This window comes from Pavona decussata, unplaced genomic scaffold (genome assembly GCF_977016875.1).
Source record: "Pavona decussata unplaced genomic scaffold, jaPavDecu1.1 SCAFFOLD_58, whole genome shotgun sequence".
Taxonomy (NCBI): domain Eukaryota; kingdom Metazoa; phylum Cnidaria; class Anthozoa; order Scleractinia; family Agariciidae; genus Pavona; species Pavona decussata.
This window is the reverse complement of record NW_028145480.1, coordinates 3,229,614-3,373,792: the sequence shown is the minus strand read 5'-3', so window position 1 is coordinate 3,373,792 and position 144,179 is coordinate 3,229,614. Positions and strand designations below refer to the sequence as shown.

Sequence of the window (144,179 nt, the reverse complement as noted above, 5' to 3'; positions counted from 1 at the left end):
TCTCTTATACATGTAATTGTGCTATTTCAAAGAGCCCAAAGAAAGAAAGGCTTGTTTCTAATTGCAAACATCCCATTATGTCATCAAAACACCTACTGGAATGGGTTAAGCCCGTCAATATCAACAAATGCGACTAAATAGCCAAGAAATTTGCAACATTCAAACGGTAAATTGTCGCCAGTGATACAGCTTTTAAAAGTAAAGCAGCTAAACTACATATGTTGGCTAAATTTGCCTTATTTGATACATGGTACTCGAGTCAATCGAGACGAACGTGTTGGCCTTAATTAAGTGACATGTTCGTCTTTCTTTTTCGTGACCACTGTAGGTCGTCAAAGTTCATTGCTCATAAAGGCAAATTTACGTGACTTACAGAGTGTGCTTGAAAAGCTCTCGGTGGGGCTCGAATTTTGGTTATTAAAAGTTGAACGCTACCTGATTGCACCATCTAGACAGACGGAGTTGGTAAGATTAAGTACGATTTTGACCTTCGAGTTAACGTGTATTGAACTGACGATGAAAAACCAAAAGAACAAACTGTTTTTCACAGCATTCACACATACAAACTCGGCGGCTGTTATGAAAGGGCGAAGTTATATACCGTTGTTAAGTACACTACCTGAGATTTCCAACAGCAGCATATTCAGCGTTCCAAGAATATACGGTCGATGGATCCTTGTGGTTAGCTAACGGAAAGCTTGATCACACTTGCAAATGAGCAAACTGAGGACGAAATACAGGTGGCGAGGGAAGGTTCATTGTAGTTGGCGTTACGAATGCACAGCAGTATAGTCGGCATCAAATATGCCAAAAAATTAAAAAGAGCAAGAAACGGCTGCAAAAGAAAGTAATCTGATGATTTTTAGGCGTGTGTTCAACTGTTTGCTGGCGATTGGTTCGTACCTGCGCATTTTGCAAGATTAAATTTGAGAAAGTAACGCGGCAACTTCAACACAATCAACCTACGTATTTGCAGACACACCTTTGGCGACAATAAAACTTGTTTGCTACCGCCCACTTTGCATATACGCTGAGTTTACACTAATCTTCTCTAGATTACGGAGACACTTCAGTGACCGGCGATGGCTTATAGCGCACAACACCATGTTAACGTGAGTACGACATGAGTTTAGAACTTTGTTGAACGCTATAAACGTTTGCCCTAAAATTGAAACTTGCAATGTCTCTTGTTTAACATAATGTTCACTAACCGTAAAATCCCACCCGCATCATAGTCACAGCCCTGTATAGGCATCCTCTTTAAGAGCTACAAACAAAATACCAGCAACAACCAATACCTCCGTGTTAACATCGAATACGCCTTCTGTTTTACGGAACATAACATTTATATGGCGGCGCACATGTTTATGTTGACTGATCTAACTCGTCGATTCACCTTCTCAGATCCTGTGTGAAATTCTTTTAAACTGGTTTATACGGAAAGAACGGTCAGCTAAGTTGATGAAAGGCTCCTCTGGTTACATTTGTATTCCTCTTTTTCTTAAATGAGCTTTCTAATCGCTTTGGAGAGACCGAATCAAAGATAATTATATGAAACCGTGCACTCGTGCTTACTTGAATGGCTACCAACAGTTCATATCGAGTCAATACCCCCAGTAAGAACTTATCCTGTAGGAACGTGTTGCACATGAACAACCGACTAACCACGCACGATCAACCTGTTGTAGTTATAGGATTGCAACCTGTTTTTTTTTTTTTTTTCAAACGGAATTGAGGCTAATCGAGAGGTATCGAATGGTCTTTGGCCAGTGTGCTAACACAGCACATTTGTTTTGATTCTCGTGTGTTTCTCTCTTTTCTTCAACAAGATAGATGTTAAGGATGTTCAAAACCTTCTGGACGTAGATTTATTTCAGAACCTTTCAAGATTTAATTTACGACAATTCGAGTTTACTAGTAACATTTCAGGGGAGGCATGTGGACACTTTTTTGTAAGCACGAGCAAATTGGAACTCGAGCAAATTCGAAATTTTGAGAGTAATTCGAGCTGAAGCCAAATTTGACGAGCACTGTATTAATTCCCAAATAAAGAAATAAACGGGTACACAAATGTCAGTTAATATTTTAGATTCAGATAAACTGGAATTGATTGCCAAAAAAGTGCAAAAGCGTATTGAAAGCGGGACCAAATTTTCCCCAGCAGACAATCTTATGTCCATTTCTAGCACATAATGGAATGCTGAAGTATGTAATTTTTGAACGGTCATTTCTTAGCGAGGTGTCTTTATTGTCCTGTACAGGATATAGACGAATAGTGATATTGTTGTGCATTGCTTCTCTGTGGCAATGTTCGGTATGCTCAAAGGATCATAGACGATTCTGCTGTGATTTTGTCAATACATGTATGTGGATAAAATTGTATAAATTACGACCAATCGATTGAAAGCTGTTGCATGGTCCAATACCCTACAGCTTTTCTTGTCATTCTGTTGTGTAAACTGGTCTGACATTTCAACTTGTTTGAGGAGACAAACGTGTCATATACAAGAGTATATTATTGTGGCGGTTTGTTTTGCTTTAATACATATGTAATAGCTTTGATCTCAGGATACAACCCCAAGTTTTTGTTATTGAAGCCCGCTACCTACACAAAAGTGGTTTTGGCTTTTTGATCGACCTATGGAAGAAATCCACTCAAAAGAATGTAAGAACGAAAACTTTTCAGGAGTTCAGTTCAAAAGTTTCCGTTTTGATTCTAAATCAATTTCTGTACATGAAATTCCTAATGTCAACAACTATTACCATAATGAAAGCTTTTGTCAGCTAAATTTTACTGTGACGATCTTATTTAGTTAAGCTGTAGTGACAATATCATGAATGCTTCTCGCAATCAAGTCTGTGGATCGAATTTTTAAGGGTGAGCAATCGAATCAAAGCTACTGGGAAATACTTTTCCAGTATTGCTGTTAATTATTTTCTACAAACTCAGTGCAAACTGGTGACCTATCCTTTGAATCTCTACAAACAATCAAATACTATCCTGTTATGCTGTGTCTTAAATATAGCTGTAAACACTTATTAAAAGGTACTACAGATCGCTATTCACTTCTGATGCTGTTTGTTTACAAGGCTATTAAATTTTGTCTAAATTTGTAAATTAGGATAACTAAAGGCTATTTATAGATGTATACTCTTTATTTGCTCAATGTGGCTTTAGATTTTTGGTAGACCTAGCCACGGCTGAAATCTTGAAACGTAGCCATTCAAATAAACATATTAAACGGATAAAAATCTTAAAACATGACCATTCAGCATGCTTCAGTAGCCTGTTTATTATAAGCTGTACAAGTTGGCACTAGCCTTTTGCTTTGTGGACAACAATCCTTAAGTCCGATTATTCACTCATAAAATGCAAAACATTACTTCCTCTTAATGCTGTTTACCATTCTGCAAAGCGTGGGTCTAGCTTTTTTACAAGTCTGTAGATGAGGTTTTCAGCTGTGACCATAAAACATGCTGTACAAGGGGGCTCTTGAGTTTGTTTCATCTGTAAATAGCATTGTAAAGGAAGACCATTCAAGTTCCAGTGGTACTGTTTATTTAGGCTTGCAAGGTGGTCAAAACAAATGTTGCTAACATTCTTTAGGGCATGACCATTTCAATGAGAACCTTTCAGCAACAGAATTCCAGTAGTAGTGCGCTGATACATTGTACAAGATAATAATTATTTTTGTTTTACTGCTGAAAGCTATACTGAGCAGTGTTTCCCTAGAGGTGCTGTTCATTACATGTATGTTGCAGAAGGAGATGCTCAATGTTTTGCCTCTGGATAAAAATCGTTGAGGATAACGACTTAAACAAGAGCCTTTCAGCAGTCATATTCTAGTGCTGCTGTTTATTTGGGGTTAAAGCTTGTTCGATTACACTTTTTACTATGCTGATGAAAATCCTAATGGTAATTCTTACTTTTACGTCTGTATCATGAATGAAATCTGAAATTGCAGTAACCATTCAAACGAAATCCATTTAAGTAGTTACTTTCCTGTGGTGTTATTTAATAAGCTGTACAAGGAGTTTCTTAACTTTTATTCTCTGGATGAAATACTAAAGGGTGGCCGTTTAAAGTAAAACTCTCATAGCTGTAAAGTGTTCTTCAATAATAATGCTAACATAGGTGGTTCTGCGTCTATTGATGAACAGTACTTCCACGCGGTACTGTTAATTAACTATGCTGTAAAACGTCATTCTAACTTTGGAGTCTATGGATAAATTCTAAACTGTGGCTGTAAAAAGTGATGCCAATATTTGAGTCTATGGATAAAATTCCAAACTGTGGCCATTCATTGAACATTTCTGAGCAGTACCTTCCTGTGGAGTTGTTTATTATGCTGTAAAAAGTGATGCCAATATTTGAGTCTATGGATAAAATTCCAAACTGTGGCCATTCATTGAACATTTCTGAGCAGTACCTTACTGTGGAGTTGTTTATTATGCTGTAAAAAGTGATGCCAACATTTGAGTCTGGGGATAAAATTCTAAACTGTAGCCATTGAAAGGACCATTTCTGAACAGCACGTTCCTGTGGTGTTGTTTATTATGCTGTAAAAAGTGATGCCAATATTTGAGTCCATGGATCCATTCAAATGACCATTTCTGAGCAGCACGTTCCTGTGATGTTGTTTATTATGCTGTAAAAAGTGATGCCAATATTTGAGTCCATGGATAAAATTCCAAACTGTGGCCATTCAAGTGACCATTTCTGAGCAGCACGTTCCTGTGATGTTGTTTATTATGCCGTAAAAAGTGATGCCAATATTTGAGTCTATGGATAAAATTCCAAAGTGTGGCCATTCAAATGACCATTTCTGAGCACTACCTTCCTGTGGAGTTGTGTATTATGCTGTAAAAAGTGATGCCAATATTTGAGTCCATGGATAAAATTCCAAACTGTGGCCATTCAAATGACCATTTCTGAGCGGCACGTTCCTGTGATGTTGTTTATGATGCTGTAAAAAGTGATGCCAACACTTGGGTCTATGGATAAAATTCTAAACTGTGGCCATTCCAACAACCATTTCTGAGCAGCACGTTCCTGTGGAGGTATGCTGACAAATGTGGTTCTTATGTTTGAGTTTATCGATGCATGAAATCCTGAATTGTGTCCATTCAAATTAGAGCTACTAGGCAGGACTTTCCTGTAGTGCTGTTGTTTATTATGCTGTAAAAAGTGATGCCAATATTTGAGTCTGTGGATGAAGTTCTAAAATGTGACCATTCAAACGAAAGCTACTGAGCAGTACGTTTCTGTGGTACTGTCCATTATGCTGCACAAGGTGGTCCTAGCTTTTGAATCTGTGGATGAAATTCAAGTGTGGCCATTCAAATAAAAGCTACTGCATGAGCAGTATTTTCCTGTGGTGCTGTTTTTTTTTTTTTTTTATGTTGCACTAGGTGGCTCTAACTCTTGAGTCTGTGGATACAATTCTAAAGTGTGACTATTCGAATGAAAGCTACTGGGCAGTGCTTTCCTGTGACGCTGTTTATTATACTGTAGACAAAGTGATTCTATCTTTGGAGTCTGTGCAGCTACACAGAGAAGTTCCAATTCCTGTGATGCTGTCTATTATGTTGTACAAGGACATAATTTTCCAAATTGTAAGTTTGTGAACAAAGTCCTTAAGTGTTGCCGTTCGAATAAAAGACACTGACCAATCATCCTGTGGTTCGTTCTGTTTATTAATATGCTTTCCAAGGCGTTTCTAAGTGGGTTTGAGTCTAAAATGTGGCCATTTTCAAATGAAGCTATTGACCTCTAAATTGTGTGTGCTATACAAGGTGACTCTAACTTTTGGGTATACCAGTGAAATCCCAAAGTGTGGCCATTTAAATGAAAGCCACCGTCTGAGCAGAAGTTTACTGTGTGGTGCTAGTTAAAAAGCTGTACAAGGTCGCTTTAACTTTTGAGTGTGTGGATAAGATTTACCTAAAGTCTCGGTATTCAAATGAAAGCTACTGAGCAGTACTTTCATGTGGCACTGTTGACAAAATGTATGATGAAATACAAGGTGCCTCTAACTTTTAGTCTGGAAATGCATTCAAATGAAACTTAACAAGCAGTACTTTCCTGTCGTTCTGTATTATTATGCAAAGTGATTCAAACTTTTGAGTCTGTGTAAAACTGAATCCTGCAGTAGAACCATTTAAATGAAAGTTATTGCAAACAAGAATTCCTGTGGTACTATTTCTTATGCTGACATAGGTGGTTCTAATGTTTGAGTGTGTGGATACATGAAATCCTAAAGTGTGACCATTCAAATGAATTAAGCTTCAGAGCAGAACTTTCCTGTGGTACCACTGTATTTTTAATTTGCTGACATAGGTGGTTCTAATGTTTGAGTCTGTAGATGAAATCCTAAAGGGTGATCGTTCAAATGAAAGCCACTGAGCAGTTATTTTCTGTGGTGCTGTTTTTTTATGCTGTACAAGGTAGTTCTAACTTTTGTGTCTGTGAATGAAATCCTAAAGTATGACCATTGACATGAAAGCTACTGAGCAGCACTTTCCTGTGGTACTCAGTCTATTACAGCTGTATGCTGCACAAGGTGGTTCTACGCTTTTGAGTCTGTGGATGAAATTCTAAAGTGTGACCATTAAAATGAAAGCCAAAGAGCATCATAAGTACTTTCCTAGGGTACTGTTTATTAAGCTCTACAAAGGGGGTTCTAGCTTTCAAGTCTGTGGATGAAAGTAAAGTGTGACCATTCAAATGAAGGCCACTGAGCAGTACCTTTCTGAGGTACTGAATTACTACATTTTTTTTCAACACACGTCTCACAATCAATATCTATTATTATCATGATCCAAACAGCCCTGTGCACGCTTTCTTTGCAAAGCTAAAAATGAATTAAAAATTCCCTGTATATGAGGGCCATATGCATTAATGTGAGTGAGGCAGGAAAAAGCTGTATTCCCCTGCTGGAAGACAATAGATAGCCCAGGGCAATAAAATTTGAAACAATTTTGCCATGTACATTAGGGATCTAAATTGTGCATCAAAATAAATTTTACTTTTGAAATTCTTAGTTTCAGTGTTGTTACAATCACGTCTTCTGAATCAACTATCAACTGTTTTAGATCGGTCATATGATAAAAAAAACAAAAAAACTTACTGGCAGAGTTAAGTCAGGCGAGAGAATGAGCATTTCTTCCCAGTTAAACAGCTTTGCATTGTGTTTGAATAGAAGACTAACTGTCTTTTAGATAGTTTGGAAAGATTTTCTTAAAAAGGATTGTTTTTCATTTCAAACCATTTTGGAGAATTTACACTCGATCTGCTTATCATGAGATATGCATAATCATTGTTTCATGTACAAACCAAATTTTCCCTTTGAAAGACTACCCAAATCATGTTATTTACTAAAACTTTAAATTTGTTCTGTAATTGTAAGTTGATCCTTCCCAGGCTTTTCTCGTTCCCCCTTGAAGAGAAGCCCCTGGAAAGCAGTTCCAGGGGCCTGCAGTCAATATAAATGACTTGAACTTGTGAAATGTGTCAAAATGGAGGTCATGGTTACTCAATTATAATTTCTTTCCACAGCAATTACGCCATTTATCTTGGAAGGGAAAACCTATTTGTCACCCTATAGGCACTACAAGGGCACAGGTAGGGCTCAGTGATATGAAGCCCTTCAATTAAACTGACTTTAATGCAAAATTACATGGCAAAACAAAACTCATGCTTCCTTGTTACTATTTTCTTTACACAGAATAGTTTACCAGTAGTGCATGTAAGGGTAACCGAAAACGGATACCCCAACCGACAATGTACTGAGGTAAATTTGCAACCTCTGCAAGTTGTGTGGTAAGTCAGACTGTTACGTGTATTATTTGCCACCATGACTTTAACATAAATAAACTTCCTCAGTCTAAAAACAGTTGTATTTTACTGTTCAGGTTAAAATCTGTTCTGCTTAAGATCTTTTTGAGTTTTATAAGCCATCTATCTAAAAATGTCTTGGACATATTAAACTGCCAAGATTACATTTCTTAATACACTGACGTAAATGAAAGGAAGTATAGTCATTATAAGTATTTAATGCACATTTGCAGTAATGCAACATGAATCAGTCCCTCAATCCTCCTAAAACATGTTTGACTGAGATTTCTTTTAGTGACTTACAGTGTACCCTATAAGCAATGCAGTGCTTAATTAACTGCAACAATAACCCGTACGAAAATGGAAGCCCTGCAAAACGACTGAGAGTTGGCTTACCTTTGACTGGAAGCCTTTTTGCAGACAATTAGTAGTCAAATGGCAGGCATCCTACAGAATTTATCAAAAACTGTAGGCTGCACTTTGACTGCACCGATCCGTGATCTACAGCAGCCAAGTTGCAGTCATTTAGCAGCGAAAGGTATGCTGTCGAATGACTGCAGCTTGGCTTTTTCTGCGTATATTTGATACGAGCTAGTACGTCGTAGCTGCCCGCTCGCTTGCCCAAATTTATATAAAAAAAGATCGAATTGCCATTCGGACTGCAGAAAGTCTGCTGTTGAACATAAGTTCAAAACCGTACGACTCTTACATGTAACGTTCGCACATTACCGGTATAAAGCGGGCGCAAGAGATGCCTGCATGTATTCGCAGCGCTGATTTGCATATACCCGCACGCGAGCTCCTTACCTTATTTATTTTCGTCTGTTTCGATCATTATTACTAGATTTGGACCTTCAGAACTGAGCTAAATGAGAAGTAAAACTGTGTGTATCCAGACTGCAGTACACGTCTGTACTCTCGGAACATTACATAGCTGTGCACTCATACAACTACGACAGCAAACACCATATAAAACCACGCTTTGATACGTTAAATTGCGTGCTTAAGATAAGGCTTTGCAACCCGAAAATGCATTGGTCAATTTGAAAAGCCAATCAAGTAGCATGTTCTAAATTACCTTTGCAAGCTTGCGTTACGCAAGTCTTCTCCCCGAATTGCGCGAATATATTTCTTTCTTGATTGCATTGTTCTTTTGACATTCTCTTTACATCAAAATAATGAAATAGCACGGGCCACATGCATGCAATGTAACAGTACTTTTTTGTCTCATCGCACAGGACTCTGTGACAGGTCAAAAAGGTCACCTAGCTGACTTATACTCATCATTGTTTGGTTGACGGGTTCCATCACGCTATGTAACAACAGGATAGATCTCACCGACTTCAAGCACGCAAACATGAATAAACAATGAAACTAAACCAAACCAAACACGAACACGCATTTCTGAGTATTTTTAAGTTCGTTCGGGCACAAACAATTTTAAAATGACACCGTATCGTCATTTCAATCAATTTATATTCTTGGGTTAACTAAGCTTTTTCTTTTATAGTTTACATTTTTGGCGGCTATCACGGGAGAACAGTAATTTATTTACACCCCCCAATACAAAATAAATAACTCAGCCTGTAATAAAGAAAAGTAAGTTTAATCACGCTACTTACATGTATTCAAACAAGTGCTCTTGATTCATTAATCCTTCTCACATCGATTAGGAAAAGGAATTACAAATGAGCGGTCTGGAAAGTCCGTGACATCGATGTATACACATTTTTCTAAGATACGAGATACAGGTATAACTTGAAGTTTGTCTTCATTTGGTTTTTCTGTTACTTGAATGTGCGATGCCCGTGCACCAGTGATGCAGTCTTGGATGAGAGTGTCTGCTTTCTTTTGCAATGGCGTGACAAGCGCTAAATTTTGAACTGTTGGAGTGCAAACCTCTGGGGTTTGGACTTGAAAGAAGAAAATTACTTGCGCATATGAAATTTCATTTTTGTCTGAAACATACTTGATAGTGTAACTATTGCGGCATTTCACCCTTTTATAGTCTTTTGAGTGATAAACATCGCTGCCTCGTCTCATTCGCAAGAAAACTCTTATTCCAGTCGTCACTTCTGGGACATGCCCAAAGTAGTCTGCTAACGCGCAATACGTTGCTTCATCTACCTTTTTTGGTTATACTCCCCCCATCGCGAAAATACCTTGTTCTATCTCTGTTTCACTTGTACATGCATGCGGGGAAGTGACCTTTTTGTAGAACTCTTCCTGTCGAGAACTTTTAGGTAATTGATTTTCTAACTGGGGTAAGTGTTGCATAATTAGAATTGCTGAGGCAATTTGAAAGGGGACGTTTTGGGTTCCATGAAAAAGTTTCAACATTTCTCCATTACAGTTTTCAAAGGGAAAACATGAGTGAGTCCATAAAGGTCCAAGGTTCCTTACATCCTGAGGGATATGTAACAGGTAGTGGATGTTGGCAGTCTGGTATCGTATACCGTAAAGCTCGGCAAACGTAACACAAAAGTGCTCGATTAAATTCTCTGCATGAGCAAGCTGTACATGCGTTATCTCCTCCATCGACAACAAAAAGATTGCTTCACTTAATAACATAAAGTGTTCGTACCAGGCATCTGGTAGGATTCCGTTCAGAACAACCGCTCCGTAAAAAAGAAGAAAGGAACGAAGTTCCGATGCCTTCCAGTATTTACTGTGGTTTTCGATGGACCGGGGGCAGCGTGAAATGTTATTGGGAGGCTTTATTTCTGCCAGCCGTTTATCGACCTCAGAAATCCTGTTTGCGATAGTGAAATTTGCATCACTATGACCACTGCCAAACCAGAGCTTTAAGAACAGTTTCATAACTCCCTCTAAGACGCAGTGCATATAATCCACAGCGCTTCCTCTAATAAGATCGTGATATTTCAGTGCTGCAAACCAGCAAGGCCCTTTTATGCCATCGACAATCCCACGCTTTTCAAACGCTTCTCTCGCATCTTCGCGTGTTTGTTCATGTGTTCGAGCAGGCCCAGTTGGGTCAGATGAAAGAAATTGGAAAGCATGAACATTACCACCTTTTGATGTTTTAACAGTGCAGCCTGGTTGCTTACATTTTAGGCACCCATAAAAACCGTTAAATTGTGTGCTGTTACATACCATACATTTAGCAGGCATGTCGCATGTGCCAAGCAAAAGAATGGCCTTCGAAATAAAGATTTCTCCCGAGGGGCTTTTGGCTTCCATTCCATCAGTTTCCAGCCTGGACAGTGCAGTGTGGAAAGGCTTCAAGAAATTAAGCATCAGTGGCTTTCTTTCGCCGTACCACAAACCTGCCAAAATCATGTTTTCTTTTTGAAAACGCTGGGGACAAGGAAGTTCATTTATAGCAAAATACAGTGGCCATAGGGAAAATTTCGATGACTTAAAGAGAGGTACCCCGTCGGTGTTGTAGGTAAACGACAAATTACGCTTATCGCGTAAGAGGCTGTTTTCATGTTCAAAGTGTTCTCTGTAGAGTTCACCGTCATAGATGTCTTCAATCACGTTTGGTCTATTTCTACGCTTGAATCGATGGTCAAGTAAATTGAAGAATTTTGGCCTTGTGAACAGTGCCTGTAGTTGGGTAATTAGGGGAATTTCCAAGCAGAAACACAAACCGCCAACGCTCCGTAAATCTCGCAGGCACATCATGTTAGGACAGACCTTGGTCTTTGTCTTATCATTGATTTTCTCCAAACAATCGGCACAAAAGTAATGGTAGACTATTGGGTTTGTGACATTATGGAAGTGTCTCTTGAGTTGAAACAGTGATTTCGGACACAAGTTCGGTGATAAGCAGTGGAGGTTTATAAGACAAAGAATGTCATTTAAAGCCTCGCCTGTTAATGAATGACGAATTGCCACAGTCAAAATCAAAAGAATACTAACGCCAACAGTGATCGATGCCCCATCAAAGAGTGGCTTGTCGTCCATGCTCTCTTGGGATTTACAGTTCTCTTCTTCTGCGTTATCAAAGCATGGTGGCATGAAAAAGCTTTCCTCTTCGACACTACTTTCGTCATCAATTGTAAATGGACGATTGACTTCTTGCTGAATTGTCGTTAGTTCTTCAATAAAATGGTTCTTCAAGTCTTCCATATGTTCCTCCAACCAATTGTCCTGATTTTCCGCTCGATCTTTTTCAACCGAGTCAGATGCTGAAGCGTGTATCAAGTCAAGATATTCATCTGGAAAGTCCAAACGAGCAAATTTAGAAGGTTGTTCATCTGGCTCTCGTAACATTGAACTGCTGGAGTTAGTAGGTTCAGGACTGAGTTCGTCGGTGAACAACGGAATATCTATCTCTTTCTCGATTACCGGTACTTCCACATTTACGACAGGAACTTCACCGGAGACAACTTGTTGGATTACTTCGGCAGTTGCATCCTCCATGTTCGAATGCAAAATTTCCACAAGTTCAGATGGCTTATCCATATTGATGCTATAGCAAATAGAAATTTTAGAGTAGTCCGACGTTTCAGTACTGCGTTTTAATGATTGAAGTTTAGTCGGGTGTCGATTACATCAACATTGTGTCGTGTCGGAAATTCCAACCGGCCTCATGCACACTCGGTACACACGATTTACGCTGCAACGGGAAAATGTAAAATGCAATCGACAAAGTGAATAATGATCTAAGCTGAATATATCTTGCAGATTGTAAATTACGAGATGTTTAAGCTTTGCGTGAGTTGGCTTTGCATGGTTTTTAGCAATGATCATGTAGGTGATGACAGCTCGGTAGCTCGTGAGGGCACGCACGCATGCCTTTGTATGTCTGAATCTGTTTCATGAAAACAGTGAAATAGCTAAACTATTAAAATATGTCGAGTTCGATGATAACACAACTTTCAACTCCAGGCTACTACATATCTTTTGTGTGCAATGAAAATTAGAGACCGGGAACACTTTCATATCGTGATCATGCCCCTCAGTTTCATTTGGCATTTCATCACTTCCTGAAATGAGTTCTGAGGATTATACGATCACGCAAGGGAAAAATAAAATGTTTAGTTTGTTACGGGCATTCCCGTCGCATTATTGTCAAAACATGATGTGGGTCAATTTTGAATAAAAGTGAATTTATGTTCGTACAGGAGAAATAAAATATAACAATTTATGCTTGTGGACGGCTAACGCAACTGTTAAAAAAAAAAAAGGGTTATTGTTGTTTCTTTTGGAGATATAATATAAGGTTTAAGGTTACTTGTCCGGGACATGCGCAACATTTTGGCGGTCAAATTGAAATCCTGCATAACCGTTGCTCTTTTCTGTAGCGTGGATTAGGTACTATCACAAACATGGATGGCCTTGCAAGAATCGCTAACGATTTGAATAAGCTTCACGAGAATCAGATCGATGATAATTGTGAAGATCCCAAAGCACTAAAGGCTAAGTCAAAGTCGAAATTCGCCATCGTGTTCTGGGTAGAGACCAAACAGTTCAATGTAATGCCCCTATCGAAGATCCGAAAAGAGGACAGAGAAGAGGGGAAAATCACCAAAATCAAAACTGAAGGAAAGCAGTGGACAGTCAAATTGGTTCAAATCAGTGGTAAGTGTTGCATCGTTGTTATTAATCTGGCTTCTAACTCGAGAAAATTCTATTAGGTAACTATTCGTAAAGCCAAGAAATGATGACGCCATTTTATCCTTTAAAGCTTACAAACTCAGACACTTAGATCTGAAAACAAGAAACAGTGAGAGTAACTTGCAACCTTCTAATGATCCTTTTGGAACTTAGAACAGCAAACTAAAATTTTATGTGGGTGAGACTACAGAAAGGGTTTATTGGTAGAGCCATTAAACATGAATATATTTGACCCGCCAAAATTAACGTACAACAACCCTCGCGTGACAGTGGTTTCTGATCAGTGTTTCGTGACATTTCTGCTGTGACCATTGACTGAAAAAAAGTAGATCGCGTGTCTTACTGGTTTAGTCACAAACGTCTTCGATGGTGTAAGTTGCCGTCCAAATTTAAAGTCAAGCTTGGATTCAAACTTGGTTAAACCTTCCTAGTAAAACCTCTTGAATAATAATTGTTTTTTTTAACCCAAGAATGATAGTTTATAAACTATAATTATTTTTTTTTTTGTAAGACAGTCGATCGAGAGGGCTTTTCATTTTCATGTAACCAGGCCTGCCACGTTTGACTTTCTACCAGGTTTTCTACCCGTCTACTGTCAACATGCCTACAATTGTACTTTTTTGGTCTTTTTATATGTTCAGGAACTGAGATGAAGTCTTGTCGAGATCTGTTTTTTTCATTAATAATACGGCATACTACAGATACACAAAATTTAAGCTTATTCATCAGTCGAATCGAACATGCAAGTTATTAAACGCGCTGATGTATTCATATCGAAGGAAAATGTTCAAAAATATATTTCACACCAGGTAGTCTGGAGCTGATGTACTCTACGCAGTCAACAAAATCAATAGAATGGTTTTGGCCTGTGTACAAAACACTATGAAAAGAACAGTGGATGTGTTTAGCTTTCACATACTTGTACGTGGTGAATTCTTCACAGCGGTAAGCTAAATTCAAGTTTACCAACATTGAAGTAATATTAGAAAAACACCAGCCACTGAAAAGGACTTAGTTTCATTTCGAAAAGCGAGTACATTACTGATACTGCACGTTATACGAAATTAGGGACTTTAACAAACCACGACGGCAACGCCAAGGAAAACGTTACTTTAAAAATAAGTTCGCGTTACTTGTATATACTACTTTGTGATTTTTAAAACATTCCAATTCGTTCAACTTGTACAATGTGACCCGAACTATCCAGAAGCGCCGAGTTGGCTATAACCAGTCTCATATCCAACAAGCGCGAATGAAATAATTGTTTTATCAAATTCTCCCCGTTTGGATATTGATGTTAAAGTGTAAAGAATTTTATTTTAGGTAAAAATTTCTTTGAAATAAAAACGACCGGATGTTGAGGCAACTTCCGACCAAAGCCCGCGAAACTATGATCACATGACACGCGCAGCTCATTGCGAACGGAATTGAATGAAAAATCGAAAGCGAAACCGGACATCTCAAATTCAAGAAACGTTCAAGTGTACGAGTAACAACCTTTCTGAGACATGCATTCAAGTGCTTTTGAAGTTCCAGCTGATTTAGAAGCGTAATAGTTGTGCACATTTGAGCAAATGTTTTGCTTTGTGGTGCCGAGCGAAGGAAGGGATCAAGGACGGCTTTTTTTTATGCTGAACTGAATTCCTCGCAGACGTTTTAAAACACATAAGGCAAGCCGAGTCCAAGTGTACGAGGTACAACCTCACTGAGACAAGCATTCAGTGCAAGTTTTTAAACTTGGAGCTTATCGAGAAGCGTAAGAGCTGTGCACATTTGTGCAAATGTTTTGCTGAGTGGTGCCGAGCGACGGAAACGAACATTATGGCCGCCACTCGTACGGATTTCATGGATGAACTTTTGTAACTGGAGTCCTCGTAAATGCGTAGAAACATAAAGGCAGGCATTAAGCTCTTCTTAAGAAATTTCTTCGATCGGTTTTAACCTCTTACCGCCAGGATTTGCAAGCCATCCTGAATTTTTTTAAGGTAACCCCGTTGTTATTGTTGTTGTTGTTATGTGATCTAAATCGTAAAATCGTGCAATTTTTCTGATTTTAAAGGAAACTTTGGAGATACGTACCATTAAATAGTGTCATGCCTAACTTTGTGGCTTTTATGGTTGTCATTGTCTGGTATTTCTTTTCTTTTTTTTTCTCCATTTTTCTGAAGAAACTTTCGCTTCCCGCCGAAAAAAGTTTTTAGCTTAGCGACGCCTGGGGCAATCGTTTCCATATAAGGTCAAACTACGGTATATGAGCTGATAACCGAGATTTAGTAAACCAATCACAACGCTAGAAATGCAATATCCGAGGCTGAGAATTTAATAAATAGAACAAGCGGGACTGGCGTTCAAGTTGAGACAGAATAAAAAAAATTCACTTTGAAAATAGTCTTAATATTTCACGAAACAAATGTACCAAAATTTAAAAAACACGTGCAGGGCCTTTAATTGATTTTTCCCATGAATGTTACCGATCCAATTTTGTGTTGACGTCTGACCTCTACTGCCGTTTTGTTTTCTTTCAGCCTTTAAGTAAGGATTTATTCCCACTTTTTTGCTTAGCCTGGATTAAATTCTAGAAATCCACTAAAAAGTCAGCTCTTTCATCTCAAAGTCCTGAACAAAATGGTGCTCTTACGGTGATAATTTTATGGCTCTAAAATTCCCTGAGTTTACAAGAAGGAAGACTGCAGTAAAATTGTGGCAGGTCTTGTTACAAAATAAAGCACATATTGAAAGGGGGAAGTTAAAGACCAAACTCAGTTCTATAAATAACTCTTTTTACAGAAAACAAAAAAGAACTTGAAGAAAAAATGACGCTTCTCATAGAAGAAATCGCTAAAACTAATGAGGTAACAGAACCTTCACATATTGATCCTGCAACTAGTGAAAAGGAGGGCTCAAAGAAAAGGAAACGTAGCGTGCTGGTGGCTCAAAATGATCAGCAGCCAAGCCCAAAGAAAAAACAAAAAAGCCCAGCATCTTCTAAGCAAGCTAAGCAGCAACAAAGGCAAGCTAAAAAACAAAAAGAAAATCTGCAAATTCAAGCCTCACACAAGGCAGCAGTAGAGTACTTTGCGCAAAAGAAGAGAAACCAAAAACAGCAGGAATGTGAGCAACAGCCACAAAAACAACAACAACAGCAGAATTCACAACCTTTTCAACAGCAAAAACAACAACTGCAGGAGCAGAATACACAACCATGGCAACAGCAGCAACAAAAACAACAGCAGAATCCACAGCCATGGCAACAGCCACAACAACAACAACAACTGCAGCACCAACAATGGCAGCAAAATCCACAACCATGGGAACAGCAACAACAACAGAATCCTCAACTACAGCACCAACAACAGCATAATCCACAACCATGGCAACAACAACAACAACAACAACAACAACAGAATCCTCAACCATGGCAACAGCAACAACAATTACAACAACAGAATCCACAGACATGTCAACAACAACAACAGCAGCAGAATCCTCAACTGCAGCACCAACAACAGCATAATCCACAACCATGGCAACAACAACAACAACAACAACAACAGAATCCTCAACCATGGCAACAGCAACAACAATTACAACAATTGAATCCACAGCCATGTCAACAACAACAACCGCAGCACCAACAACAGCAACAATGGCAGTTGCAGCAACAACAGGAACAGTTGCCACAACAACAACAACAACAACAGCAACAGCTGAAACAACAACAAGTGCAAGTGAATAATGTCATTGTTTCATGCCCTTCTCAACAAAAGCCCACATCTAGATCTAGTGATAAGCAACCTATCCTGACTACCCCAGAATTTGATGATGTTCAGTCCTCCTCAAATTGGTCATTTGATGCTTCCATGTCTTCTTTGGATTCCTCTTTGTCATCTACTATTTACAATGCAGTCCATCTTGCTGATGATATCCACTTGACTGATTTGGAAGATAACTCCTTCAATTTGGAAATGGCACAGGATGCAGTGTCAGAATGCCAAGGCTGTGTTGACAAAGATGATGAAATCAGGAAGCTCAGGGAGAAAGTTGATGAGCTACAGTATCTAGGTAATCAGTGTTATTGAGAACCTTCTGAAAACATCTAGATACTATTAAATAATATAAAATATGACCTTTCCCTTATTTGACTACAACTTAATTACCTTATACAACATTCATCATTTCACTCCCACAAGTGATCAACATCTCATCTCTCCTCGCATTAATTACTCACCAATGCAAAGCAAAGGTGAGAGCAAAGAAAGTCTTATAAGTACACATGAGGCAGGCATTTCCTTTGATGTAACAACAAATTTTCTAAACTAACAAGGAATTATGGCAGTCATGATCAGTGAGGAGAATTAACATCAAGAACTTGGGACCGTATTAGGATTAACATTATTAATATTGTTCAATCTTTACTCAAATGCTGTTATAAGGAGTCACTTACATATACTCTTTTAACAAACAGATTGTACTTCTTATTTAATTAAATTTAGGTTCCAAAACTGATGAACAGATATTGTAATTATAAATGTTGATCGAATGTAATGATTGTAATAAACGTTCTTGCATGCTATGCTAATGGTTTGTTTTCTAAATCTTAATTTGTTACAGTTCCACCTCCCCAAGTAGTGGAATATTTAGAAAAAGTAACTCGTGGCTTTGAGGTAAAAATAATGAGATGTTAATTGGCAATTTGACGTAGTGTATCAATCTAACAAGGTAATTTACTTGCAGTCCTTTAATTTTTTGTTCATCTTTGTTTCTCAAGGGTGCCATCACCAACACACATTACACATCAACACCTGCAGGCAATAATAATATGGCACACAATTTGACTGGAAGTGCTTCCCATGGCCAGGTTAGTTATTTTAAAACACTGAGTACAGTACATGTAATTGAAATTGACCAAAGCTGTTAGCACAATTATTATAATAAAATATAAATCAATACTGGGAAATGATTTTCCACTTTTATTAATTAGCAAACAGAGTTTTGATAATTTATTGTGTGGCTATAATACACAAAGTGTAAACCACACAATAACACATATAGTTAGAAAAACCGCTTATGGTACTTTGACAGATTTAGCACAAAACCTCAACCTTAATATTATGTCTGTAATCATGCTCAACCTATTGTTGTTGTTTTATTTTATTCAGGGTCGACACCATGATCACCTCTCTCCTGCAAATGGGAAGCAGGAGCTCTATGCAGGGGCTGGTGTCTACGTCTCCTGTGTAGAGCTTCACCATATCCATGACCGAGCTGGGTATAACCCAGCAGATATTATTACATCAATGATGAACCTCTTCTTCACAGAGGAAGAAATGGCCACTTCAGTGCCATTTCGAGAAAATGGCTCAAAGCGAAAAGGAAAGGTTCTGCAACAGCAGATTTTACATGCAATAATAGGTAAAAGTAACTTACTGTGACATAATTTACAACTTAATTTAAAAATTAAGATTTTCTCAAAGAACTGATCAATGGAGCAGCTTTACAGTATTATGTTGATTCAATTGTCGCTAATTAGATTGGGAAAATTTTATTTTGTTGCAACCAAGTAGCAGCACATGCTGATGTAGGTACATAGCTAGGACTGAGCCTCCTAATTGCAGACCTTCTTTGGCTTGTAACATCACGCAATCCTCCCGATGAATCGTGGGGGAGGATTGTGCGATGTGATCAGCAAAAGAATGTCTGCAAAGCGGAGCTGGTTATTCATAGGACTTAACTTCAACTAACACATTAGAACCAATTAGGCTGGTCTGATTATTAAATTTGGATGGTATTTTTGAAATTTGAATGGAGTTTTGAAATTTACATGTCAGTTTTGAACATCACCATGCAACAAGCAAATTAAAGCAGATACGCGAGGTCACTGGACAATTTCACGCATGAAATGTATATAGCAGATTTTAATGATTTAATGAGCAATTCTCATTTCTAATCACATTTTTTTTTTATGTGTTTATATTTTTCAGCTTATGCCAAGAAATGCCATGCACTGTGGCAAAAAGACCATACCCTTTCAAAGCCTAATAGGATTTATGACTGGAATAAAATTGTACGAAACAAGTGCAACTCAGTTGCGAGAAAGGCCCAAAAGAAGCTGAGCTTTTCCAATGCTGCCAGCTGCAGCTAAGTGGACAAATAATTATATTATAGTATGCATGGTGTCCAAAGATTTAAGTGGCTGCATGTAGTGGCTGTACTAGTGCCTGCTATGTATGACTATTTTATTACATATGCTTTTACATGGTCACTGACATAAAGATGCATATGCACGTGACTGATTTTTGTTATCTGATTATTAAATAGGGTAATAGGGTTAGTTTTTCAATATATTTGTATTAAAAGTTAGTTCACAGTGACTTAATTACCAAAGAAAATCATTAAATAAAATTCAAGTCTAGAACAGATCCAGAGTTCAATTTATCCAAATTTCATCTGTTAATATACCTGGCAGGTCTACAAGTAGCATACATTTGACTTAAAAGTTATAAATAGAAATTATTTCACATACATTTGACTGCTTATCAGCTGCAAAAAGGCTTGAACAGTCAGAGGTAAGTCAAATTGCAGACCTTTTCAGGGCTTCCATTTTAATTAAAGGTTATCTGCATAATTAATATACACTGTAGTTGACTTTATTCTGTTTATTTGATTGACAGTTGCAGTCAAAATGCAGTCAACAAACAGGAAATACCATGAATTCTTGAACTTTATGTGAAAACACCAATTTGACTGCATTTTGACTGCTTCTTCAATTTGACTGCAGAATGGCTGTATTATGACTACATGTGAAGTCATACAAAAGTCAAAAATTGAAAGAAAGACAGTCAATCTACAGATACCTTAAAACAGTCAAATTGTAGTTATGTAGCAGGTAAATTACAGTAAAAAAAAAGTTAAAAAAAAGAGATGTTGCAGCACTGCTAATTTGGTAAGGGTGTATTTGCCTGTACTTTAGGTTCACTAAGCCATGTTATGCAATACTGTATTAGACTGAGTTCATTGGTGAAATTAGATATTTCACTGTAGTTTTCATTGTTCAGTTCATCAGTGATGACAGATTTTGTCCTGTCACAGAATGATATGTTACCAGTTTTCCAAGTTTTATGCCAAAGAAAGATATGAAATTACTATTAAGATTAGTTTTATTCAATGTTATGCCGTAATAAGCTATTGCTTTATCAGTATTTTACTTGTTTTCAGTATTCCATGCTTAGTTCTAAGAATAGCTCATCATTTGATAATTATATGTTTAGATAAGAGGATTAGTATTTTACTAGTGTCACACAATGGTCACTGTTTTGTCATGCAATGCTTTGAAATTGTCTTGTTTGTTGAAAGTTAGTGTAGTACCATTGCATGTAAATCTATCATATTTTTGCTAGTTTTTTTATTTTATTATTTTAATTGATTCATTGTAAATTATTTTTTTAGTGATTTGCTATTTGTAATTTATTTTTTTTTTTAGCTTGCAATCACCTATTTTTTTGCTTTTGTAAATTCCTGCATATTAAATAAATTCTATTGTGGCTACAAGTCTGTTTCGTTGTTCAAATAACAACACCAGAACCTGCCTCGGTCACATATGTTACTTAGCATCTTGCAAGTGTCTTCTTATTTGTGTTGTTTATAGCATGGCCAATGTTGACTTTTTGTCTGAAAAATTAAAAATATACAAATTATCCGATGCATATATGGTCTAAAATTTGTTTAGTGGCATTTATGGTAACCAGATCTGAAATATGGGTAGCTTTACGTAATCTTGTAACTAGAAGGTCCCACCATTTCCTTCATTCATTCACCATTTCCTTAGCCAGCACCTGTGGAGGAGTGATGATGGGGAAGTAGTAAGTATGTCACACTATCAAAGATAGAGACATGATAGTTTGAGGATGGGTTGGTATCTACACTGCATTGTTTCCTGGTGATAAATATGCTGGGAGGAACCATGCACTGGACTAGCATGCCAAGGGGATGGGGGGGGGGGGGGGTGTCAGTAGCCATGCTCTTCTGAGTGAATTCATTTATCTGGAGCTTTACAAAAATTATTGTCAATAAATTCAAGTCTGTTGGCTCAGCCACAGGGGTCTGTGAACTTTCATTTTCTAGCCAGAGTCGCATTTCCTTGTTACAGGGAAACTGCATCGGTGACTCATTTTAAAATGCCAATCAACCCCCACCTAATCCTTTATGCCTGTGTCTACAGCATATGACTGTCATAGTCTTTGTTTCTAATAAGTATGACCCTACCTATGCATGTGACCTTGCTTATTGGGATTTCTATATCCACTACCTATGCCTATACCTTTGTTTATGCATCAGTATACCATGTGCCTTTTTAATAGGCCTATGTCTATGCCTGAGCCTGATGCTATGCATATGACTACGATTATGACTATGACTATATTATAATTTGACTGTGTCTATGTATACAACTATGTCACTATCTGATATTGCCTCTCCTATGACTATGGCTATGCCTATACTTCATCATCATCATCATCATCATCATCATCAACTTTATTTGAAAACACAGTAAATACATCAGGTTTAACAATTTACTATAAAAGCTATGACTAAACTTATTAGATACGAGAGACTATGTATCTTCTATGACTTTGCCATTGCTGATGACTTTGACTGCCTGTGATGAACTGTCAGAACTGTGATGACTTGTCAGAACTGGCCAGCGAGTCTGTAAATCAAATGTGTCATTTTGAATAGATGGTGCTGCAAAATCTTTAAAAATAATCACTCCAAAAATGGTACGCGTTATTTTGAAGAAATTAGAAGAACTAGGATAAACTTTTGGATAAAATCTTCCAAATTCGTAAATTCCGTTTACGAACTGACTGGTCTTCTGACAAATGGAAATATATTATATACATTAGGGACATAATTATTTGCTTTTATCTATTTTGTATTTTGTTAATTTATATATTTAGGTAGGTTAGGAGGGCTCCACTGAAAACCACATAATTTGGCGAGTTGGACCCCCTCATTAAATATCATTGTTATTATTATTATTATTATTAATATTATTATTATTATCATTATTATTATTACAATAAAGAATTGAAAAATTGTCATATACTTGTGAATTGTTCGTGGCTAGTCTGACGCGGCGTTTCGTCTCATATTATTATTGTTATTATTATTATTATTATTATTATTAGAATTATTATTATTATTCTTGTTATTATTAGAGTGCTCAATGACTAAACCAAGGCCTTTTGCTAGGCTTGTGCTTATAATAACTTACTATGACTATGCCCGGCCTATGATTACATCTTATGATTATGCCTATGTGCCATACGGTATGGTTATAGCTTTAAGGATGTCTATGAGCATGACTTAATATTTATAATCAACATGACTAAACAGTGGCTATAACTGTATATGAATATGACTTACTATGACTTAGCTATAGATATGACTTTCACTGTTCCTACTATGGTATACTTGCCAAACGCGTGAGATTTTTGTCTCGTCATGACCGGGATTTCCGAAAACGTCCGAGTCACTTCCGAAGATTACCGACGATTTTCCGAAGACGTCCGAACGTTGCCGAAAATAAATGACGATATTCCGACGACCTTTCAACACTTACGATTCAAACGGATTGTAGACATTTGAAAGCTTTTGCGATTATTATAAAGAGCAAAGAAATAATACATAACAAATCTGAAATGAAACGAAGTTTTTTTAGAACAACTCGTCCGGATTTGTGAGTCAGGCGTGAGAAATTGACCTTGATGCGTGAGATCAATGTCTCTAGTCCCCAGGCGTGAGACTCACGCATAATGCGTGAGAGTTGGCAGGTATACTATGGCTCACTGTGCCTTTGACTATAGTTGCTTTGTCTAAACCATGGGTATGACTATCATTAGCTTTCATAATGACTATGAGTACTCTATTGGCTATGGCTGCATATGTCTATCACCAACTTACGATAAGATAAGAAACCTTTATTTTAATAGGGCAACTCCTTCAGTTTTTATACTGGTTATAAGCAAATTGAAGGCAGGTTTCTATGGTCTATACTCTTATAATAAGAGTTTTATGGTCATTTTATGGTCAATTTGACCATAAAATGACGTCCAAAAAAATGTTCGAAGCTCAAGTGGAACCACAAGCCACAGGTGTGTAGTTTCACTGCCAAGTTTTGAACATTTTATGGCGTCATTTTATGGTCTATAAGATGATAAAGACCATAGAAAACTGCTGTCTTTTCGTTTTTTACAATAACATGGAAAACGTATGAGCGGAATTGGCTTCTTTTTCGTTGAGAAAGTGCGCATGTTACATCTGACGTCATTTTTATTGTCTAGTCTTATAGACAATAGCTACAAGCCAATCAGCATGCAGGAATTTTGACAGTTATTGTAAAATGGCTTAATTGAGTGGGCCTGTGCCTATGCTATATCTATGATTATTAAAAACTGTATCATTGTATAATGCAATTCGAGGGATTTGATTGGCTTAGCGGCCATGGTATATGAGCAATTATACCATGGCCGAGAAATGGCGACCATTAAATTGCCTTCTGGTCGTTCTTGCACAGCGAAATCAGTAAGATCTAGCAATATTTCTCGGTTGTTTTTAATAAAACAATTATTCCAGTTGCGCTTGTTGGATATGAGATGATTATAGCCGACTCGGCGCTACACGCCTCGTTGGCTATCTATCATCTCATATCCAACGCGCGCTCGTGGAATAATTGTTAATTATCACTTTGGCTATGGTTATGACAAATTACACTATGGCTTTGAGTGTTTCTATAACAACTATACCCCTATCTGCCTATGACTATGTCTTTGTCTATGCCCTAAGTGCTTATGACTGTCTATGACTATAACTATGCCTGATGCCTATAAATATACCTATGCCTTATTTGCCAGCAATGCCTATAGATGACTGTGACTATGAACAAGATTATGTCCTACGACTAGGACTAGAGCTATGCCTAATATTGACTGTTAATGAAAGTATTACTATGACTATGATTCAACCATGCATCGCCATCACTATATTTATGAGTATGACAAAGAGTTAAGAATGGCTGTGTATATTGGTATAGCATAACTATGACTATGACCATGGGTAAACTATTGTTATGACTATGAGAAAACTTTAGCGTTGAATATTATGGCTGACTATGACTAAGACAATGGGTAAACTATTACTATGACTATGACTATGACTTATCTATACCTATCATGTGCCAGTGCCTATGGGGTCTGCGAAATCTGCGAGCCAGCGAGCCATGCGAGCCATCGTGCGAGCCATGCGAGACACGCGAGTCATGCGAGCCATGCGAGCCACAGTGCAAATGTTAAGAATTTTTATTTGTTTTATTTACATTCGCGTGAGAAAATTTTGGACGAATTTTTTTCTTTGGTTTTCTTTTTTTTTTTTTTTTGTTTTTGTTATAATTTTGGAGAGAATTTTGCCTATTCAAAATCGCCCAAGATGCGCAAAAAAATAAAAACAATACGCAAAAATTTATTAAGGTTCAAGACTTCAGGGAAAAAAAATCCGAGAAAAACATACGGCTGCACCGCTACTCGAATAGGTATCTATTGACACATGTAATTCATTGATATCCACGTGGAACTTCATTCAAGAAAAAAAAAAACAAAACAAAACAAAAGAACAGCACTTCGACTCCGTGTGTTGGCGTCAAGAATGGTGAGTAAATCGCGCCATTTTAACAGGTTTGGTCATTAGTGGAGAATCAGAGTTATCAGAACTCTGTCGGTTGGCTGACTGCTGCATGTGGTTGTCCTTTCCCTTAGACAAGTCTTTCTTCAAAACTCGCCACTAGAGTGGCAGAGATAGCATTCGACCCACCAGCTGACGACAAATGCTTCTGTTACGCCGCTTCTTTTCAAATTGAATTTAGTGCAACAATATTGACTTCGCTCATCTTTGAGTACTCATTTATCATACCTTACAAGATTGGAATGACACTGACAATCAGTCCTGACGTGTCAATTACAGTCAACCCAGGTCACGCGTGAACAGTATTTCCAAGAATGAAATGAACATGTTCGAATTTCCCTTTGTAATGTCCGACGCGTGAATGGAATGTTGGACATTTCTCTGGAAATCGTTCCGAAAAAGACGCATTAACTGAAAAAAAAGAATCAAAATACTTGGGAAACAATTGTTATTCTTGAAATATTCAATTTTGCAGTGTAATGAAAAAATCATAGCTTTATACCGTCAATAAGCTAGGGAAATTTATACGGGAACTCTGAAATCTCGTTGGCGATTTTCAAAACTGACATGTAAATTTCAAAACTCCGTTCAAATTTTAAAAATATCGTTCACGCGTGACCTGGGTTGACTGTAACAAAAAACTGAAATATGATGGTTTGCGTTGTCCCACTGTAAGAATTAAATATTGCGATGTTATTCATCTTGTTCCGATGCTCTTGTTCTTGTTCTTATGTGAATGTAAATACAACAAATAAAAATTCTTAACATTTATACTGTGGCTCTCATGACTCGCGTGACTCACATGGCTCGCATGGCTCGCATGGCTCGCACGGCTCGCATGGCTCGCATGGCTCACACCTTGGCTCGCATGGCTCGCTGACTCGCAGATTTTTATCACTCGTGCCTATGACTTAATACCCCTGACTGTATATGACTATGACTATGACTATGGTGATTCCTAAGCCTGTGCCTGACAATAATTATACCAGAATATAGTACTAGGATGAAAATTAGGCCAAAAAAGATCGTCTATAGTATAGGAATTAAAATTATGCCAAAATCATAGACAATAGTATTAGGATGAAAATTACCCAAAATCATAGTCTATAGCAATGATTAGGACAAAAATTAGGCCAAAAACCATCGTCTATAGTATAGAGATGGAAATTATGCCAAAATCATAGTCTATAGTATTTAGGATAAAAAATTAGGCCTAAATCATAGTCTATAGTCAGGATGAAAATCAGTTAAGCCAAAATCATAGTCTTTACAATTTGTATGAAAAGATGAAAATTAGGCTACAATGATAGTGTTTACTATTAGGATCTCAAATCGTAGTCTATAGTGTTAGGATGAAAATTGGGCAAAAGTCGCAGTATATAGTATTAGGATCAAACTTAGGCAAAAAAACATAACGAAATGAAAAGTAGGCCGAAATTTAAAGTCTATATTATTACGATGAAATTTGGCCAAAATCATAGTTTAAAGTATTAGGATTTAGGGGGGGGGGGGGGGGGGGTTACACCTGAACGCCATTTTTCCACCACTTGACATGACTTTAATGAAAATATCTCGTTCGCGTTTCAAGCAATCCGAAAACCCTATCATCATATTGTGAATCTGTGTTGTGGGGTATTTTGTGAATTTTTGGGTGATTTTTGGGTATATTTGGGAGGAGTAGTTTTTCTAGAAAGATTGGTGAAATTAAGAAATATTAAAGAATTTAGTGAAGTTTTAATTTAGAATTTGTAGTTAATAATAAATAGACAGATACCAGTTAGTCCACTAGCAACCTGGACTGAGTTGCTCGAAGCATGGTTAGCGCTAACCATTGGTTAAGAGGTATTAAAACCTGTAGGTTGTTAAGGTATTTAACCCGGGTTAGTGCTAACCATGCTTCGAGCAACTGGGCCCTGGGGTGATGTTGCGTGGGTATCAACTGTCTGTTAGTGTTCCAAAAATTATTTTCTTTCTTCTATCCCTTCTTAAAATCTCTTCAAATTTCATTTAAATTTAGGTGTAACGCCCCCTTAAAATTTGGCCAAAATCCTAGTCTATAGTATGAGGATGAAAATTAGACCTAAATCCAGTAGTAAAGGGATAAAAATTAGGCCCAAATTCAAAGTCTATAGTATAAGGTTGAACATTAAACCATACTCATAGTCTATAGTCTTAGGATCAGGGTTGGAAGCTTTTAAAAGAATATTTGTCGGGGGTCCAAAATCGACTTTTTCCAGGGGTAAGTCCAGGGCTTTGGGTCAAAAAGGACCAAATTATAAAGTCGGCGTTTTTTCACTTGTTTATGGGCCTAGGGATCTGGGCGTGTCGTAAAATTCCCTTGGGAATCATTTTTAAGTACAAATAACGCCCTGACAAAGAATGTTCTGTTTAACTCTCACCCTGACTTCATCTCTTAAGGGCTATTTTTTTTTTTGTCCCTGGTCCCTTAGGCGGCCTACAAAGTGTCTCTGGGGACATTTTCGGACACACTGATTCGATTGACAGCTTTGATTTTTAACCAAAAATGACCAAATTTTCAAGCTGACATTTTCCACTTGTTTATGTCCCTAGGGATCTCGGCGTGTAGCAAAACTCTCTTGGAAATCATTTTTAAGTGCAAATAACACCCTGAAAAATAATTTTCTGTTTAACTCTGAGTAAACTCTCACCCTGACTTCAACTTTTGTGGGCTATTTCTTTGTCCCTGGTCCCTTGGGAGTCCTAACAGGTGTCTCAGAGGACATTTTTGAAAACACTGATTCGTTGATTGATTTGTATTTCGTCCAAAATTGACTTTTTCCCAAGGGGTAAGTCCATGTTTTTTTGCCAAAAATGACCAAACTTTGAAGTCGGCATTTTTCACTTGTTTTTCACCCTAACGATCTCGGCGTGTCGTAAAGCTCTTTTGGGAACGTATAAAGTTTCTCAGGGGACACACTGATTCGACTGGAGGCTTTTAAAAGAATATTTGTATTTCGTCCGAAAATCGACTTTTTTTAAGGGGTAAGTCCATGGTTTTTGCCAAAAAATGTCCAAAATTTCAGGTCGACATTTTCCACTTGTTTGTGTCCCTAGGGATCCCTTGCTGTCGTAAAACTCCCTTGGGAATCCTTTTTAAGTGCACATAACGTCCTGACAAGCAATTTTCTGTTTAACTCTCATCCTACCTTAACCTTTTGTGGGATTTTTCTTCGTTCCTGGTCACTTGGCAAGCCTACAAATTATCTCAGGGGACATTTTCGGACACACTGATTGGATTGGAAGCTTTTAAAAGAATATTTGTATTTCGTCCAAAAATCGACTTTTTTCCAAAAGGTAAGTCCATCGTTTTTGGCCAAAAATGTCCAAATTTTCAAGTCGCCATTTTCCACTTGCTTATGTCCCTAGGAATCTCGGTGTATCCTGAAACTCACTTGGGAATCATTTTTAAGTGCAAATAGCGCCCTGACCTAGAATTTTCTGTTTAACTCTCACCCTGACGTCATCTTTTTTTGGCTATTTCTTTGTCACTGGTCCCTTAGGAGGCCTAAAAAGTGTCTCATGACCATTTTCGGACACACTGATCAGCATGATTTGATTGGAAGGTTTTAAAAGTATATTTGTATTTCGTCCAAACGTCGACTTTTTCGAAGGCTTTTTCCATGGTTTTTGGCCAAAAATGATCAAATTTTAAAGTCGGCATTTTTAACATGTTTATGTTCCTTGAGATCTCGGCGTATCGTAAAACTCCCTTGGGAACCTAAAAAGTGTCTATGGGGACGTTTTCAAACACACTGATTCAACTGGAAGCTTTTAAGAGAATTATTGTATTTTGTCCAAAAATCGACTTTTCTTCAAGGGGTTAGTCCATGCTTTTTGGCCAGAAAATGTCCAAGTTTTCAAGTCGGCATTTTCCACTTCTTTATGTCCCTTTTGATCTAGACGTGTCGAAAAACTCTCTTGGGAATCATTATTAAGTGAAAATAACGCTCTTAAAAAGAATTGTTTGCTTAATTTTCACCCTGACTTCATCTTTTGTGGGCTATTGTCGAGAAAATGAACTTTGAACTGGAACTTGACGAAAGATTGAAATAGTTAATGAAGAACTTTGAACTTGATCAATTGTTAACCAACCGGATGTGAAAAGCGAACCTTAATTACTTTTGTGATATCCGATCCATGTATTTTTATTGTTTTTAAGATTTGCCTAGACATAAGAAAGAACATTGCGAAACAGGACTCGAATAGCAATAGAGAAGCGCGCGGAGTTAAGAGATCGATATAGTGATATATTGTGAAGCCTTAGATTTTGAGCCTTAACGGAGGAACGAATTAGCCATTAAAGGAAGTTTTCATCACATGGTCCTTCGAGCCGGATAACATTGGATAATATGACGAAGAAGAAAAAATCACGACAGGGGCATCGCTCGTACGCAACGAAGCTGATGGCCAAAGCAGAAGAAATCGTTAAAAACTACGATCCGTCTTTAGAAAACAAGCTGAAACAACTGAAAATGTCGCTTCAAGATCGACTAGAAACTATTCATAGTTTGGACGCCGATATTTTAGACACCCTAGATGACGAGAAAGCGATTGAAGAAGAGATCGAAGAAGCTGGCGTCTTCAGTGAAAAGATATTGGAGATTGTTGTCGAAATTGAAAGCGTGTTGTCACGAAAAGACAGCCATGAGCATGGTGCTCCGTCGCCAAGCCAAGCATCACAAGGCCCAGCCATTGCAAACAAGCACGCGAAACTGCCTCGACTGACTTTGAAGAATTTCTATGGGGATCCAAGCCAGTGGCTTACCTTTTGGGATAGCTTTAGGAGCGCAGTCCACGAAAATCCCGAATTACACAAGATCGATAAATTCAACTACTTAAGAAGCCTTTTACACGGATCTGCAGCCTCTACAATCGCAGGTCTACCTTTAACGAGTGATAATTACAGCGCAGCCATTGACCTTCTAACGAAGCGATTCGGGAACAAGCAAGTAATTATAAGTAGTCACATGGATAGCTTCCTAAAGTTGACGCCTTTACAAAACACATCGGACACTCGAAAACTGAGAGAAACCTTCGACAAAATCGAAGCCCACGTAAGGGGATTACAAGCTTTAGATGTGCCTGCAGAAACGTATGGAAGTTTTTTGGTTCCCGTACTGATGTCCAAAATTCCCGACGATATTCGCCTTTTGGTGGGCCGTGAAATCAAGGATGGAGAATGGAATCTTACTGAAATACTGCAACTTCTGCGAAACGAAGTCGAGAACAGGGAAAGATGTGAGGGAGTACCGGCCCTTACCACGAAAGAGAAATCATACAGTCCAGATGATCGAAGGAGTGGAAAACGAGAGCCAACAAGCGCGTCGGCATTATTCACAGAAAACACGCCTTCAAGTACAACGCATTGTACATTTTGTAAACAGCTACACCCGACAGCGAGCTGTCACGTCGTGACTAGCAAAGCCGCAAGAAGAGAATCTCTGAAAAAGCAGGGACGGTGCTTCGTTTGCCTTAGAAGAAGCCACCTTGCAAAAGATTGCCAATCGAAAATTGCCTGTTTTAAATGTTCTGGTAGGCATCATGTTAGCCTTTGCGAAATCGAAACTCCAGAAAGAGTCATGAAAAAGGAAACCAGGGTAAATGGCCAAAACAACAGCGACAACGGAAATGCCGCAAACCGACAGCCTCCTCCTGTGCAAGCAAGTACCTTTCACGTGGGATCGCAAGATTCAGTGTTACTTCAGACCGCCTTAGCCCTGATACAAAATGGAAGTACAACAGCCTCGAACGGAATTAAAGCCAGATTAATCTTCGATTCAGGGAGCCAAAAGAGTTACGTAACACAACGCGTGCGTGACCAGTTGAGCTTGCCAACGATCAGCAAAGAGTCTCTGTTGATAAAAACCTTTGGAACTGACGTCACTGGCCAACCAACTGCGTGTGAAAAGATTAAAGTCAGCGTTGGAAATACAAACAAGTTGTCATCGAAAGAAATTGAATGCTTTGTAGTGCCGACAATTTGTGCGCCGATCGGAAATCAAGAGATTGACACTGCGATAAAACGATTTGCCTATCTAAGAGATATCGAATTGGCTGATGGTGTACATGGAAACGAAGAATTGGAGATAGATTTACTGATAGGAGCGGATTTCATGTGGTCATTTTTCACTGGCGCGACAAAACGGGGAGAAAACGGTGAAGGTCCTGTGGCAAGTTGTACCATTCTAGGATGGGTACTGTCTGGTCCAGTCTCTGGAGAGAGCAAAAATCCGCGACTTTCAAGCGTTAATTTCGTTTCAACACATGTTCTTAAAGTTGCCGCTGAACCAAAACACGAAAGTCCCCGAACGGAGGAATTACTCTGTCGTCTTTGGGACCTGGACTCCATTGGAATTCGAGACAAAGAGACTGTGCACGAAACGTTTCTGGAGAACATATCATTTGCAAACGGGCGTTATTGCGTGACGCTTCCCCTGAAAGAGAAGCGAGATCTCCTTCCTGACAATTATGACCTTAGCCTCGTCAGGTTAAACTCTCTGATGCGACGTTTACGAAAGGAACCTTCAATCTTAAGAGAATACAACCAAGTATTTGAAGACCAACTTCGTGAGAACATCATAGAACTGGTGGACGAGAAAGAAGAACTGTCACGCGACATTCACTACCTACCCCATCAAGCCGTCTTAAGAAGTGACGCCTTAACAACCAAATTAAGGGTTGTTTTCGACGCAAGTGCAAAGGTGAAACCAAGCTGTCCCTCGCTGAACGATTGCGTTTATACTGGTCCACCGCTGACCGCAGGGATTGCCGACATACTAATGCGCTTCAGGGCCCATAAGGTGGGATTAGTTGCAGACATCCAGAAAGCCTTTCTTAACATAGAGGTGAACGAGCAACAAAGAGACCTCATGCGATTCCTGTGGGTCGATGACATCAACAGTGAAGATCCAAACGTCCTGATCTATCGTTTCTGTAGAGTGATCTTCGGAATGAACTGTTCGCCTTTCCTGTTGAACGCCACCCTTAAACACCATGTTACCAAGTACTACGAGAACGATCCAGACCTAGCACGCAACACATTAGAAGGCCTATATGTCGACGATTGGACGTCTGGCGGCGAAGACGATGACGAAGCCTACGCTCTCTACAACACAACGAACGCCTGCTTCGCAGCCGGAGGATTTAACCTGAGAAAATGGGCCTCAAACAAGAAAGAAGTTATTGAGAAAATCACCCTAGATCGCCTCAAAAAGGAACGCCTTAAAGAGCAAGAGTCACCCTCGAACGAAGACCAGTCCTTCGCAAAACTCTCCGTTGGTGGCTTAGATGAGATTGACCCGACTAAGGAGCATAAAGTGCTTGGAACTAATTGGAACTTGGAAGAAGACATCTTTATCATGAAGCTAAACAAAGTTGTGGAATTCGCCAGAAATCTGGAACCTACCAAGCGAAACATTCTCCGAATCGCAGCTAAATTGTTTGATCCACTGGGACTTATTTCACCGGTGATGGTTGGGCTTCGAATGCTGTTACAAAAACTGTGCCTTAACAAATGCGAATGGGACAGTCCCATCCCTCCACACCAGCAGCATTACCTCCAGAAGTGGATGAACGACATGGAAAAGGTCAATCAGATAAGCGTGAGCCGCTACTACTTTCCGGGCGAGAGAAAGAAGGTCAAGTCAGCCTCCCTGCATGGTTTTGGAGACGCCTCTAAAGAAGCCTACTGTGCAGTTGTTTACTTGTGCATTGAAACCGAAGAAGGATACAGGACCAGCCTTGTAGCGTCCAAGACGCGAGTCACGCCCTCGTCGCCCATGACTATTCCAAGACTTGAACTACTTGCCGCACTCATCCTAGCACGCCTGGTCGCAACCGCACGAGAAGCCTTGTCACAAGTAATTAACATCGAAGAAGTCTTCTGCTGGACTGACAGCATCACCGTGTTTTATTGGATCCAGGCCAACAAGGACTTCAAGCAGTTCGTTCAAAACAGAGTAGACGAGATCCAAAAGTTGACCGATGTAAAGAGCTGGCGCCACTGCCCCGGAGTCGAGAACCCCGCTGACGTCGGGTCCAGAGGATGTCCAGCATCCGAACTAGTGAGTAACAGCCTGTGGTGGGAAGGTCCTGCTTGGCTTAAGGGTTCCTCAAAGCACTACCCGAAGTCCGGAGTATCGAACGAAGAAGATCTTTCAGAAGAGTGCAAGAAAGAAGTCAAACCAATGAAACGGAGCCCAGAGATTGTGACAATTACAAGTAGCCTTGTTAGCCTGACCAAAGAGCCTACACCGAACAAGCCTGTGAAGTTTACCGACGACATCGACTGCGAACGATTCAGTGATGTCATGAAACTATTCAGAGTGACAGCCTTCTGCCTAAAGTTCATTAAAAATTTGAAGTCTTCGAGAAACCGAAAGAGAGAGCCTCAGAATACAGAGCCAAGCCTAACAGCGGAAGAGATTGACGAAGCAAAGTGTCTATGGATCCGCAGTTTACAAGAAACCTTGAAGAATGAGAAGAATTTAGACAACCTTAAGCTTCAACTTGGATTGTTCAATGACGAAGACAACGTTATCAAGAGTAAAGGTCGACTCGGAAACGCACAACTGGATGCCGCAACACGTTACCCTATCCTGTTGCCAAGAAGACATCACGTGACGAAATTGATTGTTGAAGCCTGCCACAGAAAAGTGAAACATGGAGGAGTCAAAGAAACCCTCACAGAATTGAGAAGTGAATACTGGATTCCGAAGGGAAGACAGCTTGTCAAGAAGATCCTTCACCACTGTGTCGTATGCAAGAAATTGGAAGGAAGGCCTTACACACCGTTACCGAGCGGCGATCTGCCTGAATCACGGGTCACCGTCACCTCTGCGTTCACACACGTAGGAGTAGATTTCGCCGGCCCCTTATTCGTGAAAACTGGGAGCGGTGCAGCCAAACAGATGAAGAAAGTTTATATTTGTCTCTTCACATGTGCCACTTCAAGAGCCTTGCATCTGGAACTTACCCCAGACCTGTCATCAGAAGCATTCATAAGGTGTCTACGAAGATTCACAGCCAGGCGAGGAACACCAGCCTCCATAACGTCCGACAACGCCAAAACATTCAAGAAAGCCAACAAAGACCTTGTCCAGTTTTTTCAAGACAAGAAGACACAAGATTATGCCGCAAACCACGGCATAGCATGGCACTTTATTCTGGAGAAGGCCCCCTGGTGGGGGGGATACTATGAGCGTATGGTACAGCTAGTAAAGAGGAGCCTCCGCAAGGTCTTAGGAAAGGCACAGCTGACATATGAAGAACTCCTCACTGTTCTGACAGAAGTGGAGGGAGTGCTAAACTCACGACCTCTTACGTACATCTACCCTGAAGTCACAGAGAACCCACTTACACCCTCACACTTAGTGATCGGAAGACGTTTAGCCACTCTACCGGATAACGACCAGCTAAGCGATGATGAAGAACCTGTATCCAAACTGCAACGAAGGGCACAATACCTCAGTAAACTCCTGGAACATTTTTGGAAACGCTGGAAAGACGAGTACCTTGTGGGCCTGAGAGAATTTCATCGTTGCAGCCCAAATGGAGTTCAAGACAGAAAGATCAAGACTGGTGACGTGGTTTTGGTCCATGAAGACAGTTCACGAAGTAACTGGAGATTAGGAGAAGTGATAGAGGTGATTGAGAGTAGCGATGGTTACGAGCGAGGTGCGTTATTGCGCGTGACAAGTAAGAAAGGAAAGCACTCAAGGATACGGAGGCCGATTCAGAAGCTTTTCCCACTAGAAGTGAACACAGGAAACACACCTGCACAAGAGCAAGTCGGAATTGTCCAAGAACCCAATCCTCGTTCCGAAACCTCGAGACCACCAAGACGGGCAGCAGCAGCTACTGCCGACGTAATCAGGAGACTTGTTGACCAACAGTGAGCGGTTGGTCAAGGGGGGAGTGTCGAGAAAATGAACTTTGAACTGGAACTTGACGAAAGATTGAAATAGTTAATGAAGAACTTTGAACTTGATCAATTGTTAACCAACCGGATGTGAAAAGCGAACCTTAATTACTTTTGTGATATCCGATCCATGTATTTTTATTGTTTTTAAGATTTGCCTAGACATAAGAAAGAACATTGCGAAACAGGACTCGAATAGCAATAGAGAAGCGCGCGGAGTTAAGAGATCGATATAGTGATATATTGTGAAGCCTTAGATTTTGAGCCTTAACGGAGGAACGAATTAGCCATTAAAGGAAGTTTTCATCACAGCTATTTCTTTGTCCCTGGTTCGTTGGGAGGCCTAAAAAGTGTCTCAGGGACATTTTCGGACTCACTGATTTGACTGGAAGGTTTTAAAAGAATATTTGTACTTCGTCCAAAAATCGACTTTTTTCTAAGGGGTAAGTCCATAGTTTTTGGCCAAAAATGACTAAATTTTGAAGTCGGCATCTTTTACTTGTTTATGTACCTAGGGATCTCGGGGTATCGTTAAACTCCCTTGGGATCCTAAAAGGCGTCTCAGGGGAATTTTTCGGACACACTGACTAGATTGGAAGCCTTTAAATGAATATTTGTATTTCGTCCAAAAATTGACTTTTGTCTATGGTTTTTGTCCAAAAATGACGAAAGTTTCGAGGCAGCATTTTCCACTTGTTCATGTCCCTAGGGAACTCGACGTTTCGTAAATCTCCCTTGGGAATCAGTTTTAAGTGCAAGTAACGCCCTGAAAAACACTTTTCTATTTAACTCTCACCCTGACTTCATCTTTTGTAGGTTTTTTCTTTGTTCCTGGTCACTTGGGAAGCCTAGAAAGTATCTCAGGGGACATTTTCGGACACTGATTCGATTGGAAGCGTTTAAAAGAATATTTCTATTTTGTCCAAAAATTGACTTCTTTCTTAGGGGTAAGCTTTTGGCCAAACATTTCCAGATTTTAAAGTTTTCATTTTCCACTTGTTTATGTTCTTTGTCCCTTTTTTGACTTTTTTCCAAGTTTCATGGTTTTTGGCCAAAAATGACGAAATTTTAAGGTCGTCATTTTCCACTAGTTTATGTCCCTAGGGATCTCGGCGTGTCGTCAAACTTCCTTGAGAACCTAAAAAGTGTCTCTGGGGACGTTTTCGGTGACACTGATTCGATTGGAAACTTTCAAAAGAATATTTGCATCTTGTCCAAAAATCGACATTTCTCCATTTTTGGCCAAAAACGAACAAATTTTGAAGTCGGCATTTTTTACTTGCTTATGTCCCTAGGGAACTTAGCGTATCCTGAAACTCACTTGCGAATCATTTTTAAGTGCAAATAACGCCCTGACAAAAAATTTTCTGTTTAACGCTCACACTGACTTCATCTTTAATGGGCTATTTCTTTCTCCCTGGTCCCTTAGGAGGACTAAAAAGTGTGTCATGGACATTTTCGGACACAATGATTTGATTGGATGCTTTTAAAAGTATATTTGTATTTCGTTCAAAAGTCGACTTTTTTCCAAGGGGTTAGTCCATGGTTTTTGGTCACTAATGACCAAATTTTGAAGTCGGCATTTTTCTCTTGTTTATGTCCCTAGGGATCTCGGCGTGTCGTAAAACTCCCTTGGGAATCAGTTTGAGGGCAAGTAACGCCCTGACAAAGAATTTTCTGTTTAACTGTCACTCTAACTTCATGTTTTGTTGGCTATTTCTTTATCCCTGGTCCCTTGGGAGGCCTCAGGGGACGTTTTCGGACAAACTGATTCGAATGGAAGCTTTCAAAAGAAAAAATTTTATATCGTCCAAAAAATCGACTTAGTCCATTGTTTTTGGCCAACTGATGGGCAAATTTTCAATTTGATATTTTTCATTTTTTTATGTCTCTAGGGATCTCGGCGTGTCGTGAAACTCACTTGGGAACCTAAGAATTGTCTCAGGAGACTTTGTCGGACACACTGATTCGTTGGGAAGCTTTTAACAAAATATTTGTATTTCGTCCAAAAATCGACTTTCTTTCAAGGGGTAAGTCCATGGTTTTTAGCCAAAAATGACCAAATTTTCAAGCCGGGAGTTTCCACTCTTTTATGTCCGTAAAAATCTCGGCGTGTTGCAAAACTCATTCGGGACTCATTTTAAGTGGAAATAACGCCATGACAAGGAATTTTCTGTTTAATTCTGACTTCATCTTTTATGGGCTATTTCTTTGTCTCTGGTCCCTTGAGAGGTCTAAAATGTGTATCAGCAGGAGCACATTGTAATGGACTCCTGACAAACTAAAATGTAGGCGAACAAAATTTGAGTAAAAACAAGACCAGATAAATCAGGGTGATGAGAAGTTTAATAGTAAATGTTCGATTTTCCAATGTTCTTGAAGTTTAATTACAAATTGAGAACAATCCGAGCGTACGTCGGAAAATTTACACATACAGAGATACTTTTTTTGTAAGGAGGACGAGAGGATTCACATCACATCACATCACATCACATCACACATCGCATCACCTTTATTTACCTTCGGATTTTAAGAATAGCCTATGAAGCTAATATCTCCGAGCATTTACCCACCCAACCATAAGAGTATACACACAAAGACCAGACCACAACACCGGGAACTACGTCCCCTAATTTTTGTGAACAGCGAGTGGGTTCTTTAACGTCCCACAGAGTTATTTACAAACAAGGGTTGTGAGACGGGGCTTACGCTTTTATCGTTTTTATCCGAGAAGACTACAAAGTCTACCCGTTTGCAGACGTCAGAGCAAAGGCAGCAATTTCTCCTCAGTGGCATCACTGGCGTGGAGAGAGGGGAACTCATATGTAATTTTGAAAAGAAATTTCTCATTGGACAGAGTTATCTTGGTTTTCTTTTCGATTGAACTACGATATAATTTCTTCTGATCGTGGTAGATACAACTTAATAACAGTTCAGCATTCCACAGTAGAACAGTGGTATACTTTTACCTAGTTTTCTGGAGTCATAGTTGCATAAAAGGAGGAAGGCTTGCACTCCGTGTTAATTAAAATAGGCTTTTGGAATTGCTTACAGGTCTCCGCCATCTCATTTGAGCTATGTACTACTCTACTTTAACCAGCTTAGACGAAGTGAATTTTTAGTAAGTGTTCGAAAGTCTGGAAAATTTAATCCGCCATATGAGAGTGGCTGAAAAATAAAAGAACGTTTTATTTTATCCCTTTAATTTTTCCAAAAATATTAAAGATATTTTCTTGAACTGTATTGATAACCAAGTCGGATGTTATACTTAACAATTATTCCGCGAGTGCGCGTTGGATTTGAGAAGATAGATAGTTGTTTTATTAAAAACAATCAAGAAATGTTTCTAGATTTTGCTGATCCAGTTTTTCTTTTTAAATAATAAGCATTTTACTAACAGTAGTTTCATGACTTTGATAACTGGCCGCGTAATAGGGGCTCGTCTAATCGCGTACCCAGATCTCAGTCGGTTTGGAAATGTCGAAATGTGACCGTCGGAGATCTGGGTTCGAGATTAGGGTTTGATTGCACTCAGTACGAAAAATTAAGTGCCGATTTACCGCTAACAGTTCTGCTTGTCACACAAGACCAAACCTATTCTCAAAACTATCACTCTTTCAGTCTCGATCGTCCCGTCCCCTCAAGAACCTGGGAGCGAGGTCGGTCGCGTTCTTAAGCTCCTTTGACTCCAAGAACTTGACTCTTTCCTCTGTAATCCGCTGGATATTCATGGGCTCAACCTCTGGAAACAGCCTGTGTTTCTTCAGATCTTCCCATTTTTTTTTGTCCTGAGACACGAATCTTTTCATGCATCCTTGAACCGTTTTGTCATTCAACGCCAGATACTTTTTACTTAAGACTATTAGTTCCATATCTTCGTCTGCCGTCATGTCCTTCTTGTACCAAGCACAAATAAAGCTCTCACAACGCGCCGTCAGCAGATCGATTTGATATTCAAACGAAAGCGCAAGCAAGGAGAAGCAATTTTCCTTTGCGATCCTAAACCCTCTATCGGGGTAAATAGCTTCCAGGAGTTGTTCGATCTCCTCCGCCTTCTTCTCCGGTAGGGGAATTTCAAGCGCGGACTTCTCTTTGAAATCTGATGACAGCATGGCTTCGAACACTGGCGAGCAAACGATGAGCACGTCTCGATGGACATGAAATTTCCTACCTTCAACCACAAGAACCAAGTTACTTGATCTCCACGGCTGAGAAAATGGTGTTTTCGACTCTATTTCATTGCCTAAAGCAGGGCCCGCTACCGCCATATTTCATAGGTCTTAGACGACAGCCACTTCAGAAGAGATGTTAAAATTATGAAAGAAATATTACCTGCGAGGTACCTGCCATGCACATGGCGAAAAGATAACATCGGTCTGAGGGAGGTGACGTCACAGGATGATTCTTCGGATCCAACTATACCGGAAATTGACCTTATTTTGCCCTCTCATAGTATTAAACTGAACAAGGCGGCAGCCTGCGAAAGCAGAAGTATTTCCGGTTGTGTGGTTTCTAGGTCGATTTGAAACGATTTTGTAGAGTTCAGTTCCTTAGAGTTTAGAGACGGAGAAACCGTTGGAACTGAAACTCTATTAAATCGTTTCAAATCGACCTAGAAACCCAGAGGAAAGCAAAAGGAACAACAGAGGAGTTCAGGCGAGATTTTTTTTTTGTTGAAAAATCATTTCTAATTTTGGCTTCAAATTCGAACACTTTTTGCCCAAAACCTTATAATTTCGCTATTACGCAACGATCACCTTCATGCTCAAATTTCGTGACGCTGATGTTTCTTTACAAAGCAACACAAATCATAAAGCTTGGGCTGCCTTTTGGTTTCCTGCCAGGGTAACCGGTAAGTTTCCCTTCTCAGGCTTTGTTTTGATCTATAAATGAAAAATTTAAAATTGTTTTTATTTCCTTATTTACGATTTAGTATGGTTTGTCGGTAGCCACGAGATTATATTGATGGATATTGATGTCTAATCGATGTCACCAATGACTAATCGATGACAGAAAATTTTGTGGCCTATCGATTATTCATCGATTACTCATGATCATCGGCAATAATCAATGACTAATCCACTGATTTCCCATTGATTAATCATTGATTTTATTGATGTCATCAAAGGGAGTCCACAAAAGTTGTGAAAAAGAGATAAATTAATAAATTATTGACTTACGTTGTTCTTGTGGTTTTCCGATAGTGCTCATTTGAATACAATTTACGCTGCACTAATGTCGTGTACGGAGTTGTGCGCGAGCGGATCTGAGCTCTGCTCACTCTACTATGTAATGGTAATAGGACTGAGTGGAGTACAATTCAGGGAGTAATCGGGCGACGCGCGAGGCCGATTTGAAATTACGAGCCTGATTACCCCTTAATTGTAAGACACGAAGTCCTATTACCACTAACAAAATGTATGTTTATATATTTTAAGGTGTCCGCACTGTTGCCTAGCAACAGTGAAAAACAAAGTATGAATGACGTCAGACTGTCTGGCGTCGTCTGGAGGAAAATTTGCATACATCGGGAGAGTTTGCGTGCCCGATCAAATTTCAACTACAATGTTTATCAATATTCACTGGATACAGAACTATCTCTCCAGAATCTTTTCCTTTTCTCCCAGAAATCTTTTTGTGAAAGATTGCATTGAAGAAATTACACGTTTTGTGATCGCCGTAAAATAATTTTCCGTGGAAATAAATTCATCGAACACGACAGTGCTTTACGCACGTTGTACATTTCGTCTCGTCAGAAATAGATTTTCCACCGCAAATTAAACTAGCCTGTGGAACCTCGAAAAGACCATGCTCATCAAAATAGTTGCTATGTTCAGAAACCTTTTAATCTCCTCATTTGATGCTACAATACGAGTAAAGAGGGCTTTCCACCCAGCCCCAACTTTGCGAGGTTTTGCGAGTCACGTATTTCTAGTTTATTAATTTATTTCTTTATTACAACTTTTGTGGTAATCTCGTACCCAGATCTCCCACGTTTGGACATTCCCGAACCTACTGAGATCAGGGTACGAGATTACTTTGTGGACTCCCTGTGGTGTGCCTGCGATTACCTTCTAAGATACCCTGTCATGTAAGATACATCGAGGTTTGCGAAAATGAAGGTTATCTGTGCGGGACTGAGCAAAACCGGGACGAAATCTCTAGCAAGTGCCCTACGAATCCTTGGATACAAAGTGTACGATTTTCCGGAACACATCGACATTCATCTTGACGAATGGCTTGCCATATATCGCGGAGAGAAGGTGCCTGATTTCGTCTCCATGTACGAAGGTGTTGATGGCGTGACCGACCTCCCTGCAGCTTTTTGGTACGATGAAATTCTCGAAGCTTTTCCCGAAGCGAGGATAATTCTAACCGTACGTGATAACGATGACGTTTGGGTGCAAAGCTGGGTTAAACATCTCCGAATGACTCGCGAATTGGGGGTGTCTTCGAAGCTAGCATACCTCCTTTGTGCAAAACCTCGAAATCTTTTGGACCTGTTCAACGCACAAGACCAAGCTGCTTACGGCAGCATAAATCCAACAGCGACTGGCTTGTTTAAAAAGAGGTATACTGCACATAACGAGAGAGTACGGGCTATTATCCCGGTAGAAAAATTGCTTGTTTACAACGTCAAACAAGGATGGGAACCTTTGTGTCAATTTCTCGGAGTAGACGTTCCTTCGCAGGGGTTTCCGCGTGAAAACGTTGGAGGAGCTGGTCGGCATGGTTCTATCGCCGTATATGGCGAAGAGCTAAAGCATAAGATTATGTATTTTTTGTTTCCTCCGTTATTGATTTTATTGAGCATTTTAGTATATTTATTATATTGGAATCATCAATGACCCTTGGCATTCAGTGCCTTTCAAATTTTCCTTTTCTTTGGTATTTACCGAGCTAATGCACCCATCAATTCGAAGCTTCAACATCCCCCCCCCCCCCGGAAATTTGAAGTTTTGAAAATTAGGTTGTTTAAATTCCCACCTCCCGGGGCCAAAAAGCCATTTAAATGCCCTACCCTTAAGTTTTCCAGGTCTCTCCCTGATCATGAGGTCAAATGTTTTGCTTCATCCAAAGCACTATTTATGCTTTGGAAACAGTGATATATTAATGACACCTTCAATAACCATTTTGGGTTAGCCCTCTCACAAAGGAGAAATTCTGTCCTTGAAAGCTCCTCAAGCTCCAGAAACCGGGGGAAAAATATGCAAGAATTCCGCTAGACCAAAAGAAAAATCTGGTACAAATTCCCCCACCACAATCAAACTCCCTCCTCAGGCACAGCAGGATATGCAGTTGGCTGGAGGTGGGGGGAGATGTTGAAGGTTGGAATTGATCGGCACATGAAGGTCAGTTAACACTTGTGAAATAAGTACAAGCACATTCCCACTATGGGATAGACACAAACTGGACTAGAAATTTGTGACTAACAAAACCTCGCGAAGCTAGGGCTGGGTGGACAGCTGATTTGGAGTGAAGGCATGGGCTAGGGCAGCTAGAAAATATGAATTGTATCGTCTTTGTGATAGTGATTGAGAGGATGGTGTGCTCTTTGAATAGCCCCACCCTTGTGCAAGTGGTTTGACCACACCCAATCTGTGTGATCTCATCCCCACAGACCCAGGGAGTGATACACAATAAGTACAAGCACATTCCCACTATGGGATAAACACAACCTGGAAAGGGCAGCATGCAGAGACCTATGTACACAATGCTGCTGAGTTCTTACAAGAGCTATTGGTCCTTCTGCTTCTGCTTATTATCACATACCAGATCACACTTTTGAAAAAGTGTCTTCCTTGCTTGTGATTATTCTCCAAATGCAAACTAATAGGTTGGGAAAAATGGAACTCACCCGGCTGATAATTTTACCAATAAAATTATATTTCAAATGTGTTGTCATAGTAATAATTGAGACAAAACAACTTCAGCACATGGAATCTTGGGAGACCCAAAGATTTGTTCTGGGTCAGATGTAGTTGGCACTTTCTGCAGGTTGCACTCCCTATTACAATCCAAGATGGGTGCAGTTCAATCGAAGCATGTGATCTTGACAGTGACACAGGGAAATAAGTTGAAGTCAGTAAAAGGTGCAACTGCTTGTTGGGTTTTGAAGTTCAGAGTTTGCATGTTAGTGAAAAGTGCAGAAAATAAACATAAGTAAATAAAGAAAAAAAGTAAATAAAAGACTGGTGTGTGTTTATATGTTGTCAAATTTTATCATCAATTAATTTCTTCATTTTTTTATTGGACAAAACACATCACATGGCGTAAAATCTAACAATGATTATCACTTAGCCTTCCTCGGCTCACTCTGGCCAGTGGAAAATACCGCTCATTGATCATTTAACAAATCGACGGCAGTTTTCTATGGTCTATACTCTTATAGACCATAAAATGACGTCAAAAAATGTTCAAAACTCAAGTGGAACCACGAGCTGCAGGCGAGTGGTTTCACTGCCAAGTTTTGGACATTTTATAGTGTCATTTTATGATCTAAAAGAGCATAGACCATAGAAAACTGCCGTCGATTTGTTTTTTACAATAACATGGAAAAAGTACGAGCGGAATTGGCTATTTTTTTTCGTTGAGAAAGCGCACTCGTTACATCTGACGTCATTTTTATTGTCTTTACTCTTATAGACAATAGCTACGAGCCAATCAGCGCACGGGAATTTGGACAGTTATTGTAAAAATACCAATAGGACACTTTGAAGTAAATCCCATGACTGGGGGTTTTGCAAATAGTGGGCTATACAGTGAGGCTTTGCCTTAAAGAGGTGCCTTCTTTACTGCCATGGTATGCGAAAGGGTAGGTTTTAGAATTTGAAAGGGTTGCAATTAAACCCAAGTATTAGAAAAGGAAGCAAAAAATGGGGAAAAACCTCAGGGGTACTCCTCAAAATTTTTGGTCAAAGGTGTGCGGCGCAATTCTCCAAAACCTGAGCCTATCTCAGACCAAAACTTTGGTTTTGGGTATTTCTCTTCAGACCTGGGCTCTAAAATTCATACCCATTTTCAGAATTTCAGATCAAAATGAATACAATCTTTATCCAATTTCAGATCAAAATGGCTCAAAAACCATACACTTTGGTGCACCAAATCCCTATATAGCCCCCCCCCCCCCCCCCCACTCTGGTGGCAATTGTAATGCAAAGATTATGCTTGCCACAGGAAAACAACAACAACAACAACAAAAAAAACAAAGGTTTTCACTTATCTCAAGGCACTGTTTTGGTAAGATTAGGTCTGTGAGAAGGTAAGGGGGCAAATGTGTCGGTGGTGCCTCCCAGTAATTAAAGAATACAAACTGCAGAGAAGTGGGTCCTGCCTAAGTTGCCATACACTATCCTGTGGAGGTGATTACTCACCTTTAGCCATAATGCATATACTTTGCTGTCATACATGTTTTTGCTCACTTGCAGACAAACTCACAAGAACTAAATAAACATACATGACCTGATGTAACTACATACACAAATTCACAAGGGTCCACACAAATCAGTTTTTTCCACAAGAAAGCAAAGCATATAATATGACTGGATGTGGTCAAAGATTCATCCGTGCATCTTTAATCAAAAAAGTGTCTAGCTAGGCTTACTAGATTGGTCTTTCGTGCTGGTCTCTCTGAGGCAAGGAATTTGTGTTGTCACCAAAGGGCATTTGAAAAAAAGGCCCATACTGCGCATGTGTTGGCAGAAACAGTTCCCTTCGACAGATTAAAAGAAAAATATCCCCCACCTCCTTCCCCAGGGCAAAATCAATGAATTCATGCGCAAACGCGTCGTTTTCCCATCATTAAAACGAAGGAGCACCCCCCCCCCCCTCAGCAGTGTCTCCTAAGTAGACACATAGTTTAATTTACCTTAGTTTTAGGATAGTTTAGGGAGTGCCATTATGTAAACTATTGAGCCATCAGTAATTGATGTCACCCTCAAAATTGCCAGTAATTCGAGTTCACGGGTAAACTTTGCCGCGTAAAACGTCAACACAGTCCCGCATAAATTGAATTATGACACCCTCACTTGTTCACAGCTATTCCAACGAAACTTTTTTTTTCAGATAGTTCGCGTCCTTTTTGAGATATCGAACTACCGTTTCCATTAAATTCTGCATCCCTTTCTGGTTTCAACATTTACCAAAAGTTTTTTTCTGAAAAAATTCGACCTTTTTCCCTATCAGTAACCTTAAATGGAGTATTATTATTATTATTATTATTATTATTATTATTATTATTATTATTATAGACTCGTTCAGGAAAAAGGAGCGAAAAGCCGGAAACGGGAAGAACAACGGAAATGAGAAAGTGGCGCCTGGGACGACCGATTTCTTGTTTGTCTCTGCTCGAACGCGCCAGTGGCCTCTGCGGAAGAGAGAGTAGCCTGATTCTCAGACGGTGCATGTCGCCCGCGGCCACTCTCACCGGCTCCCTTTCCGTAGTGAGAGTCAGCCTGAGAATCAGTGTAAGGAGAGAAGAGAGCGGTGGCATTAATTTTTCAGCTACAATTTTGGAATTGAAAGGGAAATTAAACCTCCTTCCACTCTCCAAAAATTAATTATGAATTCGCGCGCAAACCAAAAAATGCAAAAAGTGCAATTTTCCCCTGATCACTGAAAAAGCGATGTTTCGTGTTGCGTCACCTATCGATATTAATGGCTAAACCAGAGACGCATTGGCTGGTGGAACAAAGAGTTCTTTTGTTTTAATGGTTACCAAAACAATGTTTGTAAACAGCAAACATTACTATGGGGACAAGATTGTTCTTAGATTTTAATTGTCCAATACATTGTAGTTTGCATTGTGCTGGCATCTCAATGTGCATTAAAGAAGAACGGAAGGGAGGAGGGATAGGGAACTGGTCACAACACGTTTGTTCGAAGAGAACCCACCTTGTCTGGGGTAGGGGAGTATCGAAGACACCACCTATGTCATGAATATTACCAACAGAGTTTTATGGGATTTGAAATTTGTGTTGACACAAAAATATTCAGCTAGCAAGAGTCAGCATTGCTGGATAAACAAGAAAATTGAGGTTTGAATCTCATTGTTATTTTTTACTGCTGGTTAGAAGGATGGCTATGCAATAAAGACATCGTCTTTTGAGGTTGAGGAAGGGGGAAGGGGGAGTGGGAAGGGGGAATGGGAGGGGGAAGGGGTGCAGGCAGAGACCACCATCTATTTTGTGGTCTGAGTCTCGCTTTCGTGTTACCAGCGAATCTCTTGGCCACTGAGCCACGAAAATTGTACTGGTTGATACCGTCCATACTTAACGATATGCATTAGCTATGTATAAGCCAAGTGAGAGCACAAGTATACCAATGAAATCTGGGAAACAAGAAGGTTGGCAAACCCTTGTATGATGCACCCTTGGTAGTGAAAGACAAAACGACTTCAAAGGATTTCACGTTCAAAGAATTATTATTTACGATGTACAAGGAACGTTTTCGGAATAAACTTCTAAATTTCATTAATCAACTAGAGTACACAGATATGAACATATGTATAATATACTTTTACCATAACTTGAACCTCCCACACTCTTTCAGCTCTACGTACAGTTGAGCACGTGTGTTTTTCCAATTGATAAAATATAATAATAATAGAAAAAGAATATGTATTTCCTAATATAATGTCGCTACTCGACTGCCGGCAATTGTGTCGATATCTTGTAAGATAATTTTTACGTTGACTGTTATTAGTGTAATGCTGAAAGAGTTGGCACGTTTCATTCCCAAGAAGTTAAAAAAGAAACCCCTTAACCATTTTTTGTAAAATGTTACAAAACAAACAGCACCAAATGAAGTCCAGGGCCCAGTTGTTCAAAGCCCGATTAAACTAATCCTGGATTAACGTGAACTTTGATTCGAGTTTAATGACTAATCATCAAAGATTCTTCCAAAGATTTTGTCCCTCAGTTTTGACTTTAGACTTGTCTTTAACATTAGCTTAAAATTAGCTTTCAAAAACCGCTTTTAATGAACGAGATGTAAGACTCGGTTAACTTTTAATCGTGGATTAGCGTTAATCGGCTTTCGAACAACCCGGCCCTGTAAAACAGGTTTCATGTAAATGGTAGCATTTTGAACAAGCTTTTATTTACAGTCCCAAAAGCTATAACCACCGTGTACGGTACCACGGAAAAGCAATGCTATCAACTGAATGGTCAAACATAAGGGTTTCGGTCACAAATTCAAAAGTCAAAGCTACTTTGGGAATAAAAGGTTTGGAGAACATTTAACGCGGTGATCAGGAAACGAGGAGCTATTTACACTGATTTTACATTCTTTAAAGCAATACCATCAAACCTTCTTCGACATCGATAATTATCTTCGCTAGCAAATGTGTTTCTGAAATTTATCTAGGGACTGCTCTACAAACCAAATCACCGATGATAGTTTTCTGCAAGGCTGTTTTTTTTTTTTTTTTTTCAAATCGACCAACGCAAAGCAATCCCTTTCTTTGTTACGTTTTTATAAAAATGATGCAATCGTAGCGAGTCCAATTTTTTTTCTAAATTTCTTACAACCAACTTCCCCTTCAGCGCTATTAAATTAGAGTACTGTGTTTTTCAGGAAAAAAATGGTGATAATTGTTCGATTTCCTCCCATTAAACATTACTCAGTATTCTTGTACACTGCGGAAAGTGTCCCAAAGTCAAAAGAAACCGTTCAATATTCTTCTTCAGCCGATGGCATTTTGGGCAGATGACTTAAAATCACGTGAGGCAGGCGTGAGGTTTCATTGGTTGGACGAGAAAAGAAATACATTTCACTGATAGTAACAATTTGCCGACATGCTTTCGGCAACTGTTGTTGCTGTTGGCAACTGACACCTTTGCTAGCACGGGTTTGTAAAGCTTTACGAGTTTTGGCAGCCCCTGAACACGTGAACACATGGAGCAGAATTCTAGTGTGGTGAGTCATTTCTCCATTGCATGCCCCTCAATCAAGGAAAGAGCCAGAATTCGTACCGAGTGTGTCCGTGTTTTGAGGGTGTCGACGCCAAAAAGTCGTGAAACATTTTCACTTTGAAGATCACATACAACAGTCTTCTATTCGCTATCAATGTATTGTATTGTCCGTGGAGCGCTTCTCAAAACTTCTTCTCTTTTCTAAACTTTTTCTTCTCCTTTCGCTACTTTTCCTTCGCCTTTTATCGGGGCCAGTATCACGCTCGTCGGTTCCCGAGCGTGGCCGTCGATCTCTTCTTCGAGAATCATCGTGCGGGGACGTAACACTCTCGAACACGTCGGAATCAACGGAATCGGCTGGAGGACGCGCTCCCCGAGCCGAGTGAGGTAAACTATCAGAGTCAGTGAGATCGTTAAGTTTTCGTTTCAGCTTATCAGTGATGTCATATTCATCTTCAAGTTCGTCAAATGATCGATAAGACCTCGGTTCCGATGGTCGCGAATCGGTGTCTTTCAAGTCGTCCTCGGAATCATCGTCGCTCAAGCCGAGGTCAATATCAATATCGTCGTCATCGTCTTGGGATAATCCTTCAGAATCATAATGCATATCATCCTCCAAGGCGTGTTGTAGTTCGCTTACTCGCTTCTTGGCCATGCCTAGTTCTTGCTTTAAGCTGGATACAACTCCTTCTAGATGCTCAACTTCTTTCTCCTTTGAAGACAAACAAAAGTGAAATTATTTACAGTTTTCATACAGGACGAGTGCCTGTACGACAAAGAGACTCCATGTTTAAAATTAAATCACCAAAATATTTCAAGCAAACAGCACCATGCCAATGTATCGCTCAACAGTACTCATTTGAATGGTCACACTTGAGGACGATGCCTACTAATACAGAGGTATTTTTGTGCAGTTTATGACCATGCGGCAAAGCAGATCTTAGCAAGGGCTATTGAAATCCATAAAGAAAATTGGGGGTAACCATGCATTTTTCAGAGACAATGAAGCAACAATTATTCTGAAAAGCAGTAAAATACAAAGCAATGTATGGTGTTTTTCTCTAAATTGAAGCCTTTCTTATCTCTGAAAAATTGCATGGTTGCCCCAACTTTTCTTTTTTGATATCAAAAGCACTTGCTAAGTTCTGCTTTTTCCGTATAGATTTGAACCGCGCAAAAATATCCATGTATTAGTAGGCACCGCCCATAGGAAACGCGAGTATCTTAGATGCGCAGAACGTACGCCCAGTAACAAAAGTAGGCACCGTCCTTAAGGATTTCGTCCACACACAAAGGTAAACCCCCCTAAAAAGCGCAATGTAGATTACCAGACACAGTTACTGTTCTAGAGCTTTCATGTAAAGCAAGCAAAAGTTACTCACGGAATCGATCTTTCTTTTCTTGTGATCTTCTTCTTGTCTCGATAAGGCCGCCATCTCTTCTTTCATCTCGCGCAATTGACGTTCAACCCTACGCGTATAACAGAAAAAGTCAATTTAAGGGGCAGTGTCACTCTGAATAGACTAAAAACATATTTGAATCGATGGAATTGTTAAAATAATGGTTCACTCTTGTTATCAATAACCTCACTAGTGCACAGAAACTAGTATCAATCATCTTTGGCTACGGATGGCTAGGGTGGAAATGGATTGCAACTTGAAAAAATTGGCCGGTTTTTTCAAGTTCTTCCTGTGTATTTGAGAGAAGTCGCTAAAAACTGCTTATAGTTTGTTCTTTCTCGGAGGAATCCCTTTACTTATTATTTTCTTTCCAGTGCCCTAACAGCAATTTCATGTTAGAACAAAAGTTCCCTGTCAAATATTTTAGCAGTTTTCACCAAAATACAGCAAAATCGCCGTGACAGTTCCCCTTTAAGTGAGAGGATTGACCGGTGGCCCAGTGAGAGTATGCAGCTTAAAACATACGGGTTGAAAAGTATTCATAAAGAACAAACTGGACGAACAGCAACACACTGGCGTAACATTGTCGAACACAACAATGATGCCCCTAACTAGCATAGAGTACACTAATCTTGCTCTAAACGCATTGCGTGACAGCTCATTTGACAGCTACGAAGGAAACAACTCACGGAACGCGTAACAGTACATACAAGGTTGTAGCCTTCCAGGTCGTCACACAACGCTCCTGGAGGATCATTGTGTGACGCCCCAAAGAATGTCTGGGAAGAAGGCTAAGGCCCCATACACGCTAATCCGGATAAATTTGACAAAGCGTCTTTTTTTCTGCCTTCCATTCACACTTTTGAACGGCGTTCTCGATCATCCGAAAACGGATCTTTTTGAACCCCCCCTCCCCTCTCCCCCACAGAGTGGATAAATAGGCCATTTCCGAGTTACTTTGACCCTCATAATGAAAGTGAGGCCAAGTGCAAAGTTTTTATCATGAAAATTAATTTTGATTCATATGCAAAGCTTTCCTCATAGCCTCGCTTTCATAGTGAGGTTCACAGCAAATCGGAAATGACCAATTGAAAATGCTGGCTAAGTGTTGTAGCGTGGACTACGAAAATGGAGCTTTCTGAAAATGCTGTGACACAAAAGTAATGTACGCATGCTCCACCGTGTATTTAGCAATTGTGGGGGTGAGACGATTAGCGTGGACAGTGTCTAACAAGGCAATGACTAGACCTGGAGTTCTCTTGTATAAGTTTGGTTTCTCTGAGCTGAAAGTCCTCCCTTTCATCATGTAACTTTTGAATTTGGTCCTTCAGACGACCAACTTGAACCTAAAAAAGCAAATTCATAAAAATGCTCCGTAAAAAAGAGATAAATAAAATAAATAAATAAATAAATAAATCACTTTATTTAAGTGTCAGTGTATTTGGCGCAGAGCACTAATTAGAGACACTTTCCAGATCGAATTTAGAAATGTTGGCTTTTGAGGAGAGGGAAAAACCGGAGTACCCGGAGAAAAACCTCTTGGAGCAAGGAGGAGAACCAACAACAAACTCAACCCACATATGACGCCGAGTCCTGGAATCGAACCCGGGCAGCATTGTTGGGAGGCAAGTGCTCTCACCACTGCACCATCCCTGCTCCTATATAAGCCGAATGATTCCGTGAAAAACGCAAACCGCCTAACCATAATAACATCAAACAAAATATCAAAATATCAATGAGTACGCATGTACCTCTTGTCGTTTCTTAAAGGATCCTTCCAAATCTAACTGCGTAGCCAGCTCTCTTCTCTGAAAACATAAAGACGCGTAATCAGTAAAGTGTTTCAAATCTGTATATATTGAAAACAACCTTGAAAAAAGCTGTTAAAAGAACATGTACCTTGCTCTCCATCTGATCAAATTGATGTTTCTCCACGGTGGATTCTTCCAAATACGACAACCGATTTGTCATGTGCTGGACCTAAATAAGGCAGACAAGATTATTGCGTGACAAATAACACCATAGCGTTACACGAAAATACGTTGAACCTGCATACGGTGGAGGAGACATAATATAAACAAGGCGTTGTGACTGGGTAAAGCTCAAGGTATATGGCGTTACATGGGTGTGACGAGCGCTGAAACGATGGAAAGATATGAGACGTGTGGCGAGCTTTTGAGATTTAAGGATGTGGCGTTACTCAGGCTTGAAGAACTCCAAATCGCGACGGCAGAGAAGTGTGCACCTTCCAGTTTATTTTCGTAGCAAAATAGTAAATTGAATAAAAGAAAAACACCATTTCTATAACGTAACGTTTAGGACTGTCTTGCGTGACTTACCTTAGATTCCAGGCTTTCATGTTGAGCTGTCATTTCCTGAATAGTAGCCTCGCGTTCGCGAATCGTCTTCTGGGCCTCCGTCAGCTGAAAACGGAAAAGTCATATTTACAACTCTGGTTACGGGGTTGAGCGTGACAACGGGTGGACGCGTGACAATGGACTCGTTGCGTCTATTTGTCACGCAATGAGGAACAGTCATGGCTGAACGTCAACGAACTTACGGACAAGAATTAAGCGACAAAAACAAAACAAAATTACTCAAAGTTTAATCTATTCGGAAAATGGCTGACACGCTACTATCTCTGAAAGTGAATGCTCTCCTTGTTTGACTTTGTGAACAAGTCTCGGGAAAAGAAAAGACCAGTCGGGGTACCCCTTCGTGGCACATAGATGAAACCCTTTCTCTCCTACCCGTCCCGCAGATTTTGATATGCAACGATAATAAGCAGGATTGACAAACCTGTTTCACCAGTTGCCTGTTCTTCTCAGTGAGTGTATCAATGTCATCTTCATCTTCGTCCACTTTACTTTGCAGCTCCGTGTTTTCTTTTAGCGTCGTCATGTACTTCGTTTCCAGCTAAAAAACGAAACATTAAAATGCTCTATAAAACTGCCACTATTGATTTCCCTGTTGACACTTGAGTTGTGTTTTTGTGCTACAAATTCCGAAATCAGAAGATCTCAAAAATCTTCTCCCACAATGTGAAAACATCTTTTTTTTTTTACTGGCAATACTCTATTGAACAAAAGTATAGAATACTGTACATTTACTATACAACACTACAATACTTCAATACTAGTACGTTACAACTCTACAGTACTCTATTTGCAGATCTACGGGGTAAGGATGCTTAGAAAGCATCTTGCATGCAAATGGCTGAACGACCGATTACGTTTAGCAATGCCGGGGAGCCAAGAGGCTTTTTGCATTTGTGTTGTCAACTTCAAGTTATTCTTCAACTCGAGGAATAAGTCCTTCCACCCACCAACCCCCCCCCCCCCCTTCCCTAAAAAAAGGTCCACTAAGCCCCGCCTCCCTTCTCCCAAACAAAAAAATTCGTATAGTTATGACCCAAGTAAGTAACTATGTCCCGCGCGCTACACTATTCACGTCTGCCTCACCTCCTTCTTCGACTTGGTCAAAGCGTCGACTTGTCCCTGAAGGTCAGCCACGTCTTCTTCCAGCTTCTTTTTGCCTTTCAGTGCGGCCTGGGCGGCAAATTCTGCGTCTTCAAGCTATAAAAAGACAAGGAATCCAGGTTAACTCTTTCACTCCATTAGCGCCCGAGGTACATGGTACAAACTCACAACCAAACGCACAGCGCAGTAGGGGAGATGAGCTCTACAGCTTTCGTCTGAAGCGTACCACCCACCTGATTTTTCAAAGCCTTCATCTGATTTCTTTCTTTAGGAATCTTCTGAGACTGAAAAATATAATAGCTCCTATGAAATAAACAAAATACGCTTGCACCTCCTTAATGCAAAAAGCATTGGCGTTGAAAACGTGAAACGCTGATGTCGCAAAAAACGAAACTCGCTTATTTATGGGTCTTCATTTGAGTGAAGTCCCCGCAAATCTCCACATCTGCGAAAATTTGGTGTGGTAAACTGCGCCCCTTTAAAATCGCCAAATTGAGTTGTAGAGAGAATCTCCAGTAGTAGTATGCGTAGTAAATAGTGTAAGTTGTTTTAATCAACTATACTACAATATCAATAAAATAAGTACGCATTGCGTACATGTGGGTAGTGCTGTACAAGCGCTGTGGACCTGTTTGTTTACGGACATTCACTCACTCCTGACTCTTACATGCCTGACGACCCAGTGGGTAGAGCACAATACAGTACACTACCCACAAAAATAAATAAAAATTACAAAAAAAAAAAAAAATCTCCAGTAGCGTGTTACGAGCTCTTGAGAGAAAGCTGGACAGCGGAAAGAAAAAATATTCTCGAGATTTACTACCACAAAGATCAAACAATGCCATAAATACTGTGTTTACGGACCTGAGATTCAATGACTGCCTGCGCGTCCTTCAGCAGTGCTTTGGTCTTTTTCAGTTCTCGTTTCAGTTTTCGCTCCATTTCGGCATCACCTCGTTCGTAATGATCACGAAGTTCCTCGAGCCGCCTGTCTGTCTCCCGTTTGGCCTGGAATAAACATCGTCCAAAATTAATTCATGAACAACATGTCAGAAAAACTAATTCCTTTAGAAACTCAAATCATGTCAGTGGTCCCCTTGTTTCCATTTCTTCCCACTACAATATGCCGCAACTGTCAAAGCTCCTAGTTTTTCCCGCTCGAACTGCCGTGATACCTTTTTACACGTCAACAATTGTTCCCTTGATAAGCTCCGAGTTCTCAAAAGGGAGCTCTAGCAACGACCACGACGACGGCAACGAGAACATCAAATAAGCAATAGGCTTAATAACCAAAACAACAACTCTGCACATGTATCACTCTTTTTGGTACATTTCTTTGGTGTCACTGTACGACTAGGACGTGAAATTTCCTGATGGGACGTTTTATGGAGGACGTAGACACACGACAACGAATGTTTTCTTACTTTTCCTAAACTTGGGTGCGGTCTCCAAGAATTCAACTCCAGGAAATTTCACCTACATTTGGCATTTAATAGTGACGTAGGTGACATTTTCGCTGCCGCCGCCGTCGTTAAAGCTTCCTTATTTCACCCGCCACAATGTGCCGAGTTTCCAGTTTCTCCCGAAAAAATATGCGGCGTTACTAGTTCCCAATATAATGCCACGTTCATCCACCATCCAGTTATTTCCCGCCAAAACCTGACAGCGGACAAAACAGTTGAAGATGAACTTACCTTAACTGCTGACGTTTTTTCCGCGTATTCGTCTTCTAGCTGATCTTCGAGTTGTTTGATCTGCAAATATCCATAAAACGGTCAGTGCGCATCATACCCGAGTCATACAGCTTACTCTTGGTTGGTTGATTTGCCAAAGAGCGAAAAAAGTGTGTGGAAGACTGAGTGAATCAAAATCAGAGCAAACCTTTTTCTGCATGTTAAATCTGAACTGTTCAATTTCTTCATCCTTCGCCTCCAACTCCTTGTGTACCATCTGTTTGCCATGTTCAGCGGCCATCTCTAAACGAAGTTTAGCCTGAAAAAGGCAGAAATAAAATACTGTTGAACAAAAACACATCACATGATTTGCCCTCTCAAAACTGTTTTTCCCGCTTTTTAAGCGGCTTGTCCTTGAAGTACTGAGTTTTCGAAACCATAATATGCTGCATTTCAAGATTTTACTGCCATGTGCCACATTCTTAGTTTTCCCGCCACAACGTGCCTCGTTCGTTATAGCCTCCACCTTTTTCCCGCCTGCCACACTATGACTTCGTTCCTATTGTTCCCCGCCAATTGTGCAACGTCCCCATTTTCCCGCCATAATGTGCTTCGTTCCCAGTTCTTCCTCCATCATATTTCGCGTTCATCACCGGTCATAAATATTTTCCCCAAACATTAGCAGGAGACAAAAACTAGTTACGCATTCGTTTCGAGTGGCATACAGTGGACCCGGTTGTTACGGACGCCAAAGGGACACGCAAAAGTATCCGCCGTACCATTCGGGTGTCCGTATTAAGCGGGCTCAGACAGTAAGCGTGACGGACACATTATGCTTTATCGATACAAAGCCTACAGTATACAATTAAAAAGCAACAGAACGATGTTTAATGTCTTAACTGTCATTAAGTTTAAACTGCAGAATCCTAACGCCCATTCAAATAGCCTCAAACGAAAATTAATGTTCTCTCAGTGATTCAAACGCGGCTGACAACGTAATCATTTAAAATAGTCTTTGACTTTGCTCTGTATTGGCATTTTCAGTTTGTGGTTCAGCAAGACTGACTGGATGTTAGACAACTTAAACAATGCGCAGATGACCAGTGTCCGTTAAATCATACGCAAGTGTCCGTTGTCTGTATAGTCTCCCTCGCAGCCGTTCTGTGTCGTTGCGTGACGAGACAGAACGGCTGCGAGGGAGACTATTGTCTGTATAAACTAGTGTCCGTATTAAGCGGGCTAATGTAAGAGAAAACTTTTCTTAGCTTTTCGTGGGGCCAACCAGTATTAAGCAGGTGTCCGTAAAAGCGGGGTTCCACTGTGCCAAAAAAATTAAATTCAAGTTTCTGCTTGAGATAAACTTGAAGAGCGGCAAACCCACCTGTTCAAGCAGTTGGATTTTTCCTGCCTGGTCGTCAAGTTCTTCTTCTTGGTCCTGAACTTTCTGTTCCAGGTCTCGTATGGTTTTCTTTAACGCGACAACCTGGAAACATTTGAGGGAAAAAATTTAAATGAGAACTCGCTCCTGTAGCAGTGCCATTTTCTCTGGAAAGAATTTGTCGTAAGGTTGTGATCTACTTTCACCTTCGCAACCTTTTGCCATCCTCGTTTCCTAACGAATTCCTCCGTGTGAAATGCTTCATCTTTCATTTGCAAAGTAGTCTTAGTAAAATAAACTTCTCGAGCAAATAAATCTCAAATTTTACTCACGTCTCCTCCATGTAAACCCTGTTGGGTGATATCATTTATATCGCCTTCAATCCTTTCTAGTTCTTTTTTCGCCCTCTCTAATTCTTCTTTAGTTTCCTACAAAAAAGGACAACAAATCAGTACCACAAACCTAACCTTAAAGGGAACGTCTGCTCCGAAAACAAATGGACGGTAAATTGTTGGAAATAGTGTCGAAATTTTAAATTTTAGTTTAAGAAATAGAAACAACATTCAAGTGTGCTAAAATTAGATATGATTGTCGCCTATCTTCGCTTTTAAATTCCCCGGGCGCGGCCATCTTGGATTTCATGACGCCATTGCGTTGCCGCTATTGTTCTCTAATTGTTTCAAACAAAAGAACTTCTGTTTACTAACAATAGCTAAAATTTAGACTTTAGACACTATTTCCAACAATTTACCGTCCATTTGTTTTCGGAGCAGAGGTTCCCTTTAAAAGCACAGCGTGCAGGCTGATGCTTTGCGTTTCCATTTATTCAACGTCAATAACACGGGAAGTACTTGTGCAGTCTCCCGAGCAAGAGGCTCATGATTAAGTGCTTGACAATAATCCAGATCGAATTGGAATTTGGAAATGTTGTTTTTTAGGAGCGGGGAAAACCAGAGTACCCGAAGAAAACCTCTCGGAGCAAGGGCGAGAGGCTAGCTGAATATTGCTCTGTTAAAGCTAATAAAATTTTGTCGGTAATGTTCATGAGATAGGTGGTGTCTTCGATAACCCCCCCCCCCCCCCCCCCCCTTCATCCCTGACCAGGTGGGTCCTTTTCGAACAAACTTGTTATGATTCACCAGTTCCCTTATTTGGTTTAACTTACCTGCAAGTCATGTTCCATTTTGTATTTGTCTGCCGCAGTTTTCTCCTTTTCTCGGTTTAGTTTATCTTTCAACGCTCGTTCGTGACTTAGTTCTTCTTTGACCCGCTGAATTTCTGAATCAAACCTAAAAACGCAAGACAAGGCATTTGGTACCTACAGAGTAAGACATTCTCAGTAGAAATCCTGTTTGAACCACCTCACAATAAAACACTGTATTCAGATCTTTAGTAGGCGAACATCTCCTTTTAGCTAGCATCCTTCAGAAAATTGCGCCTGAATTAGTTCTTAGTAAAAACCAAACCAAACCAGTAACTCCAAAAAGCATTTTACGCGGGATTTCTTGTCACCATTTTGTGTATTCCTATTCCGGAATAGGGTCTATCAAACGCACCCTTAGACAAACCAACCACATTTCCCTTTAACAACCATTCCGCTTGAATCACTTCGCAGTCACCAACTTCTTTTGGAGACCGTCTTTACGAAATCCCATTTGAATCACTTCTCAGTCAAACACTGTATTTAGAATCTTTGCAATTGGTAAATGAACATCTAACTTTTACGAGGATGCTTACTTTACGTTCGATATCATTTCGAATTTCATCGTTGCTTCCGGACCAGTTACGCGCAGAACGTTACCGACTACTACAGCTCATAAAATCGTCTACCTTCTTTGTTTTTTCTCCAGTTCGGCGTTTCTGCTTTGCTCTTCTTCCAGCAGTAATTTTAAATCTTCCATTTCTGCTTGCACTCGAGCTGTTTTCTTCTTCATGTTTGTTGACTGTCGTTGAATCTCGTCATTTTCGGTGGTCGCTTCTGTCAACTGAATAACAAACAAATAAAGATGAACTTGACTTACGTACAAAGCATTGCTTTGGCTTAATCCATGCGGTGTCCTCCAGCAGGTTGAATCAGTGTAAATATAAGGGAACTTACGTAACGACAACGGTGACGGAAAACGATAACGCAACTTGAAAATATTACTTCATTTTATTTGTGCTACTTCGCTATTATTTATATTTATTCAACTTTTATAAAAACGGCGACCTACCCAGGAACCAAATTGGTAGGCGTGGTGTTCGAACTAAGAAAGAGAATGAAACATTCACCGTCGTGTGCTCACGTTCTCCGCAAAACCTTGAATTTGGCTATTTCACATTCTTGTTTTGACGAGGACGGCAAAGAAATGTAACAAACTTAAAACGCACGCGAAGATCGATCGTTTTTCTTCGTTATTCTTTGGCGGCTTTGTGGTTGCCGTCGCCGTCATCGTTGCTTAAGGTCCCTAATACCCCACAAAAAGCGCTGACCAAAACCCACAGTAAGTAAAACAGCCCAACAGCAACACAACACAAGCAATACACTTCTTCGACGCGACTGAATGTGACTGACGTGTAAATTAGGCCTTGGGGTATTTTTATTTGCTGTAGATTTTAGAACTTTTTGCCTTTACACCGTGACGCGCGAAGAAGTGCCTACAACTCTAATTAATTCGCATACTTTCGTGAGATGGTTTACCCAATCAGAATTCGGGATTCTCTCCCAGAAAACCAACTCAGTGCCACAAATAAACTAAGTGGATTTCCTGGCAACAATCCTGGAATTCTGATTGGCTGATCGTTCTCCACGAAAAGGATGCGAAAGTAACTCCTCTATGTTGCACTGCCAAGCAAAGACTATACGGAAACATATTTGACTCCAGAACAACAAGCATATAGGAGAATCTTTGCCGATGTAATTGTTTGCATTTTTCTTACAAGCATATATAAAAGAATTATCCTGCGAAATCGCGAGGAATATCGCCTGATACTTAGCTGACAAGGCCGTTGGCCTAATGGTGGCTAAAATCAGGAGATATTGCACAAGATTGAGCAGGAAAGGTCCTACCTTTCTCTCCAGCGTTCGTTTCTGATTGGACAGTTCTTCTATCTCTTGCTCAGCTTGGCTTTGCAACTTCTTTCTCAGCTGTTCTTGTTCCTTGGACTTTTGGATGTACCTCTCACGGTAGAATGATTCTACGAGGAAAACGAAAACGAACTTCAAAAACCAAAAGAAAAATCAAAGCAAGCATTTTAAAGGTTTCCAATACCCCCAGAATGTTCGGCATATCCCTCTTAAGAAAATTACTTCATTCTTGTTCAATTTGGCTGTCTCCTAACATTAAAAGATTCAAAAACACCGAATCCTTTCCGAATATTTCCGAGAACATCCGAACTTACCTTCCTCTTCGTCTTCGGAGGCGCCTTCGCCGTCGTACCTCTCTAGTCTCTCGACATTTCTGGTCGCAGAAACACTCAAAGCTCTCGCTTCAAGAAGCTCCACTTCAAGTTTGTCTTTCCTCTTTTTCACATCCTCCAGGGACTCCTGTGAAAACACAAGCACGATCTTAAAAGGTTAAGCCCGTTTCCATGGAGTCTAGTCGCGACTTCGTCACTTTTCACTCGTGTTTCGGGAATTAAGAAGACGGCTTGCAGACAGTCTGGGTTTAAGATGACTCTTTCAAACTGCAAATCTCATAATAGTTCATAATATTTTATACTACGCCACAATGCCGACGTTTTGATAAGCTCGTACTGTTCGAAAAGTTCTATCGTTATATTCATATATTTTAGTGTTTTTACAGTCATTACTTGTAATTATTTGTTTAAATGCACAACCCTCCAGCTCTGCTGATTGATTTTATCGCGCTAAAATAAAATTATTCAGTTCAGTTCAGTTCAGTTCATAAAAAAAAAGTCACAACCCGTTTTAAAAGAATTTCGAGTTAAGATGAAGAGAACAATTGGGAAAACGATTGGTTCAATCAACACAGGATCTCTTCGATCCAGAAAAAAAAATGTTGGAATAGCCAGTCTGTGGATCTATGCTAATTCCTGTTGGATTTATTTTACTTATCAATTTGATTTATGTGATTAGAAGACTACAGTGTGTTAGAAACATTTAACGAAACAAGCCCCTTTTAACCAGAAAGAGTTATTTTACTCCCAATTCATCCAATGTATACAAGGATTCTCGATTTGTTTCACGAAACTACTCGGCGGACACAGAATTAAATATAGGGTGTGAGAAGGAGAGGACCTTAATTTTGATAGAATTGTAATGAGGGAAAGTTGCCTCTATGTTCCTAAGACTGGTGCATAGTGAAACAAGTAAGGAAAGCAGTACTTCCCAACAGACACAGTTAAAATACAGTACAACTACAGTAACAAATACACAACTACAACTTTCTCTCTCCCCCCTCTCCCCTTCCCCCTCTTTACCCTTCCCAAGCTACCACAAAGAGAACTACAGGACGTCTCCTACTTCGCTAGCAGAAAACAGAGTTATGTACTGATTAGAATCGTAAAGATATTAGCGATGAAAGGTTTTCTTACATATCAGCTGAGCTACTCTCCTTCCGTTGAGAAATCGAGCAAGACGAACCCATGTACGCATTTGAAAATTTGGGAGACCAGATAAGAGCATCTGCATATTCCCAAGTAGACATAAACAAAACAACTGAAGGCTATATAAATATTCAAATTAACCCTTTGGCTCCCCAAACGACGTTCGAATAATAAAAATTACATTGTCTTCAATGCTTATTGTGAAAATTGCGTAAATAAACGGCACCAACGTTAAGTACTGCCCGATAGTTTTCATTTGAATGGCCCACACTTCAGGATTTTCCACAGAAACAAATTTAGCTTTAGAACCACAATACGTGCCTCTAGTTTTGACGTCGGGCCAAAAGGTGTCATAATTTATAAAATGAAAATTCTCTCCTAAACGAACGTCGGTCACCATAGCATCTAGACGCGCAATACTTGTAAGCTATTCACCTTTCCAAACCTCCAAAACGAGATCATAACGTCCCCGCTGTTTTTTCTTTCCAACAACAATCCGGCAGAGCTTATGCCAACAGATGTAATTGGCGAAAGCGGCTTTTCCTGAATTCCCTTACTCTTTTCTCTCAGAGTTGGCGCAGGATTACTTGTCTTGCGTGGCGAGACAAATGTCGCTCGCGTTTGGTTCAATATTACACAATTGCGGTAACAGAAAAGTGCGCGTGTACACGGACGTTCTTCCTGACATGTAAAAGTGTAGTTTTTGACAGAGATCTTGCCAACTGATGCTTCAAAATGGTTGCGTGTTCATACGCTTGCGAAAAAGGGTTCGAAATGATGACAGGGAGCAAGTTCCCGGAAAAAACCGGAAATCTCCGCAGTGTCGACCCACAAAGCATAAAAATCCGATTTTGTTTTTAAGAGACACAGTGAAAACATCTTCAAAAAGTGGAAACTCAAGTTGACCCAGACACTTTGTCTGAACGACGAGAAAAAAAAAGAAGTCGAACAAAAATAAGCGACTGCTGGCTTTTGCGTTTTCGCAAAAATAGTTTCGAGACAATTTTTGTAAAGGAGATTCGCCACAAACTAAATTGATACAACGTATCTTATTATAACACGATGTAGAAAGGGCAAGTAGCCAGAATTTCAAATACTCAAAACATCACGCGATGAACGGTAACGAGTATATCTGTCACGCAATGTTTAGACACATACTTAATCTACTTGCGGTTTGCCGATAAGAGGATTAATCAATTTCTGTGAGTCTTTTTATTTTATTTGTGGTTTCCAAGCAAGAGCTTTTTCTTCGATTCTTAAGGCATATCTCTTTACATTATCCCAACCCGTAACACGAACCTTTAGTAACGAAGAGTGAGTCTAGCTTTTAAGACTTGGTGAACTACCCCAACCACGACTTTACCTTGTTGAGGAATACTTTCCTTCGGTACTGCCGGTTCGCTTCCAACACTAAATCCTACGAAATTATTTCTCTCCTATAAACTTAGTTCGCTACATCTACAACTGTAAAATAATCAAAGCAAGAGGCCAAAGACCTACAAAGATTTGAACTACATGCCAGACAGAAACGATGATTCAACCAGTTTAAATACCACTTAACCATTCATTAACTCGAACAAAATACCGACGAAAATATAAATTTGGCAGATTTACAGCAAGAAATGAAAAGAAGACTCAGTGACTTTCAATTGACTGGCCACTCCTAGGAATGGCATCTAATGACTCCCAAAGCTTCATAATGAGTTTGGATTATAAAGGAGCCGTTTTGTTGAACTGTCTGTCACCTCAAGCAAAGCCAGCCACTACAGTGCAGTTTACCAGTTCCTTTCGTACGACTGTTAATTAAAACAGCAGAATTTACAACCTCAACATATTGAAACAAGTCGCCCTTTCGGTCTTTTTGATGTATTATATAACTAAATTTATAACGTATACACTTTTTATCACGTTTTATATTATGTGTAAATTGAGTAGCCCTAGGTTGTTATGTAATTGTATTGTAATTTGCACGCCGCACTGGAAAAGTACTGCACTGTGATTTAAATGGAACCTTAGGTATATAAAGGTTTTACTATATTAAATGCTTAAGTTAGAGGCAACTTGTGTGGCGTAATAAGCAGGACAACTGAAATGTAGCTTTCATCAACATGGCAGAATTACGTCCACAGACTAAAACGTTAGAACCACTTGTATACAATAACAAAGCACCACAAGAAAGTACTGCTAAGCAACTTATTTTAATACTAACACTTCAGGATTTCATCCTCAAACTAAAGGGTAAAACCAGAGGAGTAAAACAGATTGGGGTGAGAGATACGGGAAGGACACCTGGGAATTAGCATCCTAGAGATCTGTCGCCGTTGGTATTAGTTCACTCAAATATTTATAGTGCATGAAGGTTATCTATTTATCTTCGTTATTTTCATACTAAACATCAGACAATCTTTCCACGCTAGACTGGTCTGGTCGCTAGAGACCAGAAAGAAGGCACTATGTCAAGGGCACTCTCGAGATCAGGTCCAGATTCTCACGGCAAAGCTTTATGATAAAAAAAATTCATACAAGATCCGCCGAAAATGTTGGACGTTCACCCAACACGCTGTTGGATGAAAAAATGTAGTCGTTTGGCTAATAAATTAGACTTCTGGGAAATTTGGCACGTGGAAAAAAAACATCAGATAAATGAAAGGAGTGTTGTTTGCAGTTTTTCTTTCTTTTTTTTTTTTTTTGCTTGTTTGTTTTTGTTCCCTTTGACTTTCTCCTTATCCCAGAAACCTGCTGGGCCAGACGCTACTACCTTTTAGAACACCAGCCAACTAGAATTTCTCGCCGTTTTCGAACAGAAAACCACTTCCTTTCGAGACTGTTAAGTAACCTGTCTCTATTTGCCATTATCACGAGGATCTCTCCAATTAAAACTGAAACCCATTTCCTTCAATACTCTAGAGCAACTTTATCCAAATTTTGGCCCTGTTGCAGACCAAAATAGGGTATCCTTTCCATACCCGTTTCAGTCCCGATGTTTGTGTACATGAAGTGGTATTTTAAATCGCGCTTTATCGTGTCGAATAGTAAATGAAAGGGTTTTTCTAAATCATTCTCTCTGTTTTTTCTTTTTTCTTTTTGTTTTTTCGGTTGCAAGTAAAAAGGTGATGAATACGTTATACGTTCTCGTAGCTCGCTCTCCTTTAAAACGACTCAACGTGAACGCCTCAACAACCACGACAAACTTCAGACCAACTTGCTTGAGCTATGACACAACACTTGAGAGCGGCAAAAACCTATACACCTTACGCTGCGAGTTCCCCCTCCCCCTCCCCCACCCCCTCCTCTTCACCCCCTCCTCCATCAGGACATATATACTTTGAAAAGAAACACACCATAATTGAATCTCGCCAACACTAACCTTCCTGCAAAACCTTAAAATATTTGACTCAGCGACAAGGACCGGGTTGAGAACAAAGGCTGCCATCGGTTGACGCTGAGAGACTTTCGAGTTAACTGGAGGTCGAGTTACCGACATTCTAATACACGGCTCACTAATGATATCTCGAGACGCCAGACGAAACTCAAAAGTGTGCGAGTCAGCTAAATAATTCGAGTCATCCGGGATATGTTACTGTATCGAGAGCAGCACAGGGTCCCCAGGAAACTGTTGTCGTCTCGAATGAAGCAAGCAAGCCGGAATTCAAATTTGAGCTCAACCTACCCACATAACTGACCCTTGCAATCCCATTAAATCAAGATTGTAGATATGCAGTCCGTTCCTGTAGTGCTGTTTATTATGCTGTACAATGCGATTCTAAGTTTTGAGTCTGTGGATAAAATCTCCAAGTGTAACCATTCAAATGAAAGCTCACGAGTTGCTCTTTCATTTAGTGCTCTTCGTTTTTCGGTTTTTTAGAACATGATTTTCAAGAATTTTTTCCCCTTTTCAAAGCCCAAAGCTCCAGTCGCTAATCTACTGACCTGGAGTTCCTGCATTTGTCTCTCCAGCCTCATTCTCTCCATTGTTTCGCCTTCAAGCATTTCACTCGCATGGCTGGCTGTTTCTCTTTCATCCGACAGAGATGCTGAAAGCTCGGTAACCTACGAGAAAGTTTAAACAACGATCAAACGCGGGCAACAAATATTGAACCGATTTACGCGAAAACAAGGCACCTCTATGAATTTCGCGTAAGACAATTCTCATTCTTCCGGCGAAACCATCCAACAAATCCCTAAGGTTAATCGACTTAAATGCCAGAGGATTAGCCCAGAATGTTTCTAAATCGACCAAAACCTCGTTACACAAAAATAACAAACATTTTCGCTTCACACAATAGTGCAGTACCCTCAGGATTTCCTCCAGAATGCCATAAAACCGTCCCAAGGATCCCATCGTATCCCGGAGTGACGCTGATTTGCGATAATCGACTCAAAACGCAGACAATTACTCGCGCGACAGACCAATTTCCCCCACTGTATGAGGTAACTCTATAGTATGCCATACACGCATACATAATTGTTGTTGAAAACGAAAAACGCGAAACTTAACACGGGGGAAGACCAAAAGTCAAACTTTAAACGAAACCAAATGTGTCACATAATACTGTTAGAAGCTCTTAAAATGGCAAAATCCTTGAGTAAAATTCTAGCCATCTCATCAAAGACGTATAGTTCACAGCCGGGTTATCTACAACATTTGCAGGCGCAATTTTGCACCGCCAAGTTTGATTGCTACACTCTTTCACGTTACTGCAGTGAAAATCGGCGAATTTGACTTTCCCGACGTACTTCCAAAACACAGACGGTTAAAGCTAAGATATCCAGGCCGTTCGATCTCTCACCGAATTCACTGGAGTCTAAATATCTTATGGCTTCCATAGTTTTTTCATTTGCAACATTCATGAAAATCGACTTTTCCTTTGTGCTACCCAAACACAAAAAGATATAAATGACAAATAATTGCTGAGACTCCATCTATGAAATGAGTGGATATCACATAATTACGTAATGAACCTTTGCAGTCTCTTACTACACTGTTTCATACTTGTTACTGGTGTAGAAAAATGATCCTTTTGAAAACAAAACTCAAACGGATATAACTGAGAAATCCTTGCTGAAAATTCATTTCACCAAAGCAAAGGGCAAAGCATATCATTTACTTTCCGGTCCACGCTTTAGGTTGCCATAGTTTTTAGACGTTAATCAAATGCCTTTTAACGGTGCTAACAAAACGTTTAAATATATAGCTGAGAAATTCACGTTGAAGCTTCATTCTACAGCACTGAAGCTGTAGAAACAGCACAGTCAGATTTTTCATTTCCCAGTGTTAAGTAGTAATTCTTTTTTCTCATCACCATAATTTTTTTTTAAATGTTATGAAAATTTTGACGCAAATCAAGACTTAGACCTTATTTGGATGGGCTTCTTTATTCTCCACACCTGTCTGCTTGAAAGCGTATTGACACGATAACGAGAAATTAGACCGCACTAATGGCTCTAATCAAAGAGTTAATTTTTAGTTTCACAGATGTCACGAATTTTCAAAAAGCGATCTGTTGTTTTCAGTGAACGAAGGAACTTCTTCACTCGCTCTGTTAAACGTTCCCCCCTTTCAGAGCAACCCCCTATTTAAGTAAATCCACATTGTACTCAGTTGTGCCCATTGCCTTTCGAAGGGCCAACAAATCATTCCAGAGTAAATTTCTGTCGAGATATGCTGTGATAACTCAACGACTTGCAGACGAAAAATATTTGAATCGACGTCTTGCCATCGGCAGTGTTTCGTCCACAAGATATAGCAACACTGAGCAAGGAACATACGTATCGTCTGCGAGCCCATAAATTTCTAAACACAAATGGTTTTAACATTATTGTCAAGATTGTATAGACAAACTGAAGACTTTGGTCATTTTACCCTTTATGATTTGCCTCACTAGGGCTTCTTTCCCAGTTTCGTGTTTCCCCGCGCTTGTGGAGTTGTCCGCGGTTGTTACTGTTGTCACTACCCACCTTTTCCCGCGCTTTACACCGGTTACAAGAGTGCGGTAAGCCAGATTTTCCCGCGCTTGACACCGGTTACCCGAGTGCGGTTACCCAGATTTTCCCGCGCTTGACGCCGGATGCACATTTTTGCTTCACGTTCTCGTTAGTTCGCAAGGATTAGGTACATTTGATGACAAAATGGAAACAAAACCGAATCCTCGTTAAAAATAGATCCATCTACTGTAAGTAAATTATGTACCTTTTGTTGCAGCTTCTCATTAGCGTCTTCCAATTCCTTCTTTTCTCTCTCTAGTCTCGCTAATTTTAATTTTAAGGTATCCACTTCTCCCTGAAAATAAAGCAAACACGTTAAGCCAGTTACATTTCAAATAAACATCACACGCGCACCTTCAGTAAAACAGAAAATAAAATCTAACCTAATAGAGCATTCTTACCGATTTCGTCTTCAGCTCTTCTTCTGTTCGATGGACGTCCAACAGTGGTAGAACCTGTAAAGGTCGAACACAAATCAAGTTGCTATGCAGACATACCAACTGTCTGTCTAGCAAAGTCTCTGTTTTCAGCTACCGACACACTCAATTCGTTGTCCAGACGATGCCCGTTTACAAGTGCACTTTACAACTTTTCGAAGGTCTCCGTTCTCGACAGCGCTTTATTGTGGACGATGACGAAAACGCATCAAAAAGGGTGTAAAAGTATGAAACTCGACTTCCCTTGTCTCTATGAACCAAAATTTCCTAACTATTTTCTATCACATAACATGCACGGCTTGAACACCAAAACCGGCACCTCCATATTTACGGTAATTCCTCTTGAATAAAGGAGAAAGCCTATAGTGTGAGTCTTCTCGTTTCTTTTTACGCCTAATCACCATTCACTTATCACTTCCTCTCCTACAGTTTCCTTTTTTTTTCTCACTTGTCAATTTGTAAAATTTCATCGTCGTAAATTTCGAGCTGCAAGTTGTGGTGAGTTGTCAAAAAATAACACAGAACACAATACACTGTTCTATTGTCCCGGTTCTCACGTAGATTTGCGCTTTCGTTAAATTTTCGGCTAATCCGAGGTACCACGTTACGCCACTACATTAGATTGGGCAAAAGTCGGGAAAGAGCTATTTCGTTACCTTAGTATATAACCTCCACCAGGGCCAGGTGTTCACTGCCAGGAAACACCTGATGTTCTTTTGTATGCAACGGATCGCTGTACACTGAACCTAAAGAGCAAGTAAAAGGAAGAAAATTGTCTCAGCAGGAAAACGGAAAAGGACACAACAAACAATTTTGTAACAGAATTGTTACAAAACTAAAACCAAAACCAGCTAGGAACCAATCCGGCAGAACTCGAGACAAAAGACAAGCAGCGTTTGCCAAACGCGGGAAACTCGGGTAACAGGCATCAAATGCAGAAAAAGATAGGCAACGGTGTCTAGCGCGGGAAAAGTCGAGTAACGGGTTGCAAGCGCGGGAAAAGTCGGGCAACCGGTGGAAAGCGCGGGAAAAACTGGGCAACCGGTTAAAAAAGCGGGATTTTCATACCGTTGACAAGTCACGATTGATTTCACACTTGATTGGCTAAAAATGCGGCACTTAATTTTGGTTGAGTCTAGACAAGTTTTAAGAACGAACTGTAGACTTCGGAAAACGTCGAGGCAAACTGGACACAATTACTTTCAAGAAGTCGTAAAACAGCGTTCTGCTGGAGAGACACTATGACGAAGATGTGGAGTTTTCAAATAGAAATTCACCTGTAGTTTCTTTAGTTTTTTCCGCGTCAAGAACCCTCGACAAAACGCTTGCAGTTCAATAATAGTGTCCGTTGTCTTCTCGTCTCTGGCGTCCTCCAACTGAGCAAGAGTTCCAGCCCGAAAGAAAATCTGGAAAAGAAAATGTGAAAAGAAAGTCACAGACAATGTAATGTCTCAAATCAAAGTGAACAAAAAACAATAGCAAATTTCATTTTTGTAGGAATGCTCAATAGCTTTCATTTGAATGGTATTCATCTGCCGAACCAACTTATACAACAAAGTAACCAGCACCATGTAATGCTCAGTCATTTTCATGGTGTCACTCACAGACTGAGATTATAACCACCTTTACAGTATAATAAATAGCACCACATACAGAAGCGTTCACTTGTATGGTCACACGCAAGAATTTCATCCAAAACCTTAAACGTTAGCCCAACTTGCACATCACAATAAACAGCACCAGAGGAAAGCACTACTCATTAGCTTTCATTTGAAATGTCACACTGTCCACAGACTCAAAAAACTGAACCACATTATGAATAGTCAACCTTTTAAGAGTTTCATCTAATAACTCTCAACCTTTGTTTATTTATTTATTTTTGAACTTAAATTTTCAATTGATCTTCTCAGTAAACCCAGACTGGCAATCTCATTTTGTTAGTTTGCTTAATCCTGATTGGCTATACGTTTTAAATGGAATGACAATATACCCTTGTATAAGACCCAAGTAAAATCTTTAAAGTACTTAGCCAAAGCTTCGACGTATTCGTTTAGAAAAATGTTAGACTGGGATATCGATTTGTAAGCTAGGTAACTTACCAATGCGATAGCTAAAAGAGGTCTTCTGAATGAAAGACACAACGAGTCGACGAATTCGGCGATGTTTACATTAGCATATAAAAAGTCGAGACGAAGGATTTGCAGTGCACCAAAAACAAAGGTATTCTATATTGACCAGACGGTTAATACGGCAATTGATGAACAGTTGACACGAAACATGCCCACAAAATAAATAACCATTTCACAAGTAACAAGGCATTATTAAATTTGAATTCTCACACGTACGTACACTTTAGGATTTCTTTCATGAGTCAAAAGTTAGCGACACTTTGTACAGAGCAAAAATCACGACCTCGGACAGTACTGTTTAATAGCTTTCACTTGAACAGTGACATTTTAAAACTTAATCCCCAGACTCAAAGCTAAGAAAAGAACACCGGACACTTGAACAATCGGCTCCACAAACGAAGCCAAAATGTCACTAAAACTTACGACAGTTAAGCGCCGTTGGGAGCCATACATTCTCTAAGTATTTATAATTAACGATTGCTCTTCAATTGTGAGAAAGCCAACTTTCTAATATCATCGTTCAGTTTATTAATACATGTATATAGATTGTACATTGACACAAAGAACTTGAAGGACTTGTAAACAAGGTTGATTCCCGAGACGAAAGCAAATCATAACAATATCACATGGCTTGTACGGACATCAATTTTTGTACACAAGATGCACAGAAAAAGGGGGACGCATATTACAAGAACCCCACGCTCAAAAATAACGGGCAAAACTAAAAGATTTAGACAAGAAAAAACTAAGTGACTAACTTGCTCAAAAACGACTGCAAAATACCGATAAGCTGATGGTACAGCTGTAGTTAAGTAAATGATAAGCACTAAGTAATCATGTGTTCAAAATGCAATCAAGCAACTTAATTGTGTCAACAAGTTCCACAGTGTGTAAACAACCACGAAAGAACACAAACCTTTTTGTTGCACGTTTAGAGCACTTGATTTAAGCGGCGAAAAGTAAAACTACACAAGCTACCGTCCAAAGCGGCTTCAATAACAAGAACGCTTTTAAGTCTTCGGTCGGCAAGAGCTCGAACTTCAAAGTGACAAAACAAAACCAATCTAGACAAGACAAAGGAGCTTCACAAAGGAAGGATTAGGTCGCACTAAGAAACACAAAACTCAAGGGTATTCTGTCACAGCAGATTAAATCTTGGAACTGGAAATAAATGACAACCTGCTGATTCTTAAAAAGAGAAAGTTCAAAAATAATATCAATTTGTAACGACCTCGCTTTTTCACCTCCACGGGAAGATGTGAAAGGCATTCAGTTTTGAACAATTTCTTTCCAAGGGGTCACGTGGGTGTTTAACAACACCCCAGGGAGTTGGCAAGGCAAACTCCAGGGAGTGGGGGTTGGGGATCGCAACAGGCCTCCTTTGCACTTTTTCAAAACGAGGCTAGTGCAAAACTTCAATATGAAAAACTTAGACTTCATGAAAATAGCAATGGGAAAACAAAAGGCAATTGAAAGAAAAAGGTTTTGCAAAAGGCAGTGTTTCAAAACCCTCGAAAACAACTGGTAAATAAGGTCTTCCAAGTTCCTTTTTTACCACTCAAATTCCGCGGATATTATGACAACGTTGCCAGTTTAAAACGAATCCAACTTTCTACACCGTGGATGGAACCTTAGGTGCGCCGTTCACATGATAACTCATCTCAATGCTGTTTGTTATCATGTACCAGGTGGTCCTGGTATTCGAGTCGTTGGATGAAATCCTAAAGAGTGACTTTTTCAATGGACGAATGTTTGGTTTTATCGACAGAGTTGAAAACTTAAGGTAAATTGGTCACCGTGAAGATATTCGAGTGCTGACGTGTCGAGCGTTTAGCCCTTCGTCGGAGCGAATCCTCTGTCGGAGCGCTAACGCTCGAAACGTCAGCACTCGAATCTCTGTACAGTTAAGAACTGTTTCATGCTCAGCGTGCGTACATCGAGTTATGGATGCACGCGGGAAGTTTGGAGAGCACGAGAGAAGCGTAAAGGCTGGTTTCCATATGATCGCGGATCGCAGATCGCAATAAGGTCTGCGATCGTCTGCGATCCTGCGATCGTGATCGCAGACGATCGCAGAAGATAGAAACATGTTCTATCTAAAGGCTAGAACCATGTTCTATCTCCTGCGATCGTCTGCGATCAATTGCGATTGTTTGCGATCTGGGATCTGCGATCCGCGATCATATGGAAACCACCCTTTAGATAGAACATGGTTCTATCTTCTGCGATCGTCTACGATCACGATCGCAGGATCGCAGACCTTATTGCGATCTGCGATCATATGGAAACCAGCCTTAAGAGTTGCTCGAGGTGTAGCCGAGAGCAACTCTAGCTTCTTGAGTGCTTTCCAAACTTCCCAAGTGCATCCATAACTCGATATACGCACAGCTAAAAGCATGAACCAATTATTTTGTAATATGGTGAAAATAAAGTAAATGATTCCTGGAAAACAGGTTTTGTTCCTGACTAATTACAAATTCTCTGCACAAAAAAAAAAGGTGAAAGTGGTTTCTCATATCGGTTTAATCTTAACGTTTCATTAAACTTCGACGAGCTCTTATAAATGTAAATTTTTTATGGTTTTGTCTCCCTGTAAAAAGTTTATAACATAGCGCGCGCATGCTTCCCCCACCTGACTTGCACACGTCATCGGATGGACGCACGGCCATGCGTATGTTGAGAAATGTACCATGATGATGCCAATAGGAATTAGATTAGGATGCACGCGTGCTATATTATAATGGCCAATTTACCTTTAGTTATCAACTCTGTTGATAAAACGAAACTTTCGTCTCCACCCCCACCGACACATCACCACAGTTTCTTTAGAAGCTAACCCCCTTGTTTATTTCAATGGACGCCGCTGCGCAATACTTCTGTGCTACTGACTTAATGTTATGCTGACAAGGTGATTCTAACTTTTGAATCCGTCAAGGAAATCCTAAAGTGTGGATATTCAAATGAAAGCTACTGAGCAGTACGTTTCTGTGGTACTGTTTATTAGGATGTGAAAGGTGGTTCTAACGTTTGCGTCTTTCAAATGAAAGCTTCTCAGCAGAACTTTCCTGTGGTGCTGTTCATTATGTTATACAAGATCATTTGTAACTTTCAAGTTTGGGTGGAGTCGCCGGTATATGAAAGCAATTCAACAGTATACTCTCCTGTGGTGCAGCCAGTTTACGCAGTTTTAAATGAGGGTTTAACGTTTTAGCTGTTTTCAATTTAACCTAATTAAAATAAAATTATCCAATTTATATTAAATCAATCTCAGGACGTTAAAGATTAAAACTAATCCGTTCTCCAGCCAAAAACGTATATTCTGAATTCGCGTCTTACCTGACTTAGCCCAAGGCGATAACTTCTTTTATCGAGTTCAAGGTTTTCCAACAGAGTTTCCACAGCCTGCGAAACAAAAAGAAAAATTTAAACAATCCCTTTTAACAGCGGCACTGGTATCTACGCTGAATGAAGGTTTTCGAAAAATATGACCATAAGCAGTGACCGAATGATTGCATACCACGGTGTACATGGTACGCTTATCACAATCTGATAAGCTACTTTTACTGTCATTGTTTTGTCCAAGGTTTTTTACACACAAAACTTTAACAAATGCCGTCACTCAAATCGCCTCCCAACACCTCAACGTATTCCTTCCCAAAGAAAATGCAAGTTTCGCGAGTTCAGTACTCATAAAACGAACTTGTCAACAAGTGGCGATTAAGAGTGGACAATCCTTATCCATTGCAAAACAAGTATACAAATGGATCACTTTCAAACGCTTGAAGACTAAGGACTTCCTCACTCGATCTTTGTAGAACAGCTGAGCTATTGGTAATATGCAACTTCAATAATGTCAATATAAAGTTGTTCACCTTTAAACTTTTGCAATGATTCTAAGACTCGCGTTCTTTTAATGTTATCTGAACTTCAAAAAGGCTTCGGGTTTCACGTCATGTGTAATCCACCCTTCAACGAAGAACCAGGGCCAGCTCTTTTTAAGCGGATTTTGTTCCTTGTTTAAAGTACTGTTTCCTTTTAAGGGAAGCTTTAAACCATATTTTTCCAAACCAAATGTGTATAAACGGATCACTTTTATCCGATAAATCGCGATTAAATTTTATCGACTTCAATAGGTTACCCAATCTTTGATAAGATTTCATTTCCTCTTCGATAAAGCACTGTTTTCCTTCCATTCATTGCAAAACCTAGTGTGCACAAACGGATCATATTATCCGACAAACAGCGATTTATCCACTTCATTAAGGCATCCACTCTTTGAATAACCGGCACCATTTATTTTAAGCCGATTTCCTTTTCTTTTCAAAGTAATATGACTCCGCTAGGCTAGTAGCATCACGATCAAATGATTATATCTGTGATAACGGAATCTATGAACTGGAAAATGAGCACTTGACAAAGACAACCATTGCAGCCAACGACATTTAACTTCATAAATATGCACATATTTGAAAAGAAACTTGTAACAAACTGACATACCAGAATATTAAGATTGTTTCGATGAACAATTTCCTAATGAACGTAGAGTTGCAGATGCATTTGATCAAAGGAAATAAAAGTTTTTTCACTCACTTTCTTTTCGTCCAGCACAGGGCCGGTATTCCTGAATTGGTTCGCAGCAAGAATATCAAATCTTCGTCTGAACTCGCCAAAAGGCATATGCTCGGGAAAACCTAAAAGAGAAGAATATTCAGTTGATAATTAAACAAGTTTGCAGAGTACAGCAGGTAAGCCGAGATGCGATTTCCTTATGAACAAAGCTCGTCGCAAGCTGAGGAAATTGCTGCCGATTAAATATCAAAACTTCGGCAACTTTTAGCAATGGGCAATATTAATACCGTATTCAAATTTGAGAATACACGATTTGAACACCACCGCTTCTCTGAAAGGGATTTCGGCTCCAGAGGGCATCGTAGCGCTAGCAGTGTAAGCAGAACTGGCGCTTCGTGTCATCAAAGGATCATACTATAAACATTTCTTGACACAACAACGCCCGGTGCCCTACCGGCTTATAAATAGATTCAAACTTGTTGAACTCTGCGGTTTCCGTCACAGACGAATAACGATGACTCTTTAATTACAGGGCAAACATCCATGAAATCGCCCGAAATACTCTCGAAAAACGATTTGCTTTGCCAAGACGTCATATTCCGCAAATCAAATACACGTTTACCTCGACCGCGCTAGTACAAACCCGTCCTCTTAGTCACTGCTCATCGAACATTTTGCATCGAAATACAACTAAGACGTTTTACCTCGGTTGGGAAGAAAAGGGCCGCAGATTAACATGCAATGAGACAATTTTCTTTTCTTCATTTCGTCGAGTCAAGATGCGGCCTTCGATAAACTAGCATTTTGAATAGCTCGAGGCGAAACTATTCGAGTTTTGCAACCCACATTTACATTTTAAAACAACCTCTAATCATATTTACCTAGCTATTGTTTGCGATCGTGTTTTGAATATTAATTGTCTAAAAACATCGAAGAGAAATCTCATGGGTCCTAAGAAGAATCAAATTTACGAGACTTGATTTTTTTAACATCACAGTTCCTCTTTGTCAACCTCTTCGTATCAATTCGCTTTACAAATAGAGGTATATTCATGAGAAGGTCAAATCATAATTCGGTGGTATACCTGGTTGGTATATCAAGACAAACATTTCTTGGCCGGTATTAGTACATCTATTTAACCGTACATGGAGATTTTGGAAGGTCACCTCCGGAAAGCAACCTTTGTTAGAAACGTGCTCGCAGTTCGTCGTGAAAAAAAAAAAAAAAAAAAGAAAACATAAAACCTCTCTTATAACTATTAAAGGGGCAGTATCATGGGAGATCGATGGGAGATATCATGATTTTTGGCCAAAAATTCACCAACTTTAAACTTTGAACACTGTGTTACTTAATTTCTCAATCGCTAATTTAAAGAAATATTACTAGTGATCCTAAGACGAAAGGTTGAACCAAAATATAGTACAACCGGCGATTTTTAGTGCGTTACAACAGCGAAATTTGAAAACGTCTGCCAGACGTTTTCAAATTTGAACCCCTCTCTATCTTGGTCATCTGCTGGCGAAAATATCCGTGGATAGTTTCTTTGCATTCTGATAGCCTTTTAATGGAATTTTGTCATTATATCTTGGCTGCTATCAACTGAATAGCGTCTTTCCGATTTTCAATGTGTTACTAAAAATAGCGTGACACTGTCCCTTTAAGCCCCTCGTTTGAAGGTCAAATTATTTATAAGCACCCCTCTCTATCAACCCCTCCCCCCCCCCCCCTTCCCACATAAGGAAACACAATTTATTCACCAAACATAAAACATAACATCGCATTTCTTTCCCAATAAAAATACTTCAAAATTCAGGAATGCAAATGATCAAAACATCACTCAGTTCGCCGGTAGCAAAACTTCACCTTCAGTGCACAGAAGAAGGACATGTATTCTGTAAAAATGATTTTGTATTTGTGATACTCAACCGATTACGTAATACTATGTTTCAGTTAAAGTCATGATTTCGAATAAGCCCCCCCCCCCTCCCTCAACCACTCTATCTATTAAGCTCCCCTCTCTAGTGCGCTCCCACCCCTAACCCCTTCTTGAGGCATTAAAATAAATAAGCCTCCGATGATAAACAGAGCTTTTACTAGAAAGGGGAGGGGGAAAGGGGAACCTCGCTCCCTCGCGCGTCGCGCGTGTCGCGACCGCGCCCGATTCCCCTTCTCCCTTCTTCTTTCTTGCTAAGCTTCTACGGTGAGAGGATTAATTCGAAACTGGAGGAAATAAACAGCACCACAGAGAATTTAATCTGAATGGCGATCCCTCAGGAGTTCTGACTAGACAGGAGTCCTCACTGTACACCTTGCACATCATAACAAACAGCACCAAACCGGGAAGTACCGCTCAATACTTGAATGTTCACACTAAGATTTATCCAATATTGAACACCACCATGTACGGCAAAACAAACAGTGCCACAGGAAAGAATTGTTCAACAATGTTCATTTGAATGGTGACACATTAGGATTTCGTCTAGAATTTAAAGTTATATCCACCTTGCAGCAACTGAATGGTCACACTTCAGGATTTCATCCAAACTTTTAATCACTTGTACAGCATAATTAAGAGTATCACAGAATAGTGCGTTTCAACAACTTTCACTCGAATGGTCACAATTTAGGATTCCATCCAAACTTTAAAACCACCTTGTACAAGATAATAAACAATACCACGAGAAAGTACTGCCTGATAACTTTCATTTAAAATTTGAACGGTCACGCTTTCGGATTTCGTCAAAATTTTAAAATTATCCTCATACAGAGCAATGCACAGCGCCACGGATTCAAAAGATTGAGCCACCCTTAAATGGTATAATAGAAACACAACAGTGAAGTACTGCTAAGTAGCTTTCATCTGAGCTCAATGTTAGAACCGCCTTGTACAGCGCGGTGTAATAAACCGTTCAGCCAAGTATTGCTCGGGAGATTCATTCCAATGGTCAATCTTGCTAAACTTAAAAGTTTTATCAACAGTTAGACCGATAATACATGAATTAAAAAAGATCAAGGAAAAGTTAACAAACCTCAAACAACCGCGCACATTCCTTCTTGAAGAAACCAGGGTCTCTTCAACGCGTTTTCGATCGACTATCAAAAGCTAATTCGTAATTTGCTCTCGTTTAACTTTCAGGGGGCTTCATGAAAAATATTGCTTATCAAAACGCTGACCAATCGGAAAAAAAGCATGCTGTTTATTGCAAGCAATCAGGCGTAAAACCAAAACCAATCGTGACTTGCGTTGGCGCGTTATCTCGCACTTGGTGCGGCACCGGTTGCCAAGGAAGACCCGTTGGTTTGTTGCGTTAACTGTGTTCGTTTAAAATGATCATAAATGATTGTCTTGATCTTGGTTTTACTCTAATCAAGGACAAAACTACTTTTAACCAAAGTAAAGCATATTAGACAATATTGATACTGATACGTACGCCTCTGAAGCAATAAAAAAGCCGCTTGACCTCGTTCCTTCCGAGTGGACTAAGGAACTCCCAGTATATCCGCCGTACGTGTACTAAAAAACCGCAGATTAAGTCCGTACTTGAAGTGCGTGGGTGGCCTTCTTTTCAACTTGGAAACCTTCCTCAGAAGTATTTGGTTCCTTCTTAAATTAGCTAAGTTTAAATACTTTGGTGGGAAGCACACGTTTCCTTTTTGGGGGGAGGAGAGGGGGGGGGGGGGAGCAACAACGGGTAGAATATAATTTGCATAAAGAAGGTAACTGAATTGCATGAACTTTTAAGGACCGTTTCCTATCACTGTAACTAGTTGTTTTTGGTTAGCTTGATTTGATGTTTTTTTCTCTAAATAATGTAAAGCGCTTTAGGACTTCTGTGCCGGGTTGTTCGAAAGCCGATTAACACTAATCTATGATTAAAAGTAAATCGATGTTTTCATCTCGCTCATCAAAAAATGATTTTAAAGGCTCATTTTTAAGCTAATGGTAAAGAAAAGTCTAAGGTAAAACTTAGGGACAAATATCTTTTGGACGAATCCTTATGGATTAGTAAATATACTCCAATTAAAGTTCACGTTAACCCAGGATTAGCTTAATCAGGCTTTGAACAACTGGGCCCTGAGCTATAGAAATAAACTATCATCATCATTATTATTACTATTATTATTATTATTATTATTATTATTATTATTATCTCATGCATCTCAGTATTCATAGCACTGAAAGCATGTTCTTGAGTCAAGTCACCTCCCCTCTCCTAAGATCTCAAGAACTTAAGGCGGGAAATCCACGGACAGTTGAATTTCAATCTTATTATTTACACTTGTGATTTGGATCCAGTATTTGAGGTAGTTTTAGCTTCTTTTCAAATCGCGTGTGTGTAAACTAATGGCAATTTTCGATATCGGAGATTTTGTTGCAATGAGAGCAAAGCGCAAATGATGTCAGCAAAGACGATGACCTATGGGACCCCCCAAGGGAACTTTAATGCGTTTTTGTTTACATCGCATGCACCCCGTTCTCATCGCAACAAGTCGTGATCAAATCACCCAGAAATCACCGTAAAATTGCAGTGGAAATAACTTTTTGTTTACATTATACAGTCAACTCCCTTTATTGCGGACACCCTCAGGATCGCGAGTTAGTGTCCTTAATTAATATCGAGAGTCCGTCATGATAGCGGGAATTTATTTCAGTCAAACGTCTGTAATTTAATTTTCGCCGAGGATTTAGCTGCTGTCCGTACCGTATTGTCAAGGTGTCCGTAATAGGAAGGTGTCCGCAAGGCGAGAGTTGACTGTAGTTTACTCCAAAATTCGCATGTGTGAACGACCCATTTATCACGCACGGATCAAAAAGGAAGCACTATTTTTAACGAAGAATAATTTCAGTTGTCCCAATATAATTTGCCACTTGAAATGGGCGAACACAAGTCGTTATCATCGCGCATCACTTCCGGCTTAGTCTACATTTTCCAACAAAAGTAAAATCGCTAGAAAGACAGAGAGCCATGTCAACTAAAAACGTACGGATAGGGAAGAACGTAAAATATAACACAGGCAGCGGAAAAAGTCTGTAAGGTATTTACGCACGAGTTGGCAATTTCATAAAAGGAACACGCAAGCGCAGTGCACGAATGATTCAAAACGCAAGAAAGCATATCATAAGTAAACATGTTTGTCCGCGCCAACCGAAAACATTTAAAGACTTTCATCACCATTGTTTCCACGTTCGTGCACGCCCACATAATTTGTTCTCGAAGCAAATCGATCTGCTTCTCCGAATATTTTCATGAACATTTAGCTTCCGCAACAAACGGTGCGTGAGCGGAAACTTTTAAAACAGCAATATTTCCGCCAAGTTGTTTCCTCGGCGGTTTGTGCAGGCCTTGACCCGAATGCGCTTATAATTGCATTTGCTCTTCCCACTTCACACAATCTCGCTGTCCTTGTATTGCTCGACGGAAAATACAAATATTTTCAATAATTTTCACAGACAGGCCCGTATTGCCGAAGCTTTATTTTGCGATGCCGAAGAAAATTTAGTGCTCGAAGGCTTTACATTTTGTAAAATTATGGCCTTCCTTTTTTGGTATTCAAGAAAAAATCAACAGGCTTAAAAATAATGTCAACACGACAATGAAACGTCGTGCATTTTGCCCAATTATCATTCTCCAATTTCACAATTTTTTCTTCAGATTTCTTACAAAAACTGGCGAGAATCAGAGGGCTATCATTGTAGCCGGCTCGTGTAGCCAGAAAGTACGGCTTCGTTAAGTCTGAAAATGGTTAGAACGCAACAAGAATGAAAGACTTCCTTCATTTTATGACCGGCTACTTTCCTTGTGGAGTTTGCTTTACCAAAGCTACATTGACAGCCCTGGAGCCAAGGCTCGCGCATTTCAGTGACGAGTACTACAAGCCACCCACCTTGCCGGTGAATCCTAACAGCATCCAACATTTCTGCGGACCTGAGCTGTGTCCTCACCAGCGGTACATTCATGGAGATCTCTTTCCCAGTCCTACCCCCGAATGAGGCATCACTGCTGTCCAGCTGGCCAGCGGTATCTACGGGCAGGATACAGCGCACGAAACTGACCTTCGTCTTTCGGATGGCATCTAAAATGGTGTCCTGTGACAAGAAAAAAAAATCCGTATAAGGGGTACCGTATCAGCACTCGCTACCTGGTTAGCCTAGTTGGTTGAGCACCAGACTGTGGAGCGGTAGGCCTGGGTTCGATTCCAGGCCGGACCAACACTCGGTGTCTTTAAATAACTGAGAAGAAAGTGCTGCCTTTGCTCTGACATCTGCAAATGATTACTCACAGTACTTTCACCTAATCTGACTCTGTGGGACGTAAAAGAACCACTAGGGAAGTAACAAATCTCTAGCAGTGACCACCGCTAGTGTCCATCTCAAATTCACATTCACACACAGGCAGCATTCATAACTCATTACTTCATTAATTGTAAACTACGCCACAACAAAACTGGCAAAGTCCCCCACACAGCACTGTAAATTATCCCTGAAAAGCCCAGCGGGGAGTGGATAATAAGATATTCGATTTGAACTTTTCGCGTTTACTGCTGGGGTATTTCCCAGACCACCTTACGGCATTGTCGTGTACGCTTTTACGCTTGTTTTGGACAACCTTTGTCGAAACAGCTGTATACTCCATGGATGTGATACATGTACCTCAGGGGAGGCGTTAACCGTTACAGATGGCGATGAAATTCTCACAACTTGACTACGAGAGACCAACAATCAACTCACCACTTGGTATATCAGCTGCAGGCAGTGCGAGTTCTTTTTGATTGCTGTGGGCGTGTTAAGCGTCTTTTTTAGGCTACGAGATCGAGTGACGCCATCAGCAGCCGAACGATGTCGCGAAAACATTTCTTTGAGGTGGGATCTGAAAGGAAACAATGCACCTAAGAATCACCTTTTGAATTTCACAGCTAATATGTACGCTAACTTTTGCTGTGGTCAGCTCTCTGACGGTGGCAAACGGAAAATTATCGATGTTCACGTTGAAGGTAGCGGGATTTTCTGCAACTTACAACTACAGCAGAATCGACAATCGATATAGGAGAAGATCGGGCAAAATGAGGCCCGTCTGCGCATTTTTAAAGCGTTTTCGCCAACCCCCTCCCCCCCCCCCCCCCCCAAGCCGATTTCGCTGATCGTTTCCAAATGACAACTTTCGAAAACGCTGCAAAGTGCAGACTTGTGTACGCCGGTGGGTCCTTCATCTTTCCAAGCAAAATTGAAAAGAAAGAAGAAAGAAAGCCAATGGGACAAGGGAGAGACGTCTGAGAGCGCAACAATTTCCAAGGCGCTGGCACTTTTATCAATCGTCGTGGTAGTGGGAAACAAAGTTTCGCGATGTTAACGGCAAACGTTTAGAGTCTTAGCCGACAGGAATCGTAACCATGGACGTTTAAGGTACCAACTGAATGTTTACACGTACCACTCGGCTTAGGGGACTCGAAGTAAGGTCAAGGGTTGGCCGGGGTTTGCCACATATAGCTTAGGTTCAAATGTGAAGCAACTCCTACCAGCATGCGCGGAGAATAACTAGGAATGCATCCGCACAGAACATCAAATGTTCAGTGCGCTGGAAACAAGGATGAAACGAATACAGGAAGTTGCGCTTGTCGTACATGGACGTCACTCTTCACAAGATGGAAACAAACTGCACGACTATACAACTTACTTCGAGGACTCTGCCAGGATTAGGTGTGCTTGTTTGACCGCGGAATGTTCGCGGGCGACCTTGAGCCAGCCTCGTGCATTGTAGAGAATAGGTAAGCTGCCTTGACAATGGTTGATGTAGAATGTGTCTTTGAGCGATCCCTGCTTGACCCATGTGTCCTCTGTAAGGATGTAAAAAGCAAAAAGCGTTATCTTATCAAAAGTGATGTTTGCAGGACAGCAGGTAAGACGTTAGGTGTTAACTAGAATAGAGACAATGATCACAATCATGGGCGCAGACTTTTTAAAGAACTTTCCAAAATGGCAGAAGATATACAAACTACAACAATGACAAATAGATAAGGGGAAACTACGGTCCTGTATCGGTGGGGAGTAGAAACGAATGTTTGGTTTATCAACAGAGTTGATAACTAAAGGTAAATTGGTCACCGTAAAGAGATTTGAGTGCTGACGTTTCGAGCGTTAGCCCTTCGTCAGAGCAAACCCAAACAACAACGTTCAGTCAGATTTTCAAATAGTCGAAAAACTTATTTGTATTGATGGGAACATTAAAATGATGGTCCGGTTTAAGCCTGGTTCCCACTTGTGCGATAAGCACAAGCATAAGCTTGCGACGTTCCAACATGTGAAACAAGCACAAGAAAATAAGGCATACGCAAGCGCAGTAACGTTGGAGGAGATCTGGAAACTGATTCAAGATGGCGGAATCACCTTACTTGTGCTTGTGCTTGTGCTTACCTCACGCCAGTTCCAACTTGTGAAATAAGCACAAGCGTGAGATGAGCACAAGCATAAGGAATGGAAAACGTTTCTTTTCCTTGCACTTATGCTTGTGCTTAACTCACGCTGATTTCATGCCGTTCCCACACGATTTTTCTTATGCTTATGCTTGTGCTTATCTCACAGGTGGGAACCGGGCTTAACTCTACTTGTGCACGAAAACAAGTATCATTCATCTTTGGCTGTAGATAGCTAGGATGGAAATGAATTGCAACTTGAAAAAATAGTTTTTCTTGTTTAATTCGAGAAATTGCTTATAACTGATTATAGTTAATTTTTCCTCGAGCAAATCAATTCACATTTTCCTTTCGGTGCCCAAAGAACAATTTCAAGTAAGAGAAGAGCTTCTTTGTTAAATATTTGAAAAGTTTTGACCAACATGCAGCAAAATCTCCGTGACAGTGCCCCTTTTAATTTTCCTTCTTAATGGTTGGCAAGGTGACGTGAGACCCAACTGAACACTGCTTGATGTGATGATGTCCACAATGCATAAACACTACACTTACTCTCATTACAGTGATGCACGTAAAGCCGTGCCAGAAAACTGCTGTCGTTCGCTCCTGGGAAGATGGATTCTTCGTCCAAGATCCACAGTAAGCCCTTCTGTTCACTCTTCAGGTCTAAAGTCGAACCTCTTGTCTAAAGAAACAAGAAACACAACCGAGCAAGTTCATTTTGACATCACAGGCACCGATTGCTGTAAACCGCAATACACAATGGGCCAGTTATTTAAACAGAGTCTAACTCAAGCCCCGGCTTGAGAAGTGGGCTTTCAAATCTGTTTGTAAGTGGTTTATTTTAAGTAGATAAATAGTTTCCTAGTCTGGGATGCAAGCCTTCTTGTTACCGTCAGCAGCAGACAACGTTTAAATACGACTGCTTTCAAAATTGAAAATGGCTTAGAACGTGGTTTTGCTAAACACCGTCTAATTTATCTTTTAACAACTGACCCAATATGTTTTACAGGGTTTCCCCTGACGCTGAATCGGTCTAGAAACATGAAAACGAAACACAAAAACAGAAAAATGAACGCGTCCTATGCCATGAAGATGTTTTGGTCTTCGACAGCTCGAAAGAATCCCGCTTGTTTGTTTGTATGTTTGAAAACGAAAACAGACTTTTGAATCGTCTACCGTTTAAAGCTGCTTATTTTTTCACTTCCTCTCCAGTCGGATAACGATATTGTTATTGATTTGTAACGAGTTAACAACAAGCGAAACCTCAGTTTACTGAAATTGGCGTTGTTTTCAGTACACAGTGTATATACGTCGTCCGTAGTCAACAGATATCCTGTGAGATATATAATTTCATGTGTCTAGGAGAAAAATGGCAAAATAAAGATCGTCTCCAGCTTTTCTGCAGTAAAACTGTGCTTTGTTATCAATGTGTTGAATAATAAAACAATTATCCTGCTCAATCTTTCGGAATATCCCCTAATTGTAGCCAACTCGGCCTACGGCCGCGTCGGCTAGGTATCAGGCGACATTCCACGTGATTTCGCAGAATAATTGTTAAATGTATGCATGTGACGAGCAACTGATAATGTATATATACGTACCACTCCCTGAGCGGCTTTGTCAAATACAGAAACAACAGGATCAGGAGAAGTGGACACACTTTCAAAACTGCATTCTATGTTTTCCTGTAAATTAAAGGTTCTCTCATCAGTTTTTATACAGAGGGAAACGAAAAGATGTACAGGACGGTTCTAGCTTGTGAGTATGTGGAGTATTTCTTTGGTATTTACTATACAATACAGACTTTATTGACACTCCCCAAAGGTTGGGCTTTTCAGTGACAATTATTAACAAGTTATTTATCGACAAGTTTATTAATTCATTATTCTTATATTTATTGACAAGTAGTACTTTCATATGGGACTGTTCTTTTCTCCTGTTTGTTTGTTTGTTTGTTTTCTTCATGCTGAACAAACAGTTCTAAGTTTTGTCTCTGTGGGTGAAACCCTAAGTGCGACCATTCAAATAAAAGCTGCTGAGCATTACTTTCCCGTTTCTCATTATGAATATCTCGGCAAAATGAAATTTGGTACTTTCATCAAGTTTCGAACTTTTCTTTTTGGAAGTGAACGGTTAAAAAAAACGTAAAATGAAAGCAATTATTTTGAACCTGTGAATATCGTTCCATCTGAGAAGCAAAGACTGTGTCGTGGAAGAACTTCTGGAGTCTCTCGTGCTCATAGTTGTGGCACAAATCACCAAACAAAGCTCCGTCATTCTTGCCTAGTGATGCTGGGTTTTGAAAGCCAGGGGGGTCCAGCACGTGCATTGATGTAACGCTCCTCACATTGCATTGGAGAGACCTTGAATGTGAATGAAAAAACATTACACACGCGTTCTAGACCGGCTTTCACTTGAGTGTATTAAAACCGAAACCAAAGTAATTGCCCATTTCCGAGTTGCTGTCAACCTCGCTATGAAAGCTAGGCTAAGTGCAACACTTTTCATATGAAAATTAGTTTTGTTTGCATATGAATGAAAACTCATTTTCATAACAAAAGCTTTGCACTTAGCCTCGCTTTCATAATGAGGTTCAAGGGAACTCGGAAATGGTCTATTGCTCTGACCATTCACAACAGACGTAAACAGCACAATGAACCAATCAGAATTCTAAGCAAATACATGTGACCGTCGTCAAGCACGGGAAAACGCGTGCCAGCAAGGCACCACTGGTTTTGAAAGTTTGGTTCATCAACAGAGTTGATAACTAAAGGTAAATTGGCCACTGCAAAGAGATTCGAGCTCTGACGTTTCAACGTTCTGCCCAGGAGTAAAGCGCTGCTAACTGCTCGTTGATGGGATGGTAGAATGTCACAAGGAACCCACAAAATTGTGTCATGTTTCACTAACCATTAAATTCCTGGTTAGACAGAGAAAAAGCGTAACGTTTAAGGCAAACGGTAAACGTCAGATTCCCGTTTAAATCTTCTCCAAAGATTTAGTAATAATATGAAAATCATGCAAAATAATTCTCAAGTCTGGCTAATGCGAAACTACCCGAGGTAGAAACGTGTACCGTAAATGCTCGAATTAGGGCCCGGAGCGCTTATTTAATTTTCTGGGTCGAGAGGGGGGCGCTTATTTCGTTTTTCAAATTTCAGCCTCAGACTCATATTGTCTTTATTTCAAGTAAACACGAACCAAACAAAAAGTAAAAAAAATGAAACGAATCTGTAAGGAGAAACACAAATCTGTGTGTTACACTTAAATGGTCTAAGATTTGTACTGTTGCATGGTCTATTCATTAAAGAAGTCTGTGCTGCATACCGTATATTATTTGATTTTTTCCCTTGGGGAGGGGTGGGGGGCGCTTATTTGAAGGGGGCGTTAATTCGAACATCTACGGTAACTACTGTCAAGTAATGTATGGAATTCATGGTCACGTGGTCATGTCTCCCGTTCCAGTACAGCTTGCCGTAAACACGATGCTTAGTCTCTCTAATATGGAGTTAAGCCTCTAGTCTACAGAAGAAAACAAGAAGACATGTTGCAGAGAACCCACAACAATCCAAACATTCTATGTGTCCCTATCACCTTTCAAGGACCATTATACACCTGGGTGAAGACAGACAAATGGTAGGGTTTATTCAGGAGCTGTGGTATTGTGGAATTACCGAAAACAAATACATGTGCTGATGCATCTTTTCTACGGAATTTTCAATAAAATGACAGTTGGATATTAGACAAAAAAGTACAGGGTAATATTTTATAATAAATTGTGAGCCACAGCATGCAAAAAAAATACGGCAAATCTAAGAGTACTTTCCTTTTCCCAGGACTGGCCGGCCGGCCGGTCTGTAAGTCGAAAGCGAATTTTGAAGGGATGATACTGCAAAATCTTGGGGGGAAAATCACTCCGAAAATGGTACGTGCTATTTTGAAAAAATTAAAAGGACAAAGATAAAACTTATCCTTCAAATTGGTGACACAGCGGCAAAATGAGTGCGCATGCTCGTCACACGTGAGCAATCTTACGTGGCGAAATGGCGGCATTTTTAAAATTCCCATTCTTTGTTGTCGTTTCGCGGGGATAAGCCCAGATCAAAATAGATAAGGTTGCCGCTTTTAGAAAAGGTTCCTTCGAACTTCCTCCATCACATATCTTATTCAACAAAAAAAATATTGTGTTTGAATTTGGCGACTGAAGTAGAGCATTGATAATCGATTCTCGCTTGAATCACAAATCCTCGGAGCATGTGCACTCATTTTTCCGCCGTGTCCAAATTGGTTCATTCCGTTTGAGAACTGAACAGCCTGGCCGGCCAGTTATGACAAACAAAAAAGCGCCCTCAGTAAAAACGAAAAAACAACCTAAAACTCGACATACAGTAAATTCGTTAGTTACCCCCACCCCTCCTACCCCCGCCGGGCCCTGACTTTCAACTACACCGCAGCACTTACCTGTTAATGAACCTAACCAGAGCAGCAAATGCTTCCTGATACAGCCCCATGGCAAACCCTTCCAGTGCCTCAATGTACTGCAGTGCTGTAGCTTTCGCTTGCCTCTCAGGGGTGTTTTCTGCAGAGCTCGATGGACTCACACTAGCTGGGCTTTTAGACTGACTCGAGCGACGCATTCTTATTGTGAACTGGTTGATAATTGGAGGAGCAAAGATGATTTCTGAGATTTCTTCTGGAGTTGCACCAAGGACTGCGGCAGCTCTCTGGACTGCAGCAGGGTTAGCAAACAGAGGCTTGTTGTCTGCACCTTCAAAAAAAATAATGGGAAAATAAATAAGGTAAGGTAGAGTTTGCCACATAATACAACGGTGAAGAAACTTTATATCATCTGCCATATCTTTCAAAAGCTGAACCTTATGCATAAATTGTTAGAATTTATCTTCCACATACAGTGTAACAAGGCTTGTGATTGGCTGAAGGTCTGGAACCTGTGCATTAAACTTGTATGCACACAAACGGATTGATAAATGTGGCTAGACATAATTGATAAAAAGTATTGTTTGATCTAGCCGTTACTCCAAGGTCTATTAAATTAAGAACACTCTCTAAATCAACTTGTTGCACCAAAGTCGACCTTAATTATTATAAATTTAGTACACACAGGCTGTGTAACACACATAAGAGGTATGGCATCTGAGTTACATCTGAACCACAATAATATTATTGCAAACAAAAATCTACAAGACACTATACAGAAAGAGCACAAGCCCCCCAAAACTAAATACATGTTTTTGCTTGAAGCACTCAAAGTTTTGCACTGTCAACTTTGCTGTGGGGGAGAGGGGGTGTAAGGTGCCTAGGTGTCACAATATTTTTGCCTAAGATCACAGGACGAAGGAGATAACTAGCTGCTTAGCTAGTAGTATTGTTTGCTTGAGAAGCAAAAAATGAAGGGCAGAGCTGTGAAGAAGAAACATGCAATCTGCCAGGCTAACCTCATCATTCCCCTCTTTCTTCCCTGAACAGCCCTACAAGCATTTCCATTGTCATGGCAAACAGAAAAAATAATGGCAATGCACACAGCAACATTGCTCAAACTCTGACAGAGAATTTGAAATTAACTTTTACCGTTACAGCTTGGATTTTTATTGCCGTAACAGATCAATAATTTGCGTGCTTACCTACAGAAATCCCAGCACAGCCAAGGTGACAAATAGCAGCTAGTATTGCCCAGATTCCTTTGGCCTCCTCTTCAGAAATACCCAACATTTGAAGAGCAAATTCTATTTCAGTCCACTTCTCTGAAAGCATCTGGTTATCTGGTGACTGCAAAGAGAGAGAGAAATATTTACTCACATTTAAAGTTTGTTTCTGTTAATGCCTATGTCGCAAATGGAGGTTGGGTGCTCAGGAGCCAGGGGCTGGTACCGCAAACCCAAACCCAGGTAGGTAGAACACCCCATAAGCCTGCCCTACCCACAACCCAGCCACGGGCCCCGCCCGCAACCCAGCCCCAACCCTAGCACCCGTCACACTGAGACTAGAAGCTCAGAGGAAAAATAATAAGTATAAAAGACAAAGAACTAACCCTAACCAACCCTCTAACACTAACACCAATCCCAAATAATAACAACCTAACACTACCGGGAGGAAAGGGAGGGAAAGAAAAACCCAACAAAACGCGAAAAACTAACCACGCCACGAAAAACGCTGAGTAGAGTAAAATTCCGAGCACGTGCAAAGGAGCACGCCTAAACTGCAAAAGTATACTGCTGGCCACGCAACTGCCCGCAGACCTGACCCAGGCCCAAACAGTTATGTAACAACAAACACCCAAATGCTAATGTGCCACCAGTGCCCAAACTATACCCCAACAAACGCTAATGCCACGCTGCGCCACAAGGGAGCAAACTTGCTCCAAGTTGTTAACTAAGTTAAATTACAATTAACCCTATTATACTCATACTCTAGAACATCCAAAATGAAAACCTGAGACTACAAGCATCCTAAGTTTTATTTTTGGGTCATTATTAACGAAACACTGGCAAATCAAACATACACAGACAAATTACATTAAATTCCCCCTCCCACTCCCTTCAAGTTTCAAGCCACTCTAAAAATAGCTTATGAAGTTGATCTTATGAAGGCTGATTGGTGAGATTTTCAATTAAAGTATGTGAGTACATATATATGTCATAGCTTACTGCACCTTTGGATCAAAAGACAACATGAACTCATTTGCTTCAATCATCTTGGTATCCAGCTGTAGTTCGTTTCTGTTGAACACAAAATGCATAATCATTAACAACACTCTGGTTGAGGGACCAATAAAAATAATTTCAAAATTAAATGCATTCAACGTAGAAAGAACACATTCCTAATTGTGTTTGGAGTCAAGATTGTATGGGACAATGAATGGATCTTGGGACGCCTATCTGGCAACCCCTCCAGATTTTGCAGCCTAGGCAGATGACATCATCACCAACTTGGGATCGAGATCATTGAATGCACTCCCTAATCTTTGATTATTACTAGTATTAACTATATTTAAGTGTCAAAGTATTTAGCACTGTAGTGCTAATTGGGGACACTGTAAATGACTGACCCAAATAAAAAATTATGTCAACTGAACATAATATTTGCTTAAAATCCCAACTGGCCGGAGGAAGACCAATTAGCTATTAACTCATTCTCTCATTAACTCAATTAGCTCATTTGCAAATGAGACTACCATGAAAACAAATCCAAGTGGTCAGAGTCGGACTTGAACTCCAGGCCTCTGGATACAAGTCTGGGGCTTTAACCACTACATGTAGGCCACGCTGCCTCTTACTTTGAATAAACTACTGATTACATTGTTTACCTAAGTTTGATGTTACATCCAGCTAACAGATAATGGAATATTTTGAATGTACTCTCTCCTTCTGACTGTCTCACCACTTTGGATTTTTCCAAGAGGAAGGTCTAAAAAGAAATAAAATAATATTATTATACAATCATGTACTTTGCTTTCGATTCCTAGAAAATTACAAAGTAAATTAAAGGGGACAGTCCCAGACAAAGTATGAAGATTCCAATATTATTGAATTTCCATTTGATACATGTATAATTCACAAAGTACATTGTACACAAGTTTTATGCCTTCAGATATAAAACAAAACAATTTTGGAAATTGTTGGATCATCTTTGGAAATCCTGGTAATCGTTATGATGACAAAAATCTCACACATTTGACTCTGGAAAAGCTGGAAGATCAGCAGTCTGCTGAGATGACAGCTGTTTTGGCTGATTACCCTTGATGAACCTTTATGTTACATGTACAGCTGTACATGTAATCTTGACAACTGTAGATTCATTTTACTCACAAAACAACATCTTTATTACAGGTGTGGAGCTCAATGCAACATGTAGATCAAAACTAATCGAAGGGGTACATTGAATAACGCCCTGTGTGACTTTTGATGTAAGGCTAAATTCTCCTTTTGTTTCACAAGTGAATATAAGGCAATTTGGAAGGAGAATCTAGTAACTTACCAGAAGTCACTTAGGGCTTTTTTCCAGGCACCCATTCAGTGTCACTGACAGCTCTTAGTCCCTACTAACCTCCCTCACAGACCCTTGCTTGCGGCATGTCTATTCCGGGGGTGAGGGGTGGGGGTGAGGGGTGGGGGTGAGGGGTAGGGGGTGGGGGTGAGGGGCGGGGGGGTGGGGGGTGAGGGGTCATGGAGGAACTTAGCCTCCCTCGCAGATGCTCTTTTGGCTGGTCACACAATCTTTCCTCATTGGGGAGGAGAGATTGCATGACAAGCAAGCAGCAGGTCTATTCCGGGGGTGAGGGGTGGGGGGTGGGGGTAGGGGGTGAGGGGTGGGGGTGGGGAATGGGGGTGGGGGGTGAGTTTAACAGACATGGATCTAGACTCTCATATACGCGATAAACGAACATCCTGCAATCTCACACGAAATCACGAGTTCGGGGATGAGGGTACGCTTAATTTGTTCATGGCGCGAGCTGTGGGGATCTGCGATCCACCTTAACATTATTGAGTTCGACAAACACATAAAAGTAATCCAAACTGTGGCTATCGTTTATTGTATTGCTTTTTTGTTTGAGACTCGTAAGATCTTGGATCTTGGATCGACTAAATGATACAACTGACGTCATATTGGTTTTGATTCTTCAAAGTGTAACAAAACTGTAACTTTATATATACAAATAAACTAGATTAACTTTCCCTGGTTAATCATTTACCATGTGGCCTTCGAAAAACCGGTTGTTAGGCTGGTTTGTCAATGATACTAAGTAGGGCAAGCGTCAATACTACTAAATGTCGCTATTGTCATGATACAATTACAAATGTCGTTATTGTCATTACACAAACAAACGTTCTGCTCTTGAGATATGAACCCTGTATTCTCATATTAATTCGGAATCTTAAAACTGCAGCACAACTGTAACTGTAAATAATCTGGATTAACTTTTATGAATTTGCCAAAGTGGCTTGTGAAAAACCGGAATCTAGACTGGTTTTATTGAATCGTTACTTTAAATAGCGAGCAGTTTCCTTCCTTCACCCCCCCCCCCCCTCCCTTTTTTTTTGGTGGGCAGGGAAAAAATGTTTTTCCCTTTTCTCGTTTGTGTTTGGGATTTGAGCATGTTACATTTTGAATCTTCATTTCTAATCCTCTCTAGGATCAGAGAAAAAAGAAAGAAAAAAGTTCACTGCCTTCAGTTTATAATTTCTTTCAATTTCAGATTTCCGTTTTTCCCTTCCTTGTAATCAGAGTTCCATTAATAGAAAACGGAACATAAAAATAAACAACAAACATGTTTTTAGTAACTAAAATATGCTGGTATCACTTATATTCGAGAGATAACTCTCACGACAATAAGCTCTAGTGTATTTGCCGTTGCCGATTAAGGCATTTCAATGGTCGAATCGTCCAACTGAGTAAAGCTTGAGGTTGGCCGCTGATAAGATTGGTCCTTAAAATTTTTAACGGACGTGCGTAAATAAAGCTGAAGTAACGAGTACTGGGACTTCAGTGGCACAAACAATTACAGCTGACGATAAAATTATCAATTCAATTCGAAAAACAAACTTAGCACATCAATTTTTTGCAACACTTTCTAATTTTGCATATTTCGTGAAAACGGGAAAATTCAGTCACGAAAATTAAATTAGGTGACTTGCCGTGCAAGCCTTTAGAAAATTGGCCAAAGTCAAGTGCTGCGATGTACACTTCAAAATCTCGAAATTCGCGTGTCGCGAAAAATTCATTTAATAATGTACACAAGCCAACAAATCTCATGTTAGTGGTGGTATTCACTGTAGTCATGTTGGTGCTTACAAGCGGAACTATACTGAACAAGGATGCACAGGGGGAAATTTCCGTCCTTTGCTGCATGCAATTACGATGACATTTCTATTTTTATGTAATTTTTTTTCAGTTTTCGCTCGCACCAATATGATACCGTGAAAATAACCTGCATGGATTACATCTTGACTTGTATCCCCCTCAAGAAAATTAAGGCAATTGGGTCTCTAGTTATTTACTTGAAAAAATAAGGGGGTGGCCTATCATCTGACGATTTAGCCGTAACTTCGTGGGGCTTTGGCAGAGTAACATGGTTGCAAATGTCAACATATATGAGAGTCTATGAGAGTATATGAGAGTCTAGATCCACGTCTGTTAAACTCACCCCCCACCCCCACCCCTCACCTCTCACCCCCTACCCCCCACCCCTCACCCCCTCACCCCCCACCCCCCACCCCTCACCCCCGGAATAGACCTGCCGCTTGCTTGTCATGCAATCTCTCCTCCCCAATGAGGAAAGATTGTGTGACCAGCCAAAAGAGCATCTGTGAGGGAGGCTAAGTTCCTCCATGAATGATCTTGCTTTTAAACTGACCTGAACGGCAGCACTTGTCAAAAATCCTGCTGAGTCAAAATCCATGCTGAAGAGTAGAGTGAATCGGGATGCATTGTTGTTCACGGGTGTTGATACATTGCCAAAGGCTTCAAGCAAGGCATAGATAGCTTCTAGCTTTTGATCTGATAAATAACATTAACAATAAAAAGCGGTTGTCAACTGCATGTAAGTATATATCTTTCCGTACATGTATGTTTCCATGGAAACCCAGAATAGTCAAAGCTTTATGTCCACATTAAGGAAGTAATGAAAAAAATTGAAATGTTCACTCTCTTTGAAATTAATAACATGCAAGCACAAATAGAACTTCCTGATTCACAGTTTTTACTGTACCTGCTCTAGTACTTATCAAAGACCTGTTTCTCAAATATTTTTTTAAAAACATTAAGATTCAGTACAAGTAATTATCTGAAAAAACTCAATGTAAGGTAGTGGTGTTATTAAAAAAGCTGTTTGGCCATACTGTTATAATTTTAAAATCAGTTCAACATGGTTGCCTGCTCTAAAATCACATAGAAAAACAATGATACTAATTTTATTTATATAATATTATTACTGGGGAACTACATGTACAAAAATCATTCCAAGGATAATGTTTAAGTGAGTTAGGGTGAGGCTCGTAGACATTTTTCGAAGAGAATACAGTACATGCAGAATCATAATTATTGTTATAATTTTCAAACCTGTAAGAGCAGAATGTTGTGAACATGCTGCAGCAGTCAAATAGTGCATGACGTGTTTGGAGTTGACAGTTTTTCCTGATCCACTGTGCCCCATGAAGACAATGGACTGATCCATCCGAGTGGCCAGCATGTTCCTGTAAGCTGTCTGTACAGAAGCAAAGATGTGCGGAGGCATATCTTCCTGTTTGCAGCCACGGAACATCTGAATCACCTGTGTTTTAAGGATTTCAATGAATGCAAGATAAACAGCAGATTTTTAAAAAAAAAAAACAGCTGACGTAATAATTACTTCTACTACACTCAAACCAGTGTTGTGAGGACAAACTTTACTTCCCTAAATAATTAAGATTTGACTTCTATTAAACAGACATGACTAATAATGACAGGATATAAGCATTCTTCTTGCTAAATGGAGCTGTTATAACACCTGTTACGGCTGAACTCACATGATGTTATGGATGATACGTGTGCTTACATGTAGTCCCTAAAATTGGTATTTTAACAAGCATGCATGTACACATGAAGCAAAGGAAACTGAAATTTTTTACTTTCTAATCCTTACTCCAGATTGCATGAAAATGCATTCCTATGGTTCTAAAATTTTAAACAATTTCTGAGGGTACATGCCATTAGATCCCCCTAGAAGCTCAAACTCATTTTGGGCCATCATTACTGGGGATAAATGGTGAAAATAATATTTATGTGTCACCCCTGCTGACAACCTCATAAAGGTACCGATCGTTTTCCCACTTACTTTGTCAGTGTAGATAGCTAGCTGTTGCTGTGGGTTGATGACTATCAGGTTGGGTCCAGCATAGGTGTGAATAAGGTTACTACCAAACCGCTGGCGTAAAGTGTGAAGACAGCTTGATTCATTGAGGTAACGCAGTGAGGCAAGATCCTCTGATCTGTCATACTGTGGTGGATTGGCCTGCAATGAAACAGTAACAATAAACTTCAAAATATAAGTAAGATTTTATTTGATTATCTAATACCTCATACTGCACATTTCTTTTAAAACTACATTGGTGGACCAAACAGCTCTGCACTAATTTTGTATGACTGACTGTAACTTAAAATACATGACTGCTACTCACTCCACCCTTTGCCTATGACAATGTTACACAGGCTTAACCTTGTACAGGGGTGAGGGTCAGGGAACAGAGATTTTTCATTCGCGTGTGCTGTGATTCTGTTGCAACCCTAGCGAAACTGCAATCAACTTTCCTTAATTGCAGTTTTGAGAGATTTGTTGTACACAGTGAATTTGTTGCTTAAGAGCATTCCAAGCTAGTACTAGTTGCTAGTACTGGCCGGATCCTACATGTTATTAATTAAAGACTCCTCTCAAATCCTAAATGACAAGATGTACATCTAACTTACTCTTTTTGCAAATATCTTTTTGGAATTTTTTTTCCTTTGTGTCTCTGCCTCAACTGATCAATGAAAATGCATGAATTACATGTAAATGCATAAAAGGAAGTGCAAACTGTTAGACTACAACATTGAACTTGCATGACAACTCCACCAAGTGTTTCTAGCATTTCAGATTTTCAGCTCATCTGAAAGTTTTCATTAACAAACCTTTTCAACACTGTCTTCTTCAATGGTGATGATCTCCCCACCATGATCCAGCTTCACTTTACACATTGGAGTTTCATCATCTTCTTTGACAACTTTAGTCTTCTGAACCCTGCCGCCAGAGAACCCCGCCTTGTGAACCACCCACACCTTCTCAGCATCTAGCCATGCCTTCTGTGAGTTCACTTCTTCTTCAGATTTGGCCTACAGTGTATTACAAGGGAGAGTTCCAAAAGTTATAAGCTAAGTCTAAGGGTTTAGTAAACACTTTATACATTTGACTCTTGTTATCTCAAACCTTGTGGACACCCGAGAAAATATTTTATTACTGTACATTGTAGAAAATAACCACATGGAATGAAATTTACCCACATGCTGCCAAACCTCACACAGTGGAATCTTTTGACTTCAAGATTAAAGTGAATTTAGTTCAAGTTTTGTTCAAAATTCATCATTTGAAATAAGACCCCTTCACCTCCCTGATAACCCTCCTTCCTCCACCCAACCCCATGCATAGGCTTTTTATTGAACAATACTTTATATAATATTATTATTATAAAGACACCACAGTGCTTCTGCCATGGTTTGTCATTTGTCTTGTTGTTTGGAAAGTTGATGGTCTTGAAACTCTTAAGTTCTTCTACATGCAAAAGAAAGAACTTTGTTCCTAAAGCCACCCGCACATGACTTTATACCAGCTGTTTCCACTGGATCAACTAACCGGATTCCTTTTACAGTAAAAAAAAAAAGTATTACTACTATTATTAATTATTAAATTATGATTCTATTAACACAGCGCAGGTCAGAGATTATTAAAACAAAACACATGCATACCTGACAACGTACAAGTATAACAAATAATTCACAGAAAACATGACTGTGTGCACATCTGTAAATAGACAGATCTACAGCAAAGCTCATCACCGCCAGTTGCATTTAAGTGTGTACACGGTAGGGAAAAACATGTTCTAGTTGGAAACATGACATGTTTTGGCGACAAACATTCGAAGTTTGGAGTAGGTGGCTGTTGTTGACTTGATTTATTTTTGCTCAACAAAATATTTTTTGCAAGCATTTTTAGAAGTTAAGAATACTTTCTGGAGGCAAGTGTGCTGTTTCTGAGTGAGAAATAATTTTTATGCCTGCAAGTTGAGAAAACTGGAATGAGCTTATGAGTGGAACGTGTTGACCTGGCGTGACAGTTTGCTTAATGGCTGTCAAACTTTAAATGTTTGGCGACAAAACACATCATGTCTGGCACCCTATTAGCACACGTTTTTTTGTCTTGTGTCCACACTTAGATGCAACTGATGGTAGTATGTATGAGCTAATTCATCATTTTGGTGTTGATGATCTTTCATTGATCTTTTGAGTAGCCTTAGATTTATATATGGTGTACAGCCTGTAGCTTTCAGTCAGATTTAACATAGTCAACAGGCCTTTACTTTGTAATTCGGTACACCACATTTCTATGGACACCCAGTACTCAATAATCCCTCAGACGAATCAGAACGAGAGGGCGGCAGTGGTAAAATAGCACCGAACTGAGAAACATTTTGTAATAGAATGTTTCTACTTTGAAAGGTTTTCCCTGATTGTTTTGATGTGAAAATATCCTAATGATGTTTTCAAAACTGTAAACACTTGAACTTCATATCCGGCTGATATTATTTCGTTTTCAAAACATCAACTTTTCTCAGATTACTAATGCCTGCAATCCTTTGACAGAAACACTAAAAGGACCTTCAGTCTACAGAAGAGTAACTCTGCTAAGATGATCATCTTGTGCTGCTTGAAACATAAGGAATATGGTTCTAAAACGCCTGCTAATTATGCAACCATTAACAAGCTTATACATACATGTACATGAGATATTGAGGTAAAAACAATATCACATGCAATACTGCATGGCTTACTTGGATCACGTAGGTTAAATTAAATTTAAAAAAAGCCTGTTAAAACACACATTTATAGCAGTTTTTTAGCTGAAGAGTGTGTCCATCCATACAAACTTTTTCTGCTTTCACATCTATTTCCAAGTGAATAATTAAATGATGTTATTCCTGTTAATGCCTTTGACAGGAATTTTGACTAAGAAAAACAAATATCACAACTTAAGTAAGATTCATGTATACACTTTTAACCGAGTTTTCAAGCGAAGTACAAAAGTGAAACAGGTTACCGGTTCAAAAATTAGTCTATGCATTAAGAAATTGCAACATTTTCAAATAAAATTTATTGCAAGTTTCCGTGCAAATCAACAACAAATGTAAACAAACACAGTGATCACTTGCAACTGATGTACTGCAGTTCCTGTACTGTGCTTAACCTTTTTTGGCTGAAAAACATGTATATTAAACATTATTACAAACCAGTTTGATTTTGTTTTTGTTTTTTCTTCTGACAAGATGATGAACCTTACATAAAGAAAAATACACTGTAAACTGGACTTTTAAAGGAGAAATAAACCATTTACACCTATTCTTGGCGATTGTTGTCTCATTTCACCGCAAAGATCTTGGCCAGAAATCGGATAATTGTTTACAAGGATCACAATGGAAATCAACCTTTATAAGTTGTTTGTAATGAGTGGCTGCTCATGAACTCTGGACATAGTTGTACATGAAAGTGTGAATGTATTTTATATAATTTTAAATAAAAAAACAATGCTGAAATGTTCAAAATTCCTCTTCCAGCCCACATCATCTACAGCTGTACAAAATGACCACTCTATCATTGAAATTTGTTTCTCTAGACAAACAAGCTATATGTAAATTTATAGATGTAAAAAACATGAATAATAACAAAAAGTAAAAATACACTAAGGAAATTTGCATTTTAAAAATATAAACAAAACATTTAACCTGACAAATGGAATTCCAACAGCTACACTGACATTGTAAAGATGCAAAATTAACATCCATGATAAGACAAATACTAACTGCATTCCAGAATAACAACTTTAGAAACCTCACTAGATAAGAATCACATTCTTCCAAACAATCTATACTTTGGACCATTAACACATTTTTAAGTAAAACAAGTTAATATTACAGGCAAATGTGGATTAAAATAAAGGACCTTGCGCCGGGAAGGATTTTTAGCAAATTTGTTTTAAAATATTTTGATCTTATTGTGCCTTTCCGTTTAAGAAAATCATAGACAGTGAATAAAATACATTGTACATCAGCTGGAAAGAAAGAAACCTCAGCTGACAAACAAACCTCAAATGTTACGACAGATTCCATGATAAATAAAGTGTACTGATTCCAGTAACATAGAAAATTTGTATCATAAATAAACCAATTCATTTAAAATCTGTACATTATTTATATTTTCTGACACATTTGCTCAGCCTTAAGAAAAATGGGAGTCTAGAAAGGCAACATAGAAATTCAATAAATATTACTTAGACAAATCTGATCAAATCTGTACTCAGACAATTGAGTGGCTAAAGCACTAAGTGATGACACAGGAATATTGTATTTCCTTAGTGACAGAAATTGCATATTTCAATAATATTTCATTGAAATTATGTTATGGTATTCATTAAGTGGAAAAGTGAAAATTTTTCTTGCCACAAGTCTCTAATATCAAAACCCACAGAATGCATTTAATCTTACAGATTTAAGTTCTTAATTCAATTAGATCTAAATCATGCCAAAATGGGAGAAACAACTGATCCTTGACATGTCATAACAAACTGAATGCTCATTGTCTTGTAAAAATACCAAAACTATTGACAGAATCAACAGGCTTCTGGTACGAAACTATGATAACAGAATACCACATACATGCAAAAACAGGAAGCCAAATATTTTGACAAATTGTGGTCACGTAACAATGTGCTTCCATTCTAGATTGCTGAACTCTGAGTAAATTTGTTAACAGGTACATTGTATAATAATATTTGACATTCCTGTAAGATCTCCTGTAAACTACAGAAAATCGATCTATTGTCCAAAGAGCCTATGACATATCGTGTGCAATCTACTTTGTCAAATCTGTTCAACTTGTGTTGTGACAAGGCCATGTTTTTCAGTTGACAAGTGAAATGCATGTACCCTTAACAAAGCCTTCTGACTAATGATTTCTTGTTACTCTTTTGTCAAAGGGAGCACGTTCGACACCACACCGTAATTACCTACAATAAAAACGCAACAAGGATATCTATTCTGATGCTAATTAGACGCAGTGATGCATTTAAGCCTGTGAAATTAACAAAATCATGAATACCACAAAGCAGAAGATAATTAATATTATTTTACAGCAAAAGAATTAGAGGGGCACTAAGTCATTTGTTTCCTTACAAGAACGAAAATGTTAATCAAGTGTACTGATGTTTAAATTCCAAGTGCTCACAAACGTTGGCTGTGCACAGAAGCGGAAAGCACATTAAGTACACAACGGGAGTACGAAAGTGAATTTCGATTTAACTCAAGGACAGTACAAGTATATTAGGAACCCTTAATTATTGCTTAACACCTCCCAAATGCACCAACCTTTTTCTTCATTCTTTTGCTCCCACTACGAGCAAGAGTACCAGCTTTGAGATTCGATTCATCCAGCTGAACTGTAGACCCATCTAAACCGCTTCTCACGCTCAACTCCGACAATTCTGGAACGGGGATCACTTTGATCACAACCTCTTCTCCCGACATAACAATCATTTCGATGATCTTTTCTCTTGGCTCGTTCTCCACGTTGATTCCGTTAACTTCGACCAGGCGATCGCCGGGTAACAAACCTGCCGTACCATTTGGCCCGACCGGTTCCACAAAATGCACGGTTTTCCCGCTGCCTGGAGCGTTGGCTCGCCTCAGAGCAAAACCAAAATCGCCGCTTGATCGTCGTTTTAGCTTGATAACCCTCGCTACTCCCGACTCAACGGGCTTGACTTCCGGTAGTTTGAGATCTACCCCCATTTCCTCTAACGACTTCTCAGACGGAGAGAGAATCGACGATGGTGAAGTAGTGGCATCTCTAGATGGCAAAATTATTTTCGGTCCACCGAAATCTACCGGCGCATCAGCGAATGACTGCTCCGCATTGGTTGGTTTTATAACGCCATCGACTTGATCCATGGGCTGTGTTGAACGAGCTGGTTTACCTCTGCTGTTGTTGTCGTTTTCGGATCCTGATCCTACGTTGATCAATTTTACTTCGAACTCCACAACACCCTTTTTGTCGGCTAGAATTCGCGGAGGTTTAGGTGGACCGCTGTTCTCTTTATCAGTTGATGGAGAAAACGCATCAGTTGACCTAGTGCTAACTGAAGTGCCATTAACTTCGCTCGAGGAGCGCGGTTGCTTCTCTTCGCTCGGTGTAGTTTGCCGCGGGCTTTGCAACTTGATTTCGATACTGGAGCTTTTCTTTCGCTTCACCCGTGGTCTGGGCACGGGTTTGCCATCTTCGGAAACTTCATTTTCATATCGTTTTTCCTCCTCTGATTTGTGAATTGGTTGCGGTGCGTTATTTGTCGAATTAGAGCTGAAATATGCAGAACCGCTCGGAGAGCCCATGCTACCAGTAAAACTACCAGTGGTATCTGTACTACCTGAACGTCCTTTCCAATCTACACGCTCCACACCAGGTGAAGGATTTCTGTTATCGTAGTCGTGTTCAACATCGTATCTACGTTTGTCAGTCTTCCTAAAGCTAAATCGCCCTCTCTTGTCGTCGACTTCAGACCCGGCGATGATGTTCCCAAGTTCGCCGTGAAGCTTACGATCCCCTTTGTGCTTGTCTTTATCCTTTTCTTTCTTTCTCTTTTCCCTCCGTTCTTCTTTCGTCTCGATTCCCTTGTCTTTATCCTTCTTCTTGAAGGAAAACATTGCGATAGATTACTCGTCCGGCGCTTCGTTAGTTTACTACTTCACTTTCAAACACGTCTCCATTTACTATCACAAATGGCCGCCAAATTTTTAATTCATGAATCCGGGGACTGGAGTATGTGATCACGTGATGAAAAGTTATTACAAGAATTGCGTTACGTCAGATTTTTGTCACGAGCTTTCCACTTCTCGAAAATTCTTTTGAATAAACAAGTTATTTTCCCAGAGATAAGTTAAATGAACTAAGCCTTAGAAACGACGGACGATTCGCATCAACGTTAGATGAACTATGAAAGTGGTAATACGAATGGAAGTAAACGTGATCCAGGTGCTTAAGTCACGGCATTGGAATGTCACGCTTCGTGATCATGTTGATCAATTTCCTGTACGTTAAAAGCCGCGAAAAACTCATTGCCGCCCCCGGCCCGGAGGATGATGTCGACCCCATTTTACCCTGGGGCGAGGGCCCAACGCCGAAGGCCAGTACATGTACTGTATTATCATTTGATTTTCATGATCAATTTTCGCGTTAAATTCAAATCAAAATCAGGGCATAAAAATATTCTACCTTTATTTTAACTTTACTACTATATTATAGCGATCAGTGATAAGTCATTAGTTTCTAATTAGTTTAATGTTGAATTAAACCGCCCCACGTGGCAAATAAGAACAAAGTCTACAACCTCAAGTTATCACAAGGTCTGGACAAAACAGCCATCACAAAACGCTCTAAATTACGCTCTTCGCCGCCATGATGTTTCAAATAAAAATCCCGTTCGCTACTGCAACGAATCAACTGGTCATCTTGTCATACATGTATAAGCAAATCGCGCAGTAGCAGGGGATTAGATCGGGAGAACGTCGTTCGGATATCAAACCAATACCCATCGCTATATTCTAGAAAATGGCACTTTGCCATCGTGTGTAAATTTCATTATGTATACGCGAAATTAACTTGGTTAACTGCCAGCAAGCGAGCGAATTTTGCATTTACGCCATTTTTTCCGACAATGCGTATGCCAAGTACAAACGCCTATAAACCGCTGAAACTGGACAAGAGGGAGAACTGAACCGGACCGAAAAGCTATACCGCCTTCTATGACCTGCTGTGCAAGCCAAATTAAAAAGAACTGAACGATTTTTAAGTGAAATTCCGTGGGTATGGCGAGCAATGTCCCTGATCTGAACGGTTCGTTTGTCTTTCGTGGAATATCCCGAGTTCGGAAGTCGAGTTTTCCACAAAAGCTCACCGGAATTTTTCACTATATTATGTTTTTGGTCAATGCTCAAAAATTCCTATTTTCATGCTAGAAGATATCACTATGATGTGCTCCATTGTGTTCACATAAACGTGACTCAATCAATTTTGCTTCTACAGTTAAAAAAAATCATTTCAATAACGCGAAATTACATTTACCTTGACTCTAACTCTTGTACGTTTAAGCATCAGTGAGCAAAGCTTCATAGCTGATTGTTCGTCGTTCTGCAATGAAGTGAGTTTCCTATTATGATGAGAAAACTTGCTCCGACGCTGCCGAAGAAGGTTGTATTGCATTGGCAAAGCTTTTCTACGCGTGCCTCAGCCCATTTTTAAAGCTCTACAATTGACGATGACTCCGCCCCTCAGAGCCCAGCCCATCAATTAGAGATTTTTTTCTTCACTGCTACTGTTGTTACTTATCTAACTTTTCTACATTCAAGAAACTAATAATGTACAAGTTTTTATTGAAATAATTCTTTTTTTTTTCATGCTGCAAATAGGCACTCAGCACTACTCTGTATTTATTGTGTTTTCGAGGTTACCTCTTTATAAGCCGTTTTTTTGTTAACTAAAAATCTGCGCTGATTGCGCAGAAAATTAATTAGAGCAGCTCGGGCATCCAGTCCCGATTCGCCCGTGAAATCTTCGCCTCGTCCCAGCTATCCAACCTCGTTCCAAGAGGGAGGACTCCTGGGAACGAGGTTGTCGGCATCAGTCTATATTCTACCCCTGGGACTCCAAGAATGCAGCTTCCAGAGGCTAGCGAAGTGACTTGTCACCTTGCTAAATCTGGGACAAGTTACAAAAAACGTATATTAGATGTAACTGTTCCGAGCGAGCATCGAACCTTAAAAATAATGAACAGTTACGTCCCGTAAGGTTTAGGCCAAAAGCAATGGAGCCCGCAACAAACCCTTACCACGAAGGGCCAAGGCACCAGGAAAATTTGGGGGTTTGTTATAAAAGGCACGCCGCACGCTATAACGAATTTGTGGGAATTAAATCTCATGATAATAAAACCACCGAAATTATTAATCATAATTAAATTAACAAGTTTTGAGCAGTTGACAGAACTGAGTAATCATATGATAAGGGATATAACAAGGGAATAAAGTGGCGTAGATGACATAAATGCTACCACAAAAAATGAGAGAGTTTATGTGTTATTTACTTCTTATCAAAGGATGGTTGACGATGGATACTTGCAGTATCAATCGGCTTTTCTCCACCGATAAATATCTGCGCACTCTCATTGGACGAACAACCACAGAGGGCATAACTAACTGATGACGTCAACGCGTAATCAATGAATTATACCGCAGATTATTCGAAGACATTCAGTTTTGCCAGAAGCACGTACGTAAGAGGAGTATATACCGTCTGGTATTGGCAATACTAATCTATCTTTCAGGACCTCTTTCAGGATTTTTAAACATGATCCTACAAATGAAAGCTTTCAATTAGCGTGCAGTGTCAGTGATAAGTGATGAGTCATCAATGTGTAATCAATCAGGCCACAAAATGTTTAGCCATTGATTAGTCTCGATGATCAAACTTGTCATTTCATTGAATAGTCATAGATATCATGACTCGAAGCACAGCTCAAGTGCAAGAAATTAAAGCTGTCTTAGCGTCTGCTAACGTGCCGGTGCGTGTCAATGCAGCTGGCTATGATGAAGTCTTCCCAAGCTGATGCAGTAGTTCATATCCCATATGGGAGATTATACAGTAATCAATTTCGATTTTAGATTTAGTTTTTTTGTTGAAAAACTCTACACTGGCTGCGAGCACTCTCTCCTTTGCTCGAAAAACCGTGGAGAAGAACTTGCTCGTTCAGTTTTTTGCGTTCCTTTGCGTTCATTTTCGAGCAAAACGGAGAGACCGCTCACAGTCTAGTAAAATGCCCAATTCCTCCATAATTTTATGAAAACGCCATCTACAAAAAGTACATTTAAATTTATATGAATGAAAAAGGAAAGGGGATAAACCATTGACATGACATCAATCAATGGGCAATCGATAGCATAAAGGAATTATCCAGCATTCGCATCGATCAACGAGTCATCAATAGGCCAAAGGATTGGCACTCATACCCAGCGATTGATGAACTGATTATACGCTTTGATTATTGTAGATTAACTAAATTACGTCTGGATCACGAGATAACAAAATCCGACGTTGCCAAACCGTCGTCCGATTCATCCGATCGACAAAGACGAAGGGGCAAAATTTCACGACTAAACTTTTAAAATCTCAGGAATTACAGTGTAATAAAATCAGGCAGACTAGTTAACTAACATTTTTTGTTTAGCGGTAGTCACCCCGTAATCATCACCGGCTGTTTTCTCAGTCTTGGTGATAAAGTAGCGTACACGCACGGCCTGAATTTCTACATTAATTAGTACGCAGAAACTGTGATTTCATAAGATTGATAAATCGAAAGGATATGAAATTTGGATGAAATAAAGTTGCTGCATTTACGAACGTTTTTACCGGAGTGCGTCATATTTCAAGCGCGATATCAAGGGCAAGACAAAGTGATTGACTTCATTTTAAGACGAGTTTACGTTATTTATCCAAAATTGTTCTTTTTTCACTTTTCACTGACGCACATGTACTCCTGTGTAAAAATGTGTCTTTACATGTTACATCTTTGGGAAAATTTTTAATGCAAAACAGTTGAAGCCCCTTTATTTCCCTCAAAAAGAAAATCATACCAAGGTAGTCTTACACTCAAAATTTGAAAAACTTCCCCACCGACGGTTGGTTGGACATAAATTCTTTTTAAACCAATGATCAGATCATCACTTCGCGATACTAATGACAACTTTGATCGACATTTTATTGCTATGGTAACCATGCTACGGACCCAACAGTAAAAATAGTAGTACTTGCCTCAGAAAGGATACCGTTTTGAACGCGTTTCAAACGCGTTTTCAACGTGCTATTAACGCGTTTTGAGTGGGTTTTAAACGCGATTTAAACGTGTTTTGCACGCGTTTTAAACGTGGCGTTTTAAACGCGATTTAAACGCGTTTGAAACTCGTTTTGAACGCGACTTTAAGTGCGTTTTGAACGCGTTTGGAACGCGATGTAAACGCGTTTTAAACACTTTTAAATGACAAGGGTCTGAAGGGTGATCGTAGTACATTTTGTTTGGGGGGGGGGGGGGAAGGGGGTGGGGGGAGGATTGGTGGATTCGTACCGCTCTAGAGTTATGTCCGGTATCTTTCAGACCGACAGACCAACAGCAACTATTTTCAGTTAACGTACTATTTGGTATCTCTAAGGGATAAACTGAACCATTTAAGCCACGCCAGAAAAACTAGATTCTGGTACCATTAATCTTTCAAAAATGCTCGACGCTACCTTCCTTTTAATGTGAGACCAACTATTTCGAGCAATACCACCCCGGTACTACCACTCTTGATCATGACCAGTTGATACAACAATAATGGTATCCAACAATGAGTGATGCATTATTCAAAGAGACACAGGCATACTCGGAAAAAGGAAATCCGAGTGCTCCTTTCAGGAGTCGAACATAAGACCTTCTGATTACTAGTTTGGATTCTCTTCCACTGAGCTACAGGAGACTCGGGGGAGCTAAGACCATCCTGCTGCATACTGCTAGGATTTGAACATCAATGTGTGGCATGTGCGCAATGGAATAAGCGTGATGGTATATTTTAAGCCTGGCCCCGGTTGTTCAAAGAGCGGATAACTTTATCCAGGGGATAAAATGTATTGGTTGGTGTACATTTTATCCGCTGGATAGCGATTCAGGTCCTGATGAATCAGTAAATGAGAATGATGCAATGTTTAAAAAACGAGCAGGAGTGATTTAACCCCGATAAAACAAGTGCTGTGAGTTTTTTGAACGGTTTCAAAAACATTCCTGGAAAAGCGTGTGTCAATAGAGTTCATAACAATTATGCTTTTGTGAACGTTGGAAATAAGCATACGAGAAAAACACCTCATACCAATGAGAAGTGTTTTACCAGCTGATAGAACACTGCATACTAATAAGGACGAAGCCACTGCACTTGATGTATCATCAACCATTTGATAGGTCAATGGGCTTATGAATTGTTAATGTATTTTTGAAGTAGTATTATTCAACACTGGGCCCACACTTACGAAAACCACGAGACCAAACAAGAAAACACTTCACAGAATCAGTGTTGGAAGGCAAATAATTTAATTCCTCACTTGTAAATATAGGAATTGTTTGAACTTAAATCGATTTTCCTCTATATTTGTCTCTCTTTAATAGAACTCTGAGGAAAATACAAATAATCGTATCGTCTTCTACATTTATCAAAATGTACACGTTGTTTGCATGCGGAATGAATGTTCCACGAGAAAATATCCTACAGCAAAATTGCATAATAATCTGTTAATGGTGCGCGATAACACAGTCAAACGAAAGCCTCGATTGATAGATGATTAATTAATCCTTTTTTCACCCGTTCTCTCCCCCCTCCCCTCCCCTCCCCCATAACAATAAGCCAAGATTCTGTGCACGAAAAATCAGTCCCTTACGAAACAGAATTCTGGAAGGTGCTCAAATTTCAACGTGGATAACGAACACAACTTATTTGAATGAGCACTTTGAATGGTCACACTTTGGAATTTCAGTCACCAACTCTAAGATTTGAACCACCTCATGCTTGCAGCACTAAAAACAGCACCAGAGGAAAGTACTTCTCCAGTCTTGGTAGGATCACACTTGAGGATTCCATACATAAAGTTTCAAGTCATAATCACGTCTCGGGGTCTTGGTAAAACCTTCCGTGACAGAATGCAACGCAACACTACGTTTAAGTGAATTGAAGCCAACTAAAACGGGAGTATAAAAATAAACCATTTGTACTGCAATGGTTCTCGGAGAGGAGGTAGCGTGATCACTGCAGTATACATGGTTTATTTTAAATGAAGCAGTCAGAGGAAACAAGTGGTTATTTTCGGAAAATCTTCGGTGAATTGTGAACTACACGATGTTTCCTAAAACCGTATAACTGTACTATTAGAAATGGCGTGACAATTCCAAACATGTTTAAGAGTAGGAAAAGAGTACTCCAAATGTTGTCACGAAAGCGTTCGAAGAATTTACGATTCCCATCGTCCAATCAGAAACAGCACGATGGTCACGAAACTGACTTGCGACGTCACCTCGTCGCGTCACTTAACAATAACCTTGCTGAAAACTAAGTGCTGAGGCAAATCTCGTAAAAGAACTTTTGAACAAAAACAGCTTGTTTCTTCGACTGTTTGCAACTGATAATCCTACGAAAAACAAAACTAAAACGAAAGTGCTTTGTCTTTACGGCACATATGCCCATTTAAGAAAACAGTATGTACATATGCAAGTAATATCTTTTTAAAGTGTTAAATTCTGGTTTAGGAGAGACTCAAAAATAAGCCCCTTTCGTTGCGAACAGTATATCGAGATTAGAGAGTGGAATTTGATAAGGCAAAAAAGTAGACCGTGATGTTACAAGGTCTGTAGCCGAGAAATTGCCTGGATTTCACGCCGTTTAAACAAGAAGATCCGCTGTAAAAGGGCAAGCCCCTCCTTCATTTCACACCTTTGTGGACGTGAAATGCAAATTTAGACGCTGTTCAGTCATGGCAAGTTGTTGACTCAAGCGTCTTCTGAAAAATATGCCTTAAAATTTTATATCACCACAGCAATGTAAGATATCAACTTCTAATTTGTTTAACAACGGTTATTCTGAAAAGTAAGCCAATCTTATCGGTAAAAGCCGAAGAAAAAGGCACATGTTGTTTACGATCTGATGGTTGACTGACAACTGAAGGTGAAACAGGGTTCGTACTCTTTTGAGCTTTTGAAATTCCATTACTTTCCATGACCTTTTTCATAACTTCTCCAAGTTTTCCATGAACTAAATTTGACCATTTTCTTGCAAATCATGTTTCATTTTGGGTATGTTTTTACTATTTTCTTCGCAAAAAAAATTATTTTGTACTTTTAAATAAACATCATCTTCCATGACCCATCACTTTCCAGGCCTGAAAAATGAAATTCTAAAATTCCATGACTTTCCAGGCCTGGAAAATGAAATTCCAAAATTCCATGACTTTCTAGGTTTTCCATGACCCGTACAAACCCTGTGAGAATGGCCAGGCCAGGCCCCTTTTAAACCGGAACTTCCTGTTTAAATTGGCAGCTGAACACCTTGATCACTTAATCCGAAGCTATTTAGAGCGATTTCCCAGTAACTATCAGTCGTGAACCCTTCAAGCCCCAAAAGTGATTAACGTCTAATTTCTCCATACCATGTCACCACATGACCAAACATACAGGTCATGAGAATAACTGAGATGATCACCAAAGAAAAACCGTCTTGACCAACACAGCGGCAAAATGAGTGCGCATGCTCGTCACGCGTGAGCAATCTTACGCGGCGAAATGGCGGCATTTTTAAAATTCCCATTGTTTGTTTTCGTTTCACGGGGATAAGCCCAGATCAAAATAGATAAGGTTGCCGCTTTCAGGAAAGGTTCTTCGAACTTCCTCCATCACATATCTTATTCAACAAAAAAAATATTGTGGTAACAGGCGTGAATTTGGCGATTGAAGTGGAGCATTCGTAATCGATTCTCGCTCGAATCACAAATCTGCGGAGCATGCGCACTCATTTTGCCGCTGTGTTGTCTTGACCCTGATAGAAATTCTCCCAACCAGTATTGTGAGAAATGTGCGGAGAATACGCATGTTGATATTTGGGGCTTAAAGGGTTCGACTCAAACACAACAAACACAGTAATCGTGGCTTTGTGAACCAGTTATCAACTTAGGTAATGAAAACACGCGATTACACACGAAAGGGTGTTAATCGAAAACCGCTCAAATAGCACAGACCGAACGCACGTTTTGCCGTATCAACAAGCGCAATTAAATATTACAATGACAACACCTGAACCAGAAAAATCCTTCATAAACAAACTTCTGAGCATCGCACATCTATGTACACCGTATAACGTCGTCGCTTAAGGCCTTCCCTCGGGTCCAGCCAATAGAATATCTGCATTTCGCGCATGCTCAGTGACAGGATCACCTGGGCTTCGACTCCGTGTTCCCAAGCTAGGCAGCGGCAGTCCCAGCATTCCACGCGGGGGAAGATATCCCGGTATGCCCGGCGGGTGAGTAACCGCTGACATGGCGGCTCCACTGAGGTAAGGATGGCTCCCCAAAGATCCTCCAGGGGCAAAGATGGAGGGCGGGGCGAGGTGAGGGTGGGTGTGGCTGTGGGGAATGGAGTATGGGTGTGGGTGAACGTGGGGAGGGGGGTATCCACCGATACGGTGCGCCAATGGAGGTCGGACCGCCAGCCTAGCGAGCTCGAAAGACTCTCCAGGCCTGTCTCTTTCATCGTAAATGTTCCGTTTATCTAGGAAGCTGGGTAAGATGCCGTGCGAATGGCCGAGTGGGCCGCTATGTCTGTCATTCGATAGTATAACAAGTTCGTGATCTTCCGAAGGCCTCCTGTCTCCGGGCAGCTTAGGCAACTCGTCCCTACGCCCGCCGGAAATGATACTGGCGACCGAAGCGGAGGTGGACGAACTGCGCTCGAAAGAGCTCCGGATTTCCTGTGATGATGAAGACGTTTCCGGTTTCGGTTCCGTGCTGGTGAGACTGGCGATATTGAAGCCTGTAGAGTGAGTAGGTCTGCCGGGCGATCTCCGCCCCTCGCGTTCCACCGGTTTATCCCTTTCGCGCTGCTTGTCACCTTCCTCGTCGGATATATGAACGGTGCTCCGCTCCCGCTCAGAAGACGGTTTACTTGGCAGAAGGCTGACTCTATGGGGTGAATTAACTCTCCCTCTTTCCTTATCCCGATCCTGGTCACGCTCTCTACTCCTGTCTCTGTCACGCTCACGGTCGAAGTCACGCTCTCGTTCCCTCTCGCGTTCCCTTCCACGTTCGTGCTCGCGCTCCTTCTCGCGATCTGATTCACGGCTTAGCCAGCTTGACCCGCGTCCCCAATCACGATTTAATCCATGCGCGCCCCCGAAGCTTGACCCCAAACTTAAAGAGCTGCCCAGTCCTCCGCTTAAACTGCTACTCGCGGTGCTCCGGAAGGGACTGGAGATAGACGTTCCCAGAGTCGATCTCAGTCCTCCGACCGGGCTGCCGCCCAGCCCCATCATGCTTGGCGGGGTGCCCGAAAGGCCCATGGAACCTCCACCAAAGGGTGCAAGACCGTGACTGGAACTGTGACCTCCGGGAACTGGAGCTCCCGCTAAAAAGGGACCCGCTATAAAGGAACAAGTGTTTTGAAATTAGGATCGTTCATTTTGCCACGCAAATTTTCAAATGTTCCTTATTCTGAATCTTCTTTGGAAGCATTGCTGCAACCTGTTTATCAATTGCTTCGGCAGCTTATCGCTCAAAAACTTATAAATGATCCCTAGCTTTAATTTCAAGCCAAGACGGAAAACATCCTGACCCGGTTGTTTCAAGCAGGGTTCAACAAACCCAAGATTAGCCTCAATCAATCAACCTTGAGTTTAGCCGATTTTATAGCAATAGCAACGTGGACAGTGCAAACTCTTTTCGTTCTATAGTTTAACTATGCTTCTTTCGAACTGTGATTTATTTTGGCAGTAGAAACGCGTCCAACAGACCAGAAGCACAAACCTGATTAAATTTTAATCCTAAGTTAGTGTTAATCGATTTTCCTGTGATCCACTCCGCACTGCGCGACGTCACGTAGTTGAAAGGACTACGTCATCTGTTTTAAGTAACACTTTGGAAATCCAAAAAACGCTTCTTTATCAATAGCAAACACAAAATAATGGCCAAATTTTCTCACTTACAACGCTATTCTAACGGATGACCAAAATGGAAACGAATTCAATACCAACTTGAAAAAGTTGAGACATAGTGTTGCATCACATATCAAACACCGAGAAGAGAGTTGAAAATACGACGCGTAGCGGAGTATTTTTGACGAACCTCGAGGTTTTTGATATTGTGATGAAACACTATGACGAGTGTTTGATATAACTTCTCAAACAAACTGATTTTCAAGGGGAAATTAAGGATGCAAAAACGAGGAGTTTTTCATCAGATATCCAAACACGTCACGGTGCATGATTTACCTTGTCTTTGGCTTCTGAATTATTACACATGTAATGAGTTTGAGAAATATGCTTTCGGTTTAGTCAGTAAGGTGAAAAGCCGAGGCTTACCCGCTGGAATGGGAGGCGCAGCGACTGGACTCACTGTCCCAGGACCGTGGACGTGGAAGGGTGGGTCGTGAGCACTGGGGCGAGAGTGTAATGAGAGGCAACCACTCGATCTGCTGATGGACACTTGCTCTGGTTTTACATGAGGGTCTTTATGTAATTCTGCTTGGACCTGTGTTAGACGAAAACACGCACGATGTTAGTATCAGCTTGGGTATTATCCATTCTTCAAAAAATCATTAATAATTCATAAGCCCATGGACCTATCAAATGGTCGATAAAACATCACATGTAGTGGTTTTAAAACCCGATAAAACCTCCTCCTTATTAGTATGCGGTGTTTAATGTTTTTTTCGTATGCTAATTTCCAATGTTCACAAAAGCATCATTGTTATGAACTCTCTTGACACGCGCTATTCCAGGAATGTTTTTGAAGCCGTTCAAAAAAACTTGCAGCACTTGTTTTATCGGGTCTAAAACCCGATAAAACACTGCTGCTCGTGTTTTAAACATTACCAAACGTCTGTCACAACTGATTTTCAAGGGGAAATAAAAGATGCAAAAACGAGGAGCAACTACGATTTCTTTTGAAATAAAATCGCAAGAGAAGATTTCCAGAAAATTAAACCCCAAGATAGTATTAAAGGCACCAACACAGGAACAGCTCTATAAGGCAAAAACTCCTAAAATGAAGCAGAGAGACAAGAGGCTTACCTTCTGTTGGTGATAGTAAATTTGCCAGGCGATCTGAACATGTGTTGCACACCATTTTCCAGGTTTCTACAGACGAGAAAAAGAACCAGTTACAAATTGAATTCTTCCTCCAAGATGGAATGTTTGTTCCTTACAACGAGCACATTGCACCACGAACTCTCAATCGCCAACAAAAACAGTTTCCGTTTGGATAAAATCCATATACTAATGAAAGTGCTTTCTCGTAATACCGTAAAGCTCCGATAGTAACGACCATCCGAAAGTAACGACTCCCCGAAAGTAACGAGCCCCAAAAGTTTCTAATTCCGAAAGTAACGAGGGTCGCTACTATCGCAACTTTACGGTAATAGAACGGTTTCGCTGTTTCTCTTTCGTCGACATACGTTTCGAGCTTTTATCTGGGGAATCGAAATTTGGCGTAGTCGGTTTTCCCGCGCTTTTTGCCGGCATGCGCACACTTACGCCACCTTTCCACCCTTCTGAAGTGAAGTAGTTCCCGCGGGTGTAGATTTACTTTCTTTTCGGTTAAAATCACTAGCTGAGTGGGTAATTTGGGTGCTTATTATAAAAGTCAATGAAACATGAGCTCTATCTAAAGCAGAAGACAAGCAGAATTAAAACAATACCTTTTGTATGAGAGGGGGAGGAGCTGGACAGTGAGGAGCAAAACATGAAGCGGCGGGAGAAGCTCCAGGCTAACAAAAACAGAAAAAAGAACCAGACTTAACTCACACAAAAAAAGTCCTGTAACGTCCGAATTCGGGGTGAGAGAGAAGAAATCGCAATAAAAAATGGTAGCTATTATAAATACAGAAATAAATGGACAAACCACACAGTGCTGTGGTGAGAGCTAAACTTCATTTAAGCGATCCCCTCTCCGGCGTGTGCCTTTGTCGTAAGTGTTGTATTGTAAGTAGTGTGAGAACCGCATTGTAAGTATTTTAAGTAGCGTAAGTATCACAATGTAAGCAGTGACTGTGTGCTGGTTACTGGAATCTAAAAAGAAAATGGAGGGTAACAACGCATTTTTCAGAGATAATCAACCTTCAATTTAGAATTTTAAAAAAATGACGGATTGTCAATAGATGTATTGCTCCATTTTTTGTTTTTTTTTTTGTTTTGGCGTAAAGAATCTGTTTATTAATTTGATTTTAAATTGTAATTTCTAGTATCATTTCACTTTTGATTGGTCTACGTGCATTTCTCAATTCTTTGGAATCAAGCTTTAAAGTCCCAGTGACTTTAGAAAGGCTTGTTTGATTTTGTTATGCTGTTGATACAAAGAATCCATTCATACGTTCCCGCAGAGAATAGAATCTTCTTGACATCTGCTAGTTTTGTGAAACCCGGGTAGCACAATTCGCGGTTGACGAGACACTTTTCAACAGTAGATTAAATTGAAAAAAAAAAAAAAAAAACGAGTTCAGGAAATGAATTTGCCATACTGAGTTTAGTAAATCTGTGAACGCATGTTGAGATCGACAAAAAATAGGCATTTGAATTTTGTGACTTTTACTTGCGAAATGTATGGCTGCCCCCACGTCATAACTGTCTTGGTAAAAATTGCAATATTTGTTTAATTTAAAGAAGCTAGATCTCTAGGAAGCTTGAAATTTATGCTGAATTCAGTATGGCGGATTCATTTCTGAACTCGCTTTCCAACTTATCAAATATGTTCAAATGACACGCTAACTATAATTGTGCTACTGGACTATCCAGCCTCCCCCTCCCCACCCCCCCTTCTTCCCCAGGGAGGGATACTAAAACTCTTTGAACTTGAGCTGTATGAAGAGAAGTGTGTACTGTGTATAATTACTTCTCCAATTCAGGGCGCGTTTTGTCCGATTCAACACAATTGTATTGTTGTTGTTGTTATTGGTTTTTTTTTTTTTTTTATTGCGGATTGACAAAACTTCTGTAAAGGATTACCAATCAAAGAAATTCACAAAACAGCTGCGACACCCCTCTACTCACAACTACAACATTAGGTAAAAGCCTCACAAAGTGAAAGGAATTTGCCATTTTCCACAAGACCCAGCGATTAGAAGTATATCATAAGCCCTGACTGAAACAGGTAGCAGCTTCATTTTTTTTTACTTTGAAGCCACAAACACCAATATAAGAAGTGTTCTCCTTCATGCGATAAATGCAATAAATTTATTATTTTCTTCTTCTCCTTGTCTTTTGTTGTTGTTATTTTTTTGTACATCACCGAGCAAGCAAAACCAGATGATGGTGTGAAGAAATTCAAGTCACACTTAAGTGATAAAAAGCTCTGACAGTGAGAATGCAAGTTGACTTCAGTAGCATGAATCAATAGGAGTATTCCCCCCACCCAACACTGCACTAGATGGGATCCAGTTATAGTTCACTGCGGCAGAGCTACAAGACAAGACAGAGAGCTACAACATCCGGGCTGAGTATCGAAAAGAAGAAAACAGAGAAAATGTTTTTTGTGCTTACTCTCTGTAGTGTATGATCTTTTTGCTTGCAGCCCTTTCAAAATGTTTTCAAGTACATGTAGCAGGCAACAAAACATGACTACGTAGTAGGCAGAAAAAGCTATGTCCAAAGTAGTTTGGAGAAAATTAGTCACAACTATAACTGGGAACTGGTCATAACAAGTTTGTTCGAAGAGGACCCACCTTGCCTGGGGTAGGGGGTTTACTGAAGACACCACCTATCTCATGAACATTACCACCATCTATTTTGTGGTTTGGTAGGTCCTGTTCGAGTGTAGTAGTTTTGACCAATTCCTTTAGCAGCAAATAATTGTCAACGGGTGGCAATACTGCCAACTACCAGTCCATTTTGAGAGGGCTGTATTTGCATGCTAGGTGAGAAAAATTTATGTCACAGTACAACAACAAATACTCACCACAGACTGGGGTACCGCTGGAGTCGACAGCGGTGCGCCATTACTGTGAAAGTGTTGATGTTGATGCTGGTGCTGGTGAAGGTGTTGGTGATGATGCTGATGACTCTCATAGTGCATCAGCTGTGATGTACTCAAACCGGCAGGAACTCTGTCTGCATGCGACTGAAGGAAACGATTGTTCAGTTCATGGCGTAGAAATTCAGGACCTGTAGAAAAAGGTAATTCAATTCACATTCTAAACAGAGGGCACTGTAATATTACTGTCTACAGCATGTAGAGACTAGCAATACTGTCCAGTTCTCTGATCCACATGAAAAAACATCATGGATTCATGGATGACCAGTGAGACTATAAAATTTATTGTCAGAATTATTCTTTCCCATGGAATGCAGTTAGGCCTGTCCCAAACGTTGTGTTATTTCCGTGCCAACTTAAATCAATTTGACCCGGCAGTAGTACGGCAGTGGTTTCAAACATCGAATTTAATTCAGTCGTACCTAATTCTAAAATATAGAAATACGTAGAAAGAGCAAATTAACCAAAATACATTAAAATAATTTATGAATTTAGTTTGGCACCGCAATAGCACGCTGTTTGAAAGCAAGTGTGCTACTGCAGTGTGGCACAACAGGGCCTGCCGTGCTACTGCAGTGCTAAATAGTCGTGCCGAACTTAATTCAGTTTGCCAAACTAAATGGTTTCAAACGTTGTGCTGCGTTTAAGTTGAATTAAATTCTTGAATTTAGTTTGTCAGGGCAGTAGCACAACGTTTGGAACAGGCCTTAGAGTCCAGACAGGATAAAATAAAACTGATTTCATCTCCACATTCACTCTCTCTTACTCAACAAACTGCAACTCACTACCCCTTCACCTCCAACAACCAAAAACAAAACATAACATGTGACTGTAGCAGAAAGCTCTTCACTAAAACCAATCACAAGAATCCAATTCAGTATCACTTTCCTGTGACACTGATGATGATGCTGTTTCAAAGTGGTTCTAATTTCCGAGTCTTTGGGTGAAATCCTTCAAGTGTGACCATTTCAATAACATCTATAAAGCAAGCTCCCTGTAGTACTGCTTATTATTCTGTCTCCAGATTCTGAGTAAAATCCTAAAGTGTGAAGATTCAAGCAAAAGCTATCGGGCAGTACCATCCCTGAAGTACTGTTTGTTATATAGTAAAAGGAAGTTCTAACTTTTGAGCCTGTCTATGAAATATTAAACTGTAACCATCAAGAAGAATGATATTTGGCACTACTTTCTTTACATGCTGTTTAGTGCACAGTATGCACGACCTTTCAATGAAAGCTACTGAACAGTGCTTTACTGTGGTGCTGTTTATTATACTGTGCAATGCCATTGTTACTTTTGAGTCAATGAAGAAAATCTCTTAAGTGTGGCAATTGAAGTCAAGGATACTGAGTCGTGTATTCCTGTCGTGTTGTTTATTATGCTGTTTAAAGTGGTAGCAACTTTTCAGTCCATGCATGAAATCCTGTAGCCTGCATAACAGGCGCTTATTGAGCCGAGTGGGAAGAGAGAGACATTAAGAAGTGAAGACTCCAAGTGCGGAGCGCGAGACAAGCGGGAGAGAAAAACAACCCTCTCCCCCTCGTCTCACGCTCCGCGCTCATGAGTCGCGCCTCACGCTTAATGCCTCTCTCTTCCCGGCTCGGCTCAGTAAGCGCCTGTTATGCAGGCTAGAAATCCTGACACGACCAACCTAATGAAAGTTATTGAGCAGTTATTTATGGTGGTGCTGTTTATTAAGCTGTTAAAGTGGTAGCAGCTTTTCAGGCTGTGCATGAAATTTGATTGTTATCATTCAAAATGAAAGCTGTTGAGTATTACTTTCCTGTGCAGATTTTTTTCTGTTTTATCAAGTGGACATTTTGGTGGTCGAAGGAGGTTAAGGGTTTAAACAATCTCTCACTCTAACTAGTGCAATGTGCAAGAACTCCCTAATCTTCTCACAAAAGTGCTTGACTCAGTGCAAGCTTCCACACCACCACCCACCCCTCCACAGTTCATTTACCCTTCACTTGACCGGAGGGGTGGTGTGAAGTGATGTGGAGCCCACAACTGAATCCCAAGTGCATTACTTGGATAAGGAAAAGGTGACTCGCCAGCCGGTCCATGGGGGTACCCCAGGGCACCCGGGTGGGGATGAAAAGAAGGGAAGTGTGGGAAGAGATTGCTGTGATGGGCGTGGCCAAACGTTGGCGTCATGGGGTGGCTCATGGTTGTTGTGGTACTCAGTGCCAGATGGAGGCTTGTTGACGTGCTTGAGCCATGGCTACTGGGCCGCTGAGATGTTACAGTTGATGAACTGAAAGACAATCAAAGATGACCAGTACAATCAAGAATTTGATCAAACACCAGTAGATTAATTTTGATAGCTAGGTTACAGGAAGGGCAACCTGCACCATTTGCAATGTCCTACATGGTTGGTTGAGAGGATGAAAGAACGAACAACAAAAATTTGCTCCCAACCCTAAAGAACGAACGACAGAGCAATGCTCCCAACCCTAAAAGACAATGCAGCTGCAGGTTATCAGGGTGCGGTGAAAATATGGCTTTTGAAGCACGCATTTCTCCTTTTACAGGAACCACTTGAGGCTCTATAAATAATTACATGTATTATTCAGTATTCGCTTTCTTGCACAAGAAACTTAATTCCGCAAGTCTCTCTTTAGGTCCTAAGTGTATAAACAGGGAAACTTCATAAAATTTTCACTGCATGTTGGACGAGCATCCAATTTGGGTAGAAGTGCCAACGCTCAATCTCGCACCCAGAGTCCACAGGCTCTTCGGCCAGTGGTTGGTCACCAGAAGAGACAAAAAATTTAAGTGTTTTGATTGGCTGTCCTGTGACAGTTTTGCCGTTTTACCACAGATATCCTGGGGTAAAAAAAATTCCAGTACCTTAGAGTCTCCACTGGTGACCAACCACTGGCCAAAGAGCCTGTGGACTCTAGTAAAAGAATGACCACTCCGGTTGCTTCATGCCACAGAAAACAAAGGCTGGTTGCGTGATGTACAAATTTACTTTCACTTTTCTATGAGGGAACCCCCTTGAAATAAGCACAAGCACAACAAAAAAGAAACGTTCCCTCTTTCACAAACTTGACTGTGTTTACATGTAATTCACAAATAATGGGAAACAGCATGAAATAAGCACAAGATTGCATGAGCACAACAACAGAACTGGGTGTGGGTAACTACAGGTGTAGACTGTATTCTGAGAATGATTCCAGATCAACCAGGACCCATCATTAAAACAAAACTTCAAGGGTGTGCCTTTTAGCAAGATGCAATTTTAGAATTCAGTTTAATACTGCACTGCTATGAAACAACGATTATTAGTGCTCAGATGGCTAAGGAAGTAAATATTAAGTTACTGATCATGTGGCTTTAATCTACCACATCACTATGAAAATGGGTAGACTGCTCTTTAGAGATGGCCACTACAGTTGCTGTCGGCAGCAAACAAGAAATTGTTTTGGGTCACAGTGCTAGGTGTGAAATCATAATGACCAAAGAGAATGAGGTGTCTAGCTTCAAGAATCTGATGCAAATTTGCAAGAAAGAAAGCATTATTATTTTGCTGTTAATGGAAGATCATGCCTTTGTTTCTGTGGCTTCTGAATTCATGTGATTACATGCATGTACCCAATAAAAAAGTATGTCATGTTTAGTGTAGATGACAAGGGCTTAATTCAAATACAACTTACATTGGTCACCAACAGGCAAGTGTTATACACATCTCGGAGAAAACAGTCTACCTATATTTGGTAGCACCATACTATAATTAAAACTGTACAATCCTACCTTATCCATTCTGTTGTTTTTGGGGTAACCTTCTCAGCGTCTTTGTCAGAGGCATCAGCAGTGCTGGCTTTGGATGTGGTCACTAATGCTTTAGCATTCAACAATGTACCTATAAAAATATGACACCCAGAAAAAGTACATACTAAGTAAGGAAGATTTTAGTTAGCATATACAGTGAACTTCTTGCTATAAATTGTCCAACACTCCTGAAAGGAAAACAAAAATTTGTTCCATAAATTGGGATTTCAAGATAACAAGTATTCAGTGACCACAAACAACATCCCTAGGAAAAAAGTTTCTGTCCAAGAGAGCAGAAGTTTGAAACAATATTATCATACATGTATTTGAAGTCTACTGTTATTAATTTTTATTCTTCTTCGTTGAGATTCTTTTTTTTTTTACAATAATGATGACATTCACTCTTGCCAGTCAGATCTCTATCAAAGGAAAACTGAAACCTGGTCAGGCAATATTTCAACATCAACATACCAACTGTAACTCAGGGTTTTCCGTTGGAGACCGAGGTTGGCTAGATTTGCCAGCAAAGTCAGTTAATGTAGCCATGTTTTGAAACTGACATTACCACTGCCTCTTTGAAATGTAATTTTGCACAGCAAAACTTAAATGATTATTATAAGAATTTCTCAATATACCTTTACTCACATGCAATGAAATTGGTAGGAAGTTTCTATTATAAACTGTAGTTTAAACGATACAGTGTAAGCAATCCACAGTTTACATGCAGTACTTCACAAATGAAAGGTGGGCACAAGTTGAATTTGGATTAATTTGGTATTTTTTACACATATCCTGTAATTTGTTTTTCTAATTCAGCTGCCGTTTTCATGAAAATTCCATGCAAACAAGTTTGTTTCCTCCCTATTAATGCTGATGAACCCTGCGCTTAAATTAAAACAAAAATTAAAGAATCCATTGATGAAAACAAAGACGAGACGCAGTAAAGAAGCACGTGCATGACCTCAGGGGAAAAAATCTGCTCCCTCGATATGATTTTCACCAAAATGACAAGGAAACCCGCACGCCACAAATAAAACAGCAAGAATTCTTTTCCTTCAATACAAGTGACAACAAAGTCTATAGAGCTGCTGAAACAATGATCAATTTTTCAACCACTTACTAGTTGAAGCAGATGTTGTAGCTGTTGATTCATTCTCCGACATCTACAAGAAAAAATAAAGAGCAATTATTTTAATAAATGCCTTTCTCCATCCACGTCATCTACATTTCCAAGTCATTTCATGCAATTAGCACAATGGTCCAATGCTATTTTGGCTTTTAATGAAACTTGTCATTTTAGAAGGCCTGGTTAGTGTCCTGGTAATTAATACAAGGACAGCTGGCACTTAAAACATCTATGCATGTATATTCATGAACGAGTTTTTCACATCAAACATAACTTACCTTTAATTAGCACCACAATAATTATTATTAAGGAATATTTAACAAACTTGTAGTCACAGAGAAGACGAAACTATTTCAACCTTTGCAGAGGCTGTTGAAAAGGCTGTTACTGAGCTGAACAATACAATGTATATTCATGGACAAGTGGTTGATATTAAACACTACTTCAACATTAATTCCCAGAATAATTATGAATGAAATTTCACATAATTTCAACTGTTGTGACGGAAAAAAAGGCTTAGGTTACAGAAATTCATCCTTGGTGCATATCAATTTCTTGTTAGTGCGCCAACATTTGAAAACAACATTTTCAGCTGTACACTTGTGTTAGGCATCTGGCAGTGGGATTTACAAGAACATGTAGCATTCAATACTTCAAGCCTCACATCAATCTACGAATTCTCCCCTCTAGTTTCAATTCTCTTGCTCTCACATCCTGTACGTTTTGATTGCATAAATTATTCATTATTCTTAGAAGAAAGTACACTTTGACCACTACTGGAGCCTAAAGGCTAAGGATTTTCTTAATCAGTCCATTGCCAAGGAAATTCACTGTCTACACTAATTTACCCAAGTTTTCTGCCTAATTTTTTTAATTGATCAAATTATACCAGAGATTAAACTTTGTCAGCCACCTTTAGTAACATTTATGTCATCTACTCCCAGACAAATTCATAATTAACTGGCTGTACTTTTCTATTTTAGAGAAAAAAAAAAGGCATTTAATGATATATAGCATTTAAGTTCACAATAACATTCAACCGCTTTGGATTAAGCAAAAGCACCTTGAAACATAGATAGGGGCTTTCGTCGAATGGCAGTTAGAATTTCTTTTCAAAGAAGTTGTTGGAAACATCTCCTAAGCTGGAATTCAGGCCTTCAAGAAGCGAGTACATATTAGACATCTTCTATCTATATTACAACTACCGGTATTTCCTTGTATTCCTGTGTATTTGTTTATCTATTTTCGTGTTATTCTGAGTAGCAGTAAAGCTGTGGATAGGCTGGTTGATTGCTTTTAGCAAGAAGCTGGGCCTTTGTTTATTACTGCACTGTATATTAAAAGACACAACTGGCCCACCCTTCACAAATTGCTTACATGTGACAACCTGTTTCACTCTTGAAAAACACATGCGTAATAAGACTCCTTATTGTCTTAACAAAATGCAGACACGAACCGAATACAAGTGCTTTCTTTTGTGCACACTGCCAAGTCACAACTGCTGTAACTGTTGTACTTGTTAAGTGGACAAGCAGAGACAACCTGTGTTCACCGGATAGTAGCCAAAAACCCAAAGTTTCTTTCCCATAATTATTGTAAAAATAGTTGTTTTGTTTTTGGTGGGCAGTGAAAAGCAGATGCTGGCCAAGATGATCCTCTCTTTAATATAATGTCCAAAATAGTGTATAAATAATCGTTTTGAACTTGGCCAAGACCAAAACAATTTTGAAAAAAAAACTATTAAAAACAGAACATTTAAAATATTAATATGGTCACACTTGTGGATTATAACTAGAAACTAAAAACTCAGAACCAAAAACTGAGAAAACATTTTACTATGGCAGTGCAAGTCTTCAAATTATTGCTTGAACTACTGTACAAGCCTGAACACTGGACGGATCGATGAGGATTGCTAACATGCAAAAGCACAACATCCACAGAACAACGTTTTGTACAACTGTATATAACTTGTGTTAATTTCCATAAGACAGGTTCAAATACTGTTTATTTTGGAATATTCTAATTTTTAATTACTCTATCTTTTGTCTGGATTATTGTTATAACACTGTCTAGATATTGTCTGCAAGTTCTGTGGCTGCAATATAATATTTAAAATAAGTACTACCTGAAACATGCTCCTGAGAACGTTCCACATCATTTTCCAGCTATCACATTTCTGCCTGAGTTTACAGAATACTTAAAACAGCTACAGTCCTTGTGGCATTGTTTTGCTGGCACAGTTCTTTCGTTTGGTCAGCTGGGCAACCTTTCTATTCACTTTTCTCTGTGAGCTAGCTAACTGAAGTTCTGTTTGTTTTCAACATTAACTTTGTACAAGTTGTGAATGGTTGCAACAACCTTGCTCTTTAAAGAATTTGATTATTTTGTCAAAGAAAAATAAAATAAATAAAGTCAAACACAAATGCATTACTAAAGATGATGCGCTTGTACAAGTAAACAAACAGGCCCCAGTTGTTCAAAGAGTGGATCAGTTTATTTTATAATCCACTGAATGAGCCATTTCATCGATTAGAAAGCCATTTTATCTCCTAGATAGTTGTGTCTGCTCGTTGAAAAACCTGGGGCCACAACTGTGAAACACAGACACTAAAGCATAATTGAGTGACTGCAGTTACAGATGGGCTCTATTTAAACACACACGGCACTAACACCACAATGTCCATTTACCATAAAATGAATTTAAAAATGGTCAGGACCTTACTTACCCTTTCGCCTTCACTTTCAGTGTCACACTGGAAAAGAAACATTCAACAAATTGTTGTCAATAAAAATGTAAATTTGTTAAGACTCCATGACAAGCTTAAAACTTTAAGTTGTCAATTTCACAGGTCTATGCAGTATGTTTTGTGACTTCCAAAATGATTTGATACATGTAAACAACAATAAGAGCATCTTTACCCAATATCCTTTATCTGAACTGGCCGAGTCTGAATTGTCCTGTCGACAGAAAAGTTAAAAAGAACACAAAGTAAACTTCCTGCATTGCTAATTAATTTTAAAGTATAACTCCCCCCTCCGGATACTATGGGGAGACCAGTGCAAGTGTGGGATTGTGTGCTTATCTGGGGGGTAGAGTGGTCTAGCTTAAGCCGCCGTTACACATTTGGGGGGGGGGGGGGGGGCAGAGGGACATCTCACCAATGACTGTTACATTTTTGGATGTTTTCTCAGAGTGGTCTAGCTTAAGCCGCCGTTACACGTTGAAACTTTTAGCCGAAACTTGTGTGCAACGGCGAACGAGACCAGTTTCACGAAGTGGTGTTACACGGTGAAACTCTTGTTTTTTCACCACTGCGACCGTTGCGAGCCATTGCAGAAGTAGAAAGCAGTTCTACTGTTCGTGAAACTTGTCTCGCAATGGAAGTTCAAAAAAGTTTCACGAAACTGACCATGTTACACAGTGCAACGCCAGCTGAAACTTGTTTCGCAGGGCCGTTGCACACAAGTTTAAGCTAAAAGTTTCAGCGTGTAATGGCGGCTTTACATTAAATCTACTTCAACTAAAACAAGTTTCCTTTGCAGCCCAAGCTCTGCTACTGTCATTTCTAAAAATGTTTCACAAGCCTGCAATGCAGGCATTTTCAGGCGGCACTCTAACCAGAATGTCGGTTAGTCATAGCTGCCATGTTAAAATTGTAGGGAGTTGGGAAAAGGGGTGGGGAGGTGAAGGGAGAGAAAGCCCTCCCCCTCCATCCCTCCCTCCTCCTTTTTCTTTTAGCCTAATGCCCACCCCGTTGATCGCCCTTTCTACTCTCCCAATTCTTCCTTTGCTTTTTAACATCCAAGATGGCAGCTATAGTGCCTGAATTGCAGGTTAAGTTCCATGTCACAACAAACATCTCACAGTTTCTGGAATTACATGTATTGTATTATGAAAATGACAAATAGGTGGAAACAGCATGCTGGTGATCAGGGCCCTAAACAAACTCATCACCAGAAGGGCTGACAATCACATTGGTAGGATGCGCATTGTAGCTGTCAAAAACATCACCAGAACCTATCCAACGACAAACTTAACCATCCTGTGTTTTGTTTGTTTCAGAGATTTTAGAGGTCCCTATTTCATGACAAGGGTCCAAGATATTTCAGCTTCTAATACAGAACATGACAATATATACATTATAATTAAGATGTTTTGGTGTGTATAGCATCTCTGTATATTTTTACAAGTTATAGTGTATGCTATATTTTCAATGAATTTAAATTGATAAGAGACCGAAAACCAGATTTCAAAATGAAGGCTTTTACAGTGAAAGAAACCTTACGTCACTTGTGTTTGCAGGCCCTTTCTCCCGCTGAGCAGGGAGACAGGAGCCTTCAGGTTTCCTTCGCTCTACACTGGCATCGTCATCAGAGTCGCTGTCCTTTGGTTTGGGATCATGATGTGCCTAAAGCAAAACAACATACCATAAACAATCTTAAAGTTAGAATGTCCAGGAATTTCTTTTTTTTCACCTCTAAGGAAGGATAACAATAATATTATTATCAAGCCTGACCAAGTCAAGGTTTACTGGTGGTAAGTGAAGCTAGGCAGTGTCTTGCAATCATACAGTTGAACCTCCAGTCGCTTAAGTGAGGTGGTCATTTGCAAGAGGTTCCAACTATAGTGAATTGACCGGTAAAACTTTCAATTTGTATTTTGGAAAAGTGGTCGCTTATGGGAGGTGGTCGTACAGGGAGGTTTGACTGTAACTCAGAACAGTATATTACAATCATGTAGTTACTAGATAACTTTCAAAAAGTTTTATTAATAGTGGTAAACCATTACGGACTGCCACTATTACAGAATTGCAGACTCTTCGCGTTGTTTTACTCTCATTACAATGGACATCTAGATCTTGGACATGTTGAATTGGTTTCTATTTTTGCTGACAGAAATGATGACCAACAGAAGAATATATCATGCCACTTAACGGCATCCAAGGTCTCCATTCCGATCTTCATGGCACTTCTGCTGTCTTATACAGTACCGGACAGAAGTAACCCAACAGGGAATGTGTTATTGTGATGCAGGGGAATGCAAACAAGAATGCTGAAGGAATGCTTATGGAAGGCTAAGGAAACACTGAGAGAACGCTAGAAATAAAGCGTTCCACTTTTAGAAAAAAACTTTCTTGAGGCCTGGAAAGTGGAACACAGCAAAAGACTGTGCATATAAAATGGGGGGCAAAGTCATGCCCTCCAACATGGCAACCTTTTAACTGCCATAAAGTCTCTCCCTTTACATGTTGAGCACTTTTAAATTTGGGATAGGTAAGCACCACAATACTGTCATTTGCAAAGTGAAAAATTGCTGACACAAAAGTCCCGCCAATTGTATGCCCAGCCAGTTTTGAAACGCCAATTTCCCTCCTATAATAATCCCCTCTGAATGGAAGCCACTGAAAAAAGTCTTTTGAAAAATATAAGCCCCAAAGCTTATTTTTGGAATTTTACAGCAACACAACTTGATCAAACACAGAGGTCATGGAAATTAAGGAAATGACCACCAAAGATAGTGCCGTGACTTTTAAACAAATTCTCCCAACTAATACCATAAGAAGTAGATGAAGAACAGTGTTGAGAATAGATGTGTTGATATTGGGGGTTGGTTGACAGGTTAAGGAGAATATACGTGTTGATGATGGGGTTTAGTTAACGGGTTAGAAGTTTGCAAAATCAAATTTGCCTTTTTTTTTCTTTTCATTTTTGAACCTGGATTCTCTTGGGAGCAAAAATGTTCCAACTGCACGATATTATTCAGATATCTGTAATCTTGAAACATCAAAACTGATGTTAATCATGAATAAGCAAACCGGGATAGAATGCAAATTGGTTAAAATTTGACCAATTTATAGAAATGATAAAATGTGATTTTATGATCAACAATAGCTATATGTCATCTGGGAAAGAGTGTTGGAGAAAATAGGTATTTTTATTACATCGTTGTGTGAAAATGTTCAGTAAAGTCTTGACCATGGACACTTACAAACACTTACAAAATGTGTTTTTGTTAAAAACATCTTAGCTAGAGGTCTACCCACTTCTCAAAATTTAATTTAAATGAAAAGGTAAACAGAGTAATTGGCAGATCTCACCTTGAATATTGTTCAATAGTTTAGCAGGTACGCAAAAATGACCAAAGGCTTCTACAATAACTAAACAGACCAAACAACTAAACAACCGTTTCACAAAAACAGGTGAAATTTACAAGCAGACATGTATGCTGATGTTTGACTGAGTGTTCCACCTTTGAAAGAATTGTCCCACCAAAGTTACCACCCCCTTAACAGACAGAAAGCCAATCATAAATATGTATGACCAATTTAAGCTCTAACTGGTTTAATTACTTGGGGGTTCTTTGATTCTTTGAAATAACAATCTTGACATGATGTTCCTATAATTGTTGGCAGCTGCCAAACAAAGGTATTGTTCCCACAGGCAAAGCCATCAATGTATCACAATCACAAGTTGGCTAGATCATGCAATGTTGTATATATTTTGTTTTTAATCTACATTCTGTTTTCAATAATAGCTATTCACAGGCGACAGTTGTAACAACACTCACCCTGGCTCGACGTTTTTCAGACTTCCTCTTCTTGCCATTTATCCCATTTTCCAGGCTTCTCTTTGAACTCTTGTGTGATCGCCGAGCATCCACGAGTAGTTTCGGCTTGCTGGGACCCCTTGACTGAAGAAAAATAAAATAACCACACGTTAAATAAGCAAATGATTTTACAAACATTCTAACTCATGATGTCAAGGGCTATTGGCTGCTGATCTTTGACTGAAAGCTTCTACAGGCCTGTCCTTAATGTCCTTACCCACAAAAATTAAAGGGGCTCCATTCCTGCGTCAGGAATGTACCAATCTGAACTTGTATCACTATAATAATAATAATTATTATGTACACAGATGAAATCAAACAGAGCCAAAGAATAAATTTTTATCACTGAAAAATAAAAACAGGATTTGAATGTTCATGACAATCTTTGTCAGTGAAGTCCATTAATATTGAATAAACCCATAAGGAGAACAAATTTTAAATTAGAATCCACAGGCTGTCAGGGTCTATATAATGACTATAGAAAATGCAAACAAACTAAAATTTGAAATTGCAACATACTGCCAGTAAATTTTTACTGGCAATTATTAGAGGAACAGCACTAACAGAACTGACTGACATTTTGTTTTCATGATATAGCATTTCAGCAGACAGGGTTGGTTGAGAATGCAGACTGTTAGATATAAATAGCAGTGAGCAATATAAAGGACAAAACTGAAAGTTTATACTTAGCACAAGCACTTCAGGTGATAGGGTATGTAATTTTCATCAAGACTTCAAAATATATATTGGACATGAAAGGCGACATACCAAAAAATTGGAAAATAAATAATTTTTTTTCACTTTTAGCAAACCTTTCAAATAGACAAAGACATAATTTAACAAATAGCTCGAGCCTGGAAGCAACTAAATGCTTCAAAGCCCAGGCGATTACCACAGAAACAGAAGATGGGCCCAATTCTTTAACACTCAACATCTCTCAACAAAAAGACACATATATTGGTCTGGAACCTCTAGATATTGTTCATTCTATAAACAAGAGAAGTCCTCTGGGACACTAAAGCACACGGGAGTGGAGAAAAGGTACAAAATTAAACAAAGCTGGTTTCACAACGAAAAAAAGTAGTTGTTGAGATTTGCAGTCGAAATCGACAAATCATTAATAAAAAATTTCTGTGTTAGCACGATCTCCCCGAGGAGTATACGTACGAAGAAAATGAAAGTGAAATTTGCATTCCGCGCGGCATTTAGAAATCGAAAAAAATTAATCCTCGACCTGCAAATATGCCATTAAATTTTCTAACAACGCATTTTCAAGGGAAGTTACGAAACAAGTGCGAACGAGGTGGGAAAATATTAATGTAGAAATGGTTTACTCAGGCTCAATAGATCTTGTGAATATCGGTAAACCGCTTCGAGCTTTTTCAAAGCGCGGATCACACTTGAAAATGGCCTTACGTTTGGGGCCTGGCAAAAGGCCACAAAAGACATCTGAAATTTACACATGAAAACAACATGGCGAGATGGCTACGCGTTGAGACTACAAGCTAACAAGGGAGGAATGTTTGTTAATAACTTAATCCAATCATCGGCGAGAGTTTGGCTTGATCGGTCCTAGTTTAATCGCTGAATATTTAATACTTACGGCAAGATGTTTTTTTTAACCTAGTACCGAAAATTTAAAGAGGGTTCGAAAGCCACTTTTCGCTCGAGTAACCCAATGAATGCACACTCGAGATATTTGTGTGTATCAAAAAGTACTGCTTGCAGGATCCGTCGATTACGAGGTTTATTACTTCCAGCATCCGACACGATTCTTAATTTCTAAGCTCAAAACATATGCACAGAACGCCGTTAGGTTCGCCCAGCTTGAAAGAAATTTGCAGATGCAAGGGTTTTTGCGGCTTTAAAAAGAACTCCGGCCGGAAGGAAACAAAACATATATACCGAAAGAAAGGGGCGATCGACCATGTTTTCGGAGATAACACGGCCCGTAGTTTACGCACAATCTTTTCTTGACACGCGAAAACGGCATCCCAAGGCTATCGAGAATCATTTGTGGTCTGGTCGAGGTTTGCTTGCTAAATTATGACTCCAAGTATCACTTAGTAACAATGATACCAAACCTAGTACAGCACGTAGGAAATTGTTCAAGCGTAGCTTTTATATATTTAGCGTTGATATCTCCTTGAAAATCTCTCAAAGAGAACCACCTCTCGAAATTAGGCACGAAGACAGAATATGGGATTGTTGAAAGACAAGCTCCCGACCCACTCGAACCTGCGAAATTGCAGCGAATAAACTCCGAAGAGTCTCGATTAGTAGTCCTTCCTCAAAACTAACAACAGCGTTTTGGCCAGGCAAAGAGATCAATTGAATAACTGACATTTATGGTTGTAGGAAGTAGTTCTTGAAGCTGAAAACTCGAGTGAATTGTTGCGAAGAGTAAACATTGTACGATCTCCATTCTTAGCCGCCTTCTGTACACAAAATGGCCCAAGGATGAGTATTTTCAAAACAACCAGAATCACCAATCGCATCCAATACTACCAAAACAACTCTGGTTCGTATGCCACCACTAAAATGCTCTTCAATCGAGCGGTTCCTCCTCGGCCTTCATGTTTTTGTGAGTCTCCGCGAAGAAGTAGTGTGTGTGAGAGAGCATTTGACCGACGACCTGTTTACGGTTAATAGTTTGATAAAGAAGGCCGCAAATAATTTATATTTCTGCCTACCTCCAACGCTTCCAAAGACGAATACGACGATATGGCGAATCCGTCGATAATATCCTCTTCAGGCGAAGTTGAACCTCGCCGTTTGCGATGAGGTTTATTTCGGCTTTTACCATTTGCGTTCACCGCGTGCGTACCATCTTCATCCATGCCCGCTAGTTCGCCGTTTTCGGCGGCTTTTGCATCTTCGTCGCTCTGCGTCGCTTTCTTAACCTCTTCATCTCTCATTTTCACCTCCTCTGTTACATTATAAGCTGACGAGCCTCTTGTACGGTCGTAAATAGAGTTCCAATTCCTTGATTCAAGTCAGCTGTTACTGCATAGGACAACTCAACGAGTAGAAAGTGAGTGGAACTGAGCCGAGTGCAGTTAACAATATCACCAAGGTGCCATTAAAATCTTTGGGGGGAGGGGAGACAGCAAAAAACAAAACGACACAGATAAAAGGTTTTCTGGTACATTTAATATTGTTTGTTTGCTCTTTTTTAAACAATGACAACTCATTAAGTCCAAAATAATTCCCAAGTAATAGACAAATGTAAATTTTTTTAAGCGTATTGATGGTGCAATAGTGAGTCATTACCCCTCCCTAGAGTGCAAAAAAATGGTTTTCCGCAAGAATGATAGACAGCCTGCAGAGAGCCCGCCCCCTTTGTTTCATAGACCGGAGTTTTGCGGTTTGCAGGTCACACGGAGCTTTTTCTGGTAAATTGGGCCTTCCGATATCGTACTCACACTTTATGGCAAAATGAAAATTATAAAAATCAAGTATTTCCCGTTGGAAAAATGTCCATGTCACTTTCAAAAGGACCCAGAAGGTTTGACCCAACCCCGCAAGCGCAAAGCAATTAATTAAAGAAACACTTCTCAGCTGTGTTTACTTCGCAGATACGAACTATTTAAACATCCGTTCAGGAACAACTAGAGAATGAAATTTTACAAAAACGTACCAAGGAACTAATAACTATAAATGGCAAGAGCTTACTCGAAACCGGTAGAAAATAGCCATGACCTTATTTTCAGAAATGTTCGGTTGTTCGGTCGGAAAACGTATGTTTCCGAAACCGACAAATTTGGATGGTTTATGTGCTGTTTCATAAAAGGCTAATTGCGAGACAATTTGAACCTAAAACAGCTTTAGTTTCGCAGTCAGGTAGTAATTAAACGGAAAGGCTATTAATTTTTGGGCATTCTAAAACACGCAGAAAATTATCTCTATTTTCAAGTAATCAAGAATACCTGTTCTTGTCGGCTACTTTATTAATGGCGTGACTTCATTTGCGGCTCATCGATTTCTCTCGCAAAAGAGACCGCCATTGTGATTTCAATTGGTTTCCAAAAAATATATATCAATTTATCACCAGTTACAGTTACGGTGCTGTTGTTTATTTTAAGAACCGCCTTAAAAAGCAACCCGTTCGATTAGTTTTGGCTACGGGGAGGATAAATTGAAGATAAGAAACCAGAGTACCATCGGAGTCACGAAACAGATAAGTCCGGAGTGATGCAATCGATTTATAGCTTTCATGCAAAGATCTTTTGACCGATAAAATCTCCCAAGCGATACTCTAGTGTAAAACGCCTGGAAATTTCCTATAAGATTCCAAAAAGTTCAAGCATGCTCCCAAATCATAAAAAATAAACGAAAATTCGAACTCTATTTGTTTCGTTAAGGAAAAAACAACAGTAGATTAGTTGTCAAAAACTCAAATCGTCCAATCGCGTACTTCAAGTTGTTCTAGAGTATCGCATTAAAATATTTCTAGTTTAACTTTCGCCCTTTTAAATAATGTGTTTGTGATCGGTCAAAACAATATTGCTCCCCTGCAATTTGTTTTATTTTGTATTTGTTAAAAGCAAATACAGCGAGAACGTTCGTCCGGTTCTTTTTCCGCTGCGAAGTGTATTTCACTTTTGTGATGAAAAATTGATTGATGAGAGCTTCGATAAAAGTGATAAACTAACTACACTTTAGAAAAGGCCGAGAAGAAAAGGAAAATTAGTCGATCGCCGAGAAATTGAATATTTTAGCACCTTTTATCGCGATCAATTGACGAGGGTCGGTTGACTGAAAATACATCCTCGAATTGGTAAGATTGTGTGGAAAGGAATATTCAGGAAATAAAATGGGTGTTTACTTATTCTCTTGTACGAGATACCGTGAAGAGGTGGCTTTCATGTGATGTGATGTATTTCGATAAAGGACAAACGTAGGATACAACGTTCCAAAGAAAAAAAAACATTTCCTGCGGTACACTTTCACCTCGTCAAAATTTGAAACCGTTTAGTTCAAATGAAACTGCGGTACTTCTGCGAAACAGTTTTCAGCAAAAAAGCTGATTTGCAGATGGCCGTCAAGTTTCTGACTTCACTTTTTTTTTGATAAGTAATCTATCAAACTGCCGAGTTGTGCGTCTGGTTCAACATTTGCTGCAAATTTATCTTGAAACAGTGTTAATTAGACAATTGAGTACCGGAAGCCGTTTTCAGAAACCACTCTGGGCAGGTGATCTCGTGCAAGCGTCCATGGAAATTATTCCAACCTTAAGCGCAACACGTCAGTCTTTAATCTTCTGCCGGATATAGAAAAGATTGCTTTTAAAGTCTTTGGGGGATTAAGTTCAGTTTTATTAATCACATTAAGTCATCCAACGTAAGACTGTAAGTCCGTTGATAATTCCCGTATCTACCGACGTAAACTGATGTCGGACTTGCTCCAAGACGGATTTCAATTATTTTACTTTTACTTAAATGTTCGAGGTATTTTTTTATTATTATTATTATTATTATTTTTTGGAGCGGCTTGGATCACCTAAGGCTAGGTGCATATTACTGGGTAAGATTTTGGGAGTTTTCGTTACAACTCACAATCAGTATATCGGCCGTGCACGGTTAGAGCCAACGGAAACTTTGACTGACTCTTTGAATTGATCATTTTTAACCCCCCTTGCGAAAGCCGGGGATTCCGAGTAGTCGAGATCAGTTTAAAATAATCCTTGAATGATATGTTGACCGTACTAGCCAGGCCTGTAAACTGAACTAGTGAAAATAAAGATTTATATCCTCAGCTACTGAACCAGATCGCCGGATCGAATCCGTTTTCATAAACCCCTTCAAATGCGTATTGATCATCAGTTCGCTCCGGAGATTCCAAATCGCTCTAGACTGATTGTAGTTTTAGCCCCAGTGTAAATGAAAAGGTTCAAATTTACTTGGAGAATTGTAAACAACACGTTAAATTAAACAAAATGTGTTTGTCAGTAAAGCGGATGTTTTAAGTAGAGTTGATCGTTGCTAAGTTTCTAGATTTGTCGGTACACGAGGCCAATTGTTTGTTCATACAGCATACATTGTTAATTAAGACACTAGCTCCGTTTAGGGTAACAGAATTATTTTTGGCCAGTTGCTGTTCTCTTTGATTACAATGAACTTGTTTTTTGAAATTAATCTTTTCACTCCAAATCTCCGCTTTTGTAGAGTTTGATTCAAGACGCCGGCCGATCGAAATCTGTTCTTGATCGAACGCCTAGCAAAATTACGGTACCATGGAAATGAAAGTCACTGAGCAGTGACTGCGTTCGCTTTGTACAGTAGCTGGCAATTTATTACTTTTAATACTTTGCTGTTTAAAATTTAGCATTTTTTTATTGAGATTTTGGCTCCAGTCGCTTTTAAGTGTTTTACTAAATGAATTGTATTTGATTGTATAACTGACTCAGACGATCAACCTCAGCACTCGGACTGAATTCAGTGAATTATCATTTGACTGTGGTAAAAGTTAAAATAAAAAGTTTATACGTTCATAATCCGCGGTTTCTTTTACCCCAAAGTCATTTCGTTGTTCTTTCATTAACACCAGTCGCAAAAATCAATTTTCAAATGACGACTTAAAAGAGACAGTTTTAATATCTGATATTTGCAGATGCGTCGAGAAGATTAATACGAAGTTTTGAAATGCTAATTTTGAGCTCTAGTTTTTTCAAGCGTCAAGCATTGTGCGAGTGTATTAATATTTTAGACGTTTTTCACAGTCTCTGTTATTTAAAATGCTAGCTCAAACAAACTTAATAACTTTTTTTATCAGAAGAATAAATTTGACTGAAATTCTCAACATTAAAAATGCCGCGTTCGGATAAAAAACCTAACGTTAAGTTGATCTTAAAAAGTAGGATGGACGAAAAGTATTATATTCATTCATTGCTGATGGGTAATTTTCCAAAAACTGGCAACACATGCGAACAATTCGTGAATGAATTCGCTGTTTGTGGTTGTGTTAAATGTCAACAAATCTGTAAACTGGAGTAAAAGAGAGAAGCTCATTAAATTTTCAGTACACTTGATTAGACACTGAAACCGCGGGTGTTTTTCTTACCACACAAGATTCAAGAGACAATAGACGTCGTTTACATGGTTGCCGCACAGTGCAAGCTGAATAATGATGTCATAGTTTTCAGAATTTCTTGCTTTAGCCCTGAAAACTGATTACATATATGTAATATTGCTCTGAGTATTGTCAGATTTCAGTGCATACAAAATTTCCTGTCCTTACAGAAACGTTTCAAAAGTTGGGCTTTCGTTACTTTTATTGATGCCACGACTATATTAAAAATCTGCGCTGGCCAGCTCGATACGACCGATTTTTCTTTTGCTAGCTCAGACGACTGATGCAATTTTTTCGAAAACTGTCGAGTCACCAGAACGCACTGAAAATAGCACGTGAAGCCACTCCTTCGCTGTCCGGCTCGCACAGCCAATCACGGTGACAGTTAAACAAACGAAAAAAAAAGTTGAACTCATTCCAGGACAAATTAAAACGTTTGGGAACTTCACCCCACCTGTGCGATTTCCTCTTGGTAAACAGACAACAGTTTTCGGAAATGTACGGGCGAACGATTTTTTATTCAAGGAATCGAATTTCTTTGCCACAAAAATGACTCACTCTGAATTCTGAGTTTGTTTTGGGCCGGGGTCATCTTCGTAAGAGTAGATACTTGAAGTTTTCTTCATGCAAACGTCTGGACATTCGGTGGAGTATTTCAGGGAAGAACAGTTTTACACATCAATATGATTGCAGGTTTGTTGAGTCTCTTTAATATTCGTGATTCAGTGTTGTAACCACGAAATTAAGAACCTCAGATTTGAGTACGAGATTGAGGACGTCTAAGACTTTTAAGTTTCAGCCAGCTAAGCGCTCTGAACCCTCGTTTTTTCCTGTCGTTTAACAGCAGATAGGGGACTCTAGAAACAATATTGGTGCGATATAAGTGATTATCTAAGAAATGCGGACTAGATTTGAAAAGTCGTACTCAAATCGTAAGATTCCTATTACCCACCTTTTCATCCGGCTTTGAACGAAATGATGTTCCGATGGTGCGTTACCATAACGAACGTTTTTGCTCAACTTTTTGACGACATTGGCTTTTTCACTCTTCCTAAACTTTTTTCTTTTAACTGGTTTCAATTCCATATTTTTGTACATTTTGAAGGGCAAACTTTTTAAAGTGTGCATTTTCGAGTACACTTCGAAACGCAAACTTTCGATAAGTCGAAGTCGCCTTTCCCACTCATCTTTGGCATTAGCGTCCTAGATGCTAAAGGCCGTCTTTACTTTTGCCAAAGGCGGGAATCTGATACCTTTAATGATCTTTAATTTAGGGCAAAGATACTATCAAATATGGCTTTAACTTAAGCAAAGGTACCTTCGATGCTACTATGTCACGCCTATAACTGATGCAACTGATTACTAGTAAATATAATCAACTAAAAGTCTAATTCGTGCAGTATCGTGTTTCGTCATCACAACTGCCAGAAAATGCATTGAAAGCGCAAATTCTGGAAACGTTTTCCAGGATAGAAGCTTATGAAATCGTATGAGCGAGCGAAACGGAAACTTTCAAAAACGCATGTTCGTTGTATTACGTTACTTTCGGCGTCATGCATATTCTGCTTTTACTCTCATTCCAGTTTCTGCGAAAAGGTAGAATATACCGGGTACCAATTTAAAAAGAACAGTTGGTCTGACAACAATGGATAGTTCGAAAAAGGGATATTATAGAATGAGAGCACTTTATCATATTCTGGCGAGTGAACTGATTTATCTCTCTCAGCTTTGTGGAAAGTATCCTAACGTGTACTCTGTGAGCAGTCTCTAATTTTTCTTTTAGTTTGACTGAAGAGATCGAGGGCTTAATTGTTGACCTAGATCGTTCCTAATTAACTCGTTCTTCGCGCGCTCGCTCGGGTAAAAGAAAAATAAGAATCTGCTCGCTGTTTATCTAACGAGTGATCAGTGAAATGAGTTGTCTGATGGGTCATTCACCCATGCCATCCGACATGCCCCATGCATACAGAGCACACAGGGATCAATTGAAGATAGACACTTGATATGAAGGGTTAGACTATGTATCATTTTAAATGTTAGCAAAACCATAAAAATATACCAGCAAACCTATAATTGTAGTTGACCCTTCACTCACTGATAGAACATAAAATCAAATGCAAGGCTAATCAAGGATGATTCAACATTACTGATCCTGATCTACACAAAGATCCGGCTACACTTTTCTACTGTTTGTACAAGTGGTCGTTGCACTAACCAAGAGTTATCTTAGTCACTGATAGATTGGACGATCATGGAACTCGGCTAAACACAGTTGACAAAGAAGGAAATACAATTAAACCAATTAGGAAGCACTCAAAAGTTGCGGAAACATCAGATTTGCTCCCTCAAATGCCTCGCCCGCAAAGCATGCAGGCGTAACAGTTTAATGAGAGTTTGCACGTCCTGCCAAAATATCAAAATTTCCGGCTTACTTCGTGTCCACGTTATATTACCAGATGTCACCAAATAACCAACTATTTAAATTAACTTGGACAAAAATGAAGAACTGTTCTAAAAACAATTCAAGCCGCCGTTACACGTTGAAACTTTTAGCTGAAACTTGTGTGCAACGGCGCTGCGAAACAAGTTTCAGCAGGCGTTGTGCCGTGTAACATGGTCGGTTTCGTAAAACTTTTTCGAACTTACGCTGCGAGACAAGTTTCACGAAAAGTAGAACCGCTTTCTACTTCTGCAACGGCTCGCAACGGTCGCAGTGGTGATAAAACAAGAGTTTCACTGTGTAACACGACTTCGTGAAACTGGTCTCGTTCGCCATTGCACACACGTTTCTGCTAAAAGTTTCAACGTGTAACGGTGGCTTGAGCAAGCAGCTTGCCATTCTTATGAGGCAAGGGACAATTTTTAACTCATCACAGCCCGTGGACAACTTCTATTCAACAGTTCTTACGGCACTTGAAGAAGGATCGAAAACGTGCAATGTGTTGCTACAACAAAAACGGCTTCGTTAAAATTTGTCTACTCGGTTTTTCTCACGATAACAATTTTTAACGGAACAATGTTGCGATTGACATTGTTCCTTGTAACATCATAGTTACGCAGACTTGATATATATTAGCCAAGACACCCAGAGACCGCAAGAAGAGCACGTGCTAGGAGACGGAGACAAGTGAAAAAGAGGAGTGAAGCACTGAAGGACTCGGCCACCTTCCACTTCACTTAGGCCCTCTGAAATCGCGCCATATTCCCGGTACATTACATAAAGGGACCTCAGTTCCAATTATTCTGGATACATCCGTAGCCGAATAGGATCATTAGCTGTTTTTTATATGCCTACCGTCTTTATTTTACTGAGGAAAAATGAATATACAGTTAATGTTCGGTAAATAAAGTAGGTTCAGCCGATTGTGTTTACCACGCACCATCTAGCAACTTAGCACTCTGTCTCGATTTTTTTACCGATTCTCTGGTGACCTACTGTTCAGTACTGAACTTGCTAAACTAGGCCAGCACTCAACAACAACAACTACGACATTTTTGAGAATAATGTATTAATTATTCAGTAAGTGACACGGGCAAACTCGGAAAAAAAATCCGGCGAAGTGCTCCTATCAGGATTCGAACCTAAGACCTTCCGATTACTAGTTCGAATGCTCTACCACTGAGCTACAGGAGACTTGTGGGTGCTAAGGCCATTAAACTAGGTTCATGGGACAAACATCCTGCATGCCGCTAGGTTTGGAATGTCATGTGTGGCATACGCGCAATGGAATATAGATGTGATGGAATATTTTAAGCCTGGTGAATAAATGAGAATAATGTATTATTCAGTAAGTGACACATGCATACTTAACTGAACTAAACGACAACTTTGTTCACTAACTGAATTAACATTAATTGGAAAAAGTTCGAGACCCCGAATGTAACTTTTGAGCTATTTAATTTGAGGCGGGCTCAAAGAAGAAGGGGATATTAAAATAAAAGAACGAAAAAATAAGGTAACTCTTGAAGCAATCTAGAGATGATTAGTTTGATATATTGACGCGATCTTATTGCGTGGTGTACAGAAAAACGGCGCTGCAAAAAACCAAACATAGCTACTTAATTTTAGATTCAATCTGAAAGACCCCAATGTAGTCATCCTTAGTCTTCTGAAATTTCAAGATGGGATTTCTTTAATGCGAGTTGGAATTTGATTTTCTTAAACACTCCCATACAGCGAGTTTATAAACCAATCAGCCGAGATGTTTCCGCCGAAAGAAATCTTTTGTGTCAATTCATCACTGGGGCTCTTTGTCCCGTCCTGTTAGTTGGCTGTACGTGCTGATATTCGTACTGATAACACGTCACAAGTGGAAGAGGATCAATTTGAGCGTGATCAATTTTGTTCCTATCTCTCCTTATTTCCCGGATAATTTTCAGCTGGCCTTTAATTTTTTACTGAGGAAATAGCTATCTTCTGTCGACCAGATAAATCTTGTAAAATCCAATCATCTACTGAGTTCGAAAGTATTTTAAGTCTTTTTATCGCAGAGAGATGGCATTAAAATAGCTCAATATAAGTCAGTAATACAACTGAATTAAACCAAAACAGGCTCGATCGATTTTAAATTCAGGGGGACGTTTAAGCAAACGTATTTGAAAACAATGCAAGATACTCAGGGTGGCATATCTTTTTTAGTTTGCGCCGTAGTCTAACATTAGGGAACTCAGTATTAACGCGAAAACGGCACAAAACAACAGCTCAGTGAATGAGCAAAAAAAACTGATCGCTGTGCACGTGCGTTAGCATTTTGGTATATTTCTTTTCCGTCCTTTGCAGAACAACAGCATGAAATGGCTAAATTCAAGGTTTTATAGAGAATGTGAGCACACGACGGTGAATGCTTCATTCTCTTTCTTTAATAACTTGTACCACGCCTTTCCTTACTAATTCGATCAGTTCCTGGATAATTATATTTCCCCAACACTGTACAAGTTCAGCAATTTGGGATAATCGCGAACTAGCTCAAACAAATGAATTTATATTTTCAAGTAACGTTTTCTTTGGCGTTGCCGTCGTCGCTTCTTAAAGTTCCCATTATATTTATTTTTTCTACTTAATGAAAAACAAGCCGTACCATAGAAACTATAATATCACACAAATATCCCAAACACTTGTCAACTAGACAACTACTCCAGACATCCCTTATCATTTCACATTGTTTGCTAACAGATCCTGAAGAGTATTTATATTTTAATGGGAAACAGGCCAGATCAACGTGATAGCCTCTGATAAAACTTGCGATAAACTATCTAGAAATAGATAACCCCGCTCCTGCGCCGCACTCAACTTCAACACAAGGAAAATTTGGAAAGATGGACTGGACAACGACATAAATGGACACTGGAATCTTCTCAGTATTCGCTTTATTATGTTTGACAGCAGGAAAGTCACAATAAGTTTTAGATATAAAACGACGAATTTCAATTTAACAGAACTGTTTCGGAAGAAACCTCTGCCCTCTTCAGTGCAAATTCATTATTCAATAACATTTGCACTGAAGAATGCAGAATTCAGTTCAAAGTTCTGCCGAGACATGTTTGTTAAATTCAAAATCGTCGTTTAATACTTAGCTATGACGGAAAAATCGCAATTGACTCCTGGCAGAGAAAAACGCACTCATGTGTTTAAGAACGGACGCCTCACTGTTGCGGACATTTCTTGTGAGACCGTACGTATTAAATTCGTGTAAACTACACTTTCACAAAAACAAGTGGACATCATACCACACCATTTAACACAAGTAGCTTAATTACTCCTTGTTCGAAAGAACAGAATATAATCTTTACCCCCGCGAAACTGCAGGACAAATCACTGTTACCTTGCTCCGCGAGAAATTAAAACAGCGAATTAATCCTACTTTTTTTAGTGCAAATATTCCTTCATGTTATGGATTTGCACGGGGGCGAATCAGGTGATTTGCACTATCCTAGATGTTAGCTCACGCGACGAGTCAGTCAAATTATAGTTGGAGTGGTTGATAACAAACGCTAGTCCGATATGAATGTAAGCATGCCGCTATTTCAGTCTTTGTCAAGTGGTTTTATTTTCAATTGATAAAAAGACAAAATATTTAGCGTACGTGATTGTGGAAACACGACATTCAATACAAGATTGAAATTTGTAGCCGTGACGGGAACGGAAAATGGGGTCCAAGAACAACAACCATTTTCAAATTTCCTTGATTTTCAAAGTGTTCAAAGCGTTGATCAGATACTTTACAGATAGGTAGTTTGCATTGCCGCGATGCTGGTGGACAAAACAAAAGAAAATTTGCTCACATAGTTTGCACTTAGGGCGAGTAGAAGCTAGTAGAGCTCAGTCCACTATCCCCTCTCCATAGACAAACGTTCGTACAAGCTATTAAGTTCTTTGAGGCCCCATAAGTAAATCGTTTTCTTTTTTAACCGTGTTACGGTAATCTGAAACACTATTCACCCGTATGTTTATACTATTCATAGACCCTATGCAAAAATGTCTGGCATTTTAATATCCTGTTTTGCATTCAAATTAGCCTTACTAACCTCGTTCTCGAGTTCAGATATCAATAGAACGCTTACCTTGAACGAGGCTAGTGAAGTTCTAATTTTGAATGCAGACAAAAGAATATTAAAATGTCAGCCATTTTTTCATATGGTTTATTGCACTGTTAAATGCCAGTTATGAGATTTTGAATCTGTGAATGAAATCCTTACATATGGGAAAAATGAAAGCCATTTGGAAGGAACTTTAAGTGGCATCGTTTTATTATTAGTATGTTGTATAAGGTGGTTCCAACTTTGAGTGTGTAGATAAAATCTAAAGCGTGATCATTAAAATGAAAGCCAGTTGACCAGTATCATGGCCATTTTTAAAGAGTGGCTTTGAACTTCATTACGAAAGCAAGGTTTAATGCAAAACTTTTCATATGAAAATTAATTTTGCTTGCAAATGAATTGATTAAAGACTATGCAAGAAGCCTGGTTTTCATAACGAGATTCAAAACAATTCAGAAATGCCCACTCTCAAATGTTTGCTTGTCTGTTCTTCAGTGCTTTCATATCTGTGAGCTTGGGCTATCTGCGTGCTTAGAGGTGGATTAATTATTACCAAAGCGGGCACTAAGGACCAAGATTGGACTCAATTCAGTCCCATTAAGAATTGAGAGTCGCAGACGCATTTTAATTCACTCCAACGATCGTCCCCTTAATCCTGAGTTTCTGAAATCACCAGTTTCCGGCGATACTTGAAATATTGGACGCTAATCTGGACTTAAATGTGATTTCTCGATAACGCATTTTTAATAACAATGTACGTTTTGAGAACATCAGAACATTAGCAGTAATATCTATTCAGTATTATTCATGTTTTTGACAACGCCAGAGTGCATGGGTCGAGTGTCCAGATAAGGTTGAAGACCGTTATTGTCGAAGAGAGAACTCACTCAAAACACCCTTGAATATTGCTTCACTTCGGAAATTGATAACACGTTACCACTTGCAGATATGCCCGAGGGAGGGGAGGGGGAGGGATACGCCTTGAAATTTTTGGTGTGGTGCGCAGCTCGGTTCTTCAAACTCTGACCACATTTCAGACCGAAATCAGTATAATTTTCCGGTACCCTTTATCAGACCTGGTTTCTGCAAGGCATACCCGTTTTCCAGTCGACTTTCAGACCAAAATGGCTTAAAACCCATTACCTTTGGGGCCACACATACCTATATAGCTTATATACAGTAGAAGCTCTCTTAACGGACGCTCTCGTAAACGGACAGCTCTACTTACGACGGCCTTCACAAAACCCCGTTTGAACTCCTTTACAAACTCCGTATTTACACATTCCCGTAAACGGAAATTCTCGTAAGCGGCCGCGGACACTTTCAGGGTTTACGATTTAGACTTTTCTTTTTGTTTTTAAGCTCCCGTAAGCGGACACCCGAAAGGAAATCGCTGTTCGTCACGATGTTCGCCATTATCGCGGCATTGCAAATCAACAACAACAAAATTTAATACAGTTGTATTTTTTGGCATTCCCAATGTTTAGGAAAGCTCCCGTAAACGGTCATCTATCCCTTAAACCTCTAGTGGCCACTTACAAGAACCATTCTTGTAAGCGGCCAGCTCCAGTTGTGGACACTTTTCTCGCGTCCTGAGGGTGTCCGCTTATGAGAGCTTCCACTATATTGGGGAGTACCCCCACCCCCACCAACCGGGCAGAAATGGTCTATATTTGTAACAATACAGCGAACCTAAACCGCCTGTTTTGAGTGACTTTCTAATTTTAGGTTATCAAGAATGACGCCGGGTGCTGAAAGTGAACCAGTATCAAGGATACTTTATTATATGACAATGAGCGAGAATCCCAAAACACTGCAGTATTTGAAATATTTGTTTTACCGGAAAGAATGAGTCGTTTATTAATTCTCATTTATCTTTTAAGTGCGGTTCAATTTTGTAATCCCATAAGTATCTTCTCTATAACTCGCAAAAATTAAGTGACAGGGCTTGTTAACGACTAAGTCAAAGGTTCCGGAAAATTCGATCGGAATTTTTTTCACGGGAAAAACCGAGGACGTGTTTCATGCATGCATCATAACTGACAAAGAAGAAAACGGACCATTGTGCAGGATTTTGGTTGAATGGCATCAAAGGCCTATAGAGGAACTGATCTGAAGCTAGATGAATAACTTAAACCAGAAACACGAACTTTCATTCGAAACGTCCAAATTCGTGATTTACAATAAGCCCATTTCTCATCTCTTCGTTAAGTCTCCCTCTCCGAGAAGCCCTCCGTTTTTGAGGCAGTAAATGAACCCCCTGGAGCTTAAATCAGCTTTCCTATTATTCGGATTATCTCGTTTGTGCTTTTAAAATGAATGGATGCTATTGGATTTTGTTTGCTTTGCCTTCTGCAGCGGAACGGAATGAAAATTGTATACTATTATCTTTCTTAGAATGTTTTTTTTTGTTTAATCCGGAACGATAAGCCACAATAAGACTACAGTATTCCAAAAATAATGCTTATTTTTTACTTAAAGAACTTTGCAAATGGGCTTAAAAGGTTGCAATTGCACTTTAATAAACTGATGGCCGGGCTGTAACAATTTCAGTATAGCCTGTTCTAGATGTGCGGTAAATCAGTGTTAATTTTAAGGCAGCACGCAACCTGAAATTGCATGCATCAAAAGCTGTTTTTATCAGTGCTGTCAGAATTGGCAAATTAAACTATTGGACTTACCATGTTTGAAAGTTGCAATGAGATCAAATCATTTGTATCCAAGAGGTATGCGAGACGTATCTTGTTACCATGGCAACAGATATAGCTTTGTGCACAAAGTCTTAAGTACAACGTCAGGATTTTTTTGTTTTTCTTGACGTTTTACTCAAAGTGGCATTTTACGCCTTTGAGAAAGGATATCTGTTGGAGGATTTTACCCATCAACTTCAATTTTGCAGTGTAAATTGCACTTTAAGATGTAAGCGTAGGTTGGGTTAGTTCCTGCAGCCTCGACAATCTTGATATACCACCAACAGAACCTCCATTATATTTGGAAGAAGGGCCTTCCGATATGCCGGCGCACGTGACTAGAACTCGCTCCCCATTGAATTTAGAAAACTTACTAAATTATTCTTTTAAATTTCAATTTTTTTAAATATCTGAACGAAACTAACGAATCTTTGAGCATCAATTGTCACTCTGCATTATGGGAAGAGCAAATTCCAGAGTGTACACAGCACTTGCTTGCAGGGAACGGCAAACGAATCTCATTTAATTTAAGTTAATTTGTCAAAGTTGTCGTATAATAATTTTCTCAAACGTTCACTCATTGTTTACTAGCATGTATTATTTTAAGAAAAGCAATTAATAGAATATAATAGACCGCTGTACTCGCTAGAGAACTGCAACCCACTCAAATTGCTGACTAACTTATGAACATTCAAATATGTGTCTGTTTGATCAGTTCTTGCTATGTCTAGTGGAAACACGAATTACACAGATGAGGAAGAACTTCCACCTTTGAAAACTCCACGTTTGAATTTCAGGGGCGTAGCTGCCTGGGCTGAGTTCATGCTCGAAGCATGGTTAGCGCTAACCATTGGTTAAGAGGTATTAAGACCTATAGGTTGTTATGGTATTTAACCCGGGTTAGCGCTAACCATACTTCGAGCAACTGGGCCCTGTACGACATGAAATAATCGTATTCAAAGTTTTAGCACACGACGGTGCGAATCAGTTTCTTCTCTTCCTGGCCTTGAACGCCGTTTGCTACTAATGATATTCCTGAATAGTTCGTTCACTTTGAACAAGTTGAACGGGTTAGAATAATCACAAGGTAGATCAGATGAGGTGAATGTTTATTTCTAAGCGTTTCCATCGTGCTTTCGTAAGGTTCCTAGTTGTGTTCGAACTGAGAACGCATTCCTAATTCGCGTTTGGAGTCGAGATTGTATGGGACAGTCAATCGATCGATCAACAAATGAATGAATAAATGGATCTTGGGACGCGTATCGATCTGGCATCCCCCGCAGATTTTGCAGGGGCGGATGACATCATCATCAACTTGGGAAAGAAGAGAGAGTCTGGGATCGAGATAATCGAACTTATTATTACGTCTACGAGCAATGGGTAAAGCAATAGTTCATTTTTCTGTCGTATACGTCTTCTAAAAACACTTCAGCAAAAATGGAATAATAACTAAGTTAATATGGCGAGGAAAAAAGGACAAGTCACTGTCGGTGGCCGTTTACGAGAAAATAACTGTTTAGTAATTGACTGATCTTAGCATCGAGTGTAACACTGCACCATATTTCCGAAGTACGCGCTCGCCAAAAGCGCGCTAATGACCCAAAAATTATGCGCAGCAAGAATGCGCAATGCAATTTTAAAACTGAATGGATCAAGATTATAATCATAACGAAATACACACCCCCTTCTTAGCAGGCGTTAATTTATTTCTTTG

The 144,179-nt window shown here is 39.7% G+C and overlaps 7 protein-coding genes and 1 long non-coding RNA gene across 13 annotated transcripts in view; 4 read left to right on the top strand and 4 right to left on the bottom strand.

Moving 5' to 3' along the window:
* LOC146479714 (uncharacterized) overlaps window positions 1-8,062 on the top strand; it is a 105,069-nt gene extending 97,007 nt beyond the window's left edge. Inside the window, exons 3-5 of the long non-coding RNA XR_014864874.1 lie at window positions 1,056-1,112; window positions 7,559-7,624; window positions 7,728-8,062. This is a non-coding gene — a long non-coding RNA (uncharacterized LOC146479714). The remainder of the gene's footprint in view (window positions 1-1,055; window positions 1,113-7,558; window positions 7,625-7,727) is intronic.
* Window positions 8,063-9,422: 1,360 nt separating this feature from the next.
* LOC146479713 (uncharacterized) lies at window positions 9,423-12,274 on the bottom strand. The gene has a single exon (XM_085110542.1). It carries the CDS (start codon window positions 12,266-12,268, stop codon window positions 9,974-9,976), a length of 2,295 nt encoding a protein of 764 aa, XP_084966668.1. The 5' UTR covers window positions 12,269-12,274; the 3' UTR covers window positions 9,423-9,973.
* Window positions 12,275-12,989: 715 nt separating this feature from the next.
* Window positions 12,990-20,372, top strand: LOC146479712 (uncharacterized). 2 transcript variants are annotated; one of them, XM_085110543.1, is made up of 6 exons: window positions 12,990-13,387; window positions 16,211-17,485; window positions 18,035-18,087; window positions 18,192-18,281; window positions 18,583-18,835; window positions 19,405-20,372. In XM_085110543.1, the coding sequence occupies exons 1-6, from the start codon at window positions 13,135-13,137 to the stop codon at window positions 19,563-19,565; spliced, it is 2,085 nt and encodes a 694-aa protein (XP_084966669.1). In that variant the 5' UTR covers window positions 12,990-13,134; the 3' UTR covers window positions 19,566-20,372. The 2 variants fall into 2 exon arrangements, with proteins under 2 accessions (XP_084966669.1, XP_084966670.1); XM_085110544.1 differs by having other exon boundaries at window positions 13,249-15,408.
* Window positions 20,373-29,529: 9,157 nt separating this feature from the next.
* LOC146479711 (uncharacterized) lies at window positions 29,530-35,076 on the top strand. The gene has a single exon (XM_085110298.1). The coding sequence runs from the start codon at window positions 29,530-29,532 to the stop codon at window positions 35,074-35,076; it is 5,547 nt and encodes a 1,848-aa protein (XP_084966424.1).
* A 3,640-nt stretch (window positions 35,077-38,716) lies between these two features.
* On the bottom strand, window positions 38,717-39,367 carry LOC146479710 (uncharacterized). Its single transcript, XM_085110244.1, has one exon. It carries the CDS (start codon window positions 39,365-39,367, stop codon window positions 38,717-38,719), a length of 651 nt encoding a protein of 216 aa, XP_084966370.1.
* Window positions 39,368-41,181: 1,814 nt separating this feature from the next.
* On the top strand, window positions 41,182-43,305 carry LOC146479709 (uncharacterized). Its single transcript, XM_085110243.1, has one exon. The coding sequence runs from the start codon at window positions 41,216-41,218 to the stop codon at window positions 41,945-41,947; it is 732 nt and encodes a 243-aa protein (XP_084966369.1). The 5' UTR covers window positions 41,182-41,215; the 3' UTR covers window positions 41,948-43,305.
* Window positions 43,306-46,502: 3,197 nt separating this feature from the next.
* LOC146479708 (unconventional myosin-XVIIIa-like) lies at window positions 46,503-100,610 on the bottom strand. Of its 2 annotated transcripts, XR_014864871.1 has the most exons (41): window positions 99,180-100,610; window positions 94,681-94,881; window positions 93,851-94,027; window positions 93,097-93,307; window positions 92,393-92,535; window positions 89,345-89,445; window positions 88,691-88,757; window positions 87,663-87,807; window positions 86,482-86,788; window positions 84,191-84,383; window positions 83,622-83,705; window positions 82,570-82,702; window positions 81,285-81,444; window positions 80,342-80,480; window positions 79,498-79,699; window positions 73,633-73,733; window positions 72,379-72,444; window positions 68,191-68,319; window positions 67,570-67,659; window positions 66,878-66,931; window positions 66,682-66,771; window positions 64,422-64,541; window positions 59,325-59,469; window positions 58,993-59,120; window positions 57,774-57,928; window positions 57,109-57,232; window positions 56,276-56,371; window positions 55,947-56,048; window positions 54,774-54,884; window positions 54,587-54,646; window positions 53,757-53,900; window positions 53,126-53,176; window positions 52,875-52,988; window positions 52,213-52,329; window positions 51,753-51,836; window positions 51,313-51,393; window positions 51,165-51,221; window positions 50,662-50,759; window positions 49,396-49,483; window positions 47,995-48,725; window positions 46,503-47,411 (listed from the first exon to the last, which is right to left on the bottom strand). XR_014864871.1 is itself a non-coding variant. In XM_085110541.1 (40 exons), the coding sequence occupies exons 1-40, from the start codon at window positions 100,509-100,511 to the stop codon at window positions 48,165-48,167; spliced, it is 6,561 nt and encodes a 2,186-aa protein (XP_084966667.1). In that variant the 5' UTR covers window positions 100,512-100,610; the 3' UTR covers window positions 46,503-48,164. The 2 variants fall into 2 exon arrangements, 1 of the variants encoding a protein (XP_084966667.1); XM_085110541.1 differs by having other exon boundaries at window positions 46,503-48,725.
* A 5,340-nt stretch (window positions 100,611-105,950) lies between these two features.
* LOC146479707 (uncharacterized) lies at window positions 105,951-129,210 on the bottom strand. 4 transcript variants are annotated; one of them, XR_014864868.1, is made up of 14 exons: window positions 128,861-129,210; window positions 126,129-126,251; window positions 123,847-123,969; window positions 122,480-122,518; window positions 122,287-122,313; window positions 119,555-119,597; window positions 118,417-118,525; window positions 116,688-116,914; window positions 114,583-114,788; window positions 112,331-112,399; window positions 111,705-111,770; window positions 110,994-111,162; window positions 107,683-110,056; window positions 105,951-107,649 (listed from the first exon to the last, which is right to left on the bottom strand). XR_014864868.1 is itself a non-coding variant. In XM_085110529.1 (13 exons), the coding sequence occupies exons 1-13, from the start codon at window positions 129,083-129,085 to the stop codon at window positions 108,789-108,791; spliced, it is 2,694 nt and encodes an 897-aa protein (XP_084966655.1). In that variant the 5' UTR covers window positions 129,086-129,210; the 3' UTR covers window positions 105,951-108,788. The 4 variants fall into 4 exon arrangements, 3 of the variants coding, with proteins under 3 accessions (XP_084966655.1, XP_084966656.1, XP_084966657.1); XM_085110529.1 differs by having other exon boundaries at window positions 105,951-110,056; XM_085110530.1 differs by having other exon boundaries at window positions 105,951-110,056; window positions 116,712-116,914.
* Window positions 129,211-144,179: the final 14,969 nt, after the last annotated feature.

Excerpts from the sequence above, each read along its gene's own strand:
- LOC146479713 (XM_085110542.1), bottom strand. The coding sequence starts at position 12,268 with ATGGATAAGCCATCTGAACTTGTGGAAATTTTGCATTCGAACATGGAG.
- LOC146479712 (XM_085110543.1), top strand. The coding sequence starts at position 13,135 with ATGGATGGCCTTGCAAGAATCGCTAACGATTTGAATAAGCTTCACGAG. Across the intron at positions 18,088-18,191 it reads AAGTAACTCGTGGCTTTGAG|GGTGCCATCACCAACACACA; the intron begins GTAAAAATAATG and ends TTGTTTCTCAAG. Across the intron at positions 18,282-18,582 it reads GAAGTGCTTCCCATGGCCAG|GGTCGACACCATGATCACCT; the intron begins GTTAGTTATTTT and ends TATTTTATTCAG.
- LOC146479711 (XM_085110298.1), top strand. The coding sequence starts at position 29,530 with ATGACGAAGAAGAAAAAATCACGACAGGGGCATCGCTCGTACGCAACG.
- LOC146479710 (XM_085110244.1), bottom strand. The coding sequence starts at position 39,367 with ATGGCGGTAGCGGGCCCTGCTTTAGGCAATGAAATAGAGTCGAAAACA.
- LOC146479709 (XM_085110243.1), top strand. The coding sequence starts at position 41,216 with ATGAAGGTTATCTGTGCGGGACTGAGCAAAACCGGGACGAAATCTCTA.
- LOC146479708 (XM_085110541.1), bottom strand. The coding sequence starts at position 100,511 with ATGTTTTCCTTCAAGAAGAAGGATAAAGACAAGGGAATCGAGACGAAA. Across the intron at positions 83,706-84,190 it reads AGATGGAACGATATTCACAG|GAAAACATAGAATGCAGTTT; the intron begins GTTCAAAATAAT and ends TTTAATTTACAG. Across the intron at positions 51,394-51,752 it reads ATGAAAGCCTGGAATCTAAG|GTCCAGCACATGACAAATCG; the intron begins GTAAGTCACGCA and ends TGCCTTATTTAG.
- LOC146479707 (XM_085110529.1), bottom strand. The coding sequence starts at position 129,085 with ATGAGAGATGAAGAGGTTAAGAAAGCGACGCAGAGCGACGAAGATGCA. Across the intron at positions 116,915-118,416 it reads AAAACAACAGAATGGATAAG|TTCATCAACTGTAACATCTC; the intron begins GTAGGATTGTAC and ends ATTGTCTTTCAG. Across the intron at positions 112,400-114,582 it reads CAGCGGTACCCCAGTCTGTG|CCTGGAGCTTCTCCCGCCGC; the intron begins GTGAGTATTTGT and ends TGTTTTTGTTAG.